At 41.6% G+C, this 144,179-nt stretch overlaps 2 protein-coding genes across 6 annotated transcripts; both read right to left on the reverse strand.

Annotated features, from left to right (window-relative positions):
- Nucleotides 1-1,259: 1,259 nt before the first annotated feature.
- LOC308187651 (uncharacterized protein) lies at nt 1,260-7,471 on the reverse strand. Of its 2 annotated transcripts, none has more exons than XM_080575825.1 (2): nt 3,858-7,471; nt 1,260-2,914 (listed from the first exon to the last, which is right to left on the reverse strand). In XM_080575825.1, the coding sequence occupies exons 1-2, from the start codon at nt 4,794-4,796 to the stop codon at nt 2,786-2,788; spliced, it is 1,068 nt and encodes a 355-aa protein (XP_080431951.1). In that variant the 5' UTR covers nt 4,797-7,471; the 3' UTR covers nt 1,260-2,785. The 2 variants fall into 2 exon arrangements, with proteins under 2 accessions (XP_080431951.1, XP_080431950.1); XM_080575824.1 differs by having other exon boundaries at nt 1,260-3,459; nt 3,767-7,471.
- Nucleotides 7,472-23,782: 16,311 nt separating this feature from the next.
- Nucleotides 23,783-65,892, reverse strand: WARS2 (tryptophanyl tRNA synthetase 2, mitochondrial). Of its 4 annotated transcripts, none has more exons than XM_080575820.1 (7): nt 65,311-65,892; nt 63,024-63,094; nt 43,169-43,426; nt 31,119-31,199; nt 29,319-29,404; nt 26,741-26,859; nt 23,783-24,780 (listed from the first exon to the last, which is right to left on the reverse strand). In XM_080575820.1, the coding sequence occupies exons 1-7, from the start codon at nt 65,522-65,524 to the stop codon at nt 24,332-24,334; spliced, it is 1,278 nt and encodes a 425-aa protein (XP_080431946.1). In that variant the 5' UTR covers nt 65,525-65,892; the 3' UTR covers nt 23,783-24,331. The 4 variants fall into 4 exon arrangements, with proteins under 4 accessions (XP_080431946.1, XP_080431948.1, XP_080431949.1 ...); XM_080575822.1 differs by lacking the exon at nt 63,024-63,094 and adding an exon at nt 52,214-52,417 and having other exon boundaries at nt 65,311-65,433; XM_080575823.1 differs by lacking the exon at nt 63,024-63,094 and having other exon boundaries at nt 65,311-65,470.
- Nucleotides 65,893-144,179: the final 78,287 nt, after the last annotated feature.

Consider the following 144,179-nt stretch of genomic DNA (forward strand, 5'->3'; position numbering starts at 1 on the left):
CCCAGGGAGGGCTGGCACGGCGAGGTGAGGAAGGCCTGGTGCAGAGGGGAAGGGGAGGTTGGACTCCGCGGCCTCTCTGCTCCCCCCCTCGCCCCCCGACCCCATCCGTAGTGGGTCTCCGAGATTTCCTGGTGGCCTCCCATTCCCCTGCCCCCCATTTGCAGGTGTACTCAGGGAGGGAAGAGACTAAACGAGATCTCAGAACGGTCCTTGGTGTTTGTTTGGTCGTTTTCTTTCTTTTTTATTTATGCCCCCCCCCCCCCCCCCCCCCCCCCCCGAAATAAACCGCCCTGGCGGGGATTTGGAGGAGAAAGCCTAGAGGGTAAAGGGACCTTGGAAAAAGCAGAGGAAAAACCGGCAGCGGGGCTGTATCTGGACAAGATCCTGACCTAGGAGCTTTAGCCAGATTTACCATCAGAGCCAGGACACGCGAGCCGACCCCAAGCCACGGGAGATTTTCCGCTGGGGCGGCCCCCGGGAAGGCGGCGGGCCAAGAGGCAAGCATCTCACAGGGGCCGGGGGGCTTAGCACGGCTACGCCGCTGAGCACGGTCCCGTCCGGGGAATGGGGCCGGGGCTGCCCAAGCGCAGCCGGCGTGGAGGTTTCTGTCCCGAAGTAGCTGCTCCCGGCCGAGCTCTGCTTTACCGCCGTGGCAGAGGGAATGAAAAAGGGGAAAACCCACGCCGACAGCAAACAGCACTTTACACGGCGGTGCGCTGAAGAGCTACAGGTTATTGCCGCTATTACAATTTTGGGTGGATTTTTTTGTTTTGTTTTGGCATTTTATTTTTATTTTATTATTATTTTCCCCCCCAAGCGCCACGCACACCTCGTCTCCCAAGCCCACAGGCACGGGGGACTCGCTGTGGTAGGTAGGGAGAGGTGGTGGTTCTCCCACGCGTGGGGTCCACGGCACCTCGCAGCCACCCCAGCTGCAAGGGGACAGACCAAGCGAGCCTTCCCCTCACCTGGCAGCCGCCTTCCCCCCCTGTCCCCACACCTAGAGCACGCCAAACAGACGGCGACCCCAGAAAACGCTGCGGGTTTCGCACACAATGGCTCTCGTATGGGGCACCGTAGGCGGACAACTGGCCCCTTGTTACCGAGACGGGATCCGAAGTCCGCTTTTCCAGGGAAGAAAGCCGAGCTGCACAGAGCATTTCAATGTGTGTTCAGTCAAAAAAATAAATATAAGAGGATTATTTTTTTTCTTCAAGGCACAGCTCTTTGAACCAAGAGAGGTCTGTGCGCTCCCCTACCTCAGACATGGTGTGTTATACTGTAAACAATCCCGTTTAGCGCCGATCCTAAAACTCGGCAGACTTTAACGGGGCTATTCAAAAGAGCGGGGGGCAGAAGGATGTGATCACTCTGCTGTCGAAAGCAGGCATTTTCCGCGCCCTGCTATCAGCGCTAGGCACGGCCGCAAAAGCAGGAGAGCGGTCCCTGGCCTTAGCTTCGGGCAACGTATGCGGCACAACCGCAGCCACTTCAGACCCCGCTTCTTTCCCTCCACGTGAAATGCGGCCGCTGTGTAAACCAGGCACGCCAGAAACCCGGCTTCGATCCGCACGGGCCGGCCGTGGTCCGTCGGGGCCGGCCGGGACGGGGCGGGAGGGAAAGTCCGCGGTGCCCATCACCGCCGCGCCGGGCCCCAGCCCGGGCTCCCCTCCTGCACCGCAAACCTCACTCCGCGCCCGGAATTTACCCAGATTTATTACTATTACTCGAGCTGTGATTGCCGTTTTTATTAGTTTCCAGTAACCAAAAAGCTGCCGGGGACTGGGCTATCCAGGACGAAACCCTGGGTTATCCCGAGGCAGTCTGCTTCTACCGTTTGCAGTGTGGCTTGCCCGCCTGGGAGGGCGATTTTTATTCATTATTATTTTTATTTTTATTCCCCCGCTTCGAAGATCGAAACCTTTGAAACGAAAGGAGAGCGAACCTTTCCTCCCCGCGGCAGCTCGGCCGCTCCCGGGGGCTCTCAGCAAACAGGGAATCCCGCTCGGTGCTGGCTGCTTTTCCCCCGGGTCACTTTCTATCACCGTATTGATATTACAGACGGATTTATCTTCTCCTCCGTCTCCCGGAGGAGGAGGCATCACCGCAAAACTGCGACCCCGAGACCCCGGAGCGTGTGCGGCCGGCCCCGGAGGACTCTCCCCTCTGCAAGGCCTCTCCCTGCCCCCGTGCACGCTCCCGGCGCGTCCCCACCGCCGGGGCACGGAGTTACCAGGGACGTGTGGCAGCACCGGAGGAGGGGCAGGAGGGGTGAGACGGGGAGATGGGGGGACACGGACCCCGGTCTGCAGGGGGACACCCCCCCCCACCCCCCCCGCCCGCGGTGCAGCCCTTCGGGTGCTCGGAAAGCAAGGTTTTGCGGGCGGGAGGCAGCAGCCAGCTGCTGACCACCGGGGCTAAAAGCTGAGGCCCCTGTGGCGGGGAGAGCGAAGTCCCCCCGGGAAGCAGCGGGGGGACAGCCCCGGAGCGCTTCCCGAGGCTGCCTCAGGTGGGCGCAGCCGTCGGGGGGATCAGTGAGAGGTTTGCTTCAGCAGCGGGGGGGCTGGCTGGGGAACTCAGGCGCTGGCTGAGGGCTGGGTAGGAGATTTGGGTGGGACAGAAGGGGCACAGCGATTTTAGAGGGGGGCCGACGGCTCCGACCACCATGGCCTCCCCGAAGGGGCGAGCAGCCCAGCGAGGGAGACCTGGCTGCGGAGCTCGGCCCCGCTGTCCGTGCAGGAGGACGTTCAGCCTCCCGCATCCTTCGTGCGTGGATGGCAGGCGGTCAAGAGGTGCTGCCGCCGACTTTGGGCTTCGGTGAGCCGGGATCGGCGCGGCTGGAGCTGCCGCACAGCAACCAGCCAAAGCCAGCCTGTGCCACACTGCAGCCTCGCTCGGGGAATAGCAGCCCTGCCTTCGGAAAACAAAAAAAACACAATAGCAATTAAACGCTCGTCTGAGTGTGACTGCTTCTTTGGCAGGGGCTGACCGGAACCGGGAGGCTTTCCCTCGCCAGCACACACATTTGCCCCCCGCTCCCCCCCTGCACCCTTGGCCGCCCCGCCAGGGAAAAGCTCTCCAGGGGCTGGGACAAGCCCCAGGCCTCGGGTGCCCGCAGCTCCCCCGGGGGGAAATGCGCAAGGGGGGACAAGCGTGGCCTCGTCTTTAAAACAGCGGGTCTGAGCGACAGCCAGAGTCAAAGATGTCCCCGTAACAACAAGGAATTGAAGTTTTCTTCTTTACAGATGTGTTGTTGCAGATCAGACTATTTGCTAAGATCCCCCTGTGTCTTGATAATGCTGCCCTGCTGCATTTGCTCGCTGTCCGTTGATGTGGTTTCTCTTCTTGCCTTTCAGGATTATAAAAGTCTCTCTCTCGCCCTCTCCCTTCTCTTTTCTCTCTAAAGCCGCGTTTCAGAGGAATGTTGGCTAAACCTCCTCATCTGCTGCTTTCTTTCCCCTGTGATGGCAAAACCGGCGTCATTTGTGGACTTGCCCAATGCAAACATTGCATTAAGAAGTATTTCAAGGCATTTTATTGTTGCTCTGCAGTCCTTTGATGTGGTCTATAGGCACCAATTGTTGATTTCTCCCTACGACTCCTCAGTGTCAGCATCTCGTTTCTGTCGCTATACCCCCACCCCCTACTTTACTCCCCCCAGCTCCCTGCCCCACTTCTCCCTTTAAAAAATACATGGTTTTGTACGGTCCCGACAGACCCTCCCAGCCTCCCTCGCCACTTCACCCGCTGGTCAGCGCTGTCGCACCTCCCATTTCCCAGAGGAGGGCCACCTCTAGCGGTACCGGGATGCCTTCTCCCCCTGTAGACCAAGGATTTCTTCGCTCGCAGCTCCCCACCGAGGCTGCAGGGGGGGGACACCCGTGCCCCTGGCTCCCCGTGTCACGGGACCGCGCACGGCCGCGGGATGGCAGAGAGGTTTTCGTGGTGCCAGCGGCTCCCATCGGTGCAGGCGGCTGGCGGGGGCTGCTGGGGTCCAAGAGGGAGCATCCTCCGCGGGCTGGCGGGGAGCAGCCTCGGGAAACAGCCCCGCAGGGGCACGATGAGGGGGATGCAGGGAAAGTGGGGCTGACCCGAGCCGACACCTTCGGCATGGAAAGGCAATGGAAGGGCATTGGATGGAAGGGCAGAGACTGCCCAGGGAGAAAATCACCCGCGTACTGGCAAGGTACAAGACGAGCAGCGCTGGCACTGCACTGCCGGAGAGTCGGCCCGGGAGGCCGGCGCTGTTTTTGAGATGGCAGAGTGGCTGGACCAGCGTCTCTGGGGTCTGTCCCCCCTTCTTCCTCGCATTTGATTTCCCTTAGCCAAAAAAACGCCCGCATCCAAGCTCCGCACGGGTCGGTCCCTGCCCGGAGCCAAGTCCTGGGGCAGGGAGGGGGCGGCCCGAGGAGCCCCCAGGCCCTCCCGAGGAGGCAATTGAGAATCTCCTCCTCCCGTCCGGGAGCGCTTAGCGCTGCCCCTGGCCGGAGGGACGGTGAGGTTGCCAGAAATGTGATGCTCGAGGTTTTGTCTGGGGCGACCGCTGCTGGGGAGGACTCACAGAGACGGGCACGCACCAGCGACAGCAGGGGCACCCCCAGGTGCTCTAAAGGAGAGGGGCTGGTCCCCTCTGCCTCCTCGGGTGCTGGGCCTCGCCGTGTCACCCCCGTTCCCGTGCTGTCCCCCAGCCACGCTGCCAAGAGCTGCCGGTGCCGGGCTCCTGGCAGGCCGACGTGCGCGCCCCTCGCCGAGGCATCGCGAAGGGAACATCGCTCGCACGCTCCAGCCAGACCCATGTGCACTGGCAGAGACTTTTCCCTTGTGAACAAGCGTGGATGTAAAACTTAGCCCTGAGCAGATGTTCCCGCAGCCAGGCTCGTTTGGAGAGCAAGCCCCCTTCCTTCCCTGCCTCCTCATTCCTGCGCTCTCGGCATTTACTATCTGCCTCCCCGCCCCCTCCCCAGGACTGCCCAATGACCTCATTCCCTGCATGTTTGCCATTACGCGCCGAGCTACCCAACCATTTTTTAAAAAATTAAAAAATATAAATTGCTGCTTTGTGAGATCAAAGTAGAGATTTCTGGTGCATCTGGAGATTGGAGAAAAAAATTGGAGCAGCAACAGTTGCACAACTTCAAAGTGTTTTTAACAATGATTTTTCTCCTTCCTCTCCTCCCCAATCTTTCAAGCATCAGATAAAGACAATGGGCTCCGTGGCTGTTTTCCAAAGAAATAACCTGCCTAAAGGGCCATACAAAATCTCAAGTAGACAGGAAACACCTTACACGGCTTTCTTCTTTCGATCAAATAGAAATAATACAAGACTCGTCTTTCTGCTCGCCCCAATCCCTTCGCTACCAAACAGCGTCTGCGGACTGTGTTATAACGTGTAGGGAAACGAGTTTCAGGCTCGGGCTGCGACCGAGTCTTTATTCTTTTATAGAGGCTTCTAAAAACCCTGCACATGCCCCATATAACACAACAGCCGAGTGTAACCCAATAACTTGTAGGAAAGGAGCACAAGGGAGGATTTCACCAGCAGACGTCGTCGGCCCGACAGGGGATGGAGAGGACGGAGACAGGGTGCAGCACAGGGACTTTCGTTCCCTTCATTACGCGGGATTTGTCTGCCCCGGGACCCTCGGGATAAGTGGTCTGAACACGGGAGAAAAAGGAGGACGAGCAAACCACGCTCTCCTCCTGCCAGCCGCGGTGGCCTCTTCAGGGGCTCGGTGGCCTCCAGTGCCATCCCATTAGCCCCTTTCCAACGAGAAGATCCACGACACTTTCCTACCCCGCTAATCCTTCCCCCAGAGTCCCTTAAACCGCCGGGTGCTGAGGCGGGGGGCTGGAAACGCCGAGGCCGAGAAGGGCAAGCCCGCCGCGGCGGCTGCAGAGGCCTGGAGGCTGCACTGCTGCCCGGGGGACGGCGAGGACATGGCGGGTCACCCCTCCCTGTCCTCCCGTGGCCGCTGCTCTCCACCGCCCCTGGCTCCGGCCGTGCAGGTCGGCCTGCGCGATGCCGCTCTGGCACCACCCGCTTTTATCGACTATTTTACGCCGCTATTTTACGACTTTAGCTCCTCTGGTTTCCGCGGTTTTGTGTTTTTTCTTTTTTTTTTTCTTTCTTTCCTTTTTTTTTTTTTTTTTTTTTTTTTTTTTTTTTTTAGCGCACGTCCCGGGAGGACGCGGTCCAGCCGCGCTGTTACGGGATTAATCCTTGCTGCTGCAAAGATTTCACGGCTCCCTGTCCCCTCTTTAGGTTTCACCGCTCGGTTTCCAGGTTCGCACGGCGCGTCCCAATAAGCCACGCTTCAGGAGGCCTTTTCGTTTTAACCCCGGACTGGAAAACAACTCGGCACACGTTTCCCCCTCCCACGAGAGCGGCAGCCTCGCTCCCCCAGCCTTCCCGCACTAGCTGGGATGGAGCACGAACCTTCAGCTTGATCACGAGAAAAAGCTCCCGAGCTTTTTGGGATGGGAATGCCCGCGGCAGCAGAGCTGAGCCCGGCCGCAGTTTCACGGCTAAACGCCGAGCGGCTCTTCCTTTCGTGGAGCGACTTCTCTTTAGGGTATTGCCATTTCCCAAAACACGTCTGTCCAGAAACAGAACTGGGGTGGTTGCATGAACTCGTCGTCCAATACACGGTTGTGAAATCGCTCATGTCCCGCTCGCAACCGCGGCTACATCACGGAAACGGGGGAAATGCCGGTGGAAAAAAACGTAACTGTTTCGGAAATCAGATCGTGTTTATTCCCGGAGAAAAAGCAACATCAAACTGGTAGCCTATTCCAAATGCGCCTACAGGGAGACGAATGTTACATCCTTTCACACCATCCAGGAGCTGACATTTCTCGTTTACACATTGACACGGCTCGGGAGCTTTTAACAGGTCGATGCCCATGTATACAAATATAAATACAAATACATTTCCATTATAGAGGCCCTCTGACTTTTGACTGCTGTGATTGGGCTTTGGTTTGGGGGCCTTAGGTGTTCAAGAATAAGACGGATCTCTCTGTGTTTCATAACTCAAATAAGAACGAATCGGGGGTGGAGGGAGGGAGGGAGGGGGATACCAAAACAAACTGGTAAAAGAATGGACGTATACCTGAACACTCACTGATTTAATCTAGGCTGCCTCTCCCAAGAAGTTCAACCCCAAAGGTAGACAGACAGACAGACAGGCGGATAGACCGGCAGGCAGGGGACAGACAGACTTCGCAAGTGAGAAAAGGAGCTTGAGCTCAGCATGGAAAGGGCTGGCACAATTCAGAGAGCAGAGTTTACTCGGATTTATTTATTTGGATGGAAACATATATCGCGTTTGCAACCACTGTCTCGCACAGAGTAAAACCGCACCAACTCTTTCCTGGCGAGTTCAGAGCAAGAAGGAGGACGCGGAGTAAACTGATGCTGAGAAGCTGGCGGCTCAGACACAGCGCAAAGAGGGGTGACAGCCCGGGGCCACATCACTCATACTCACCCCTCTGCCTGGCCAGCGGCTCGTGGGGACACCGGGGACAGTGCTGCCGGGATGCCTTCAAGCAGCAACCGCGCACGGACAGAGCAGCCCACGGCACACACGCACACGGAGGACGCTCCCACGCACACGCACACACAGCGACACGCGGGGCCGAGAGGCGGGCGAGTCCCCGCTGCGGGCTCCGGGCTCCTGCGAGAGCAGCGCGGGGGGAGCCGAGAGGGGTCCCGGCGGCACCGCCTGGGTCCGGCTGCCCCCCGACCCCGCTCCCCGGGCGGGGAGCCGCCGCCTCGCCCGCGGGCGCTGGCACCTGAGGGCGGCGGCGGGGGGGGCTGCCTGGCACCTTGCCCCCCGCCCCGCGGCGCTGCCTGCCCCCTGCCTGCTCCCTGCCCGCCCCCTGTTAAGCAGCCCCCGCCTGCTGCGCGCCCCGGAGCTCCCCCCCGGCATCGCACTCACCCTCTGTTACCAGCAGCTTTACGCGTCCCTTCCCTCTCTCTTTATTTTCCTTTCATTGCTATTCATTTATTTTTATTGCTTTTTGTTTGTTTGTTTGTTTGTTTGTGTCACACGGGATCTTAACTCTAATTTTCGATCTGTTTGCTATGGCAATCGATCGCTCAGGGTTTCGCCCGTTTTCCGCGAGATCAACCGCGGTTTTCCGAGGCATTTTTAACTCCTTCTTAAGGATGGAAGCGCTTCCTCGAAGCCCTTTTAACAGCGCTTTTGCCCGACACTTCGTTTAATCTCTCTGCCCAGACAGATCTCCCAAACCATCCTACAGCACTGCAAGCCTTAGAATGTGGAAGGAGTCAAATTCTTATAAATACGCCTTTCCCAACTCAGAGCTGCCCAGCTCGCAAGAATTAGAGGGAAAAAACTAAACCATATGTGTACAACGCCACATTCCGTATCGCACTATAAGATAAAGAGCTTTGCAGCATTGATTCAGTGGAAGTCACTACAAAGAAAGCCCAGAAATATCATATCCGTGTTTGGGAGGCACACGGCTGCTCGGAAAAGTTCTTTTGGGCACGGCAACGCTTGGGAAAAGCCGCTTTGGGCGTCGCAGTGGCCTGAAATCAGGCAGAAAAGCGGCTCGGCGGGGCCGACCCCCGGGGCGCCGGGAGGAGCGGCGGCGGAGATCGGGGCGAGCCGGGGTGAGCAGCCGGGGGCGGGCGGCGCCCGGCCGGGGCGAGCCGCGGGGCGATGCGCAGCGCCCACGGCACCGCCGCCGGCTCCGGCTCCCGCGGCCGCCGCTGGAAGCCGTGGGGCTTCCCCGGGCTCTGCCGCGGGAAAAGCAGCAGGGGGCCGCGGAGCTGGCTGCGGCTGCTAGAGCTGTACCGCTCACGGAAAGGTGTCAGGCGCTCAGGGCTTCATGGCTCGGAACAGATCACCTGCCTAACCATTTTCTGTTTCCTCTTTCTCCCCTAAACTGGTTTTGCTCGTCGGGAAGTTGCTGCGATTTTCCCCGCTGAGATGCTTGAAAAGCAAGAGCGCTTGCAAGAGCACAGCGTGCAGCCGCTGCCCACCCGCCAACCTGTGGTCCCAGGGGGGCTGCAGGGCCCGGGGTCTCCGGACAGCCCCCCTCTGCCCTTCTGCTGCCCCTCTCCACGCCGCGCCGGGGCTCGCAGACCTGCGGCGCCGGGCCCCGCCAGGTTTAGCATCGCTAAAAACATCGCCCCAAGCCTGGGATACGCGGCCGGGAGCAGAAGTGGCTTTCCAAAACCTGCGTCTTTGCTTGTGTTTCGAAGGCACAGCTCTAACTGTTTTTTTAGCTAGTCGGCGGGGAAGGAGAAAAGCCAGGAGGAAAAGGTCGCGGATGAGAGCAGAGCCCGTCCCGCAACAAAAGAAGACGTGCTTCTTTATCTGCCGACACCCGCGTGGTGCTGTGGCGGAAACGTGCAGGATCAGGTGTATTTTGCCCTGCTGATCCTATTTAATGCCCTCTCTTGAACGTGAAATAATGGAAGGTCTCCCGAGCAGCGCAGCACGATTCTCCTGCTCTCCCCGCGTTAGGGAGGTGTCGGCTCGGGCCAGCCTTCGGCTCGGCTCGTATTTTCGTGCTTAGGGTAGCAAATGACCTTCGACGAGCGGATGTGACCGCGCCTGCACAGTCCCCTCCCGCACGCTCTCAAACCGCTCGGCCACCGAAATCCTCCCCGGCCTCCGGTTCGCTTTAGGGAAAGTGCTGAGGAATAATCCCCGGGAGCGCGTCAGAGAGATGGGGGACTTCCACGAGTCGAACCTCGTAGCCCCTGGGGGGTTTCCCCACCCCGACGGCGGGGCAGAGCCTACCCCGATTTCTGCTCTGAGAGCTGCGGGAGGGGGGGGAAGGCTCCCTTCAGGCTGCCGACACCTCGGGGCTGCCTCCGGCGCATCGTCCTAGGAGGGGCAGGGAGGGAGAGGACAAGGCGATGCGCGACTCGAGTGCCGGGGCTCCTCCGGGTGGCTTTGGGCGTTTGGGAGGGCTGGGAAACGCTCGGGGCTGGACGAACACCCCGGGGCCACGGAGGAGCCCGGGGCGGGGGTGGGAGGGGAGGACGGACACGCAGCACAGCCTCAGTGCCCAGCGGGGGGCTTGCGTGAGCCTGGCAGAGCTTCCGTGTCTCTCGGAGCCCCACCTCGCCTCGCATGCAAAGCCACAGGAGGGCCAGGAGGGGAGGGGAGGCCCCGATTTCCCCCCCCGCCGCCCCCGAGCCCCCTCCGCGCCCGCGGCTGCCCCCTGGCGCCCCGCGCCGCGCTGCGCCCCCCGGCCTCTGGGCGCGGAGCCCCCCGCGCAGGGGCAGCTCCCTCCCGCCCGCCCCACCGCGGCGGAGCTCCCGTGGCACGTCCGCAGCCCAACCTGTTTTCTTCATTGGTGGCTACTTTCGGGACGGGGTGGGTGGGGTAGGGGTGGGGAAGAGAGTTGCAGCAGCAGCAGCAGGCAGAGGCTTACCGCCCTAGAGACATCCACCAGCACAGCGAGGGCCAAAACTGCTCCTAAAAAAAAAAATAAAATGGAAAAGAAAAAGAAAAAAATACCAAGCCCCAACTGTTTACTATTCAGGAAATTTAGTAATTATTTTTCCCCTCCCTGTAGTGGCATTACCCTTCTTTTGATATTAGATCCTTGCTAGAGGCCCTCAATTTCAGGCTGCAGGGAAGAGACAAAGAGCAAGGAGCTGCAGCAGAGATTGTAGTGCAAGCTGCTTTCGGGATATTTTCAGGCATTTTTGAAGCAGAACAAAAAGTATCAAGTTAGAGTGGAATAGCCTACAGGTTTCTGTGAAGCAGACAACTTTGATGCTTTCATTGGATCCGTTATTTATTACTCCGGATTGAACTGGCTGCCCTCTGGCACATTTCACTATGTTTATTCATGCCACAAGCACCACTAATAGTGCATCTCAGGAAGAAATACTATAACTCAAAGCCAAGTGAGGGCATCTTCAACTGGAAGGCTCAAAACGCTTAGCAAATATTAGCTTAGCCTTCCTATACCTCTGCAATGCAATCTCATATGCCTCATTTTATAGCAAAGAAAACTGAGACAAAACAAGTTAAGCAATTTGTTCAAGGACGTCAAAGAAATAAAAGGCAAAACACATTTTAAGATTTTCTTTTCTTAAGAAGAGAGCAAAAATCTTCCCATAGAAATAACACTAAAACAGCAGAATACCAGAAGGCAGACAACAAAGACACAAAGTAGATTAAAAACTACAGACCACAATGGCCTTGCTGATATACATTTTGTTGTTTTATATGAAGTCGTGGAAGAAAACATTCTACAAAGTTGATAGGAAATCTCTATTCTAATTTTCAGCTGATGATATTCAGTTGAGGATACATTAAGCATTTTATTAAACTGAAGAGAGCTAAGACAACTCCCCCAAACCTTCCAGCATCCATTAAATCTTCTCAGGCCACCCAGAGATCTCCCTTGACAACCCACTCATCATCCACTGAAACATCCTCATAAACCACAAAGACGACATTCACACTTCAGCTAATCCATCTCTTCAAAGGCAAGCAGAGAGGAGAGTGAAGCCCTTTGAGTCAGGGCTTCGCTGGCTTAAAGAAGGAAAAAAGTGGAGTTTCCACTCCAAGGCAGTCTGCCAGCATGTGATGTGGGTAAGCAAAACGGATTAAAATAGCAGTGATGCTCACCACCTCAATTCTGCTGTTATTTTGTACACGTATACAATAAATCTAAAGTCTATTTTAACAACACTGTGTCTCCATAGGAAGTAAGACCCTTAGAAATAAGAACCCTGCAAAAGCACATTTCATCTTCAGTGGAGCCAGAATAACCTGCTCTCACATATAGGTCAGCAACACACCTGAATCCAAGATCTTCAGAATCCCAGCACATCCCTGAACCATTTCTGCAATGGTTATTAAACCCCAAAATGGCACTTTCCCAATGGGTCACAGCAATCCTATGCAACATGCAGCCTTCACGCCGTCCATGTGGTATATTCATCTATTTCACAGTTTACTTCTAGGGGGCTCAGGTTGCTGGGCATAAGCTAGGAGTGTTGCAACTTGGATCAGTTTTCTCAATGGTAGCAGTAATAATCCTCTGCCAACCAACATTTTCCCAAAGTCCATCAAGGCCCTTCTGCCTCGTGGGTCAATGGGCATGCCTTGAGAATGCACGTGCTCTGAGAAAGAAATAGGTTATTCATTCAGGTCCAGTGCACTCAGCCTGCAACTAGACAGTACGTCTAGTGCTTCTTGAGAGGTGTTCTTGACATGATGGGGAGGCATTTTCTGTGCATCAGAACTACAGTCTAACTGTGGTCCTTTGAGTTGCCTTGTCCACATGGACTCCACATATGTCCCAGGAATGAATGACTGGATTCTTTTAAAAGAGGTGCAGCCATTAAAGTTCAACATTCACTCTGCACAACTTTCTTTCTCTTGCAAGAAAAAAAGAAATGTAACCTATTTTTAAGAGCAAGAATCTCAAGAGCAACTTTCTGATCAGGACAGAAGGCAGGACAACCTGCACATGCGTGTAACAAGTCTTCAAAAACCACAGCCACTGTAAAGTAAATCACAATTTTTCCTTCTATTCTCTCTTTTTCTCTTCCTCTCTTTCTTCCTTCTTTTTTATTTTTCTTTCTCCCTTTCTCTCTTTTTCTCCCTTTCTCTCTTTTTCTCCCTCGCTCCCTCCCTCCCTCCCTCCCCTTCCCTCTTTCTTTCTCATCTACACAATTTCAAGTTTTAAGGGTTGGCAAGCAGTTCCATCAGTATCAGAAAATAGATGAGGGTAGCTTAAAAAGAATGGATGCCACACCACCACTCACAGGTTACTCGTGGCCCACAAGCCTAAGCAGAAACAGAATATTGCTATTTTTTCCCATTCTTGCTGTAGGAACATCTGCCAGACAGACAGTGAAGGAATAAATATGGGCAAAGAAAGCCCCAGCCCACTCAGGAAGATCTTTCTTGGCTTGAGTGCTCAGTTCAAGAGCCACTTATTGAGGTCTTTGTTATTCATTCAGCAAACACCATGAAGAGTGTCTTGAAATACATCTGAACAACTGTTTCCAGTCACAATAAAAAGTCAGTTCCATAACGTTCAAGATCTTTCTTTACTCAGAGAGGGGTATGGTTTAGGGAAGGAAACATGAAGGTAAACAGGGTGAATGAAGTCAGAGACCACCTACACCAGAAACATTGGATAACATCAGAGAGTAACAATGTTGATAAATCTCATCTGTACTTAGCTTAACAATATGTTTTTGTAGATGCTGGGGTATCATGAAAGAAGTTTTCACCAAAGACAGCAAAAAGAACACATGTTCAACGCGTCTAACAGAAGTTTCATTGACTTTCTCAGTACCTGACCATTGCTTCATGTGGATGGATGACAATAAAACCAGACTATGACTGAAGACATACTTAGGAGAACACATAGGACAACTGATGTTGTCCACACAGGATCTCGTGCTTCTGCTTTGTACAACCTGAAGTTCCCACCTAAACTGTGAGCATCTTGTTTCAGAATGATTTACGGCAGTAAGAGAGATGTGATTCCACCTTACTCTGTTGTAAGCTGCTGCTTCCCAACTGTGGGAGTTAATCCATTAACCCTTCAGATTAGACGCACACAGTCTTTATTTACACTGATTGTATAAAGGAAGCAGATGGCTTACTTCATCACAGACTTGTGACTTGTCATGTCAGCCATATGAATGAGACTATGACCATGCTCCCATACCCAGGCTTTTACAAGCATGCTGTTACTACCGAACTTTTAATAACTTGTAAGGACTTCAGTGTTGGAACTCTTGTCCTGACATTTCATCTTGCAGATAGGCCAAATATAGCACATCTGGAACTGATCGAACCTTCTGGTGTGGCATAGATTTGCCGTTCCTGCCTCACAGCCATGTTGGAGTGCTGAGAGCATGACAGCACAACAGACATTAAGCTCAGTGCTTTGTTTCATGTCCACGGTCTGTATGAGACCACTCATGTAGTGTATAATCTCATGTTCAAGTCATGGTGTTCTGCGACAGCAATTTACCACAGCAGTAAAATCTCTACCCAGATTTTTAACTGTCCATTGCAACTGGGCACTTACGCTCATCCCTCAGTGTAGGTTAGCATTCCATTTTATATGAAATAATTGTTGAAAACAAAGCTGCCTAAAAGCAAAATAATCATCCAATTGTGGTCTCTGCATAACAATATGGAAGCGTTGCAGGTAGAATGATTTTTCATTGGCACAAAGCAAAATAAATACTGTCAAATCTTTCATAATATGAGCATTAGCACATGCAAAAATCAATAGTAAAACAAAAAACAATCATCATCAACAAGAAAAGCATATAGAAAAGATGGTGAGAATCAGCACAGAATCTTTTGTGACAAGAAAGAATTTTCTGTTACTTCAGATGCCATTCAGTCACCAAAGGACTATGAGATAGAGAGCTTGGTTGGAAATTCAAAGTTAAACAGAAGTCTTGTCTCACAACCTATTGAGCTGAAAAATAAAATAGAAAAGCTTTAATTAGATGGATGAATGTCACAGAAGATCACAGCTTTTCCATAGCATTTTCACTGAAATTGGCTGACACAAACAGTAAAGTCCCACAATGGAAGGTACTTCCAAAATAATGAGAGGAGATGCCTGGGTCCTTCCAACACTTTTGACTACACAAAAAAGTGCCATTCTTCTTATAGCTATTATTGCCAAATTTACCCAGGCAGAAGAAACAGACCAATAATTTAAATGAAATTAGATAGTCCAATATAGGAGATGGAGGGTTTCCTAGCATGAAAACATCTCTTCTGAGCAGAAAACATTTTCCACTAGACTCCCTATGCTACCTCTTTCTCTCTGTGAAGCAGCTGTTTGTAAACAGGTAGCCATCAGCCAGTAATGCAAACAGAGATATCAATAGAGTGAAAGATACATCTGTTGTGCTTAAAATAAATCTAGACAAGCTGGACCACTGAAAGAGCATGCTCATTAGACATAAGACTCAAACCCACATGGGTCCATATTGTTGCTATTACCAGAACCACATCCAGACCCTTTCTGAATTTTATCGTCATCTTAGAGACATATTTCCCAGTAAATTTCATGGTCTAAATTGGGAGCACAGAACTGTGACTCACATACAACATCTTCTTGTCAGTGGTAAGAGGACTTCCTTGGAACCATTGTTGGCAAAGACAAATGTCTCAAGTGTATAAACATTTTAGTTAGATCTTAATAAACAGTTATTTGTTGGGGAGTTGGTGTTAATCTCTAAATGTAAGTGGACCTCTTCAGTTATTTGGAGACACTGGGTCCATCTCTGTTCTGATACTGTGGTCCTAACCACCATCGTATGTACTTCCCATACAGTAAACATACAGGAATGAGAGAGGAAGAGATTTAAGTACTAAGACTACAAATTACTGCATGTATTCAAGGAAGAAGATCACTGAAGAAAGGGAAGCTGAACAAAGAGCAACACAGAAAGCAAGGGTAGTAAGGATACATCTCCATCTTTCAACTCTTCTTTCTTCAACCAGGAAAGATACAATTTGATCTTCCACCCACCCAGTCTGGGATAACACCTGAGGTCGACTTCCACAGCAGCACAAGCAGCATCTACACTAGCACCATGACTGGGCGCAGGAGTGTCCTTTTGTAGAAACTCCCCATTGTCCCCACTTACTGCAATTCAGCAGGCATCAGAGAAGTTTCATGGTTCATGAATTGGATGAAACCAAACAAGAAAATGCATTTCATGAGTGTACCTACTGTACTCCAGTTGTAAATAAACCCATGGGACCAGGCTAGAGTTAGTGTGAAACAAGTCCCTCTGAGATACATCACATCAGGCCCTCCACAAAAACTGTTTTGCTCTAAAGAGCTGTTCTGACTCATCTGCACTACTTTGTTAAAGTAAGTACTGCCACAGAACACCATTTAGAATGGGTGCTTACAAAAACATTCTGAAGAGGAAGCAGGGAGTTCAAAGAAGAGCAAAGAGATCACAGTAGCTTGGTATCAAAAAACTTTTACTGATAGTAGCAAGCACATGTTGCTTCAAGCTCAGCTTCCTCCTGCCAAGCTCCTTTGGATGCCAAGTAAATGGTTCAAAGAACGCAAAGAGGCAGTCAGGCTAGGTCCAGCCAGACCCTTAACCTGAATGCCAAGATGGTTAACTTCCCAGAAAAGACATGCTTTCAGAAAACTGTAATAGGCAGCACACACCTGCAAACACCTACATTATAGTTGTCTCCTCTCAGGGGACTCTAAAGATCATGGTTGTTAGCGGTATTGGGATTACTCTACTGTGTAGATGCAGCTTTTATTTTGGGAATTCCTGGGCAAGAGCTACTAAAATAAAAGCTACTAAAATAAGTCAACAATTGGTAGGTGAACATATTCATTTTACAGAAGTCTGAATTTCCTGAAGAAGAAAAGAAAGGCTTATTTCCTTACTCCAAGGAAATAGGCCAGGCAAGTAAGATTTGTTTAATTGATAGGGGAAAGAGAAAAAAAATATATATATATTGTTAAGCTAAAGAGAAAACCCTGAATTTGATTGAAACATTGCTAAATACGTTAGGTACAAAGCCTGCACCAACCAAAGGGCTCTTCTGAAGCTTTTCTTCCTGCTCTGCCCTAAGTGATTTTCATAAAAAAACAAAACAAAACAAAACAAACACATGATTGAGGCACTGAAACATTGTAATTATCCACAAAGTCTATAATATACTTCTGCTTATAAATAATTATATATCTATGTAATTGTGTACGTACAACACAAAAAATAGTTTACCACCCAATATGTTCTTTCTAGCCTGCAAGACAAAGATTACCGATCATAGCTGAAAAGATTACCTGGATCTGGGCTCTCTTTCCAGCTGTTATATTAGATATTGTCCAGCAGGCTTCTCTTTTGATAGATTCTTTAGGGTTGCTTAGCAAATGCAGTAAGCTCTGCAGGGCAGAACAATTGAGAATTATCTGGGTCTGGGTATCAGTTATCTCTCAGATGCAATTTAGAATTATTTGATTTCATAATGATCCACAGACTGGGCGGGTGAGATCGGGGCGGGGGGGGGGTGCCATGCTAGAGAATGACAAAAGTAGACTAAACTCAATAAAAACTTGCTTTAAATAATTTGCTTCATGCCTTTGACAGTCATGATACAGAAATCCTCCACTAAGAAATGAGGAAGCTACAAACTTTGACAATCAAATAACTTTGGATGTTCTTTGATTTCACCATCAGATATGGAACAACTACATTGTAAATACTTTCTTTAGTCATAATTATATATTCTTATAATTACTAAAACTGGCAGTTGTGCTTAGCCAAATCTAAAATTGCTTTTTATTAAACTGAACAGTAGTAGAGGATATGTAACATGTTGCCCTCCTCCTCCAAAAAAAAAAAAAGTATCGAAGACATATGAATACTCCTGTTTCCTCTTTACTGCAAAGGAGATGTGTTGAATGCCAGCACCAGGTGTTAGGTGAATTGAGTATCATATGTGTATAAAGACCTTAAAACTGATTTGTCTTTTGAATATATGTTCCTGTCTTTGCTACTGGAAAATGAGAGGTAAAAATTAGATATATTAAAGACTTTCAGTATCTCCATGAATACTATGCTTGTTTCTCCTGAAGAAGCAATTGTGGGACCTTTGCTCTAATCCAATCCAAATGTCACAGCAAAAAACTTTATGACAATGCTGGCATGCCGTAGTAAGTGAACAAGGCTGTGTTGAGGAGAACTACAACTGGAAGGGGTATTTGCTTTTCATAATGTTATCTGGTCTAACTTACAATGCCAGAGCTTGAGATTCTGTGTGAAAGAAAGATCATTAAAAAGTGGAAATCTACTTCAGCTGAACTGTCCTATTCTTTAGTCTATCAAGTCCCACTCACTAAATATAGCTAAACTCGTGACAGCTTGGCTAATTAGCTGTACACTGTGTACAGACAACATTTTAACAACTTCTATTCATTTGCCTTTCACATTCCCTTGTATATATTTTGTTTGGACAACACAAAAAGTAACAAAGCCAGCTCTCTGTTATTTATTTTGATTTACTTTACCATCTTCGTCCTTTTTTTTCTTTTCTTTACTTTCTCTGCTAAGATTGTACCACAGAAAAGGGATAAAAAAATTGCAGAAGTGAAGTATGTCAAGTTCTTTGGTAACTCAGGTTAGAGTTATGATACAAGCAGAAGAGTTATATGAACCCAGTAAGCCTTCATCTTGACATTAATGAATAAAAATAATTGTGAGTTGTATGTTAATTTTTTTTCTTATTTCCCATGCAGACTGATATATATATGAATCTGTTGTGAAACACTGGCCAGTCTTACAAAACTGCCTGAATATGCACAGCAATAACTGTGCATAACTGTTCCTGATGTACTACAGCTACTTCAAAACCAGAGACTAATTATGAATACACTTATTCTTTTCAGAGGACTTGTCTACATTACATTTAATTTCCCCTCATTCTCCCCATCTTCTCTGCTCCTCTAGTCTTGACTAACTTTAGAAACTAGCATCAAGTTCTTGCCTCGTGGCTCTCTTTCTTCAGATCCTTAACAAACAAATACAGGTCTCAGTGCAGATTCCCAAACACGCAGACCACAACTTTATGTTCTGCAAAATTAACTAATTCTTTCTGAATCACCTCACTATGATAATTAAGTAAATTAAAACTGAACATCATATTTATTTAAAAAGTCTGTATTATATAGAAATCCCCCATTTTTCCAACTCAGTCATATAAGCCTACAGTCCCCCATGACAAATGCTACAGGCATATAATGGTTATGAGCTCACAGAGTACAGAGCTCAATTTACATTACAGTACAGCAATTTCATACACAGCACTGTTAAATATGCTTGCAGAGGATAAGTAAGGCTTTTATTACATTTTAGCATGTACTAGAATCACAGAATATCCTGATTTGGAAGGGACCCACCAAGACCATTGAGTTCAACTTCTGGCTCCACGCAGGACTACCTAAAAATCAAACCATATTTTCAAGTGTTGTCCAAACACTTCTTGAACTCTAGCAGGCTTGGTGATGTGACCACTTCCCTGGGGAGCCTGTTCCAGTGCCCTTTCAGTGAAGAACCTTTTCCTAACATCCAGCCTGAACCTCCCCTGATGCAACTCCATGCCATTCCCTCAGTTCCTGTTGCTGGTCACCAGAGAGGAGATCAGTGCCTGCCCCCCCACCCCCCTTTGTGAGGAAGCTGTAGGCTGCCATGAGTTCTCCTCTTCTTTAGGATAAAAAAAAAAGTGACCTTAGCCACTCCTCTTATGTCTTGACCTCTAGACCCTTCATCATCTTTGTAGCTCTCCTTTGGACACTCTCTAATAGTTTTACATCTTTCTTACATTGGGGCACCCAAAACCACACACAGTACTTGAGATGAGGCCACACCAGCAAATAGTAGGACTTCCCTTCCTTCAACTGACTAGCAACGCTCTGCTTGATGCACCTCAAGGTATGGTTGGCCCTTTGGGCTGCCAGGGCACACTGTTGACTCATATTCAACTTACTGTTGACCAGAACCCTCAAAGCCCTTTCTGTGGGGCTGCTCTTCATCCTCTCATCTCATAGTCTGTATGTATATCGGGATTGCTCCATTCCAGGTGCAGAATCCAGCACTTGCTTTTTTTAAACTTCATACTGTTGGGAGTGATTGCCCAGCCTTTTAATTTGTCAAGATCTCTCTGCAAGGCCTCTCTACCCTCAAGGGAGTCAACAGCTCCTCCCAACTTAGTGCCATCTGCAAACTTGCTTAGTATACCTTCAAGTCTTGCATCCAAGACATTTATGAAATTTTTAAAGAGAACTGGACCTAAAATGGAGCCTTGGGGAACCCCACTAATGACTGGCCACCAGCCTGATGTAACCCCATTTACTATAACCCTTTGAGCTTGACCTGTCAGTCAATTGTTTACTCATCACATTATTTTTTTGTCCAGCTGTATGCTGGATGCTTTGTGTAGAAAGATACTGTGAGAAACAGTATGGAAAGCTTTGCTGAAATCAAAAAAGATCACATCTACTGGATGCCCTCAGTCAACCAGATGGATAATCTTGTTATAAAAGGATATTAAGTTAGTTAAACAGGACTTTCCCCTCATTAACCTGTGTTAGCTATTACCAGTAACTGTGTTGCCTTTCAAGTGTTTATCTATCAGTAACTCCCAGAATGTTCTTCTCTGTAATTTTACCAGGCATTGAAGTGTGACTGACCAGCCTGCAATTTCTGGCATCTTCCTTCTTGAAAATTAGGACATTAGTCAGCTTCCAGTCAGCTGGGACCTCTTCAGATTCCCAAGACTAGTGAAAACCAATTGAGAGGTCTCACAATGACATCAGCCAGCTCTTTTAGTACCATGGAATGAATCCCATTGGTCCCCATAGACTTATATGCATTTAGTTCGAGCAGCAAATCCTGAACATATTCAGAGTCTGCTGTGAGTTTAGTATTCCTGCAGTCAACAGTCCTCCAACTCAGGGTTCCAGGAGTCCCAGGGCCCATCATTGCTGTCAAAGACGGGCAAAGAAGACATTAAACATCTCTGCTTTGTCTATGTCCCTGTTTGTAAGGTGACCAACCTTACCAAGTAACGGACCAATGTCATCTCTGGTTCTCCTTTTGCTAATATACTTAAACAACCTTTTTTTTTTGTTGTTGTCCCCCGCAGTACTGGCCAGGTTCAACTTTTACTGAGCTTTGGCTGCACAAATTTTCTCCCTACAATGGCAAACAGCATTTCTATAGTCCTCCCATGTCACCTGGCCTTGCTGCCAATGTCCACAATATTTTCTTTTCTGCATAAGCTCTAGAAAAAGATCCCTGCTCAGCCAAGCTGGCCTTGTGTCCTACTTGCTTGACTTCTGACATTTTGGAATTGCCTGATCCTGCAGTCTTAAGAGATTGCTCTTAAAAAGTGACCAGTACAGATGGACCCCAATACCTTCTAAAGCAGAATCCCATGGGACCTGACTAATAAGTTCCTTGAGCAGCCTGAAGTCTACTCTTTCCATATCCAGGGTCAAAGCTTTGCTGGAAGTTTTATCACCAAAGATTTGAAACTCAGCTACTTCATTGCCACTGTGGCCAACATGGCCACCAACCACCACTTCACTCAAGACGCTCTCTGTTCACAGGCCACCAGTCCTAGTCAGCTCCTTGGTACCTGTTCTGAGAAGTTATCATCAATGTGCCACAGGAATTTCCTGGACCTGTTTGTATCAGCTGTGTGGTATTCCCAGTTAATGCCTGGCAAGTTGAAGTTACCCATAAGGACAAGGGTAGCTGATCTAGAGTTCTCTCTTAATTCTTTATAAATTAATTAATCAGTATTGTCAACCTGGCTGAGTTGTTTATAGTAGGCTCCCACAATGACATCCACTTTATTTGCTTGTCCCTTAGTCCTTACCCAGAGGCTCTCAACTGTGGCATTGCCAAATGTAAGCTCCGTACAACTGAGTCCCTCTGTTACATACAGTGCAACCCCCTATCCCTCCTGAAGAGCCTTAAGAGTACATCATAACACACCACTCACAGAACTCTTTCCACCAAGCCTCAGTTATGCTAACGATGTTATAGCTCTGGGACAGAGCCAAAGCTTCTAGTTTCTCTTGCTTATTCTTTATGCTATGTGCATTAGTATAGAAATATTTCAAATGTGCTCTAACGTAGCCAGCATCTTGTGGAGACTGACATAACTCACCTAGCACATCATCCGTCAAACTTTGATGTGCTGTCCCATAGTTTATCACTGGTGAGCCTCAGTTTATCCCTTACACTCTTCAAGACTAGTTTTAAGCTCTTCCAATCAGCCCTGCTAACTCTTTAGCAAAAATCCTTTTCCCCCTTTGAGAAAGGTTTATCCTGCAGGTCTGGTGTTGTATAGACCATCCTGTGATCAAAAAATCCAGAATTTTGCCAGGGACACCAGCCTCATAGCCATGTATTGATAAGCTGTGTCTGCCTGTTTCTTCCAATACCATTCCCTGCAACTAGAAGGATAGAGGAAAACACTACCTGTGCTTCTGAACTTTTAACCAACTGGCTCAGGGACCTACAGCCTCTTTTGATCATTCTTGCTGTTTCTTTTGATCTCACTGCAGCTTCATCACTGCCTACATTAAAAAAAAAAAAAGATAATCTGAGAGCCATATCAGGCTAGGAAGTTTTCTGGTAACACCTTTAACCCAGGCTCCAAGGAGACAGTAGACTTCCCTATGAGTTCGGTGTAGCTGGCGTATTGTGACTCTGTTCTCCTCAGAAGCGAGTCACTAATGACAATAACCTGTCTCTTATTTGTTAATGTAGGTGGTTGTGATGCAGGGGGTAGGTTGACCTGCCCTTGGCGATCTCTCCAATGTAGACGGACCATCATAGACATCATTGTTTGAGCATCCTTCAAGTTCCATGGCCTCACACGTATTGCATAAGGGAACCCGAGAAAGTGAGGTAGGCGGGGAAGGAGTTTGCCTGCTGCCCTAAGCAGAAACCCGTTTCCTTATCTCTTAAGTTACCACCGTCTACCTACCTGGTGGCAAGAAGGTGGTGAATCCTTTGTATCTTATGTTATGACTGGCTGATGCACCTGTCCCAGGATGGTAGAGTACAATTCCACCAATTTCCTTCTCAGACTCCCTGATGCTCCTCAACCTGCCCACCTCCTCAGAGAGCTCTGCCATTAGGCTGAGCAGTTTCTCTGCCTGGCCACACCTCCAACAGTTGCACTCACTGCTGCCCTCAGACACTGACAGAAAACTTGGGCACACCCTGCAGCTTGAGACCTGGATGGCTGTGTTTCGTTGGGAGCTCTGTCTGGGTAACTGCGCCAGATCCAGTGAGTGCAGAGGCCATAGGGGATGCAGAAGACATAGTTTTCTGCTTGAAGGATACCACTGCTAAAGCTCTTTGTGAGAGGATTATGACCATCAATTCAACTAACCATTTGGACTGGTAGAGTGACAATGCCCTTCCTGCATGCTCTTCCATGCAAACTGCTGTGCAAACTGCCACCCCACGCCTTGTTTGCCCTATGTTGGGGTTGCAGTGCTCCCTAGGGCTGCCTTCTGTAGATTTTGGAGGTTGCTCCTGGCCCCACCCAAGCCTCATCAGTTGCTTTCACAAGAACGATTAACCCCTTCCAGAAGGAGAATAGTATCTCCTTTTGACAGCTTGCCTTCACCACACACTCCCCAATACACAGCATGGCCCATGGGTCCCATCCTGTGGGTCTTGTGAGGCCTAGGATCAGTAGATGCTAACATCATTCTCCCATTACTGCATTTTCTTGAGGCCCAGTAGTGAGATTTCATAAAGATCTATTCAATCTCATTTTAACAAAATATTTCACCATAGTTCTGGCTCTGACCTCAGCATATTTTTTTAAATAAGTAATTTTGTAAATTACACAGGAAGTTCTCTATTTTATCAGTCTAACATCTCTTTCACACACCTCCCCCCCTTAACCTTTTCTAAAGCAATCTTAGATTTGATGCTGAACCAAAAATCCCAGAGCTCTCCGTTAAACCAAAGAGTGGGTAGAAAAGAAGCAGCTGAAGCACATGAAGTTTCCTGCTGAAGAACCTCAGAACTGAACAGTAGGATTGCACAGGCAGCAGAAATGAAATTCACATTCACTCTGTATTCTTTGGAGTGACTACAAAAGAGGCCATCTAGCCCAATAGTCAGAGTGAGTTTTACAGTATAAATATCTGTATCCATAAGACAGACTAATTTACTTCACACAAACTAAATGTAAATAAAAAAAATTACACTGGGTTTGAAGACACAACAGGGAGAGGCAGTAAGTTCACCACCAAATCCCTGAGCATTTTTATTTGGAAGTCTATGCTTTATGGCTATTCAAGAACATGGTCTACCACAGTATCAGAGCCGAATAACCATTAACAGGATGAACTATCCATCTGTAACAAGACCACATCCACAGCTAAGGATGTTCTTGGGAAGATTACAACTCTTTCAGCGAGATTCAAATCATTACCTATACTGTAGCTTTTTGCAGTAGTCGATATATATATATATAAAAAAAACGCACATGGGCAACCTTGTCTTCTGCTTTTGTGGGATTTCTTCATGAACTGGGATTGCCTGCACCCTCCTCCTCTGACCATCCTGATAAGATCACTGCTGGTCCCATTGGAAAGAACTGGCTTCACGCATATTTTTGATGCAAACATCTTAGATGTTCTACTTGGATTTTGCAATGGGAAAAAAAAAGTGTCTGTTTCAAACTGAAACAATTAAGATGATACAAGTAACAAAATAGCTGTCCCAGGAGCAAATGTCCACACAACTACTCAGTAGTTTCTACTGAAATCCCACCAGTCTTCTTATTTCTTGATAGATGGGGGTAGCCAGTTCTTTGGCTTTCTCTGCTCCAGCCTCTAAAACCTTTATCAGATGGGATTTGTCCTCCTGGAGTTTCTTGATTTCATTCCTGATTGGTGCAAATTTTTGAATAACTGCCTCTGCTACCACCATTTTGTAGTGAGCAGTGTCAAGACCAACAGATTGGTGCAGTACTTCTTCTGTGCTAAGTCCTGATACTGCAGCATGAATGGACACCAGATTGGAGACACCAGGGCGACTGGCTGGGTCATAGGTCACCTCAGAGGTAAAGTCAGTCACAGCCTTGCGGAATTTCAACACTATCTCATCAGGGCTGTCCACTATGTTAACAGTAGCTAACTTCTGTGGGTCTGACTTAGACATCTTCACTGTTGGATCTCTGAGGGATTTTATTTTCTTTGTTGTACCTTAAAAAAAAAAAAAAAGGAACAATTATGCACATGCACAGACAATGGTTTCTTATGACAATTGCTAAGAACACTGGTAGCTGTATGGTAAAGCTCTGTTTGCCCATGCTTGAAAAGGAGTTGTGAACACTATCGCGTACCCTCCCATTTAGTCCTTGTGGTCTCCCTGTCCTTCTAAGTCAATTTCACCTCCCCTAACTAAATGAAAACTTAACTTCATTTTTGCCCTCCTGTCTAAGTGGAAACTTCTGTGGGGACACTGTCTAATATTTTCTGTGGCTACATGATGATCTTCCCCACAAGCTCTCTCATTCTGTTACATTCCTGGCACCAGGAATGAGATACCTTGAGAGCACAGAATTGACATTACTGAAAGCTTCTGTAACGGTGGGGGAATGGGCTAAATCCCTTGGTAAACAGAAGCCCAGAACAGGTAATCTCCTTTAGGAAACTCTTATCACCAAGCATTTTGGTAATTATCCTAAATGTCAATAAAGACAACTAGTTCTCAAGAGTTCCCTAACCATACACTAACCAGTTCCGGTAAAGGGAAGTCACTGCTCAGACAAGCTGTGCTTATTGTACAAACTACTGAGATACATGTGTACACATGAAATAGAATAACAGCATTAGGGGAAGACTGCAAAGTATTTTGTTTAACAGAATCAACCTGAACTGTTTCAGTCTTTCACCAAGAAACATGATTCATGGTATACACAAAAGTACCTCTAATTTAGAAAGCATTCACACCAATTGTTTTTAGACATCTAATACAACCAACTAAATTCATCATGTACTCTTCATTGACTGATTATGCACTCAGTGTAAGGACAGGGTACAGTTCAGACTACCCCAGAAAGGGCTCTGTTCTGAATCACCTTTTGGAAGAGTCTGTCTCTTTCCTGCAAATTTGAAGGAGTCTGGGTAATTAAGCTTCCTACAGTTAGTGAGTCTGAGTAACTCCCTAACTGCTCCATTAATCTAGGTCACGTCATTGGTTTGTGTATACCTGTGCACTTACTAAGGTATGCTTCTCATGAGGAAAGTGAAAAGTTCGTTTTTTTTACAGTTGGAGCTTTTGGCTTACTGCTAAACAGTCTCCCCCTGTGCCATAGGCTACATTCACCTCCTCATTACAGCGCTTACTATTTAGTTGTTCATTAGAAACTACAGGGCTTGCAATAATCAGTATTCTTTAAACCCCACTCTAGGTCTAACACCATTTTTGTCACTGAGGCTTGAAAACCGAGAAAGGTTTATTACTGCCTGTCTTTTTTAAGGTGAGAGCTCCTTGCCCTTTTGGGGGCGAAGGTCTCTGCTGTGCATTCCTCTACATTACTTACAACAAAGATGCAATGCTTCTTCCTTGCCCAATTTTTCACGTTTCTTAACAAACATGCCATTTGCGCCATCTGACTCCCCCTCACCCCCCGGCCTATGACCTTGTAGCTCAAAATGGCTGAGAAGATTTTCCTTATAAGTCTCCCTTAGTCTAAGATCAAAAAACAGCAAGTCTAAGCTCTATAAAAGACCCTTACTGAAATATGCAAGTATAAATTAAACACACTTGAGCACTTTTTGAACACTGTAGCAATAAACCTACGAGCTATTTAGCATGCTTAATGTAAAGATTACCATTCAGAAACTACAGAATTCTACTTGCTAGGGGTCTTACCTTGTTCTTTAAACATCTCCTGAACTAGCAACATGTAGGAGAGACCCTAAATGCATACATTTCTCTACCAAGGCCTTATAAAGACTTACGTCCGTTTTGGTAGTTCATTTTCACAGCCGCTAGTCTTTTGCTATCAGTTTTTCCCTTGTCAACCCTTTTAGCATCAGAGAATTCTCTTTTCCTGGTACCCGAAACTGTTTCCACAATATTTAAATCCATCTTCAGCCTTGAAGTGCAATTTAGGGGGTAAATAAATAAATAAATAAAACACCAAGACCAGCTCACTTAAAATGGCTTTGGGCACAGGAAAGAATTCTCCGTATTTCTTGTTGAAATGTTGTGCTATATCTTGGGCTAGTTCCAGGTGCAGGACTTGATCTTCTCCAACAGGAACATGTGTCGACCTTTTAATAAAAGACAGATACAGGAAATTCAGCAAAGCTCTGTGGTTCTGCTGAAATGTTACTCAAGACTGTCACAGCTCCTGCCATGACTGAGGACCAGACTGAGCCAAACACACAGTCCCAGCTAGATATAGGTGCTGTGTGGACAAGATTCCAAACAGACTGCATCCCAGTGTGAATCTGCTTTCTGTGCCTAAACTGAAGCACAACTCCAAGGGTAAAAATAACGTTTCACAAAAACACATATAGTAAAGAAACCAGTAAGAGCAAATAATTAAACTCAGCTCAAAGAAAGGTTTTTGTCATATCTCCTGCTGTCTCTTTAGAGATCAAAGAGCATGTGTTAGAGTGTGTGAACAAAGCAAGAAAGATCTGCAAGGCATAAAGTCCAACCTTGCCTTGTCAAGTCCCAGGAAGACATAACTGTTGTTGAGAAGTTAGTACTATGAATTTACCAAGGGAAGGAAAGAAGAGAGTGGTTCTTCCTCATGGGTCATGATTTTATAAATATCACGTGGGACAGCATTTCTACTACCACAAGTGTTATCTTTCCTAGATTAGGGCTGTTAGGATCAAAGGATCATTTGATCTTCTGTACTGAGCTCCATAGCTTGAATGAAATTCTAGAGGAAAATATAATCTGCGTCTGAGGACACGACTAGGTGAAGAATCCATTACTTCCCCTGGTGATTCTTTCCCACAGTTAATCATACTCGCTAAAAATATATATGATTCTTTTAGATGAGGCTGACTTGAAATTTTGCCAGCTTTTGATTACTCTTCCCTCCTCCAAGCAGATTTTTTTCTAACGCTTGCAGGGTATTCAGCTCTGAATCCTGGATGTGTTCCAGTGTAAGAAAGTTCACTACGCATCTTTCAAGTTCCCAGAAAAATTCAGTTCAACACAGTACTTCTTCCTTCCGATTCTGAATTACTGGGCAGACATCCAGGAATCAATTTGTCCACCTTTATCCACCACCAAATAGTCAGCAAAGCAACCTAAAAACAGTTACAGTAGCCAATAGGAAATCACAGTGGCCTACAACTAACAGGAAGAAAATCAGTTACCATAATCAATATACTATAAGCAGGTCAAAAGAAATGTTTCCATATGCCAAAATGGTTCCATATTCACAAAGTTTGCCACTAAACAGAAAACATATTGTTTTTATAAATGTCTCTGCATGATTCTTTGCCTTTTCCTTTGCTGCTTTTTTAATATTTCTGTCCTGTTGCTATTTTTATTCCTTTCTGTCATATATTCACCTTCTGTCCATTTTCCTTTTTCTTTGATCCTTGGTTCATCTGAATTAGTACTGTTTATCCCCTTCTCCTGTTCTTAATTCTTCTTTGTGACTGCTGTTCCCTTCCTGTGTTTCCATTTCTCCCTTATTCTTGTTCCCTATATTATGCTTTTACATTAAAACATTTCTTATTAAAGATACTATGTGAAACTTCTTCAAAGAGATATTGTTTCTCTTTCACTTCCCTGTTTTGCGCTCTGTCTGGACAACCTGCTGTTAATACACATGGTAGCAAACAAAACACAGACTTCACTAAAGAATGATGAATCACATGATCTTAATAGAGATGGAAGAGACATACATGGTTGAAATCAATCAATCAAAGCAAGGTAATTTCTGATAACGTTGCCTACATTTCACCCTACAGTACTGCTTGACAATCAAATGGGTCTCAATATATAAAAGATTATTTTAATGTTCAAATTCTAATTCTTCCTTTTGCTTCCTTCCCATTATTTTTAGTTAAATTTCAAATTAATTAGAAATATCATCTACTGGTCTTCCTACGTTACTGTCTTCCCCTACTAATGATTACTTAGGATTAAATTTCTCTAGATACATTTTTCTGGTTAACTACTTGCAAATCTTAGTTATTTTGTCTTTATAGTTCTGCATATAACTTCAGTATTCCAGCAAATAGTCACAACTTCACTTCAAAAAATTTCAAAGTACATACACTTGAAACATAAAAATAATTAATGCACAGCGCAATACCTCTGACATTTACTTATGGAGACAGTTTAAAACATATGAAATATAACCAGTCATGACAGTGTACAGCAAGCTTGAACAGCTAGGCTCTATAGAATCAGCACTGCATGAAATAAAGCATAACTACTTGAAAAAGAAAAGTTACGTACAAATGTGTGTGAATATGTAATATCTATAATTAAAATCAATGTGCTATAATTTTCTGAGAATTGTTCTGAGGTGACTGGCTTTTTTGTTTATTTAAAGCCATGTCTTTTGCTTTCAACCTAGGCTAGGTTTCAACTGGCCACTGTAGAGTGAAAAAGCTGTCATCCATTTCCAATCTTCTGATCTAATCACACCCAGCTCCCCACTTAGTAAGTTAGCATGTTGACCTGATGAACATTCATTCATTCTAAAGCAGATGAACAGACATTGCCCATGGGCTCACATTCTGATTCTTACTTGTACAGCAAAATATCTGCTGCTTGAAGCACAGGGTAAGTCAACAAACCAACAGTTCCACCATTACTCTGGCTGGCACGCTTCATCTGTTTGGACAAGAAAAACAAAAAAATCACCTTTTTCGCTAACAATATCAAAGTCCATGATTTTAATTAATTAGAGCTCCAACTAATTTGTGTGTTTCAGCCACAGCGCTCATTCATCGTGTAACTCTATAGAAAAGTGTGTCATGTAAAATCTGCTCCTTGTGAATACACACATCCCTTTTTATGTTCTATATGAATTTTCCTACACTGTTCTAATATTGAAGTAGGAAGAGAATACAGCCTTATGCATGCTTTCTAACCCACTAACCAAATGATTACAAACAAAAAATGGTCAGGTTGGTTATTACACTTATTATGATAACCCTTACTTTTTAAATAGTGTTTTCAGCTGTAAATTTTTGAAACACTTTATAGTGTAAATATAAAAAGGCATTAACCACCTGCATTTCAATGACCACAGATCAAGATGCAGCGATCGCAGTCACCAGGAGGGTCAGTGACAACCAGGAGGAGAACCCAGAACTACAGAGGCAGGGTCCAATGTTCTCTCCATTAGTTCACATTGCCCCACACAATCCACCCTCTGTCCTGAAGTCTTTTACCACTCCAGGATATTGATCATTGAAACCAAGATATTCCAGCTAAAGATATTCAATATGTTCTAGCAACAGCATATCTACTTTTTGTTTTTAACCATAGTTAACTACACTAAAACTCTACAGCCTAAGTGATTTCACTAAGATTAAAATATCTTTAATTTTTTCCTCGCCCTATCACACAGATTATCTCTTCATCCCCACGTGCCTAGGTTCAGGAAACCTACTCTGCAAAACCTAGCACCTGTAACACCTATCTGTAGGTTTGGAAAGTCAATCCAGTTAAAGTAGGACTTTAGAGTTTAACTTTAGAACCTCAGGTTTAAAAAGGTTGGCTTTAATCTATGCCACACATTAACGCTGGTTGCTGTATTTAAGTTTTACTGTTTTTATTTAATTAAGAAGAAAAACAGGAAAAAAAGAAAACATCTGGAGGTATTTAGGACTGCTCTGAACTCTGCAAGCCAAACTGCTCTTAAGATTTTTTCCCCCTTTTTTGATACTTCTCTCTCCTGCTGTTTGGTTTTTCTGCCTACTAAATGCCAAATAAAATCCAAGGAAATTAAATGCAAGAATGCAGTTGATACAGCAATGCTGATACAGTACCAAGATTAAGATGAGCATGGAACTTGTAAAGGCAAACATTCAAGGTGCATTAACTTTATCATTCGGCACACTTTTAATATTTATAATTTCTATACTCCTCTCCCAACAAATGTTTCTTTTGCATCCTCTTCCATAAAATCTACAGAACAGCCACCTCCCTTTATGGAACTCCTTAATAAGCAAGGCTTCCACTACAAAATATTGTACTTTTCTGCATTATTAAACAAACATTGAAATAAGTCCTTTTATTTATTTAAAAAAAATCAGTTTAATAAAACTAATTAAACAACTCTTCCATCTGGTACAGCTTCTGCTAGTCTCTGCCAAAAATATTATCCTGTAGTTTCTAACAGGAACACATTCACTGATAGCAACAGACATGAAAACACACATTTTCCTCTTTCCACCATATGACTAGAGAATTGTTTAACCCAAAAGCAAGGATAACCAAGATACAGTTAGTACTTCACAGATAACAAGTATTTCAAGGACAAAAATTCTGCTGAATTCCCACACATTTCCTTTCAACTTATTAAACAGTTCATAAATACCTTCCATTGGGGCAAGCGTAGTAAACGTGGCACATTAGTTATGCACCCAAGAATCCAGGCAAGTTCTGCATGCTCAGGAACCTGGAAGTAAAAAGTCAGAATGTATTTTATTCTTCTGCATTTATACGTACATTTCCTTGAAATCAAAATAGATAAACAATATCAAAGATTAGAAAATCATTTATTTTTGTCATTTTTTTTTCACTGAGGTCAGCAGTGACAAACTAACTTAAAGGCTGAGGCCATGTCGGAGGCCAATCCAGGAAGCCCAGTGAGAAAACCAGGGCAGCAGGTACAGCACTGAGAACACGTACACCATGACATAGCTCAGGTGAAGACCAGGGGCCACAGTCTGAGCTTAGGTGGAGACCCTGGTGCAATGGTGCATGGGTGGAGGGCCCTGGTGGGGTTTGTCAGGGCTTTGAGTGCACCAACAGGCCTTAATTGCACTGCCACTGTCTGAATAACAGGGATAACAGCAGAAGTTGTGTGTTGAACTTAGAGCATAGCCTGAATAGCACATTAATTTGCCCCTCAGTTCAGCAGTCCTATCAAAACTAATACTTATCTGGAGGTGGAAGAGAAGGATCAGGCCTCCCTTTTCTGCAAGGGTGGTTTTAAAAGATGAGAGAGAAAGAAGACCCTGTGTAATCTCATACAACAAAGTCTTCATTTAACCTTCTGGGGAAAATGTTACATCAGTGCAATTTTAATAGCTTCAGAAACGTATTAGACAGAATGATATTCCCCTCTTCCTGCTAAGAGGAAGACTTTCTACAGACCAAGACAAGAAACATGCTGTGCAGCAACCTATGCTGGATGAATCCACATTTAGATTTTTGACAAACATCCCTCAGCTTTTTCATTTTCAATATTAATTTCAGGATTAGTAAAAAAACAGGCAAGCTTTGCTGATGCATACTCTGTTCTTTAATATCTCTTTAGCCATTTTGATCTGTTGCTAGTTAGCTATAAGATAAAAAAAAAAACAAAAAAAACCAAGGTGATCTGTATTCTGTTCCTTTGCTTACAAATTTTATTCGCTCCTTTCAATATTGGCAGGTTTGGATATTTAAAAGCATGCTAACCATCTCAAAGGTGTTCAAAGCGTTATGCTCACAATATGATACAACCTCCCAGATGGAAGGCAGTAAGAAGCGTTTGTTAACAAGTAAGAACTTGCATTGTTAATGGCAATTCCTTTGTTGTCACATTTTATATTAAGTCATTTCCTAGCTAACAGTCATTAGACTGTTTTGGTTGCCAATGTTGCATAAAGGTATCTGACCTCAAGGCAAAATCCCAGTGAGAGATATGAAATATTTCTGGTTGATTTTCTCTCTCTCTCTCTCTCTTTTAATTTCCTCATGCTTATATGACTTGCTATTTTCTGTGCACAAGACAAAGTGCATCAAGATGCACCAAATGTATCTTCTGCAAGACACAAGGAGTAAACTTAGCTGCATAGAAAATACTAAGCCCAGACTCCTATTTCATCTAGGAGGAATCACCATCTGGTTCAAAGTGGTTTCTCATTCCTTTCTTCTAGTCACGGATAGAGAGAAGATGGTGCTCTGTTGCACTTGTGTTGACAAGGACTCCCTTTAAAACTATGCAGTCATTGATCTGACTCTGTCAGACGTTGCTTCCACAGCCAAGACTGCATGTGTGTTTCATTGCATCAGTGGCTTTGACATTACATCAGTTACCAAAACACCAAGTGATCTAAACAGCATTTGTTGAGTTGATTCCACAGTTCTGTGTTCCTGCAAGCTATACTCGCTTCTAAACTTCAAAAGCAACCCTGTCCTTTCCTAAGCAAGGCTAGAAGAGTTCTGAATACTGTTAAGAAAAAGACTGAAGAAAAGGGGAGAAAATATAAAAGAATGCACAGAAGGGTAGAGATTTCAGCTGGAAAAAAAAATTGGTACTGGAGCCTAATGCGTTAAGTCATCACCCAAATTGCAGTAACTGACTGTATGTTGGTCTGTGAATCAAGAGGTACTAGGCCTAAACCACAAATCATTTGTCAGACTAAATCACAGTTTAAGCTACTGTGTTTTACTTGGCAAGAGGGACAGGTAATTGGTGCATTGGTCGGTCACTGTGCACCAGTTGAAATGTGATTACTCAAGCTACAGTACTCTACCACTTTGATTTGTACAACTGCGAAGTTGTATACAAATACAAAGAAACTTGAAGACATGACATGTATATGATACCAGTAAAATAAAGGCCCAGTCACCTCTTCCTTTCTGGTGCTGATAAATAGCAATAGATCGTCTCTTGGACAAGCTCTGTTAGCCTCCTGCCTCCCCTCTCTCGCCACCACCATTCTGTTTAAAAACCTGAGTGAAGGTCTGCTAAGCAATGAAAACATAAGAACATATGAAACATCATACTGGATCACAGCAGAGGTACCTGTAGCCAAGCACCTGTTTCCAAGAGTGGCAAAAAGAGATGCAATTTAGAGAGCACACATGAGCCCATTTCTTCCTACAGTACCTTTCCCCTCATACTTCACCAGCATTCATAATAGCTGTATTAGGGAAAATCAGAAGCTATTACCTCTGGCCCAGTCTCATTAGTATCCATGTTCCCCATGAATGTGTCTAATCCCTTCTTGAACCTGCTCATACTACTCACTCCACAACCTCACACAGCAACAAGTTCCAGAGGTTCAAACCTGGTGGGTAAAATACTTTCATTTATCCACTAAATTCTCATTACTAGTTGTAAATGCCACCTACGTCTTGTATTGCACAATTCAACAATTCCACAAGACTTCTTTACTGAGTTGTGACTAAGTTCCATACTGTGTAAAGGTTTACACTACTTTTAGCTAGATGCTTTACTTTGCATTTCAAGCTCTTCTGCAACCAATGTGCCTACCTAATCTTGTTTTATGAGGCCATTGGGTGTTCTTTTCCCCTGCCATAGCATTTAACAACCCAAAAAGTGCTCAGCATTGCCCACAAACTTGGGCAATCCCTTTTCTTTGGGAAAGGGATTTTCTAGACTACTGTGGAGTTTCTGAGTGGTGCTTCATATTTTATATTTTTAAAAATATACCTATATATGTTTGTTTTTTAAAATACTACCTCCAAGATGGTTGTAGCTTTCATGCCTTTAAAAAAAAAAAAATGTATTTTTGACAATTGGACTTCACTTTCAGCTAGCTCTCTTTCCTGAAATTGAGCATTCATGTACTTTATTTCACCTGATCTCTCCAACTACAATGCTAAACACAGCTGTAATTAGGTGGCTAGTACTGATAGGACTCCACTAAAACATCCTGATCTAGGTAGGTCCTCTGCATCAAACAAAAACAAACCAAGAATGGCATTATTTCTCATGGATTTTAAAACTAGGAAGCATCATTTATTGCATCCAAAAATGTTATCAGTATGCCTTTGATAAAGCCTTTACATGGACAGTTAAAATGTAATAATACTGCTCCGTCCTAAATGTGCAGCTTCTCTAATCAATAATTGGAGGACTAATTACCTAGTAAATCCTCTATTTATTGTTTCCCTGACAGTGACAACTATTTTGCATTTTGTAGCTTTCACAAACAAGCTTAAGCAGATCCATATAGTGAATGCTGCTTTTTAGACAGCCCAAATCTCACCCTTTGCTTCTCTCAGTAAATACATTGTTTCTACCCATTTTCTGTTCTTCCCTCTTGCCCATTTTAATGCAGCTTTCCTTCCTAATCCTTTACAAGTCTGTAAAACCCATCAACATTTCTCAAAGGGTCAAGATGGTCATCTCTCTGCTATTACCAGCAACACATTTCCTCCTTCAATTTCCACTGCATTACGCATCCCCCACGACTGGCTTGCTAATCACTACTCAAAGAGTTATTTCCAGAACAAACTACTGGCATTCCTTCCTCATGGCCCAACACACTCCATTCTGCAGACAGGTTTTATTATTATTATTGTTAATTATTATTTTAAAACCACACTTTTAACAAAGGTTACCACTTACAAGAGATAATGCACAGTTAGCTAGAAGGTACAGACATCTCTGTTTCTGCGTTTGGCTAAGTACCTTGCTTCTTCCTCTTTACAAATAGCTTCTTAATTGTTCACTTGTGCAGCCACTCAACATTACTAAACTCAGATCACAATTTACACTTGGAACATCTCTGGAGTGTTATATGCTGAAGTACAACCTCAGGGCTTCTCCCTGCAGATGTACTACTTAGCTCTTGACCCCAGCTATTCCCGACCAAGTTATTACTGCTATCCCCTGGCCACAGCCAGAGTTGATGACATGGAAAACCAATAGCTACTTTGAGTCCAAGTAATTCTAGATAGTTTTTCATGCTGAGACATACACCTGAGGAGAACAGCAAGCTACCAGATTCAGGAACAGAGGGAAAGGCATGGATCCTGCAAGCAGATATGAAAGTAGGCAGCTTGGTAACAATGGCACTGGGCTTTCTGATGCTTACTACACAAAGTTTTGCGTCAGCAGCTGAAGAGGCTTCCTGCAAACAGAGATTCACTGTTTCATTTTGAAGATAGATTTCCTCAAGTTGCAACCTATGCCCTTCTTTATAAGGGACTTCAGACTTGCTGCATGTCTGTTATGTGGAAGCAGCTTCCCATCAGCAATGTAACCTCATTAAGATCTACATTTTAGATGGGCAGAAAGTTTCAAAGATTTGTTTTTGACAGTGCAGGAGACAAATAAACAAGTCTGGAGAGATATTTTGTATATTTGTGTACTAAAAAAGTGGGGACAGAAGACAGAACACGTCCTAAACTACAAAAGAGAGAAAACATTTTTGAGCATTTTTGTCTCATCTAGACATACCAGTTAGTGCTTCTAATTCAAGATTCTAAATTCAAGAGGCCTTTTATAACCAAGTTCTCTCCACATTTGTTTTTCTACAACTAGAAATAAGATTTTATTAATGCCTAAGACTGCAAGCACTATGTTCAAGATGCTTGGTAATGCATGTTTATATTACACAGTTAGAGAGAATAATGGAGCCATGAACAAGACAAATTAGACTGTTCTTGAATCAAATGCACATAGCAACTGAAGCACCCAGTGAGAAACTTTTATGATAGAAAATTTAACATGACATCCCAAATTCCCATTCAAAGAAATAATTGTAGCAAGGGTGAAATAAGTTCATGGTTACAAAGGCAGCGCCTCACTTAAAGAACATAAGTCAAGCAATATAGCAAATTGTGGGGGGAGGGATGGTTAGCTATTGTTGGTAAATCCATCAGTATTTACAGCTTTCATTACCACCTTTGACCAATTTAATAACTTACCCTCATTTATATTTGATTAAAACTTACAGAAATAAGATCTGGCTCTTTTTTCCCCCAAAATCTGATCAAGAATAACCCTGCCAGAGTCCAACAATTATAAACCCGGATAAAGCAGAGTCATTTGGTCCAGACAACCTCCATTTATTCAATTTATTCAATACCAAATGAACTTCTTTTCAGAAAGATTTTTCCAGTTGAACCCACAATACTGTCTGGGTAATCAGTTTGGTGTGTCCAGAAGACTGGTGGAGAGGAATGTACAGACAGCTACATCATAGTATGAAATAAACCAGGTAAATTACGGAAGAGGAAAAAAAAAGAAAAAAATACTACTGAACCATAACTTTTCTTCCCACTGAGCACTAGTTATGTCTAGCTCAGTCCTATAGGGGAGAAAACACAGGGATGAGAGAAGCAGAATAATTTGCTAAATTAGTTACATACTTCCTCTTACAACAGGAAGTTTTCAATGGACTATGATAAACTAATGGACTTTAATGAATTTATAAGCCGTGATGCAATGGAAGCTTTTAAGGCCCTCTGAAAATTGGACAAGAAGTAGCTTGAATCTATTCAAACTCTGCTCACAAAACAAAGCAGCTGGATATTTCTGGAATATAATAGCAGTGCAACAGTTAGTGCACACATTTAAATTGTCTTTTTTTGGCTTTTGGAGTTAAAGCTAAGACAAACTGGCAAATTCCCACCTCCAAGAGTTACTGCTTCAATTTGCTTGCACATTGCAAGAATACTGCAGCTGATTATACTTAAAAAATAAATCACCCCATCCAGAAGGCTGAAAACTGCAATTTTCCACCCAGAAACTGAAAGTTAAGTTGTCCAGAAACTCACAGGACTTCTCAGAGAAGTGTTAGTGCAGCATATCAACCTTTGCCTGCTGAATTTTGCATGTGTCGATGAGGATAGGTAGGTGGACAGGAAGAACAGCCTGAGACCACATAAAAGCAACAGCAGTTTCTAAAATCGTTTTGACTGTGAAGCAGATGAGATACAAGATGGTTATGGGTAAGAACTGAAATGTGCATTGTATCTACCAGGAATCAGAGAAAATGGGTTATACCCTGTAAGCTTACCATGTGTGCAGATTGCTTACTGTCTTCTTTTCTTCCCTGTAGTGCTTTTTGGTTTTAGTAAAAAATTCTCTGTTTTATGAAAGATGACTGTTACAGCTTTTTATCAGTTATGGTACTATTTAAGAAATATATATATATTTTTATAGTATTCTTAGGATACGTTGTATATGTCATTATTCTGTTAACTTCCATTTTATGCCTGATAGGCAAAGACGGACACTGAAAGGGTATCCTGATATTGTTTTCTCTACGAGCAAAGACAGTTTCATACATCTTGCAGCTGTACTCCAAATGAAAATTAATAATTCTGAAATATGCATTTATTTTTGTTTTTACAGATATTGTCACTCTTCTATGACTTGTCTTCCTACCTAAGAAAATGTAATTAAAAGAACTGTAATGAAAAATCTTCACTCACTAGGAGGCCATTAGAGAATCCAACATATTCCACAGTTGTCTCTTCCTAGGTAATTTAACTAGGTGTGCCTGTTTATAACCCTTCACAGACAGCGTGGTTCCAAACACTACCCTAAATCTTCGTCATCGTCTAAGTACTTTCAAGTTATCATCATTTATTCTTTCCAGTCACTATTTACCTAAGCTAGAGATCAAATTTGTATAAGGTAACATAGGTGTGGGAGGTATTTGGAGAACAGCTATATATATAGACCAAATATTCAGACACACATTCAGTTTCTGTTTACGTATATTATGGAAAACTAATTTACAAATGGTAGATTCTGAAGCATACACGTCTAATTTTCATCAAACTAGCAATTCGCATATGTAGATAACTGAGCTATACATGTGACAATTAAGAACAGATGCCATATGACCTCAAAGTAACACAACAGAAATCAGCCTATACAAAATTCCACTTACTTTTATTTCATTTTCCTTGCAAGGCACATCAAAGTTTGGGGACTCAAAGGCAACCTGTATCCTTATCACAACAGCACCTTTTGGATCTAGTGTAAATCCGAGAGCTATCTGTTCTCGCAACACTATTTTCCCAGCAGTCAATTCGTGTTTAATATTATTCAGCCTTTTGTCTCTTTCTTGCATTGGAATGGATGATAAAATGTGGGAAAACTCTGGAGGTATTTCAGATAGTTCTGGATTAGAGATTTGATCTGCATAAACCCTGCTGTAAATAAAAGGCTACCGACAGTGAAACCCTTACAAAATGCACATGCCTTTGGAGAAACAAAGTAATCAATATTTTTCTTCACATATGGCAAACATATTCCAGAGAAGCTACACAAACAGCAGAAAGAAAGAATAGAAAGAGTAGCTAAAATAAAACAAACCAAAAACTTCTTCAGGGATTCTAGACCATTCTTCCCCATGTTGATCCAGAGAAAGTAAAAGGACACAGGAACATTTTCAATAGCAACTGCATGATCAATTCCCTTAGTGGGAGCTTGCCATTATCAGATTAGTTTTAAAGTACAAGAATTTCATCATTATTACTGCTACAGGACCAGGGTGTTTCCAGTCATTACTTGTAGCTGTTTTTAGTAATTAAACACAGAAGTTCATATTTCATAATCACGTAATTGTGTAGTGTTTACTGAAAAATGAACAGAAGTGTTAATCAGAAGTAACTGCAGTAACACTTCTGTGATCTACATATTTTGTAATTTTCAAGATAGAACAGAAAATACAAGAATAATTGTGGTGTGCTAATCTACTGAGTACTCTGTCTTTTAAATAGCAATCTGAACCAATAAAACAGAAAGCCACTTTGTCAATCACCAAACACAAAAAACATTTCTCTATTTGCAGATGGATTTTGTTTTTCTGCTGTCCTCTGAAAATACAGCCTACATTAGTATCCATCCAGTTTTGGTTACTTTGCTTTACGCTTCAGCCAAATCTTTGTAAACAAAAATAGTCTTTTTTAAACTATCCTTGGGGGCTGCTACAGTTGCTGAAAAGGAGAGGCTATCTCCTTTTCATCTCTCTTTTTTAAAAAACAAAAACCAAAAAGAAACAAAAACTAAGCAATTAGAAATCTAAAAAAGAAAATAAAATCAGGCAATAAGCTTTCTTAATTAGCAATAACTGCAATCCATCTTACACCTTTGTTCTGAGGAACAATCATCTTAATATTATATCATTCCTTAACTTACTATTTCTTTATCATACTAATGCAATTATCACATTAGCAAGGTTCCTGTCTCCTTTCCTCGCATCAACAGCTACACGCAGATATTTCTTTTAATTGCTTCCAGAGAAATGTCTGGTCCTGCCAATGTAATTGTAACAGATGAAGAGTGCATTGCTGTGTATACCTGACCACCACATACAGCTTGAATAGACTTATTTTGGGGAAGTCAACAAACCACTTCAGCCTGAACCATTACTGAAACGGTCTGGATTCACAAACTACTATCACAGTCCTTCTGCTGTTTGCAGTGTGACAACAAGCTTACAAAAACCTGCTAAAATCAGCCACTTCTGAAAGCTGTATTGATACATGTGGTAAGTACTACTAAGACAACAGTTCAAGGCATTAGACACCACTCATAGAAAGCAAGTATTTAATGCTTTAGATTAAATAACAAGAAAAAACATGCTATCTGGACTGATAAGGGCACCCAGAAAAGTTAAGATAGATAAAAGCTATTAAGTATATTTAACAAAGGCCAGACAACCCATCATAACATAAAACAGAATCATCTTTGGTGTCAACTTCTGTTTGATAAAGCTGAACATTTTTCAAGTCTAGCTAGCCAAAATTTTCATTGGTTGTTGAGTGCATTGGTTCTACAGAAGCATCACTTACAGTCTTGTCTTCCATTTTCTGAGTCTGATACTTTCTCTCTGGGGACACAAAGATTCTATCTCGGTATAATTACATTGTGAAAGATACAACATGTTTTCTATGGCTAACTGCAATGCAAGATCCTCATTGATAATCTGGTAGGTTCAAGGGAATTCTGCATGTTGGCTTTAGCAAGACCTGCAATAGCAATAGTTCAGCTTTAAAAGTCGCAAGAATGTAAGAACAGCAACACTGGATCAGACCAAATATTCACCTCTGACAGCAAACAGCAGAAGAGAGTTTAGGTACAGAGGAAAGCAGAGATACTTTCCTAACATGGGCTAAGGGTAGTGGCAGCAATTTCTGCAAAGGTGGCACCTCAGGTTTGCAACAGACCTCAAGAGAATTTGCAGAATATTTTGTCCAGTCCTTTTTGAATCCACCTTCTGTTTTAGAAACCTGTATTTCCTTCCCCTCTAACCATAACCTGCAAATCATCTGTATTCCACACTGAAAAGTCTTTGTCTGTGTTTCTAGTTGCTGATCTTGTAACTAACTGAATTGTTCAGTTGCTTGGAGAAAAAAAGAAAAAAAAAGAAAAACAAACCAAACTGTTTTTTACTGCACTGATGGCTTGTAACTCATCTTGAGAATATTCCAGTTAATGTCAGCCTCAACCTGAATGAAGCTAAGTCAGGCTACAGCCAAGTTAAAAGCCAAGCTTTTTATTCAAAAAGATGAACAGATTTGAACAAAGGTTAAATTAATTTAAGCATATCTTAATTAGAATTCGGTGGTAATCTACTTAGATTAGTTTTCTAATATAGAAGAAAAAAAGATGCAGACAGTGAATCTGTCTTCATTGTTTCAATATCCATCAAGGACACGGAGCTGTGATTATCATTTGCAGTTTGACAATGACAGGAAACTGCCTGTAAAGAACCATGTTCAAAAGAAAAAAGTAATAGCTGGGTTTCATCTCTCACTGGTAAAATCCAGACCTTGTGTATATCACCTTTGCAGTTCTATTGCAAGTTGGACATCTGTTTAAAGATGTCTTCACAACAGCATAAGCTATGATGTATCTGCCTCTGTTGGAAATAACAGAAGTTTGCCAATTTAAAGTCTGTTATAGAAAGTTATTAGGGCAAGAAAATAAGTTATGCTTCAGGAAAATGCAGCGTGTGCTAGATCAGGCTTACACATACCAAGTAGGAAGGTAAACCCAGTATCATTTGGCACAATCAGAAGAAGCAATCACATATGAACTACTAGATCAGGTGGGAAAAGGTGTGTATGAAAAGGAGCTTGTATTGAAAGAGGAGAAAAAAAATTCCAGAGAAGACAGAACTCACTGGTGATTTTAATGCAACTAACAAAAAACATACCATGCCAATCACCTGCAGGAGATACTGTGCAGCTGGCAGACTGAGTAGTAAATGCCAAAACCAAAGCATAGAGACATGTTTTACTTGCCCTTATGGTTGCACAGACTATGTTTATGTATTTATGAATTACTATTCTGTGACCAAAATAAGATTTACTGAGCTAAATTAACGATTAATGGGTATTTCCACTGTGTTACTCATAACACACTCTATTGGTTTTACATGGCAAGGTTTTGGTTGCAAGGGGGCTGCAGGGGTGGCCTCCGTGAGAAGAACCCAGAAGCTGTCCCATGTTAGAGAAAAGCCAGCTCCAGCTGGCTCCAAAAGGGACCCACTGCTGGCCAGAGCTGAGCCACCGAACAACGGTGGTGCTCCTATCTCACATCTGTGAGAGCATGTTTAAGAAAGGGAAAAATTGTTGCACAACAGAAGCTAGGAAAGAGTAGTGAGAAAATGTAGAAAGAAACAGCCCTGCAGCCCCCAGGTCAGTGCAGGAGCAGGGCAGGAGGTGCTCCAGGCACACAGCAGCAGTCCCCTGCGGCCTGTGGAGAGGCCCCTGATGAAGCAGGCTGTCCCCCTGCAGCCCATGGGTCCCACATGGAGCAGATCTCCACGCTGCCACCTGTGGAAGAGCCCACAGTGGAGCAGGTGGAGGTGTCCTGAAGGGGGCTGTGGCCCCCACCAGAGCAGACCCTGGGCTTGAGCTGCAGCCAGGGGAGAGGAACCCACACAGGAGAAGGTGATCTAGAGAGAGCTGCTGCCCACAGTGGATGTGTGCTGGCGCAGTCCAGTTCCTGAAGGATGAACAGCGTGGTATGGAGCCATACTGAAGCAGTTCTTGAAGAACTGCAGCCTGTTGGAAGCCCATGTTGGATGAGTTCAGGAAGGACTGCATCCCATGGTATGGACCTCACACCGGAGCAGAGAAAGAAAGTGAGGATGAAGGAGACACAGAGATGAAATGCTATGGACTGACAATAACACTCCCTCTCCATTTTCCTGTGCCACTTGCGGGGAGGAGGTAGAAGGTGGATCGGGGGAAGGTGCTTTTAGTTCTCACTGCTCTCTACTGTTATTAATTGGCAGTAAATTAAATGAACCTTCATCAAGCCAGGTCTGCTTTGCCCATGATCGTAACTGGTGAGAGATCTCCCTGTTCTTATCTCAGCCCACAAGTTGTTTCATCGTATCCCCATGTCCTGTTGAGGCAGGAGAGTGAGAGAATGGCATGGTGGATACCTGGTGTCCATCACACATGCATAAGCTGCTAGCTCTGCTTGGAAAATTTATAATGTATTTATCTCTAAATGGACTTTCTGATCATGGTTTCAGCTTCTTCAGAACAGCAGTAAGGGGTGAATTTGAAATCCAACACTGCTAACATTTTCTAGGACCACAAGCATGAAGAAGATACAAAAATTCAGTAATGCTATACTCCTTCATTAACAGGACTGGAAAGCCACTTAACTAGAAATGCTTCTAATATAACAGGGGCACTAACCAGCGACTGTCGGAACAGGAAGCACTTCTTGGGGTCGATCCCACAGGCAAGGACGGCAGCAGTGGTGTCCAGTATGTTTTGACGCAGGACAGCTGGTTCCTTTGGCATGGTGAGAGAGTGCATGTCCATAATGCTGTATAACACTGAGCTGTACTCTTCCTGCAGATTCACCCAGTTCTGAATGGCTCCAAGGTAGTTACCCAGATGAGGTGTCCCAGTTGGCTGTATGCCAGAGAAAATCCGATCCATGACCATATTCTGTTACAAAGCATTGGTAAAATTAACATAAGCATTTTTGCCAAATTCTTTTATATTTTAGGTTATTAATAAAGCCTTACTTATGCTTGTCTCTTCTTTCCACTTGTCAATGCATTAAAAAGCCCTACCTAGAGATGCCTAAAAATAAGTGCAATAAGTCAGTCAAAATACTCTATCTTGCTGCAGAGACTGACAATTAGCATGATCTTAAATAGCCAGATCAAATATGCAAACAAATATAGCTGTAAACAAGATCAATGAATGCTAGGTTTCAGAAACCAAGTGGTAGATTCTTTCATCTTCTTTTTGCTCTGACACTATGTTTCTCTTCAGTACGTTATCTTTCTGATGCCAATACTTACGATCACAACACAGAGAAATCAAAACATTTTTATTATAAATGTATACAATATCCAAGCAGATTGCCATCTTAACTCCCATGAGCGCTACACTCTTATTCCAGTTGCAGAGAACATTCTGAGTGTTCCTAGTCCTTGATCCAAAGATCAAGACTATCAAAGTTCTGAAGCTATCCACCTTGGCAGCAGGAGAGTTTCTAAAGGACTCTATAAAGAAATATTGCCATAGCTCAGGATCACACCTGGAATACCATCAACACAACAGCACCAGTGAAAAGTCAACATCTGAAGGAAGTTCAGAGAAACGGCAAAAAAATGATTAAGAAGCTGAGGTTGTGAGCAAAGATTAAAAAGCTTAAAAGATGTATAGCTTGGCTAGATGACAGTTACCATCTTGGAAAGTTTGTTTTCCTGCATCTCAGCGCTCCATCTGACCGTTTCTCAGAGGCTCAAGCTGTCAGCATATGATCAATTACGTCCCTACTTTTCCAAAGAATTCCACCATATTCAGAAAGTAATTCAGCAATGCTTTACGTGAAAATGCTTGTTACATGCCAAGTCGTAAGAGCATGCAAGACTGCTCAACTTATAAACAAGGGTCTCAGCAACCTCAACAGGGAGTCCCAGTCACAGAGATGCACAATACAAACCATTAGACTCTGATACACAACAGGAACATCAACTTCATTATACCTCTGGCTGCATGATTTCTTTCCTGCTAAGTTTTACAAGCAACATTTATAAAAAGTTACAGATTATTTATTTAGTGATATAATGTTACCATTCCTGTGACTCTGTTATAAATGTAGGAGGGGTGGGAGGAGAAAAAAAAAGTCACACAACTATGAAACCACGCAAAATGGCAGCAAGAGTCAGACAAGTACCAGTAATTTTAACTATTAAAAATAGGACTTCAAATTGACAGCATTCCCTTTATTCTCTTCAACTCAGACTCAAGAAAAATTATTGAGAAAGTATTTCCAAGCAGAGTTTTTTTTTTTGAAGAAAAAAACTAAAAAAAAAAATCATCATCTGTAGTTCAGAAAAGCCTAGCCCATTTACTTCAAAATTCGCTGAAAAATTCTTGCTTTCAAAGCAAGCTAATTTTTCAGGTCAAGATAGTTTTCTTATCCAATGCATTAGCATTTGTGCCGACAGGTAAGAGCAAGTTTGGGCTAGCAGCCACACTAATTTCTCTCCTAAGTGCCTACACACTTAAGTCCATGCGGTAACCCTCCCCCTCCACCCCAAATATCTGCTTGATTTCGTGGTATATTCCTGAGTCAGTTTCTAAATGCTCTTGGGGAACCTCCAGCACAGTAGCTAGAATGCAGCTATTGCTGTGAAAAGCACACCATTTCCTCCAACAGTAATTCTAACTCCCAGTTCTCATTCTCCAGTCCTTGACCACCCATACCCTTTTTCTCCATTACAAAAAATGTGATCATGCTATACAATTCCTTGCTTGCCATGTGACCCCCTGTTTTCCTAGGAACCTACATCAGAGCATTTATTGCCACCTGCAGAACCCCTGAATTCCTGCTAAGCTACTACCTGGCCCAAGGACTGCAGCCAACTTGCTGTTAACTGAGCAAGTCCAGGTGCTCACCTAGAGAAGGAGGCATAAAGAATCCCAAAATATATAAATAAAATGAAGTTTTGTAGACACTTGAACTGAAAATTCACTAGGGTTCAGAGCTGTGCTGTTATTATTAACGACATAGAGTGGTGGCAAAGCAATGCAAAAGTTATTTAGCAGGCATAACATTTGTCTTTTGCTTCCAGTGTTGCTCAGGAAAGGAAACAAGACTATAAATAGATGATCACTAAGATGGCGTTCTGTACCCAGGGATCCCAGAACAGCTGGTTGTTTCTCAGAGCACATTTCCTCTTCTCATCTCTCTGTCTCCTTCACTCACTTCAAATCCTGATGCTCCTTCCCACCTTCATGTCTTTTCACAGCGCTGATAGTTTCCAGCACCCATTTATACGCCTGTTTAACCACACTATTCTACACAGGCTATGGCTGCTTACAGCTCCACTCTTCGTTTTCTTCTCCACATAGTTTCACCCCTCCCATGTTCTTGTCGTATTTTCTTCCTCTACTTGTTTTCTCCCATCCCCTGCTTCCCAGATGACCTCTTGCATGGCGTATCAAGACAGTAAGGAAGCAGAGAGAATGCCATACGGTAAGGAGGCTGTTACTGCCTTGACTCCAGTGGCTTTATAGAGAATGTTTCCTAGCTGCACTGCCAGAATAGTTGAGAAACTTTACAATGTTTTAGAAAGGCACTACGGACATACATAAAGTATGTTAAGATGACCATGTTAAAGCATGATGCAGAAGATTGCACATCTTTCGACTGCCATCTAGACAAAGACAGCATCACATGAAATATCCTGTTACTGTTTCATTTCCCTGATACTCTGAAGCTCATAGTACTTTAGGACAGAAACAGCTCTGCCCCCTTGGGGTAAACATCTGTTGTACCAGAAAGCTGGAATCTCTGCAGTTCACACAGGTCAGCTCACGTGCCAATGCCTTGACCCAAACACAGCTGGCACCCTGAGCCTGTGGAGAACAACTCTATCTACAAACCTCAGCCCCAAAGTCACACTGATTCCAGTCTCTTGCAGCCTCGGTCCCTGCTTCATATGCTTTCCATGACATGTTCTTTATCTTTCTTCTTCACTTCCAAGATCACTGCCAACTCTGTAGATTAAGTCACTATGAACGTATCAGACATATTAACAAAATTGTCCCTGATTTTAATATACTCAAATAGATGGCACAGATGTAACAGAGACATTTTAACAGGTAGTTTGAAAACATTTTTCACCAAGAAAATACAAAATATTGGTGTCTCAACATGCACGTTCAAATTCTGTACTTACACCAAATACCTGAAGGGTAATGATGAGCTAATTAAAGATGGGTTTATTGTAATACTACATAAGTTAACATTTGGTGACACAATTTAAGTTGGAAAGAAAACACCCAAATACAATGCAAAATGGACATGGTTTTATATAAACAGAGAACAAAGTTCTCCATCTACCCAGAAAAGAGTGTACCTGTGAAAGCAAGCATGGCATCTTTAAAGGTGCTTGTGTGTTCAAATGGTAAACAACTACTTATAAAAGGTTGTTCAGTATATGGGCAATAAATAACAAGTTAAACACAAGAAACAAACAGTAGCAGCATTATACTGAGTCAAAGCTCAGCAATTACTTAAAGTATGGAATTTGCAGAAACAAGTAAATCCAATAATGAAAACTGAGCTAGGCTTGACTAGCAAGTACATTACAAAGAACAAACCCACACTGGCTCCCAGCTGAGGGACCAGTTGACTAGAAGTCTTTCATCTTTAACTCCTTTGATTCTATTTAACAACATAAAGCATGAGATGTTACAGCAAATAGGGTGGTATGAAATATTTCATTGTGTTAGCAGAAGTCTATATTAAAACAAAAAACAACAGAAGAAACACCCTTAAATGAATCTTGAATTTCTAGCACTAAAAATATACAGAGAACATTGCTCCTTTGGAGAGAGTTTATGTTCCCTGTTTGTTCACTCCGTGAGAAGCAGCGGGCAGCATAGCAGCATGGCAGGGGAGTTCTGCCTGGTACCATGAAATCATAGGGCTGGAATGCGCTTCAGTGGAGCTGCTAGGTCAGGGGATGGGAGCTGTGTGCTCCGAAGTACCGAAGTTGGAAAAGGATGAAAACAAAAGGAGTGAAGACTTCCCAATGGAGCAGAGTGAAAGCCACAAGACATGCAGCTCCAGCCCACAGGCACTCACTCATTCAGACATCTGTAGTAAGCACAGTGTGAGCCTGCTGTTCGTATGTTTAACTCTGTATGGTGTGTGCACCTACACCACTAGTGCTGCATGTTAATCTACACTCCTGTTAAGAGCATGAGATCCAACAGACATTTTAACATCCATTACTTGTTTTCTCTCAATAAGACATCTGCATGGCGATTCCAGACACCACAGTGCATTTCCCGGCTGCACTTCTAAACAAGTTTGGTCTGAAACCTGTTAAGGATCAGGTGTCTTCTTACCTACCTTCTTTTTCAGTAGTGAATGAGCAACTGCTGCTCCTCAAACTAGAACAGCAGCTGACAAGTAAATGCTCTTGAACTATCAGGAATAAGCATTACTTTCTTGTCGCAGAGTGTGATGATCCCAATACCCTGCATCTATTCTGAATGCCAAAGGCTATACAGGAAAAGACGACATCTTCCCAAACCCAGTGCTGCTGTTTTGGACCAATGCTGAGCTTTTCTCAACAGGTCACACGTGCAGTAAGGAGGGCTAAAATTGTCAAGGCATCAATTTGGCAGTCAAAACCACACTCATTCCCTGTACATATGAGACAAGTGTGCTAGAACTGGAGAACACAGCCAAGTTGCTAGAGTTCAGGAGACATACCAATGGTGTCTCCTTAAGTCTATCACACAGTTTTATTTTGAACGCTACGGTGTTTATAGCATGCTTCTCTAGCCAAAATAATTCTTGAAAGAATATTAATAAAATCAACAAAATACTGTTCAGATACATAGGGAAATGTCTGCATGATACACAACTTTCTCATGTTAGTTATGACATGGGCAGACTGCCTCGAACAGTACTGAACCTTATTATCTTTGAAAGAAACATGCAGACTGCACAAAATATATACTTATAACAATCTACCAAAGCAAGAAATTGTTTGAAGAAGAGAAGGGAGAATTCAAAAATACAGCTACCTTTGATTAAGTTCCCCTTAGTTTTTGGTCCTTGGTGGGCCAAACTGTTTTCACATATTAAGCAGTCATGCTACATCAAGAAACAGTCCCTTTCACAAGTTATAGGAACCCTACAGAAGGAGGATTTTAGGGGTTAAGGTGTACACCTCAGAAAACAGACACATGATTCTCTCATCTGCTAAAGAGCACACTGAGAAGCTTCCAAGCTCTTCAGCAACCCAGCAGCATGTTAGAGCAGCTATGCAGTCCTTTCGATGCTGGTAGCTGTACATATTGCATTTCCAATTGCCTTTAAAAGGTTTTTGCAACCTCCAGAGCAGGATGCCATATGCTCCTTAAACTATTTGCAGCTGTAGAAGAAGTTTCACAATAAAGTTTCTCTTTTTCATTCCATGACTTTCAGCTGACTCAAATTCACTTTGTTAATACCCTCTAATTTAGACATCTGTACAATTTGAGTACATATTACTCAGATATAGGTATAATTGATATCCAAACAAAACAACAGCTACAAGACATCTTTAAAAAAAAGCCCATGTAAAACAATTACATACCTAAAAATTAAATTAAAATACATAGTAGTTTCTTTAGAGAAATCTGGAAAAAACGTCTTTCTTTAAAATTAAAGATTACAGACTCTGGAAAGTAAAGAGTTTAAGAGTCTTTTAGAAACAAGCATGGAAATGTACAACTAGCAATAATCTAGAATTGCTTTACCAAACTAAAAATCAAGTGGAAAGCAAAACATGCCCATTGCTAAAAGCATTTCATTCTATCACTGACCATGAACTTATAGTGCTCTTTCCATGAGCTCAGCACCACATCTGCAACTTTTAAAAGGGCAAGTCTTCTTTTGTTTATTAGTATAAGAAGCCACCTCTCTCTCCTTTAAAATTATAGGAAGTTGCTATTTTTTTTTTAAAAAAGATTTTTAAGATTCTTCACCAGGAAGAATTTATTTTTTTAATTGGTCAGGATAAGACCCAGGCAAGCTCAAGTATGAACTGTCTTCATACTGCAAGACACAGCATGGACAGAAATATAGCTATTTAGTGAAGGAACCTGTGATTTGGGAAGCCTCAGACTGTACCCACTCAAAAGAAGAAAACAATCCAAGTCTCTGAAAGTACTGAGAATCCACACTGAAAAGATTCAAACAGATCAAAAAACCTCTGTGTCACTCTAAGCAATTCTTTGTATCCTGACTATGCCCATCACGTTTAGCTTTATGAATTCTGGGAGAGCTGAATCTAAGTTAGATGTATTTATCTGGCATGGTCAACAGAAATCTGCCTCTCAAACATGCAGCACAATCAGTCACAATGCAGTTAATTTGATTCTCAAAAGAAGTTACACAAATAAAACGACGTAAAAGCATTCACAGGAATTAAGCTCCTCTTCTTTATAACTTCTTTATAACTTTATTTATAACATAAATATTGACATCATACACTTGAAAAGATGTCAGATGAAGACAAACTTACAAGTATAAAGAAATCTTATACCAATAATTGAATCTCTTCCCTGTTCTAAAAAGAGAAAAAGCTAGCATCTGTTCAAGGAGGTAAGAGAAAACTGCCAATTTGCAATTCTCAGGACTGCTTTCTCCTTTTCATTTGGCATAGGAAATATTTAGATAATTTCATAAGAATTCAGCTGATAGGAGTCTGTTACAGAGCTACGGTTTAACATGACAGACCATAAGACTATGGCATTAATCCTGGCCTAGAAGCACAGAGGCAGTACATCTCCGCTTTTCAATCTACTGGTACCCAGGGAAGGGGGAGATGGACGCTTGTATTTTCAAGACCCCCTCTGCCTCCAGCCAGATATACAGATATAAAAATCATCTCCTGGAGAATCTGCTAATTGTATCGCCTGAGTAACAGAGTATAAAGATGAGGTTTCTGAATAATTCCTTCGGCCTGTTCATAAATCTAACCCAGCAAGCTAACTGATGGGAGACAGACTCCTGCATTTACATAATGTATCTAATTAATATTTTCATTTTTAAATTAATTAAAAGAAAAACAACTCGCTCACAAGCTCACCTTTGGGCTGAAACACTAGCAAAAGTTTTCAGAGCTAAAAACCTCATCGTTACAGAAGGTTGCAGCAGTATTACAATAGCTGTAACACAACAACAGCTGCAACAGAAATCACCCTGCAACCCACAGTGATGGTTGCTATTCACATGCTATAACATTTAGCCCCTCTGCTTTATTTTGATAGCCATGTAGTCAGGGCAGAACAGGTGAAGAGGTGAGCGAAGACTGCAGCATCCGAGCTAATTCTAAACACAGGTGGTGGGCAAGACGGAGAGTACAGGAAGTCGACAGGAGAATCGCTGCTGACACATACGACAGGCAAGATTGATGGCTTCCCTCTCTAGTTTTCCCCACTGTGTAGGCACGCAGGGGGTGGGGGAAAGGGACGGAGAAGCTGCTGTGCTGGCGACATAACACACCGCACAGCCGCCTCAGCACTAGCACTGATTAATGAGACTGGAACGACTCAGGAAACAGCAAAGGATCATTCACAGACATTGCTCTTCTTGTTATAATTTTATCCGTGGCAGTTCATTTAGTCCTAGCTGTCCCAAACTGAAGCAAGTTCAAAGTTGCCAGAAAAAAAGCAAATGTGAAAGTCAGGGGAAGAAGTATTAAGTAAACACAGACACGAGTAAAACACACAAATTAGAAATTTTCAAATTTCAAACGTGAAGATCCTCCCAACAGGGATCAAAAAGAGAGGGAAAAAAAAAAAAGAAAAACTTGCCTCAACCTCAGAGACAAAAGAAATTCTTTGGCTGACAAAAGTTCCCAACTACTGCATTTTTTGCATCTGTCTATGATTTTTTATTTCCCTCATTAATACTTTGCAACTTCAAAGCTCTCGTTTCTAAAACGATAAAACGATACGCTGGCTTAGCAGAAAACTGTCTTCAACTAGCTATTAAGCAGCAAAATTCAGGGGAACCAGAAGTCAGATTTTACTAGCCAAAGCATATATTTTAAAGCCTAATTGGGACAATTTAAGTGTTAATGCCACTAGAAATAGAAAAAAAAAATGTAAGAGAGAACCTTAGAAGCAGTCTATGTACTACAGGCTTTTCTTCATTTATTGCCTCTTAAGCAATTACTTCTCCGCAAAGTTGCTGTAGAAGGCTTTAAAACATGTTTATCTCAATCTCTTAACTCAATACATCAAATTCATCTCGTACAAATGCTATTTCATCATGCTTAATTCTTAAATTTAGGGATTAAAGAACTAACATTAAATTAGAAAGAAAACATATTTATACCAGAGCAAGATTTCAGATTAATAGCTTCTCAGAAGGGCTTAACTCACTGCTCAGAAACCAAACTAAATTAAGATTTAAAGAGCACTGCCTGGTACCCCTTTCTTGAATGTCAAATACATTTATATTTAAACTTAAGATTTTAATATTTGTATTTAAAATGAGAAACACATTTAAAGGAGAAACATTTACAGCATACACTAACCCCACTCTATAAATTTAATTCTGCCCTCTAGGGCTAGCAATAGACTGCAGTGTAACTGCGTTTGGGTTAGGCTGCCCTCTCATGCTGCCTCCTTGAAGATGACTAAGCAAATGGATCCTTTCATGTGGTGTGCTGTGTCCCACAAACGTATTCTCCCACTTGCCTTTATGAGCTCCACGTGCCATTTGATGTGCTAGTGACAGCTGTACTGACAGGCGCAAGGATTATCTGTGGCAGGTTGCTGCAGTTCACACCACCACACCGCAGAGTTACCTCCGAGACCAAGGCATCGCAGACCTGTCCCTCTTGCGCAGCATTAAACAAGTGACACAAACTCCAGCTAAGGGACTGCAAAGCAGCCGGCAGCCTACAAAACAGAAGAGCTGGCTCAAATACTCCACAGAGATCTTAGCACAAGAGGCAGTGTTACTCTTTGACAGAGTGTGAAGGGTTTGCGCGCAGTGGGTGAAGTAAGCAAGCACAGGTCCTGCACACAGCCAGCTGTTGTGACCGGTCCTACTCTAAAACACAAAGCCTCCCTGAGCAAGGCCACAGACTGATAGCCTGAGTTTTGCGTGCTGTGCTCCCCACAGCCCTCCATATCAAGTGGACAGACAGCATGCCGTGGCACCTGTCCAAAGCTGAGGCATAGCCCAGAGGGGCACAGCTCCTGAGCAATGCACATGGATGCAGGCGCTGCTGCTGCACCGCCTGGTTCCAAAGTCACACGCTGAACTGCAGCCGATGGTCTCAAACAGTACAAGACAGGCAGCACCCTACCAGCCTTAACTCCTCATGAGCTGTTCTCAGACCATTTGCTCTCCCTTTTTTAAAGTGATAAAGCTTCTTCAAGCAAACTGCCTATTCACACACATTAACTGCAGGCTCCGTTAGCCCATTTCACAGAAACCCAGTGAAATGCTCAATTAGTGCCTCTCCAGCAGGAGGCTGCAGGGGGAGCTAAGCCTGCTGGACAACCAGCAGGAGCCTTCTGGCCAGCTGGGCAAGGCACCAAGGTCAGGCCAGCCCCATACACACCACCTCCACATCCCTTAGGTGACACACACACAACACTCAAAGCTGATATGATAGTTACACAATACTGTAGGCGCTGCTTACAAGGCAAAGGGAAAAGAAGAGGGAGTTACACAGGCTTATTTCATTGTGGAGAACACACCTAAGACACACACCCATAGCAAAAAAAGCTTACTGAACTTTGCTGAATAAGCAGCAATCAAATAATAAACACTTGAGGGCACAGATGCTCGGAGACTGGAGACAATTCTCCGATGCATCCACCAGGTCTGCCTTCCTCCTGATCCAGCTGCAGCCCCAGGGGCCGTACAAAGCACACTCGCACAGCAGCAGTGGGCCAGGAGAGAGCAGAGAGGCTTCTACTCCACTCTGGGACCTCACCCAAGAGTTACTCTGCATTAGTCAGAGTAACTGCAATTTTTGGAAAATACAGGAAGTAATTTTAAGAACCTAGAAGAAATTACAGCTATAAACAGCAAACAGCAGTACTTCTCAAGACTTAGCAATGCCAGACTTTTCTAATAACCTTCTACAGCAGAAGAGATGCTAGCATGGAGAAGTATTAAAGGTTATATCCTGATTTTTCGGGTCTCAGTTTCCCATAAGCTATGGAAATAGCACCTAGACAAAATACTACATGCTAGGAGATTGAACTGGACAGCAAACAAACAAACAAAACAGCATTTATTGATGGCTTACAGTGGGTGTGGAAAGATAAACCAATTGTAGATTTGCAGGGTTTCATCCTGGGTCCAGTATTATTCATTACTTTAGTATCTTCATTAGTGATCTTGACGATGAAATAAAGAGTATTCATTAAATCTGCAGATGACACAAAGCTGGATGGGTGATAAGGGCTCAAAGAGATCTTGACAGAGAGGCAAAATGGTCTGAAAAAATGGGATGCTCTTTACTGGGAAAAAAGACATGGATATATACAGTGAGAAATACTGAACTGCAAAAATACAGGAAGGAGAACAGCTGTTTAGGCAACAACTGCAGAAAAAGATCTGAAGTTTGTAACACTTTAGAAAGTGAAGACTTAATGTCATGCTTATGCAAAAACACAGATTAATAAACTATAGCAAAAATTGCACAGGAATGCATTAATAGAATCAAAATCGAAAGGCACAAAACAAATCTCTCACCCTACTCATGATGACAACGGCCTCAAGCTGTAGCAGTGGGCCAAGATCTGGGTCTGCATTTCAAAACAGTGGTAGAAAAAGGCCACAGAAGTATAACCAAGTCTAATGAGAGACCTCAGAAATAAGACTATGGAGGAAAGCCTAAAAGAACTGAGGTTTAGTCCAATGGAAGGAAAATTGAGGAGAGACAAGATTTTAAACATGCCTTAGATACATAGTCCTCTACATATGACTTTTGAGACCACAGTTAATAGGGTAAGAAAAAATGAGCTTAAGTTGCAGTAAGAAAGATTCAGAACAGATGAAAAGAAAACTTTTCAACAGTAAGAAAAAGAAAACATTTCATAAGAGTGCTTACAGAGGTTCTGATTGTCTAACAGTAATGAAATAGTTATAAGAAAATATTATATGAGATGTGTTGATAAAGACATAGCGGCAGCTCACTTCTATTTTGGGACAGCGGAAGCACCAGCTCACCTCTAGGTGGGTCTCTTCCAGTTCTCTGAGCCTATGATTTTATGTAACTGACTAAGGTCGAAGTGAGATGAACAAAGAAGATAGAAGACAGCTCTACTTAGACTGGCTAGGATCTCGCTGTAGCTCAAGATGCAAGTCTTTCTACCAGCATTTAACAAAATTTGAGATTTGAGGCCTTTTCACAGGTAGCAGCTATACACTGACATGCTTTGAAAGACCATTCTGTGTTGCTGAAAGATGTGAAATACTGGTTAACATTAACTGCTTGTAATCTGGTAAATACCCATATTCAGAAACACACACCGCTTTAATAGAATAAAACTGATAGCAACCATTGAAGAATTAGCACTCATTTTGCTACAAGAGATCAGCATTAAGAAAGTCATAAATTATTTATAAATTATAATTATAGCTTATTTGAACAAACACATTTTAAGTATTGAAAACATTGCAATCTTAAAACAAACAAAAAAGCTAAAGAATGCCCCCATAACTAAATACTTCCCTCCCAGAGAAATCGGAGAAATTTTATATTTTTGATCACAGTAGTATCCAAATGTCTTAAAACATCTGCTGACTGTTGATTCTCCTCTGACCTCTAGCTGAAAGAGAGTTCATTATATTTCTTATATATTTTTTCGAATGAGGAGGCTGCATGCTACCAAGATTGCCCTATGGGATATAAACAAAGACTATCAACTTACATCTAGAGGGATGTTTTTTAAAAAAATAACTTTTCTTCGGAATTTTTATGTTTCTTCAGAATATCATCCTAGAAACTCAAAGAGTAGTTCATTTCCCCTCCATTATTTTATTTGGCAATTACCTGTAGCTGGGAAAAGTTGTCTTCATTTCACATGGGGCCAAAATTAACACAGCTGTTTAAAAATTTTCACCTTGTGGTCACTGTCTGAAAAGGAAAATTTTAAAACCACCTGACGACTGTTGGGAGAACTTACAAAGTGGAACTCTCAGTAAATTCTCTAATGGTGTACTCATGCACAAAGAAAATGCCACAACTGGTCCACCTTGTCTATGCTTAGGAGAACTATCAAGTTAAATACTTTAGACATAATAATCACTTCTATCAAGGACTTCTACAGCATTAAGGAAAAAAAAAAAACTTTTTCTGAAGTGAGAAAGGTAATACTTGGAACTTCATTTAAACTGTTTTTAATAAGTTGGTCCAAAAAATCACCAAATTGGGCTGTTTCCACAGAAAGGACAAACAAGGAACAAGGAATGGATGAGAGGGACAAAAACAGGGAGGTTCATTTATGCTCAGGTCTTGCCCACAAAGGCTGATGTAGCCAAGGCATGTTTCTGAGTCCAGGAGCACAGAAACTCATCTGGAAGCTTCAGCTTAGATACAAGCACTGATCACAAAGACAATGGTCAATATGGTCAATAAAAAAATGGTCAAATTGGTCAATAAAAGCTATATTCTCTCCCTAAGGAATTGTATCTATGGTTGGCTTGAAGATGAGTGTAGTACCTAGATTTCCACTGCATGTGTTTGAAAGAATAGGCAAGCAACTACTGAAATTACAACTGTTGAAATGTTCAGTATGCAGAGCAAATCCTTTGCTTAGAAAAGAAGCTCTTGTAGGTCTGATATCTAATGTGCACCAGCACCCCCAGTCACTAGCACAATAAAATGCTGTTTAAAGAAGACTGCCCCTTGTTTACTACCATTTAAATATAAAGATTTGTAGCAGTACAATTACGGCTTATCATGATTGAGGCCTATTGCACATAAAAGTATGCAGAACATTATGTGTGAGATTAGAATAGCTGCAGCACACTCGATCCATGTCACATCATACCATCACAGTCCCAACCGTGATGCACTTTGAGCCCAGAAATGTCAAATGAAAAGTTCCCTAGTTCCTGGGTGACATTGCTTTATTTTAAAGATGGAATCTCCCTCACTAACTTACCTGTATTACCCAATCTGGCCCACAGGAAACCAGAAAAATTGCCGACTCTCAATTTGGATATACAATTTGTACATTGGTGTAAAAGAAGCAGACTGTACTACAGTAATTCCAGAGATGTATAACATTCCATTCTTTTTTGAATGTATTCTGCTAGAGACTCACAATCCATTTAGCATGGCTGTGAACTGTAAAAATGTCACTCTGAAGTGAGGAACACCACCTTTCGCTGTTCTGACCTTGCTTAATGCTCGATGAACATGGAAAGTGCTGACACTGCTTTAACTCTGCAAAGATGTCAAATGTGAATATATTCTAAAACAACAAAAAGCATTAGAAATACATGGAGACCAGAAGTGTACTCATTCTTGGTGGTAGCAATTACATAGGTTAATTTGTTGCCAGCAGAGATGCAAAATGAGATTTGGTTAGGAATTCAGAGGGCTGGACCCTTCATTCCCTTTACATAAGCAACAAAGAGGCTTTGAAATGTTTGAAACCATTTTGTTCTTCTGTGCAAAAGGAAAGCACCCTATGGATGCCTATTAAGTAAAGTCTTTCCACATCTTGGCAAGTATGTGATTTCAAGAAAAATATTTGCAAATGGATAACCCAATTCAAGTAGGAGTCAAAGACCACCTTTGAAAGAATCTTTGATGTGGCTATAAAAAGATTATATTTAGGAAGGATAGAATAATGTGGTTCTGTCATCAAAAGCTTGTAGCTGCCCATAATTCTTTGCTGATGTTAATGTAAAAAGCAACGCTGGTAAGCAGAAAACGGAATGCCCATGAGACCTTCTAGGATTAAGGAAGAATCCCTGAAAAGAACTGTTTCTGCTGTTGGATAAGCTCAAAACAGGCTATTTAGCAATCTCCCTGCCAAAGGACAGTGATATTAGAGTATCTGTGAGCATGAAAGCAAATGACAGAAATAGTTGCTATGTAAATCTTTGGTCATTTGGACCAAATCATCACTCCTGAGATCATTTAGAAGCCTGAAATCTTATTAACAAGGAAATGTTGAAATATCTTTTCCAAGGCAGAGCTACACAGCAGATGTCAAAGTCAAAACTGCACACCTGGCAAAAAGAAATAGATGATGGTGAGCTTAGAAGCTGTGAAGATGCTAGAAACTCAAGTTTTCTGAATGCTGGCCAGTAACTTCCCAAATGAGATCAACAGTTTAACATCCAGATTGTCGGGAGAACACTATGAAGACCACGGTATAATGATATTTGATTGTCAGTGAGAGTATGTGACCAGAAACAACTGTAAGAAGATTGTACTGATTGGATTCAGAACCACATATTAATACTCAATTTGTCAGTGTGGGAGTACATACACAATCTCATCTCACTTTAGCTTCTGAATACTTCTGCGAATTAGAAGAGTTATATAGGAGCTCTGAGCCTCGAAAATGGAAACATTTCACTACTTACCCTTGGGATCTTTCTGCACAGGAACTGAAATATTGACACACACCTAGGTGGGATTACCCCCCTCTGAAAGCTCAATAAGAAGCACTTACATTACCTTCTAATGTGTACTGTAAGGCTCCAAACCCCTCATCTATAAACTAGTTAATGTAAACAAAACGGTTCTACTCTGTACAGTTATGAAAGTCCTATCTAAATACAAATGGAGCATTACAGGGTTTTATCTGCCTGGTTATGAAAAAAACATCAATATCCTGGGTAGTGGTTTGTAACGTGACCTACACACAACACCATGAAAACTGAGGAAACCCGTATCAGTGGTCCCTGCACACAACACTAACTCTTTATTTAGACATTGTACAGATATCACTGAAACTATTGGATCAACTTCACCTTTGCAATGCTTGTGACAGCTTCAGGCAGTGGAAGCAAGCCCTAGCATAATTCAAAAAAACCTTGAGGTTAAAAGTTAAAAACAGACATTTGATTTCTGGTAGCAACCATATATATGGTTCCCCTTCTTTCTTCCCCTTGTAGTAAGAAGTTTAATATACTCTCAAGGTAGACAATACTCTACAGTCCAGTAGATGAAATAGATTTGCTTGATACAACACAAAATGATAAAATTTCCTACATGAATTGTCTGAGCAAGGGACTCCAAGAATGGTATTGTTGCAGTTACTAACAGTTAACGGCTCAAATAACCAGAAGGAAAACAATTTCAAATCACTACTTACAAACTCAGCAGAGCTCAAAAAATAAATGATCTAAGGTGACATAACTGACTTAAAGTTTAGGGGTTTTCTTCACTTCAGCTTCTGATTCTACTGTAATTTGAGTCAACTCCATAAAATGCTTGTTCATCTAACCCTAGAGTCCCAGGATAAACCACAACTTGTGTCATGGAAAAAGTAATTGTTGAAGGTCTAGAATAGCACTTGCCGTATTAGTAAATGGAAATTCTATCTGCTAAAGAAACAGCATTAAAACAAGACCCCCCTCTGCAGTCTAGAGACAGAGGTGATCCACTACAGACTGCACAATTCATGATGTTTGTCCAATATATGCACCAGAGAAACATACACAGAAATTCAACATCCAGGATTGCCAGTGTAGCATCTTTCATTAAACTCACTCTACAAAAACAAGTTAATAAAAACAGAAGTCTCTCAAGAGAAAAAACAGGCTCAGCCAAGAGACTCAAAGCAAGGGCCAGAGGGGGAAAGAATGGTGGGACTCTACCCAAGCCCTGCCAAGATGCCAGAATAAAGGGCTGTTTCCTGCTAAAACAGTCTACATTTGCCAGACTTTATTGTTAGAATTCCATTATGGAAATGAATAGGGCCAGTTCACGCCTCAAAGATGCTTCATTTCTGTCTACAATGGGGGGCTCTCTCTTCTGTAGCTACAACAGTGGCCAAAATTCGCTACAGACGAAGCATTAAGCAAGGCAGATTAGGGAAGTCTCTCTCCAACTGGAAATTCTAATAACTCTGTGTAGAAATTTGAGTTCTCCCAAACTCAATGAAGACTCGAGAAATATATATTCTCACTGCATACTAATTTCCTTTCACCTTTGAAAATGGTACACAAGATAATGGTTTCATTCTGGCATACAGAACACCTTCAATACTATCTAAAAGATACGGTAGTTTTCCTAAATGCAAATTACTTAGCGATTAAAAATAAAACAAATGACTGATTAGGAAAGAATTCATTAATTTCCAACCTGGATAAAATATGCTAAAGGTTTAATCCAGAGGCTGAAACACACTGCTAAATCCAATTGATTTCAAGGGCAGTTGGGTAACCAAACCATGAGCATCTGCGCCCATCAGCAATAGTCAAAAAGTTAACATTTAAGAAAATGAGAAATTAAAATAAATAAATTCAGTATCAATTTCTGTGCTGGAATCCACATAGAATCCACTCCTATTTGCAAGGTACTTCTCATGTCTCTTAGATCTTTTCTAAAGGTCCTGTAGATTACAACATATTGAACAACCTCATACTGGACACCAGGACATGGCACGGGTTTTTGCTATCAAATAGACATTTGTATTTCCAGCTTTTTTCTCAGTTAAAAGCACTTCGCTGCCTCCAACCTTCATGCACTCTAGAAGAAAGACATGCTACACCAGGGACTGCCACAATCATAAATCCAAGGCAGGCACTTAAACTCTCTGCTCATCCATCAATCTCAGTACACGAGTGCCTGGATGGTCGTTCTGAAGTTGACCTGCTGCAGTAACCTGTGTACAACCACAGCTTGTTATGTGTATCTGGGGACTAATTTCATTAATGATTAACAAAGTGATCCCTATGTAACAGCAACAAATTCAAGTTGGGAACATGGTCTCCTTTAAAGAGTTTGCATTTTGTTTAAAACAAAGCTGAATGATACTAAACATCGAGCTCTAGCTTCCACTACAGTTTTAACTTCAGTCTTCGATATCCGTAAGGACTGGGGCCTTGTGCTTTCAGTTACTGCCTTTCTCCCTAACTCATACAGAAACTATAGCTAAAAATATTCAAGATTAAATCTGCAATTTGGGAAAAGACATTTTAGCGGTTCTCTCTAAAATAACCCTTCAATTTTTATCTTTAATGCCTTTTTCACAGCAATCTTCATTAAAAAACTATGAAACATGACCAATCAGTAACATAACCAGCACACTAACAATGGAGTGATCAGGTGGCCTGAATACAGAAAGAACAATACTTCATCAAAAAATGAATCATATTTCATCAACACCAACTAGTTTGAAGATCTTCTAAAGTACTAAGAATGCTGGCATTCACAGAGGCCTAACAAAGTATCAAGAGACCAGAGAAGGACAAATGCCATTCCTGTTTCCAAAAATACAAGAGATGAGAAAAGAAGCAGCCTGGAAGGTAGTCTGCTTAGCATAAATTCTCAGTGAACAAACCCCATTTTTTGTAATTCCCTGGAACATAACTAGAGGGGAAAAAAACAATAGCAAACACAGACTTCTTAGGAGCAAAGCATGCCAGACTGAGGAGTCTAACCTTGGCCTCAGGAAGCTGCCACAGCAGAGGAAGAAACAGTAAGTGCACCTTGATTTTAGCACCATCTTTGGTCACAAACTGTGACCAAAAAGCAAGCTAAGGAAATGGATTTATCCTGTGGCATTTTTCTGGCTGTTAACTCACGTAAAGGTACAGGCACACTCCTAACTGAGCTGCTAAGTTTACCAACATGTTGGCTAAGATTGCTTGGATTTGAAGATCTTGTTTTTGCAATGGTCCTGACTAAACATTCACCAGGGATGTTTTCTGTGCAGCACTCTAAAAGAGGCAGAAACAGTATCCTTGGGATTGCTGGACTCAAATCAATCTTTTCTCTGTATGACCTGAATAGTGCCTGACAGACTCACTGTCCTGAGTTTCGTTATAGCTAATCCAAATTTGAGTGCAAGCAAAAAAATAAAAAAGGGCTGAATTCTAATACCAAAGATGAAAGTATTTTGTATTAAAATAAGACATCCCTTGTGGCTAGAAGAAGCAGTTCTGTATCACTGAGAGCTAAAAGAAAATCCACTTTCCAGTGAAGAAGAATGCTGCTAAAGTTGGTACGAGATGGAGGTTGTAGGCTATCAAAGCACACAGCTTTAGCAGAGACAATACCACCTCTGTAACAGATCATATGTGAAGGCCAGGGAAGGCTTACACATAGAAGAGGGAAGATCAGGGTAGGAGAAAAAGAAGCAAAATGGAAAGTTCATATTTTCTTTAAAAGATGCTCTCAGAAAGAAAAACCATAGAGGTATTACAGTATTCTTATAATAACAGTGATAACTGCCTGGCTATTAGAACAAAAAAATGGTGCTAAAGGCTCCTGATATCTTCAGGAAGGCCAATAACATGTAAAAGTAGGCTTTTAGGCAAAAGGATGAGATTCTTTAATGTGAGGGTGGTGAGGCACTGGAACAGGTTGCCCAGAGGATCTGTGGATACCCCCTCCCTGAAAGTATTCAAGGCCAGGCTGGATGGGACTTTGAGCAACATGGTCTAGCGGGAAGTGTCCCTGCCTATGGCAGGGGAGTTATAATTAGGCAATCTTAAAGGTCCCTTCCAACCCAAACCATTGTATGGATTCCATCTGGGTGCCTGGAAAACCAGCTAGCGGTGCATGAGAACCTATAATCAAAAGCAAGACCTCATATTTCTTCTACTTCACTGAGACAACATAAAGTATGTGTCTGAAACATGCTATGTAGCAACAGTGATGTAGATCTGAACAAAGCAGAGTCTGAAGGGGATACATACAATACTGTCTAGGTTTTTCTTTGACCAAATCATAAGTCCATTTTGAGGTGTAAAGGAGGAAAGAAATATCCTGTCCAAGAGCTTAAGTTCACACCAGTACAAAAATGCTTGGCAGTTACTCACAGACATTGGTAGTACTGCTGACAGGTAAGATTTTCTTCCCCAATCACCTAACTACATACAGTTCGTAAGTTCACCTCACTCACATACTGAGATTTTTTCATCAGTAGCTGTTGTGGTTAAGAATGTCCTATTGTGGTTAAGAATGTCCTTTGCTGACAGGACTAAAACTCTGCTAATTCATATTTTATCAAGTCAGACACCGACACCAACTGACTTACCTTAGATTATATTTTCCTACTGATAGTTTAGGCTATAGTTGGACTTCTGAGAATATTATTATTAATTCCCTGACGTACCTCCTAGTTGCCATCTTTAAGACTGTCTTATCAAAGAAAAAAACTTGATGAAATGATTTCCCATAACCCTGTCTTACAGGCCACTGATGAACAGTAAGTCAAGGAGTATGAAAGTAAGGTCTTAAAAGTCAGGATACTCACAATATAATTAATCTCTCCAACAAAATATTTTTTTCTTAACCATGTATATTGTGTTTACATATTCCCGTTGTGTAGTAAAAATACTTACAAAACCAGGAACTTTTCCACAGCAGGATAAATCCAGCCTAATGATGAACTGTGCACTCCAGTGAAACACAGCTGAAATCACAGAAATTGCATCTTCTAATAACTATGACTACATTATCAAATGCTTAAAATATCAAATATTTTAGGGTGCCAATAAGTACATATGACCGAAGCTTGAAGACAAACACATTTCGAGCTTGAAATTTGAATCTTCTGCATTAGCACACAGCAAATACTTGATCCATTCCAAGCTGTCTGCCGTAATAGTTGAACTACACCAAAGTGCAGTCTGGCAATAGGAACAGCATAAATTAGGAAGCCAGGTTTTATTCTTCATATTAGAGTGCAATTCTTTCCAGATAGCCATAAGAGGGCACTTAAAGTGAAAGTGACAAAAGCCCACAATATACTGGACTTGCAAATTTGAAAACAAAAAAAAAATTTAAATTACCACTACTGTTTGTGGGAGTGTGGGAATACAGTAAGTAAGAAGTAGTAAGAAGTTACATAATACTAACTTTGAGCTTCTTGGTTTTTAAATTAAAAACATTTATAGAATAGTAGGAAGGAATTACATTCTCACATACACAGCACATCTAAAGGACATCAGGTAAGAATAAAGACATGACAAAGCACCTGAAAAATAATCTTGATTTAATGGGCGACTTTAAGCTGGCAAAGATGTTCAAGTCAGAGAGAATATTAAGACGTAACAAAGCCAAGTCTACTTAGAGCAGATTTGTCTACTATGCAAAACAGAACAGCAACCTTTTCAAGAGACATGAAGGCAGGGGAAATTACCTGTTTGGATACTGATTGGATCCCAAAGAACTACAGTGAGTAGCTGAAAATACAGGCATATACAATCCTTTTTACTAGTTTTGATAAATTTTGCAGTTCTTGTTCTAAAAATGAAAAGTTGTTTGTGGCATATTTGCAAGATCTGCATATTGCTTGCTTTGGCAAATGTATTACAGGGATAATGTAATTGTTCAAAACTTCAAGTGTTATAAACCTAGGAAGACTCAGGTACACACCGATGAAATGAAATCAAAGCACCTAAAGGAATGGAAATACCTAACAAGCTTATTCAGTATGACATGTCAAGACTCTTCAGGTCTTCCATATGATTAACATTCAGAGTAGTCTTATACACAAAATTAATTCCAAAACAAACAAAAAAACCTAAAATATAAGTGGACACCTTACCTCTGCCCCATAGTAACATCTAGTAGGAAGCCTACAATTACTAAGTGAAATATCACTTATGAAAGTTTTCTTTGGGATAACAGATTCTTCCTCTTTCCCGCCCACTCCCCCTCCTCAACAGAGTGCTCCTTTCAAAACAGAGCAGAATCAAGGTCATTTGCATGCTATTAGCTGTGTTGATAAGAAACTGAAATGTGCCCTCATTTCTTAAATTTAATCTTAAAAAACCTAGTTCTGAAATAAACCAAACATCCCTGCAACTTGTAATTTACCAAAACTTACCAATATGTAAAGAATTTTTTTTTGCATGTTAGTGTATTTTTTTGGCCTGAAGTTTTCAGAACAACTTTGTGGTTGAGGGGGATACAGTAGCTGCAAGGTCAGAGACAGCATGGACAGTTAGAAATCAAACAGTAGTATTTGATCTTTCACTTTTCCCCTTTCTCCTCACAGGCAACTCGAGATGCAGGTTGTCTACGCTGACACCCATTCTAGATGAACTGCTCCACTACAGAAACATTGAGTATCATTCCAGATTTAGACGATAGATAAATGTGAACATGGTTTTCATGAAAAAGCCAACTGCCCAGCTATGGGGGAAAAAAAAAATCACTATGATAGATTCACAGCATTACAGAATGGTTTGGGTTGGAAGAGACCTTAAGGATCATCCAGTCCCAACCCTCTGCCACGGGCAGGGACACCCCCCACCAGACCAGGTTAACCAAAGCCCCATCCAGCCTGGCCTTGAACACCTCCAAGGATGGGGCATCCACAGCTTCTCTGGGCAGCCTGTGCCAGCGCCCCATGAGCGGCGCTCAGGCAGTCCCACGTTTACACACGTTAATTCGCCTTCTGCCGGAGGACAGGGGAGCTCGCAGCCCCCCCCGGAACCCAGCGCTCGGGGCCACGAGTGACGCCCGGAGCCGCCCGGGTGAGCACCCGCCGCCCCGCCCCTGCGCATGCGCGGAGCTGGCCGCGGCCGTTGTGGGTGGGAAGGCGCGGCGTGGCGGTTGGGCAAGCCCGGGCCCGAGCCCGAGAGGCCCGAGAGGGCCCCGCGTCCGTCCCGGTGCCGTTACCTGGGCCAGGGTCCCGCGGCGCGCGGCCCGGATCAGGCCCCCCGGTGTCGCCATGGCGGGGGCGGGGGGGGGCGGGGGGAGGAGGGAACGAGGGTACAAGCCCGGAAGCGCCGGCGCATGCGCGCAGCGCCCCACAGTGGAGCTTGGGGGGGGTGGTGCTCGGGCGGTCACGTGGTGGCCGGGCACCGCCTACCGGGGTGGGGGCAGCGGCCATAGCAACGGTTGGCCTAGGGAGGTTTAACGGGCCGCTGAGGTTGGGTTATAGCAGTCCCAGCTCCAGGCTGGGAAGCTGTCGGGTACCCGTGTGCATCTGCAGTGACACCCCTCAGCACACAGGTGGTTATTCCCAGCAGCCAGCACGGTACTGGGCAAGATCAGTCCAAACCCTACCACAGAATCACAGAATTATCTAGATTGGAAGAGACCTCCCAGATCACCCAGTCCAACCTCTGACCTAACACTAACAAGTCCTCCCTTAAACCATATCACTAAGCTCTACATCTAAACGTCTTTTAAAGACCTCCAGGGATGGTGACACGACCACTTCCCTGGGCAGCCCATTCCAATGCCTAACAACCCTTTCAGTAAAGAAGTTCTTCCTAATATCCAACCTAAACCTCCCCTGGCGCAACTTTAGCCCATTCAGACAACATTCCCAACTGTTTTACAGTTCCTAACTGTAAAATCCTGAAGTATTCTTAATAGTTAAAAGCACCGTAAGTTTATGTAACCATTTTCACTTGGATGCGTTGGCTAATAACAATTTTTACATTTTAAAACTATGTTTACAGTGCTTACAATATTGGACCCTAATCTATATTTAGCTCCCCAGACTCTAAAACAAACTGTAAAAAAATTGCTGTGCAAGGTCAATGAGAAATTTGAGTCCAAAAACCGTACATGTAATTCTTTTTCATTGTTTGTATCATCGCTGTGAATATTGGTCATAATTTGAGCTGAAAACTTCCATGTACAATGTCCATCTTGCTCTGACATTTTATTTAGCTTTATGTTTCAGCAAAAATGTCAGCCTGTTTTTGAGAAAATTACATGAAACTGCTTGAATTGTAGGAGACAGCAGAGAAGAAGCTGAAAAATAGAAAAGACCGGATGATATTTTTTTGAGATTTTCCTGTCCTAAGGCCAAAACAAGCAAAAAAAATATTAGACGAGCTTGTGGCTGCACCACTGAAGTGAGACTGAAGACATGCTTTGAGTGAAGCATTAGGCAACAATCCAGGTGGGAGGGATGTATGGATGCTTTAGCATCTGTCTCCTGACTAGAACTTCTTTCCATTGGAGAGTAATCAAAGCAGGTAGGGCTGTCTCAAAATAACAAGGTGAAGAGAGGGCTGCTAAAGAGGGAAGTGGAATATAAACCTAGCTTCAAAAGATGGAAAGAAAGTTGAGATGATGTGACAAGGAAATGTAGGCTGTTCCTCACTTGTGACGAGTTTTAAAACAAACCCTTTTCCAGTATGGAATTACCAAGGAGAAAGCTTTGCAGCACCTACTAAATATGAATTTTTTGATGCTATTATAAACCATTAAGTCAGACCTTGATTTCAGGCAAAATGATGAAGCAAAAAGCTATGTGTGTTTCAGTGATTGCAAACTTAAGAATGAAGGTATTGATGTTATGTAAAAAGTATTAGTGTTCATTTTCAATGTTATTAGAATTTGAATTAGTAAGTGTAACAGTACAAAAGCAATACTTCCTAGACTTGTTAAATATTTTCGACTTAGTACTGCAGAGGATTCTAATTAAACTTATTGGAGAAACACACATTAAACAGGACTAAGGGCTGATTACCTGACAGCTCTGAAAAAGTACTTATCAAATTTGAATTGAGAGACTTTCTAGTAGACTTCTACAGTAACCTGTGCTTTGCCCTACTCAGTACTGTCACCAGTAATCTAGAATATAGATGGTGAATAATTGATACTTGAAATATGCTCTTAACACAAATACTGACAGATGTGTAAATAAGGCCAAAACCACAGCTATCATTCTGATAATCAGAGTGTATTAAATCAAAACATGTTTTAAAATCAAAGTGAAACTGGAGTAAAAACTTGAATTCACATTGTTTTTTTTTTCCCCTCCAACCATAAGAGTCTGAATTACTACTTTGAAGTCTTTGTTGAACCCAAACTCAAGCGGAACAAAATGAAAAATTTCCACTTACTGGGTTACAATAGCACTTTAAAAAAACAAGAGCTCACTACTACAACAGAAATCTAGCAGGCACAGAAGCAGCATGGGATATTCTTGGTGCAGAGAGGGAGAGTGATGTGAATATATGGGAAGGGTGAGAAGAGAAGGAGGTTGGCTTGAAAATCCCAGAGAAGACAAGAGACAGCTTGCATCCAGAGAGAGGGCCAAATTAGGGGAGGAGAAAGATTCACTGATCATATTTATTGCCCTCTGAAATCTCCCACTGCAGCCAAAACTCTTCCAGCCTTTCTCAATGATGATTCCTAGCCACTTTTCCCTGCTAATATTGCCCCAATACGCATTGTGAATCCATTCAAGGCTGTTTAGATGTGAAGAATCTGTTACAGAGCCCAGATTAGTAAATACCAGTAGCAGGTGCACATGAACCAGACCTCAGTCAAAATACAACTACATCTGTTCCCTGTTTTTAGTATCTCCAACCTGACTATTGACTTAAAAACAAAAGTTCAAGACCATACATTTCAGGTGAGTGGGTGTCTCCTGAGACACAGCAATTTTGTGGAAGATCTGGAATTTGTGTTTGACAAACAACTCTATTTCTAGTGCAATCCTCTTGCTGAAATGTTGAATTAAGTAATTTTTTAGTACTGGAGTACCTATCAGTAAATCTAAGTCCACTTTGGGTGTTCATGCTTAGAAAAAAATACTGAAAAATCACGGAAAAACCTGCAGACAATAGCCATAAAATGATTCAGGAGAAGACTTAGACATATGCTCAAATAAGTGATTAGTGAAAATGCATGATAGTGCTAGGAGCAGAACACAAACTCTTTTTTTTTTTTTTCTGGGCAGAAGGACTTCCGTAGCTGGGCTATAGTACACAAAACTTATATTTGTATAAAGCCTTTAAGAGGCACTGCTTTGCACAGGATCCAGCCTTGGTTGTTTTACAATGTCAGGGTCCAGGGAATATTAGGGATGTATAACAGTCCCTCTAGGAATTTTGTCGACAGCCTCCATGTCTTATTTAAAGTAAAAATTAGAAATAGTTTGGTGGCTGTGGCAACAGACTGTAAAAAGGACAAATGGTTAAAGAAATTGAATACATTTTGAAAACATGGCTTTATTCCTTGCCACTTGTCCTAAAGTTCTTATATGATGCTAGGCAAATCATTGTTCGCTATAGTATTTGCTCAGGTACTGTCTAAAATGTAGCCCCTTTGTGCCATTCATAGCTTAAGCACACAAAAGGAGGTAGCCCATGCTCCAAATAGTTCAATAGGCTAAACAGGCAAAGTGGACACAGATTAGAGAGTGTATGACACACTGTTTGATGAGGTTGCAGAAATTGCCATGTGCAATATTGTGCATTGCATGTGCCTAACATTCTTTTTTAAATGAAGGATGATGTTACAAAGATACTGTGTGAACAAAAAAGCAAGGACAGGACATTTTGGCAAAGTAGATGAGGCAGAGAAAGGAGACCAGGTAGGGTGGAATCTGAAGAATACAGAGTCAGAAACAAAGTTGGAACAGGCACAGGAAGGAGTCCAGTCCAACCCTTTACATTTACGAACAGAAAAAAACCTTCATTTCAGACACGTAAATTGACATAGTTTAAAAGCACATCTTTGACATTTTGGAGAGCCTCAACGTTAGCAGCATGACTGGCTGAAGAAGGTAAATCCCAGTCTTACCTGTTTCATTTTATATTTTACACATGCTATGGAAGGATTTTTGACCATTTTTATACATTTGCCGGCTCAATGAAACTTTGGCAGGGCAGTCATTTGAATGCTGAAGATCTGGCAGAGTATGAAGAATTGTATTATCTTTTGTGTGCTGAAACTGTTGGTAGTATCATAGCATTGCAGAGAACTATTTTCTGTGAAGTTCATGGAAAAACACTGTACTGGTAGCCACTTGGAAATAAAAACACCTAGAATCTTCTGAAATCTGTAAACCTTTTCTCCCTATAGTATGTTGGGAAAAAGAAATCTTTCCTACATGTTCTGTTGTATTATCATCAGTTATGGTGGCTGTGTTTTTTACATTCATTTTGAATCTGTGTTTCCTGTCATGAGCAGATTAAAAACAGAAGAGAGCAGAGTGAAAGTTTTCTATTGCAAACATGTGTGTCTGAAAAAGGATTGTATTTCCATGTCCTGGAACATCAAGGGGAAAAGCTTGCCTTCCCCAGACACACACCTTTAGTTTGCAGCAATAAGGAGTTTATAGACAAGGTTGGTTTACTGCAGTAAATAGAAAACCCAAATCTGCTATTATTTCCAGTGGTTAATCCAGCCTGGATGTCTGAGGAGACCTTCAAACATTGTTCCCAGCACAGATATATCTTATTCTTTATCTGATAAGAATAGATATCTATAGATAGAATATCTAAATGCTTAGCATATTTCTGGGTGCAATGTATCAGTGCTTTTAATAATTTGTCTTCTGTATCTGAAATAGTTTTATATGCAAATGTTGCTGTCTAGATAGTGTTCTTAGGGACTATTAATAGAAATGGAGAATGAATGCACTTATCCTCTAGAAATTAAATGCAATTCACAGGCAGAAAAAAAAAAAAAAAGGCTGTGTCAATGGAATTCACAAAGAAAAAAAGTAGTTCTGAGGTATCATCCACATATCTGTCTGCTTTAAAGAACACAGTTGGAAAAGGACAGAAAAGATGTTACAAGAACCCCTGGGGACCAGATATACAGTATGTTCCAATCTGATATTCCTGGAGGAATTGAATCCTGGAAAGAAGACAGTTTACTGGTTTAGATGGTGCTGCAAGGCCTTCCTATCTCAAACATAAATGCTGTCCTATTAAAACTGTTATATATTAATATGCATTCAGTGCAGATACCACCCAAATAATATTTTACTAGATTAATTAACTCCCTCACCCAATTGTACACAAAGGTCTGTTACATTGTGTGCAAAACTGAAACAAATCTGGGAAACAGTTTAATAAAATCATCTTCTGTATTGGTTATTCAGTCATAATCTTCTTGTGCCTTGAGGATGCGTTTACTGCTAAGAAACAGCACTTCTTCATTCCTGAAGTGATAACATCTCTTCAAGTACCAGACCATGGACTAGAGTTTTACTTTGAGCAACGTTATTGGCAAGTATGGTCTTGCCTTTCCTTGTCATTTCCCCAGCTGCCAAATGTCATTCAGGTATACCCAGCTGATGGTGATATTTCTATACGTGAACATTTTCAAGACTCTTAAGACTGCAACTGTTATTTCTATAATTAATAGAAAAAATGAAGCATACTTAAAAGTTTTAAACAAACATGGCAAATTTAACTAATAACCAAACAGCTTTGGAAAATTTAGAAATAGGTAGTAATTCACACAGTCTGAACCTCTCCTTTGTAACTGCTTCTTCAGATTAATAAGAGAATCACCAAGCTGCTATTTTAACAATACCAATTAGCATAACATATCTCTTGCTTTTTCTAGAGTATGTATTACAGTGTGAACACTTTTCTGTCTTAACATATTTGTCCAAGATTCTCATAAGAGATACTACAAACCATAATTAAATTAATCCCTCAACCTGCTTCTGTAATAAGAATTCACATTTAAATCATTGGTCATTAGGCACTGGACACTTCTGTAAAGTAATAGATGTGAAACCTGTCATATTTTTATAAATTGTTCCAGTTCTTAAAAAATGTGCCATTTCCAATCTGAATTCCTATCATTTCACTTTACAATTTTAGGTTATAGAACATTGTTGCCTTTTAAGCTAAAACACTTTTTATTTTCAGAAATCCTCTCCTATTATAATCAAAAAAAATTTTTTTCTTAAGCAAATGGCATAAACTGATTTTCTTTTTTTCAGAACTGTCATCATAAGATAGGCTTCATATATTTTAAGTTACGGTTGCATTTCTTTAATCTTTGTGGTTTTTCAGTCTCTTCAGGGTAAGCATCAAAATATGCCATCATACTATTGCAATACTCAATGTAATTTCTCTGCTTCCAATGATCAGTAGGAAAAAAAAATAGAAGTGTTGCTAAGAAAGTATGGAGATGATGTACAGACTGATAGAACAATAAATAACGTGTATATATCTGAGAATACTGTTGCCTACTGTGCTGAGAGCTCATGTTCTTTCTGTCATTTTTGGTGCCAGTGATTTCCACAGTCTCCCAGCTTGTAGATGACTTACAATTTTTTGTTTTCAGGTGTGTGACCTTCAAATTATTTCTGTTCAGACTGTTGCTTGTATGGATTCCCTTTCCTACCAGACAACCCATCTGTGTGTAAGTGGCTGTTTTTCAGTACTGTTTATCATTTCACCAAGCTGTGCATCATCTGCAAACTTTAGTAGCCATGCTTTCATATTTTCTTCTATGGGATTAATAAAAACATTAATTGCTAAACTGAGATCAGAGGCTTAAAACCTGTTGAGTTAGTAGTTGTTTAATATCTTTTTAATGTACAGATCAATATACACTTCACTGATTATTTAATGTTAATTTTAAAAATGAGACTGTCATGAAATACCAAAATAAACACAGCATCAAAATGCAGATATATGGAGATGTGAAATGTTTTTCTAGACACCAAAAAGACTGAAGTATACATAAAAGGCAGAGTTGTTACAATTGTTTTGAAAAAAAATCATACAACTATGTTAAGGCAATTTAAATAATACCCCCAGATAAAGATTTCCAACATTATTTTTTGGTTTATTTTATTTTACCGTTTACATAGATATTCATGGCTATGCTCTGACTATTGTGCTCCCATCTGGGAACATAGAACACCTATGGTTTATGAGATACTTCCACTGGAATTGCAGCTGCTTTGTTTCACCAGAGCAATGAAAAAATGATGAAATAGATAGATAGGCTCTAGCACCCTTTGCATTCTGCTCTTCTAGCCTCTTGTTGATAGTGGCTGTGGCTGTTCGGCTCCTCACAGCTTTTCCCTGAGCGCTCTGCCTCAGCTCTTCACCATTTCTGCATCCCACAGCAGAAGTGACACTGTTCCTTCTACTTTGAGCAGCAGAATAGGATTTTGCATGTGCCCGCTTTCCTCTCCATCACTCCTCCAAGGATGGTGCTCCTGGCCTCCCTCTCAGTGCAGAAAACTAGCATGCTGTCTCCCACCTCCTTCTCAGCTTCTCCATAGAGAGGGTCTAGCACAACAGGTGCTTTCCTCACTGGTGCTTATTATGAACGTCCATACTTACTGTTGCTTTTTCTCGTTGTTGTTTTCCCCATGCAGAATTGTTCCCTTTTAGACTGGCCACCATCATCTATTGTTCTCCATGAAACAGAAACTGCCGTTGCCCTTGGGGAGATGGCGATTGGCTATACTGTGAGGCTTCATAAAACACAGACCCCATTGGGAACAATGGAGAAGAGCCTTCTCAGCGTGGCTACCAGCTGAGGCCTGCCACAGCTCACTGCTGGTCCACAGCAGTGGGGAGTGGCAACCATATTGAAAGAGGCCATGGGCCACTGAGCAGCCTCCAGGCCCTGCTGTGGGGGAAATGGATTACATGCAACAGGAGAAAAAAAAGCAAACAAACCAATAAAACCAAACAAATGAGCAAAAAACAACCCACAACTTAATAACAAAACTGAGTGAAATGAAGTCTTCATGCAAGGTTTCAACAAGGTCCACTTATGTGGGAGCTAGCAAGGGTTTTAGCCTGATTTGTAGGGGAGGTTGAGTACTGCTTTTTCCTGTTGATGATTTGACTCCCCCTTAACTACTGAGAGAAAGAGATTCTTATTTGACAATTTGAATAGGAAGCAATTTTTGTCAGAGAGTAATAAGCATTTCAGCTGTGAAGATGTATTTCCCCACCTTCGCTTTTCACTGGTATACTCCTGGGTTGCTAGAGTGTATTCTGTTACCAAGATAGGAGGCAAAGGTCTAATAATGGGTGGTCTGTTTTTTAACTGCCTGATTTTTTAATTAATTTTCATCTCTAAGCAAATGAATATATTCAAATAAGTCTTTGAAATAGCCAGATCTTTTTAATCACCCCATACACATTGTGCCGTTAGGGAGAGTATACTGTGTTTTTCCTAGAGCAGTGAAGCATACCAGAGTTGGAAAATTTTGCCCTCACTCTAGAGTCTTTACTTGCCTCGAAAACACGATTACAGTGATAGAAAATATTTTTAAAGATAATGAAATGTGAGGGTATGCTTCATCAATAATTAAGCACGAGCCATACTGTAGGAATGTTGTGATTATCTTAGAAAACAAGCGTTGTGATTCATGGAAATATTCAAGATGTTATTTAATAGAAATTCAAGCTTTTTAGGTCATTAAAATCACGATTAGTATACTCAACTGTTTCAAAGTATAATCTATTAAAATCCCACTTACATAAGCATCCAAGTCTCCATCTTTCATATTTATAATTTTATAGGATGAATGAATAGTCATCTGCTTCTGTTATTCCTCATAGCAAAAAAAATTCCTCTTGAGCAGAAGTCTCAGCCCTGCCATAGAGTGACTATCAAAATGTTTATAATGATGTCTGTGGCCATTTCTGTGTCTTTGTATTTAAATTGATAAAGCTGATCTTTAAAGATTCAGTATATATTCTTTCATTTTCAGAATAGGAACCATAATTATTTAAAACAAGCGATTCATCTAGAAAAGCAAAGCTGCATTCTCAACTAAAACTGAGGTCCTAGTATAATACACCTAATATTGTGATGGGAGCTGAGAGGCAGCTTTCCAACTTAGAACCAGCCATCGATCTCACTGAGGCTGCCGGGTGTGCTTGCTGCCTTGCGCACCAGCTAAATGAGAGAACAAACAGATGTCCATTTGTTTAGCAATAGCTTAAACTGTGGATGCCATGCCCAAAATAAACATTGAATGGATCGATTAGAGTGACTAAAACAGTGAAAAGCAGGAGGAAACACGCAGGGAGCAAAACAAAAATCATGATACACAAAATGAAGTGAATACACAATGGCCTTGAAAGAAAGCCAGGGGAAGGAGCTTTTTGAGCAGTGTACTGACTGCAAGCAGATCTGGATCATGAGCAAAGCACCAGATTCTTGTTCAGTCTTACTGTATTTGAAGAAGCGGGACTTAGTTTGTAGTAAAACAGGATTACTTCAAAGAAATACCTGGCTCTTGTAATCAATGTCTCATTCTAATGGAAACAGCCTGCTATGTCGTGAGTACTAGCTGACTGCTCAAGCCACGATGAAGTTAGACAATGAAAACAGAGAGAACAGAACAATGAAAAGCAGGGAGGGAGGACGGAGAGAGATTCTGGAAAAAGACATGGTCAAATGGAAGAAAAATGAAAACTTGGAGGAAGCGAATCTCAGACAAAGTACAGGGAGATGAAAAGGAATGTGGTGAAGATGTATTCTTCAGCATGATAGTCAGTTAGCTAGGAGATGCTTGTGCCTCTGGGAGAGAGTAATCCCTAAAGTGTATCCTTGTTTGAATTTCTGACAAAAAAGAAGACCCTGTCCCTCTTGTCCCATTGCCATTTCAAAAAGAGTAGCCCTCTAAGGCAGGCGCCCAGGCATCATGACGGAGGGTTAAAACACATGAAGCTGCTGCCCATTTGGAACGCACTCCGTCTCTTCTCACATCTGCAGAGCATTTAGCCGCTTGCATCTGGTTGTGTTTGCGCAAATATAATTCCATATTCACTAATAATTCCCGAGGCTAAAGGCCCCTCTCCTGTAACCTTGTTAATATTCTCACAAGGCCTGGTGTGAACGCCTCACAGCATTTGGATTAGAATTCAGTCTGGTGGGTTTTTCCCCCCCCCCGTCTCTTACTCTTTCTCTCTCTCGTACTTTTCTGGCCTCCAGTTTCCTGGCCACCCACATGACGAGACACTCTCCCTCCCTCTCTCTCCCCGTTCTCAGTTTCAAGGAATTTCCTTTTGTCAAAGGCAAAGTGTGATTGACATATTTTCCCCCTCTTAAGTGCAGTCTTCTTAATACTTGATTTAACTATGTCCTTATGGGGCTCGTATAATCATTACCTAGGTGAGAAAGAGACCCCCTGCTCCCTCTCCACCATCCGATCTTGGGCTTCAAGCTTCAGATTTCTGGATTGCTTAGCACTCTTTACATGTTTTTTATTCACTTTTTAAAGACATTTTAATTAATTTGGTGCTGACGAGGGATTCCAGATTGACAGCCTTGGAAACTGAGGTCATTTGTTTGTCCACAAAACAGGTACCACCAAAGCAGCAGAACTGCCAGCTCCCCTATCAAAGAGCCTCGGGCTCCCCTTTTAAAGCACCTCAACCCAGGCCAGAAAAATCACCTTCTGCTCTGCCCTTTCTGGAGAGAAGACAATTCCGTTTCCTAATCAGGCCTCAACCCTGATGCCAGGATTGATTAAAAAAATGAGCTGGAGCTCACCCTGACCACATTGCCACAGGAATATACATTAACATTTTGCTAGTTCACTTCTGGTCACTCCTTTCTTTACCACAAGATATTATGTTTTGCTGTTGTTCTCCAGTGATTTTTCCACACGAGACTGCATGGCACGGGCCCAGTCAGGCCCCAACATGCCTCCCACCCCAGTAGAGACCAAGGTGTGCCATGGCAGTGGGGCAAGGATTGGAGGGAAAGCAGCCATGGGGCTTGGGAAGGTGGATGGGCTGCTGGCAAGAGAAGGAGAGGAAGGCAAGCCCCCATGCAGATAGCTTGGAGTCTTTAATGATCCCCTGTTAATTTGTATTGGCCACCCTGCTGTACTGCTTTGCCTGGTCCTATTTTAATGTTTCCATGTAATGGGGTTTGTGTCTCTTTGCTGCTGAGCAGTGCCAGCAAATACCTCTTACCATTACCCAGGCATTTCTGATGTTTAGTTTCGGTCTGAGAAAAGCTCATTGAAAACAAAACAACCTGAACAATGCTTAGGTAAGCTCATTCTTACAGCCTTTAAATACTTTTGACAATATCAAATTCCTTCCCTGACTGTTTTTATCCACGTCATGTATATTGGGGAAAAACTCTGTGTTATGATGACTATGGGCTGTCTGTGGGAATTCAGTGGAAGAGGTTGCACAGACTGAGCCAAACATTTTAAATACAACATAGGAAGGATTATCAACAAGTTTTTGACTAAATACTTGCAAGATCTTACTGCACAGTTTAATCAATATGAGAGCAAAACAGAGTTTTGTTTTCCATTTAACAGAAATAACTTAAAGTGTTTTCAGGAAACTGATTGTTACATATAAGAAAATGTTTATAATTAAGTATGTTGACAATTTGCACCAATCATTATAATACCTTGTTTTCAGTTATGCATGAACTTTCTACATTTGAAGTAACTAGGATGAAATTTCCCATGTTGGAGATAAATCTCTATGCCTTGCATCGTTCTTTTTCCCCTTGTTTGGAAAGGAGGAAAGAATAATTAATTGAGTTTTCACACACACAAACACAAAAGGAGACTTTATTCTCATGTACGTACGTATTCAAAAACTTTGGAGGAATACTAGTAAGAAATCATATTCTCTACCTAATTTGTATCAAAGCCTTGCCTTTTGATCAGCAATTGGTGTGGGAGATCCCTCTGATGTCAGGAATGTGCACTTGGCTATTTCCATGAAAAATTTCCCACATTTACTCAGGTTATGAGCCTTGGAAAGACCCACTTTGCACAAAGACATTAGAAATGCATATTCTCTGAAGAATGTCTGTGTATTCTTAAATCTAGGGGTGGACCTTCTCTCCCACAGGAGCAGCGGGGTACGTGGTCCGGCTGTGCTGTCCCAGGGCACAGGAGATGAACAGCACTGCTGCCTCTGTTGTGTTTTCAGTGTTCCTCTGACAGAGCATGGGAGAAGAAGGAACCTTTCTGACAAGACTACAGAAGGTAGGGACCAAAGTACTGTGAATGAGGACATAGGGACAATCCTGATATTCAGAAGAAGGGCGGGGGACTTACAGCTGGGAATGGAAACATGACGGGGGATAGGCATGGACCTCAGATGGTTATTGCCTAAAATAGACCACTCTGTAGTTAATTCAAGCTGGCAATTTCAAAATCAAATATTACAGGGGAAAAAAAAAGTCATAGAAAATTGATGATGCAGAGCAGAGTTTGGTTGATGTGCCGTAAGTAAGCCATGAAACACCTATCGAGCAGTGAGTATAAAAGAAGACCTCAAATACACAGGTTCCACAGCAGTGATCCAGTGGAAAAATGTTATACGGATATGTAATTAAAGACTGCAAGGTAGCTCATAGATAGGCCTAAAATAAGGTCAGGCTTATTGCTGATGAACCTTAACACTGGAACGTTTGACTTTGCAACATTAATAGTTTCTTAACATAGTATTATTTCTACAGTACCAAAACCTGGTATATTATATAGGCCATAGCCTACCCTTCTGTGAAGTGAGTTAGATTAAGAATTTCATTAATGGCTTAAATAAAATTAATTAACAAGTATTTACCTTAGCTCTGTTCCAATCTGAGAGGATTCACACATCCTTTGCTAAGCCAGCTTCTGTGTTTTGTGTAATGAGATGGGACCAAACTGTAATGATATAAAAAAATCCTTTCATACTTGTCTTCCTTTCTTCACACAAACATGTGCAGCTGTGGCCCATAGCTGCTGAAAATAGTCATCACCACAATATGGCAATGAATATTTTCAACCATTCTTTTAAGAAAGCTTTTATCTTTTCTTGGCCCCACAATGTCTCCAGGCAATCTATCTCTGTTGTCAGGGCCCTGTTTAATGAAGTATTGTTTCAGGAAGCATAGTCCAGGGCTTTATTTCTGGTATGTGCCCGGGAAGGAGATAACTTGTAGATGGCTTTACCAGTTTATCAGATCACAATTCTCAGCCTCAATGCTGCCATGTGCCAGGACTACCTCAACTGACACAAAGAGACTGTTCTCTGGCTTTTACTTGTTTGGGTTGCAAGCTGGTCAGAAACTGATGTTGGGATCCTGACTACAGGTACTGGCAAAATACTGAATTTATGTGTTATGGGAAACTACCAAATTCCATTGCTGCAGAATAAATGAGTTCAAGAGGCTGTGACTGAAACACTTGGAGAAGGTGATGTGAGAACTATTGTTTCCAGCTCCAAGGCAGTTCTACATGCTGCAATGGTTTACCCCTGGTTCAGTTATTTCTATAGCTAAAATAGCCAGAAACTTTGTGAAATATAAGCTGTGATTTCTATAGCATGACTTACAATAATTGATTTTTATGTGGGCTCCAGAGCTGTAGGAGTCAGAGTCTCTGAGTAAACAGCAGAGCAGACTGTGCCCCCCAAGTCCAGCTCGTACCACTTCTGATTGCTATCCTGCCCTTTCTTGTGAGAAGTTTCTCTTGAACACCTTATGTCACATAGTCTTGTGCACATCACCTGTGAGACCAGTTCTCTACCACTGTGACCCTCCAGACACTTTCTGTTTGACATTTGGTGAGCTGTGTCTTGCCTTCATACTAATTCAGCCTCAGGATTGCATCATGATGGTTTCTCAGGCTTGCAGGACTGCGTTGTAAACAATAATGCTCTGTACAAAAACGTGGAAAACAAATTCTGAAAACTCTGAGGGAGGCTTGGCTTTCAGAATGACCCCACGTAGCTCTGAAGACAAGTGACCTGAAACTTGCTAGAATATTTGCATAACTTGTTCTTTTCTGAAGAAGATCTGCTCTGTTCTCTGCTGTCTGAAACTGTCAGTAGTAATGATTTTTTTCAGAATTTGAAGAAGCAAATAAATAATCCAGAACCTTCCCCAAGACCAAAGTATCTTTCATAGAATGATTTGGGACTATTGGCAGGAACTTTGAAGTTCCTTTGAAGGGGCAGGGACACCTTCCACTAGACCAGGTTGCTCCGAGTCCCATCCAACCTGGTCTTAAACACCTCCAGGGATGGGGCATCCACAGCTTCTGTAGACAACCTGTTCCATTGGTACTAAACCTCAAAGTAAGAAATTTCTTCTTTATATCTAATCTAAATCTCCCCTAGTTTAGTTTAAAGCCATTGCTTCTTGTTCTGTCACTACATTCCCTGATAAAGAGTCCCTCCCCAGCTTTCTTGTAAAGGCGCCCTTTAGGTACTGGAAACCTTCTCTTCTCCAAGCTGAACAACCCCATTTTTTCATTCTTTTTAGCTTATAACTAAGTATTTTGAAGGGTTGAGGGGAAAAAGGAGAAAAGAGGCTTGAATAAATTGTCAATGGAGAGTCACAGTGTATTAGGTGTTTTCCAGGCATTGTGTAAAAGTCTCTGTTTTATTGTGCTTACAGGCCCAAAGAACAAAATACAGTAAATCTGGAACTAGAAACTGGGAATGGGGAATGAGGCTAGTAGCAAGCAGCACCATGGTACTGGAGAATAAAGCCGGAGGGATCTATCGCCACCACAGCCCAATTTGGTGAAAGTGGAACATAATCCAGAAAGTGTTTGAGTCACTCCACTGTCATCAAGTACCTGTGAAGCCCATGGGTGAGGTATGTCTCGCCCCCTTTTTGGTGGCCAGACGAAATACAAAATGACAGTCTACTGCTGTTGCTAGTAAATTAAGTAACAAAGACATTTCTCTCCCTGCATTCCCCCCAAGCAAATAGCAAGCATGGAGGATGCTGGGCCTTTTGTTATTAAATCAGTAGTTTGACAACTGCACTGGGAACAGTGACTGATAGCGAGGACCAATGGCTCGATTAAGATATGGAATAAGACAGAGAGGGAATCCCAAAACACAACGCTTTTCATGAAGAATGGGGAACACTGGGATATGGTATCTCATGTTTCTGTTCCTTAAACAAGTGACCAGAAGCTCCCTTCTGCATCTGATTTTGAGCTGCCTCCAGGCGTGTAGGGTGCTGCCATGGGCTGAGGTCTGAGACAGAGAGCCTAGTTTTGGTTTTCCAGAGGCAGCTCCTGTTCCCATGGATGCTTTGGACAGTGAAGGGCATTGTTCTGGGAACTGCAGCTTGCACTGAGAGGATTTATACATAAAATCAAGTCCCTCCTGTCCTGACCCCTCCTGACACCCAGACATCTGTGAGAGAACACCCCTGAGATGGAATCATTGAAGAACCGTTTACTTTGCAATGGAGGGATAATCTCATAATAACTGGGGAGTTCCTCCAAGTTCCTGGGACTACCGAGTGAATGTTGCCCAGCGTTGCCAGCTGAAACACTGCAAACACAAATACAATGGAAGCTCTGAAGAAGGCAGAGCTGCTCAGCACCCACAACCCATGTTTATTTTCTCCAGAGATGAAGGGGGGACTGCAGGTCAGCAGGAATTGTGCATTCTGACTGGTATTTATTGATTCAGAAGTCCTTGCTGACAGACAGACAGACAAGTAGAAAAGGCTTCCATTACAGTGACGTCGTTTCTTTCCCTCTTTGCCCCTGAGGCTTTCACTTCTGACACTCTTTACACATTGCTGTGGCTTCTCCAGCTGCTGCTGAGGCGAATGGCAGCTGCCTTTCACCTCTCTGATGCTGGAAGACTGGATGCCCGTAGGGAACAGGACTGTCAGGCTTTCAGTGACATACTGCAGCACGTCTATCAGAACTGCAGCAACAACACAGAGCTTTGGTGTTCAGCTTTCCCTCTGAGACTTGGGTAAGACTGGAAGTCTGGGTCAGATGCTGGATGTGAACTCTGGGTGGCCACTGGGGGTCAGTACACAGGGTCTCTATGAGAGTGAAGCGCCCTGTGCTCACCCCCATTTCCACCTTCCCTTCCTCGAGAAACTCTCTGATTAGGTTTTTATTTGCCCTGTGCTAATACTGTGCTTTAGGAGAGATCTTGCAGTTTGCATGAGTGAAGGTGAGGCACATCTACTTTCAGCTCTTCATAGGGATGCTGTGCTGCAACACTCTGGAGCCTCCATTCGAGTCAGTGGCCATGGCTTCAGTACTTTTGATTCCTAGTGTTGTTCCTCCAGAGGGTCTCATTGGATTTAAGACCCTGCTGGAGACTTCTGTCTCTTGCAACCAGTACAATCACCTATGCTTTTAACCACACAGGGCAGCCTTTTATAATGAGCCATCATTGGCAATGCAATATATTGGATACTTCATCCTTTGTCAAAATTGAGAAACAAAATGTCCATGTTTAAATAGGGTGAATTGTTTTTCTTGCCACCTCCCCCCCCTTTTTTTGTGTGTGTGTTTTGTTTTTCTTATGATGGATTGTCTCATTTTGAGTCCAATAAACAAAAGGTGTCAGTTCCTAGAGGATGCAACGGCCTGGGGTACAAGATACTGAAATGTTTGCAGCAAAGCAGTATCAGATAGATCAGGTCATAAACAGTAGATTCTTTACTCACTTTAAAAGCATCATACTCGCAGCATGGGTGAGTGAATCATACTAATCTCTTGCTTAGTGAAGTTTTCACTAAGAAGATTCAATAAAAGGGTGCCCTTTTTCAGTCCTTAGGAATATGCTGTCTATGTAAATACAAATGAGAACCCAAGCATCAGATAATTTTGTCCACTTCTTGATTGCCAATGCAATCTTACACACAACAGTGCATGCTTTGTTTTAACAATCTTAAACAATGAGGTATCTTCCACATTTGGATTCTTACTGTTTTTCTTGTAATTTGATTCATGCAGTGAGGCATGGTTGCAACACTTTTTGTTCAATGACAGAATGCTTTTACATCACCTAACATATATGGAATTCTTTTCAGGCTCTACTTCATTAAAAACTGATGCTCAGATCTTCTGCTTCAGGCACAGATGCACAGGGGCAGATCTAGGCATATATTCACTTTGAAAAGATTTCCTTTCCTTTTCATTAATGACATCTGTACAGCTGTCTAAAGACTGCGGAGATTTCCTTCTACACTGCTGGATGTTTACTATCTTGGTAATCTGTTTGTGAAGAGCCACATGCTTTTGTTCCTTCCATAAAGCTCCTTTAAGTGTAGCCTGTTTTCCCTAATGCAGCCTTTCCAGTGAATAGGAGTAAAGGGGGTGAGGGGTCAAGTATTCAGTGTTGCAAGGCAAATGTGCTTTCCTGGGTATGACTGTTAGCTGCTGAGAATGTCTAATGTCAAATGGCCATGAGTGCAGAGCTCTCCTCAAAACAGAGCACATAGAGCACCTTCAAGGTGCTCACATGTGCACATCAGCATAGAGTCGTAAGTGTGAAAATGCCAAAACAGCCTCCAAGTATTTTATAATCTAGCCTTGCTGAGCTTTAGATGTAATGGAGCAAAATACGTTACAAGCATGCAAAAACTAAGCACAGCTATCACCATTCTAACGGTCTTCCATGACTGAAGAGGGAATAACTGGACCACCTAGTCATACCTGAGGGCTAACATACACCACTTGAATTCCCTGAGCTGATTGCTGTTTAAATAAGAGCACGTACATAGAAACAAAGAAAACCTTGATTTGAAAACAAACTTGGTAATTACTAGTCTGTTACATGACTGTCCCACCTTTATTTTTTGTATCTTTAATCCACAGTTTTTCTCATCTTTTCCCATGAGGTGCAGTGTCCTCATGTCAGTGGTTTTCAACCTGTGATCCACAGATTTTTGGGAATCCAGGGACTGCTTCTAAAGGGGCTGGGAAAGAAAAGCAATTTTTTTATACATGCTGTGCTGTAATCTACATATGTGAAATCTCTAAGGAAGATAGCACGTCTGCAGGAAATTGTTTTAGGAATACAAAAATCAAAAAGTGTTTTTCAAGTACTGCTCCATGTGACTAGTGTTACCCTTTTTCATTTTTTTCCTGACCTTAATAGGAAATGATTTTAGGATCTAAGGATACTCTTAATTTCTAGCTCTTTTCTGAAAAATTCCTACTGTTACATCCCTGTGTCAGTAGCGCTAGATGGAATAGAAATCCTATCATGCATGAGACTTGAGGAATCATGGACATTTTAAACACCACATTGTCTAAATTTACTTAAGGTTATGCATAATGGAGGGGGGACAAATACTGATCAGATTCTTTCCATTTGGTAGGGCTGTATGATCTGCAGCAGAAGGAGGAAAGTCTTGTAAAAGACCCTTACTTTCCTGTATTGGGGTGGCTATGAAAGTAAAATGAAGAGCTTTTTTTTTGTCATGGGAAGAAGCGGGAGATTTAAATCCTAAAGTTGTGTTGGTTTAGTTATCTTTAGATTCCTTCAGTTCTCTGTTTCAAGAGAACCATGCTGGCTGGTACTTCCACGACTGGCTAAGCCTCTCAGGGTTGTCCTGTACATGCAGGTAGGCTGCACAGTACTGTTAACCTTTGATCCTAGTTTTGCTCAGCACCTCCAAGCCCATTTTCTTCAGATTCTGTGTTTGCATGTATTTCTTTTGCTCTTTATGCATTAACTTCAAAATAAATGGCAGCCAAGCACAACGGTTGTAACAATAAAAGCCTACATGCATCTTTACCTATAGCTAGATCCTAACTTTTCCTTGCAAACCTCAGTAAACTCTACTTAGCTTAGTTATCTCTGTTGCTGAAGAAGGGGAAACAAACTTTGTTGTTTTTCTTTCTATCAGAGAGTCTTTGCCAGCAAAGGATACTGACCACGCAGACAACCCACCCAGTGCAGGTTCAGTGTCTAACTGTCATTGTTCCATGGTTTTGGCCTAGGAAAAGTGAATTTTGGTAATGAGATGGCAAGCTCTAATCTCTAATGAGATTAGAGACAGATGAAAGTATTTTTAAAATAGCAGAACTAGAGCAGAATTCTTTAGTGACCAGTGATAGGACCCGAGGGAATGGTGTCAAGCTGCGACAGGGGAGGTTCAGGCTGGATATTAGGAAGAGATTCTTCACTGAGAGGGTTGTCATGGAGTGGAATAGGTTCCCCAGGGACATAGTCATGGCACCAAGCCTGTTGGAGTTCAAGAAGCATTTGGACTGTGCTCTTAGTCATATGGTCTGAATTTTTGGGTAGACCTGTGTGGTGCCAGGGGTTGGACTTGATGATCCTTATGGGTCCCTTCCAACTCGGGATATTCCATGATTCTGTGATTCTATGATTCTAGTTCTTTGACAGATCCCAGTCTGTCTGTCATTCTAAATTTGTGCTTTTCCTTCTAAAAAGCCTCTTGTAATTTTCTGCAGTCAAGTTGGAGAATGTCAGGTATTGTGATATATATAGTGTGATGCACCTAACTGATTCTCCACAAACATAAATATTCACAATTTTGTTGGTTTATAAATTTAGACACCTTAACTGATGCTGAGTATCCACAGATACTGTACACTAGATATGTACGAAATGAAATTAATACATATTTATACACTGGAAACAAATTAAAAACAGCCTTTAAAGGACCAAGTGTGTCTGTCAACAATGCCAGAGTTTATATTAACATGCATTAGTTAAGCACATTAGTTAAGTTTAGATCAACAAATTGTCGGTCACATAACGGATACATATGTGGCAACTTAACAGAAAGGCTCAAGCTGAAGAGACAACTCAAAAATGTACCTATAGGAGTACATGAGTAGTAGGGTCCACCTCAGCAGAAACTCAGGGGAGTCAGTGTTTTCGCAGGGCATAGTGTACTCCAGCCATACCTTGTGCCTTCTCTGGCACATTGTCCCTGCCATTGAGCCTGATTCTGCTAGCAAGCAGGATGGCCCAGGAGAGCAATGCCATGGAAACTCTGATGTGTCCTGGGGACCTCCAGCTCGTTAATTTTGCCAGATTTCCAGTTCTGTTGCAGAGGCCACAGTGAAATGCAGCCTTTGATTTCTATATGGATCACCCACAGTTTAAATTATGCTGGTTCATCAGAATCAGAAAGAAATCAATAGGAGTTAAAAGATACTTTTCTGAGTAAAGGAAGAGTAGGCAATCCTCAAGATATGAGTCTGGGTTCAAGAATCAAATGTGAAGATTGAAGAGGTAATATTGCAACCTGTCCACTTTGTTGAACAATGTGCATATGCAAGGATAAGGGGAAAATAGTTAATTAAATTTTGTTATCCAAAACAAGCAAGGGTGCACTCTTCTAATCCCTTGTAGAAATATATTTTTTTTGTCACGGTCTCCTAGGCACACATACTTAAATTGAAAAGCTCTAAACTTACGGGTTAAGGTTTTGCAACATAGTTCAGTTGGAATTATCAATCTGGAATTATGAAATCTGAAATGGCAAATTGTTGTTGATGCTCTTCTTTAAAAGCTTGGCTGCTTCTCTTTTGTCTAATTTTGCTTCTCTGTGTATGCCCTGCATCCCTCCTTTATTTCCATGTCTCTCTCACCTGTACCTAACATGCCTGCTATTAACACGTACTGTTAATATTGTAGACTGCTAATATTATAGTTTTCAGAGAGGCTGCACAAAACCAAAAGCAGCTGCCTTTGGCTTTGACTGGAATACAGCACCTCTGAAAGTCAGGCACTAATGGTTTTCAGTTGGAAAAGCGGATTCCCTTCTATAAAACAATGCTTTTCATTTACAATTTAAAGAACTCCCCATCTATACAGATTTTAAAATGCTGTGTACATGCTATGTTCCTACAGGAATCTGGCAGCCATTTCTAGGGAGCATTAAGCAACAAGATCTTGTAGTGAACAACGGAATTATTTTTTATTTAGAGATTACATAACTCTAACAAAATGGAAACCAGCCCCTGTGCTTCACTGTAGACCAGAACTTTCTCTTCCCAGATGGAGGATGACCTTTAATTGTGTCAGTTCCACCCCACATCCTCAGAAAACAAGGGCAGCTGCTTCACACATGAAGGGAAGCAGAGACTGTCGCAGCCATATTGATTGAGGATAGATCATTACTGAAGCAACCTTACAATAGCTACATGAATTAGACCCCATCCATCAGTCAGGTCTGTTAGAGTCTCCAGACAACAATAACGGATTTTAAATATCACAAACTGAGTTAGCCCCTGCCTACATCTTTTCCGTTTAACAGCCATGGTCACAACAGTACTAATGCATCCAGAAAAGCTGCCTGTCAAGGGAGACAAGCAAGGTATAATGCTAGTGGTACAAAAAGTGAGCAGCTGTGGTCACTCAGTTATGGCTGTATGGACATCGAGGAATGGACTCATGGGGAGCTGATGGTGTCCTTGCTCTCAATCTGCTGGAGGAGAAGCTGCCATGCAGACTTCAGGTAAATGGGACTCACAGCAAAGTCTAGAAATACTAGAAATGCACCAAGTATTTTGCCCCTGATTAATTCATCAGTACTTCCATACATGACTTATCAATAATTGTCCCCAAAATTCTGACAGCACTTATGTTCCCCTATCTTTCCCTCCTTTTGTTTGAGCCACTGTGCTAAAAGTTCAGTTTTTGATTCCCTTTCCCTGTTCCTTTAATGTCTTCTTGGTGCTGAGGGGGTGAGTAGGCAGGGTTTTCTTGGACCCCTTCTGTAGAACAGCTGTGATTGTTTCCCAGGGATGTGTGAGAGTTAGGAAAGATAGTGAGGCATGATTTTTGCTATATGCTGAAAGGCTTTCTCCATCAACCTGAAGAAGGACCTGAAATGTGGTGAAAAGGTATAGAGTTGTCAGCTCCAAAACAAAAGCGTTTGCACAGTTGGGAAGTAACTGGACAGTGTCTGCATCCTCTGATGAGCTGAGACAATTCCATTACCCGCAACTTGCCATAAATCAGCGGTCTGCTGCTCTGAAATAGGCATTTGGTGTTTGCTCTGCTATTTCTTAAAGACTGGGGCTGTCAGTCAGAGAAATTACTTCAATGCAGTGATTGGCATGGAGTCACTTTATCATTCCTTTTGACAAAGTTGTCACTGAATGCAGTCACATGCTAAAATACAATTTAAAAAATTGAATTCACTTTGGCTATGTTTATGTTAACTTTCTGTGAACAGTCAAGCAATTTAGTTTTATTGACAAGAAAATCTGTAAAAAGTCAATGTCAAAAATACATATGTGTGCATTTAAGTAAACTAGTTTTAAGTTCTCATGCATAGGCATTCAGTTTTGAAATGCTTACACATTCCCCCAGCCAAAGGAATGGAAACAATACAATGTGATTTATCTGACCAATCAAACCTAACCCAGACAGCTGCAGCACAGGCTCTCTTGCTGGCTGTTATTTCAATACCGACAGAAGAGGGTAGATGCCTCGGATTGCATTTGTGTTTTGAGCCGGTCACTCAGCTCTTTTGCTGATTATGCAGAAGCTAGGAAGCGCACAGCCCTTAAAGGGTCAAATGTGGAAAGTGTGGGAGCCTACAGCTATGAACCTGGCACTTACCGAACAACTGCATGCTTGTGGCATTAACTAAATTTGGTCTTTTTGAGGGGTCTATTTTTGTATTTAAATACAAATATGTTGCTATGGAACAATTTGCATGCTATGCTAAATATGAACTCTCACACATCCCTGATTGATTTAAAATTGTTAAAAGAACTGTTGACAAGTTTCATGGAACAAGTAGCCTATTAGGAAAAAATGGTGAAAAATCTGCTGACATTTGGTGTCACAATGTGCTGTAGTGTAACATGGGGGAGGCACAATGTCATCATTGACATAGAGCCATCAAGCGATATTTGCTGTACCTGTGTAACACTGTCATATGAATATTCCTGTGAACAATTCAGAAATTAAAAGCAAAGGCCTCATTAAAAAGGAAGAAGTGCCTTCAAGAACCAACAATTTGGTCACTCCAAGGATATGCTAGAAGGCCAGCAAAGCTGCTGCCAGACCTGGAGATGTCTAAATTCCTTACACAGCTACACCCTTCCCAGCAAAGCTCCTTGTGATCTTGAAGATCTGCTGCCGGGCAGTTAATTTTTGACTGCATTAGGTAGTACAGCATGTAACCTGCAAGATCTCAAGGAGAAAACCAGTGTGGTATGTGGGGGATTCTCCCCAGCACCTCTCAGGTTTCTGTGAAATGAGAAATCCATGCCTGGGACTCAGCAGCAGTGCAGGTTATGTACATGCATGTCCCGTCTCCTCCACTGCCTGGGATCCCTCCAGCAGCCCCAATTCGTTTGTAGCTCCCTGTCTGTGATGGTTCTTGCCATCGCCCTTGCTTCTCTTTCCTCTGTCTTCATCCATAGCAGGGAGTCTCTGCCAAGGATGTGGGAGAAAAGGTGATCTGAGGACGTCTTCTATATATTTTCAAAGGGTGTATTTTGACTGAGGTGTGGATTTGGGAAAAATATAGCGATCAAAGTACAATACTCCTCAAGTCATCTACTAAACTGCTTCTGGCAGCATGACCTGCTTGCTGTCTGAAGTAAACACTAAACAAAGTTCTCCCTTTAAAAAAAACAAGCAAACAAACAAACAAACAAAAAAAAACACCACAAAACAAAGCAAAACACAACACAACAACAGAAAACCACCATTACTCTGGAAATCAGAAAAGTGATTTATATTTTTTTTTTGTTTTCTTTAAACCAGAAATCAAAACCAGATGGATTTAGAAATGTGCGAGCACAGTGATTTTCGGTTTGCCACTCAACTGCCCCCCACCCTTTGGCATATCTCAAGCCAAACCCAATCCCGGCCTGAGGTGCCTGCGGCGGGGAGCGGCCGGCCCTGGCTGCCCCCTGGTGGCAGCAAGATCAGGCCCGGCATGGCCTGGCTTGGCTTGGCCTGGCTCGGCTTGGCCTGGCTTGGCCGGGCTCGGCCCCGTTTGGCCTGGCTCAGCTTGGCCTGGCTCAGCTTGGTCTGGCTCGGCCTGTCTCGCCTTGGCCTGTCTCGGCCTGTCTCGCCTTGGCCTGGTGGGGGAGGATGGCCAGGTCAGCAAGGGGAGCTTCTGCTGGCCCCTGAGAGCACAGCCGCAGTGGACATCTGCTGCGCACGTTTTATTTATTTATTGTTTGGAATGGCCGTGTGGGCGGCGTGGTAAGTCTGACACGTTTTCTCAATCTGTACCCCGAGCAGGTAGGATTGACAGCTGGAGAAAACCGTATATTTGGAGTGCTAAATAGGTTATCTGCCGCCCGTAAGAAAGAAAAGCATTGAGCTTTGCAACCGTGCCTCCCAGCCATGCCCTTGTTTTTGACTTTGCCACTGGCAACGCTGAGTGTCTGACCCCTGCTAACGTGCGGTGCCTTTAATAAGGGGAGGGAGGGAAGTAATTTTATACTCGGCGTGTGAGTGATTCATGTTCTCAAAGGGGATAAAAATGTTATTAGAAAATTCTCCTGCCAAATGTGTGGCAAACGAAACCAATTTATTAATGCTGTGAAGCCAATGTGTGAAATTGGGATAAAAGGTGAGGTGCGGTCTCACCCCTGTGCTTACTGCAGCAGAATGTGCAGCAGCACAAAAGGCTCTTGTCCTCAGAAGGTGGCTGCTGCCCTTGTGACTACAAGCACTGGCAGCAAACAAACATTTTCTTCGGCTCAGAGCGTTAGGGTAAGAGATGCTGAGTCTGAAAGAGCAGACCTCCATCGTGAGTCATCTAGCTGCTGCTTGAAACCTGTAAAACATTGTCAGGACACCTTTGAAATGCTTTTATTCTTTCCATAGTTCAAGGCTTCCTCTTCATTTAGGGTTATTCTTTATTTTATTACGTGCTAAGCAGTCTCAGCATGCTCTGTGTTGAACAAGACACAAAACAAAAACAGTCCCAGACCCCAGAATACTCTGGATTTGAAACAAAGTCCGCACAAGTAAGGCGTGGTTTTGAAGCCAAGCAAGAGGCCCAGACATGGTGCATGCTTTTATACTAATGTATTTTACATGGGTTAATGGCGAAGGTGACCATATGTTCGCAAAGTACCCATCAAACAGCTGCTGTACCATTGACAAAAGCATGGTGAAAGAAGTTTATATCAAAGGAACTCCACTCCTGAAAGGTCAGGAGTCCTCTGCCTCATGCCCTTAAACTGAAGGGACTGTGGGCCTTCCTGCACCCCCTCCATTTTTGCTATCTCTGCCACCACAGTGCTTGATGTAACTGATTGAAGCAGCATGGCTGGGGCCATAAGCAGCATAAGCAATGCTCAATTCTACATCTTTTTACCTCATATGCAAATAGCATCATCTCTCTGTTTTCAGCACCTGGAAAACATCAACATCTGGACAAAGAACAGCCAGGCAGAGCCTGGCAGGATGGAGGAAGTCTGCGGGGGAATTTCTGTCTTGAAAAACTCATCTTCAGAACAGAATGTACCCATTCATCTATGGTATCTGGCTTCATATCACCAAGTAAGTCAGCATGGCCAGTTCTTCTGGATTCCTTTCTCTTCTGGAATAGCCCCCAAAACATGGATACTAATAAATCAATTTCTTAGCTGTAGGAATCTGGAAATCTAGGCCTTGTTCAATCAGATTTTGATTTCACTGTGGCAGTCATCTATATGGTTCTGGTTTATTGTATTATTTACACCCAGAAACAACTCTGGGGATTGTTCTGACTCAGTTCTGGTGAACTATAATGCAGCCATTTGCTCACTCAACAGCACAGGACACCAAAAGCCTTATTTCTGTCCATCATCTCGACATCAGCTCTCTCGCATATAATCTAGATGAAGGTTCTGTTATCATTATTCAGGGCCCTGTCTGGGTCTGACTAGGATACTGAAGCATCATCTAGACCAAGATTATTCCTTGGAGAAGGCTATACTTAAAAGAATATTTTTTTTACTTTTCAGAAGCGTATCCACACAGAAACTCTATTTTAGCTTGTGTATGTCTTCAGTGGGAGCTAAAAAATTACAGAACGTTTATTATTTTTCCATTCCATTTTGTTCTGGGGTGTTGTGAGGGGTAGTGAAACTGGAATCTGTAATGCACAGTCTGGAAAAGTGCCTTGCTGAGACCAACTACTTATGTAAAGGTTTTCTGCATACTGTGGAGTAGAAAGGCTGAATGACTGGCATGTGATAAACCGAGCGGAGATGTCTTACTGTGAAACCCAACACTTATTATACACCTCTAATCTCAATAAACTAGAAAAGCAAAACCTTAGCCAAGCCCAATCTTTCTGCTCACCTTTCATTCAAGAAAGCATTTTTCGTATTATCCCCTACTCTGGCTGTAGGGAAGAAGACATGATGTGAAGTCAAGCTTTGAACAAAGAAGTGAAATGTATTCACAGTATTTCTGAGCAAAAAGAGGTGTGAAAACTGTCTATTGATCTTTCAGGCTAAAGAGGAATGCTCAGAAATTTGATGACAGTATAAGGAATAAAATTGAGTTTTTATATGCAAGCACACAACACAGTATGAGTGACTGATCTTTTTCCATTTACTTCATGGGCTTGATCTCTGTATATGGTTGTGCAGATTTAGCTATTCTCAAAACAGTATGTTTTTATTTTTTGGTCTAGTTTCTGTTAATGAATCTTGTACTGGTAAATTTATTCAGATACAAGATTTCTTCAGGTTTCTCTCAGTTCCCATTGTACACTTGTCTGCCTGCCATTGAACCAGCAAACTCATTCCACAAGATCTTAACCTTACTTGTGTTTTGTCTGCAGCAGGGACACATAGTTTCTGACGTATTAATAGCGTAAGTCAGGGAGCACAGTTGCTCAGCCAGTTTAGTGATCCATAAACCTAGTTAACTATTTGGATTGGTATTAAGTACCAGTAGTCACCTGTTAGAAGAGCGTTTCCATCTATCTCTGCTTGTGGCTCAAGTTGAATGGTGAAGTTTGCAGAATCAGTAGCCCTGTCCCTGTACTCCATATAGTCAGATTACAGAATTCAACTTTCATGCCATTATTTACAAGTCCCTGAAGAAGTCAGGTAACTACAGCTGATTATCAGAATGTAGTGATGTAGTATTCTAGAGTCCAAGGTCTCTAGCACATAAACAAGCATAAATACATAAAACCTACTGCCGTTCAGCAGTAAAAAAAAGATTCAACTTCTAACTCCATACATACCTCAGAGTTCCTGGCTTCAGGAGAGGGTCCTGTCATCATTCCCTGTCATACTCCTAATCCAAGCCCCACAGTGTTTTTACATTCACAAGTGGGTCATTGTTGCTGCATGTTCCTGGTTCCTGTATCTCTTCACTTTGTGGGTGAGCTGTCTACACACACTGCATTTTAAGAACAGCTTTAAGAGTCAAAGCTTAATTCCAGGGTTTGTTCACCCTCTTTATAAAAGTGACCTCAGATCTGGATGTGGACTCAGTTGTTACAGAGGAGAAATCTCAGATGTTTTTTGTGTGTTGAAATACAGTCAAGCGTACACTTCCTTGAAGTATGCATGTACATAGTATTCTCTGTCAGATCAGCTGTTTCCATATATTACTTGGGCCCTTCAAAAACACCAAGAAGCCAGTGCAGTCAATCCATGGACTTTCCTAGAAGGGCCTTCAGAACAGCTGGAATCTGTTGATAACCTAGGCAAAGGCTACCTATGACTAGATTTTAAAGCAAGATGGAAACCTGAAACTGCATCAGAAGCCTATCATTTCCAGACTGTCCACACCATTCTCCAACAACCTGCTAACCACAATCCCACCATTTTTCTCTTCTCTTTCTCTAACATGAAGATATTCCACTACAATCACCACAAATCAGACATCAAGAATGCCATGAAATTATTGCTGTTATTGGAGGAATCAAAGTCTTCTCCATGGAGCCCCTGGGGAGCATTTTCTTGGGTTTCACAGGATCTAAGGGGTTACAGTCTAGTGCTATTTATGGAAACGCATACCCTGTAGAGATGCTGTTATTTTGCTAAACTCTAATATGCAAACCTGTTATCTGAACTGACTAATCCTTCACTAAAGCCTCTCATGGGTCAATGATGTCTGAATACTATAGCCTGATTAGCAGGCAAACATAATATAAGACAAGTAACTTCATGAATTCTGAAAGTAAAGAATCATGCTTGGCATCTTGTGGTAACTTTGGTTTCTAATAATGACACTAGAGAATGGAAGCTCTTCTTCTAATTGTCTTCAAGAGTGCATTCCTGAAAGAATTCCCTGGGGTCAGTGAAGACCTAAGCTTACCTTGCTGTCTCTCCATAAGCAGGGAAGCACTGGGAAGAACTCTCCTCAACAGCTAGTAATTGTCATATTGATTATCAGAGGTTAATCTCTCTGAGACATTTTCACATGTTTCATATATAGCTGAAACAGTCTCACGTGTTCAAGCAACACTGTGGGAAGAAAGAAAATAGAAAGGAAATTACAAGCAAACTAACATCACAATCTTCCATCTTGCCCTTGGACAGCCCACGTGTCTTTATAAGCCTTGCTTCCACAGAAAAAAAAAAAATTAGTTTACCCACTCTGAATAGCACAAATACTCAACAATCTTTTCTGCCACAACTTGATAATTTTGTATAACGCATGGAGTCTTAATAAGCAAAGCAATGGAAAGGACAATCAACCAGCTTCTGATGCCACCTGGACCGACATGTCAATACTCAGGAACTCTGCTGAAGTCACTGGAATTACTCTACATTTCCACTGGTATGAATGGATCAAAACGTAACCTCATTTGTACTGTAACTTACTCTTTTAGGGAAGCATAAGAATTTCCATTTTGTAGTACAATACTTAATTGGGAGTTGTTTATTATTATACTGCTATTATCATATGGTTTAAGTGTTAGTGGGCAGAGTCATATCTCAGTATAATTTTGCATTTCCTGGAATCCCAGATCCTTGGATGTCTCAGATGCACTGCTTTAGCCAGTAGCAGCACAGGTGTGGCTAAACTGTAACAACCTCCTGGTATTGCTTTACCATATAAACTCTGATTTATAGATGCAGAGAATGTCATTTGCATTTGTTGTTGTTTGCAGCTGTATGACAGCAGTTCACAGTGGGCCAGAACTGTATCTGCTTTTGGGTGTTAACATTCTCACAACAGGACTGTGTGATTTTGGCTAGTTTTGTATTGAAGGAAGTTCCCAAATGTGCACATACATTCATATACACATCCTCTTGTGCTTGCTCCACTGTTCTGCTAGTCCTTTTGATGCTGATTGCTCAGATCTTGTACCAGAAGCACAATCAGTTAATTTTAGGGAATTCCTCAGAAGGAAGTTGTGGGCCATAGTCTGGCATTTTCTACTGAAGATAGCCTGCCAACTGACTTGAAGTTCGGTGCTTCAGGCAGCCGGAGTGTTCACTGCATGGCCTGCTTTTTGCATGAAACAGTAACTCTGCACTCCTTTGCACATAAGTATTTGTAAACTCAAAAAAGGACGCTTTCTTTAGTCACAGTTTGCTCTATCATAATGCTTACCTATAGGAAACCTAGTATTTGAATTTCACTGACTAGATATTGCAAAGTATTGAGACTTTTTTTTTCTTCATACTGTCTCAGCAAGTGTAGTTTGCTCTGTGAGGAAAGATGAGCTGGTAGCTGAGGGTGGCAGCAAGGCAGGCAGGGGCTGAGACCTTGCTGACACAGCAGCACAGTCCCACAGCACCCAAAGAAGGTGAGCAGGGCAGGTCCAGTGAAGGCAACAAGGCTCAGACAAGAATCTGGTGATCGCCACACAAGACCAGGTCAAGCCAGGAAGTCAAGCCACTGAGTCATGCTCCGTATTAATGTGGTATAAGGCCAGGTACAGGCAGGGACCAAAGGTGAGGCCCTAAAGTGACGCACTTAGTGGATGAGGGAAAGGCTGTGGATGTGGTCTACCTTGACTTCAGTAAGGCTTTTGACACCGTTTCCCACAGCATTCTCTTCAAGAAACTGGTTGCTCTTGGCTTGGACTGGTGTACGCTTCGTTGGGTTAGAAACTGGCTGGATAGCCAGGCCCAAAGAGTCGTGGTGAATAGAGTTAAATCCAGTTGGAGGCCGGTCACTAGTGGAGTCCCCCAGGGCTCAGTACTGGGGCCAGTTCTCTTTAATATCTTTGTTGATGATTTGGATGAGGGGATCGAGTGCATCCCCCGTAAGTTTGCAGACGATACCAAGTTAGGTGCGTGTGTCGATCTACTCGAGGGTGGGAAGGCTCTGCAGGAGGATCTGGATAAGCTGGACTGGTGGGCTGAGGCCAACTGTATGAAGTTCAACAAGGCCAAGTGCTGGGTCCTGCACCTGGGGCGCAACAACCCCAAGCAGAGCTACAGGCTGGGAGATGAGTGGCTGGAAAGCTGCCTGGCAGAGAAGGACCTGGGAGTATTGGTTGATAGTCAGCTGAATATGAGCCAGCAGTGTGCTCAGGTGGCCAAGAAGGCCAACAGCATCCTGGCTTGCATAAGAAACAGTGTGGCCAGCAGGGCTAGGGAAGTGATTGTGCCCCTGTACTCTGCTCTGGTAAGGCCGCACCTCGAGTATTGTGTTCGGTTTTGGGCCCCTCACTACAAGAAGGACGTCGGGGTGCTTGAGCGACTCCAGAGAAGGGCGACGGGGCTGGTGAGGGGTCTGGAGAACAAGTCTTACGAGGAGCGGCTGAGGGAGCTGGGGTTGTTTAGCCTGGAGAAGAGGAGGCTCAGGGGAGACCTCATCACTCTCTATAGGTACCTTAAAGGAGGCTGTAGAGAGGTGGGGGTTGGTCTATTCTCCCACGTGCCTGGTGACAGGATGAGGGGGAATGGGCTAACGTTGTGCCAGGGGAGGTTTAGGTTGGATATTTGGAAGAACTTCTTTACTGAAAGGGTTGTTAGGCATTGGAATGGGCTGCCCAGGGAAGTGGTTGAGTCACCATCCCTGGAGGTCTTTAAAAGATGTTTAGATGTAGAGCTTAGTGATATGGTTTAAGGGAGGACTTGTTCGTGTTAAGTCAGAGGTTGGACTGGGTGATCTGGGAGGTCTCTTCCAACCTAGGTGATTCTGTGATTCTGTGAAATCTCAGTGCAGTTCTTGAGAAAAGGTGGGAGCCCTCTCACACATCTTGTGACATCTGTCTGTGGCATCTGATCCGAGGTTACACAGCCATGCCTTTCCAGAGCTGGTTTTGAGCACAGGTGGCTAAGCACCTAAAATGAGGAGGAAAGAGATTGCAGAGCATGTTGATGCACTCACGACAGGCTCTGGTATGTATCAGAACACTTTAATTTATGCATTTATTCAGCAATAATTGATGCCTTATGGATTCATGTTCTTATCTAGTCTCCCTGTACCTGAGAGACAATAGACAAAGTTACCTCCTTCTTCTCTTGCATTTAGTTCAGGAAAGCTTTTCTTTGTTATCATATTTCTTATAACTTGAAAGTAGCCAGTAGTCTTTTTGCTGTCTCATGGTCTCTGTATGCATCTCTACCCATATAATATCTTTGCTTTAGGGGGAAGGTTTGTCTTTATTACAGTCACCATTCTGAGAAATAATAAAATTAAGAAGCTACTGCCATGAGTTACCATCTGAAAGAATTCTTCCATACCAAATAGCTGTTCAGGTTATTCATATTCACATAACTCAGCTTTCACGTTCAGCTTTCTAGTGCAGTCCTCTCTGCAGTCATGGGGTGGCAGGGGCCATCACAGTTCTAGTGATGTATATAAATACTGTGTGATGTATATAAACACTGTGTTCCTTACAGTATTTGAAGAAATATTGCTTTGATCAACGCAATGTCTACAAACAATGAAGGTATAGAATTTTCCACGTCTGGTATCATACGGGGCACATCCGCCCCCTGGACCCTTCTGCCCTTGAAACATTTTTCAGAATTACAGATTCTTTTTTCTTATGGACTCAAAATGTTACAGCTTTGTTTAGCATCTATTGTGGGCTGCTTATATGTGTGGAAAACATTCACTGGTCTTTCTGCTAGTGCTGGGCTGCTGGTTACCAAAACAAGGAAATCTCAGGCTGCAAGGAGTAGGAATTGGAATGACTTGTCTAGAACAGAGGTGAGACAAGAAAATGAGGCAAATTTAATAAATGTTCTCTAGTCTTACCTTTCATTGAAATTGTAAGTAGAGTATTTACCTAGATGCAAGGCAACTTTGAAAGGAAGACATTCAACATTTTTTGTGCATGTGAATTTTGAAAATGAGTTATTATATAACTTTGCACACAAGACAGGATGTTTTCCTATATTCCAGTTACAAATTAGATCAGGATTGTCCAGTCTTCCAGCACAACAAGTCTGATACTTTGAACTGCTTCTGTCTCACTGCAAGGTGCTGGGAAGCATGCTTCCTCTAGCAGCTGGCTATAAGCAGGGGGCATGCCTGCCCTCCCTGGTCAGGGAGGGGGGTCTATAAGCATTCAGTATGGAGTGAGAGACTAATGAGGGTTAGGAGTTTATAGAGTGTATTTTCTGAAACTTTCTTCCCCCATCCCACAAATTGTTTTATACTTAGGGGAGTCCAGTAAGTTTTTTGTTATTAGAGGTTTGGAGAAAGCTTTAAAAAGCACCAAGAGAATGTAAGAGACATTTCCCTGATTTTGTAGACCATCTGCAATAATAAGAAGCCATAATATGTCAGTGCTCTGTTCATATTGGTGGTAGGTACTAGACTCCAGTAATAATATCTATTTTAGTGTTTATAAACCACAAAAAAAGAATGCTGTGATAAAGAGCTATGCTGTCATATCGCATTACTTGGACTGTGAGTTCCTGACTGAGAGATGAAGGTCAAGGTGGAGGATGTAGTAAATATGTGCCATTATGATGTACAGGCTTTTTAAAGTATGTACAGTAGCTGTTGGGTTCATTTACCTAGTTTGGGAAGCACACCTTCAGAGAATTATTTTCTTAGTAGCTGACGATTGTCAGGGAGCAGTGAGGGCCAGCTGCTCCCAGAGGGTTAGGGAACTGAGAGCTGAGGACAATAACATGACTGGCAGGACGATGGCTTAAGTAGGCAAGGCCTAGTCCCACCATTGTCAAATGAGACAAGCAAAGTAGACTAGAGCCAGGTTCAACCGAAGCCCAGATCATCAGACAAGCTTTTGATGATGAGGCAGGTGCAAGGTCAAGCCAGGAAGTCAATCCACAGGTCAGGGTTGGAGCTGATGAGGGTAAACATGGTCAGAGAGAGTCCAGTCATGATGGGACAGGTCTGCAGTGACAAGATGCGTGCATGGTCAAAGTCCAGATCAGTGAGGTTCAAGATCAGGCAAAGGCAAGGTGGCGGCTGAGATGACAACAGATTTAACACTGTCTTACTACACAGCTCAAGCAAGGGCTGCAATTAGCCCAGGACTGAATATATATTTTGCTCCTGCACACATGGGTGGGGTGTGTGAGAAGGCTGCAGGTAAGGCTGGTCAAGGCAACTAGGGCCTATTAATGCAGTCAGGGCCCTGAGTGCTGTTCAGCTGAAAATACAGAAGAAATAGTTAGAAATTTGGAGTTTTCCCACTTTAGCTCCTTGTTTAAATAAATTTTTGCTCCGTACAAAGTCTTTTACAACTCATGTGCTTGAATTCTACTTGAACTAGCTCCTGTGAAAAAAACATTTCTCTATCAGGAAATAGATTTTGCTATCTAAATTGATCACTGTCTAGAGCTAATGTAAGGTTGCATCTTCCCTTGCAGGAGCTCTCAGAAGAGCTTTACCTACAAGATTCAACCTATTTCCAGGGAATGTGGGTAGAGTGTGTTCATTGATTTTTTCTTATCATAGAATCAGAGAACAGCTCGGGTTGGAAGGGACCTTAAAGATCATCTGGTTTCAACCCCCCTGCCATGAGTAGGGATGCCACCGTGGCATTCTTAGGGTATTAATCTCATTTTGTGTGAACGTGAGATGAGGGAGTGCTCTCTTCTCTTCTATAAATAAAAGACAGATGCTATGCTTTCAGTTTGGGTAAGTATCAAATAAGGTTAAAAGAAACACTAGACTGAGAACAGGTCTCCAGAAAGACTTGTTCTGGAGACAAGAGAGATGTATCTTCACCTTCTTTGGAAGAGCTGTAGACTAAATGATTCAGTTGGATTGTGTAAAACTCTGCATAAAGTCCCTGCACTGCATGATCCACACTTGTAGTCCTTACCTCATGTATCCCCAGTGAGAACCCAGGCCATACAGCTGCTGGCTACATCTGGAACTCTGGTGGTTCATGTGGCAAAAGTCACTTTCTACAAGTATTAACTGGGGCTAGGACTTGAACCTCGCTCTCTCCTTCACCAGATAAGTGCTGATCTGCTAATCTGTACAGTCACTTTGACTCCCATTCCCATCAAATGTCTGATTACTTCTTCAAAGTGTAATGCTATCAAAAGGAGAAATCAAAAAGGTGAAACCTTGTCTCTTAATTTCCTTCTTTTAAGTCAGAGCAAAATCTCCTAACTTATTATTAGAATAGCAGTAGTGAAAACAGTGCAATTTTCCTGTCTCATAGCTAAAATGGCTTTGATGGCTGGTCAAAAGTTTTGTTAGTTTTGTAGTTAACAAGGCTGTAAGTATATGCAGTGTAGTTTTCATACAACCAGAAGCTTGGCAGTTTGAGAGAAGTTCAAATAACTGGGCTTTATTTGGGTAAAACTCAAATCTTTGGTTCTGGTCTGGAAACTGTGTCTGCAGCGAAGAGCCCTTGAAGAACTTCTGTTCATTTTGTCTTTGCACCGTTCAATTATTATAATTACAATTCTTAGTGATTACCATCTTTCCTAGCACTAGACTATACAGTGCTGGAGACGGTACTCCACAACTGGGTGGAAAGAAAGAATGCAAGATAATAGGAATAACACATGTTGCTGTCTTGATAGGATGCTGAGCACTGTAAATCAGGGTGGACTTCAGCCAGAAACAGTCTTCAGCCCCTGCTGAGAGTGTCAGCAGCATAGAGTTCCCCTTCTTTATGTCCCTTCGCACAAAGATTGTGCAAATTTGAGCCCCCCCTCTCTGGTCCAATAAATTCTGAAATAAAGAGATCTTGATTCTCCATTCCTGGAACTGCTGATTTCAGTCTCAAGGCATTTGGCTTTTTTCTGTATATTTTTCCCTTAAAGCGTCTCTAGTTGAATGAGATAAAATTGTTTTTCTACAGTTTATTGGCAGAAATAATAGAACGTTAATCATAAAATCCCAATGTATTTTCAGCCAGTGCTTATAAACTAGTTCAGATATGCTGAGAATGGGCAGTTGTACCCCATGCTGACCTTAATATCAGCTAGCAACACATTGTCTTTGGAAGAATTGCATCACTTTATGCTAAGGTTAAATAGAGTATTTGGAGGCAGTTTCTTCATGCTTTTGCTCCTGTTTTGACAGTTCATGCCCTTTGTGGTAAGTTCTTTGAGTGAAATTCCACAGTCCCCAGCTGGAATGTAAGGAGAAGTGGAAAACCTTTGGCAGTGAAAAATGTTTCTGCAGTTGGCCAATCATCAGGTGAATAAACACAATTTCCATGACAACCATAACCTATAGTCAATGAGTAGCATGTCTGACTGAACATGATAAATTTATTTTTCTCTGCATGTATCTGAGCACTCAAATAGGATTCTGTATTTGGAAATAACCCATACTGGGAAATCTCTTAGACTCCTCCTTACCTGCTAGTTTTCTTCTTTTCAGTTTCATGTCCAATTTCCCTTTCTCTCAGAATATAAATGGTGCAGCCTACAGGATTCTTTTAGAGCTGTCACACAAAGAATATTCCTTAGATAGCAGGAAATGCAACTTAAATGAATGGTCTAAAAATGAACTGGTTAGACCTGTTAAATTACAGTTAGTGCCATGCTTTAGAGGCGAGTTGTCAAATTGTTCTTACTGTGAAGTTCTGCTTGAAGCTGACACAGCATATTCCTACCCAGCTGGAATAAAGTCTTTTCTTTTCACCTGTTCAGAGTTAATGGAATGCTATACAGTAGTAGAACAAAATAAGTAGGTAGCTCTGGTGGGATGAAGTCTATAAGTTACAAAGCAGTAACTCTGACAGCAAAGTCCAGCTCGTGGTGAATGACTGAATATGACCTTTTGGTGCAGTGCTATGGCTGAGTGAGCCCAGTGAGTGATGGTTGGGTGATCACTGGATGTATAAACAGACAGTACTGAATAAAGAGATCATATTTCCTCTGCAAACAGAACTGTTGATACATATCTAGCACTAGATGTGTGCCCAGTTCTGCTGTCTACACTTCAAAAAGGTGATGAAAAAATGACAAGGGCTTAGAAAAAATTACAAATGTGACTGCAAAGGGAGTCTTCATAGTGAGAGAGCAACTCAAGTGCAAGTTAGAAGGAAGCTCAGCCATGGTCTGTAGGTAACTATACGGACTGGATTTTGATAAAATAGCTCAAAGGCCGAAGTGATCCAGAGGATTAAAGTTAGAGGTTGTGAAATAGAAAAATTCACACTGAAAATCAAGTTCTGACACGGTGACATCAGTGAGCTGCTGAAAAAAATAAATACCAGTAATGCAGTGTATGCCTATTTACTTGAAGTGATTGAATAAATTTACATTATTTGTTGGAAGTTTGCCTGTGAGATGTCCCCAGCTCAGCAAGGAGTTTTGGGGATTTGTATAGGGGTTCTGTGCCTTGTATTGCAGTGGAAGCCATTACACAGATTCCCAGTTTTTTTCCTTTAGCCATTAAATCTGTGTGTCTACCTGTCCATCTGCCTCTTTGGCATGTGGGGTTGCTAATTCCCTTTTGTGGTGGGCTTTGGGCACAACGGTATTTTGCCAACTGTTGTGTAACAAAGATATTGAAAGCTGAGACAGTTTTCTATTCAGAATCTACAGGAAGAGTAAATTAAAGTCACTGGGATCATCTTTCAAACTCTCATCATTAACAAAGAAACTTGCCTATGCTTATTCTAGTTTTGTTCTTGTATGAAAATTTCACATTTGGCAAATAACTGGGATCTTGCTGCTGCTGCTGGTGGTGTCTTCACCACGCTCCTCCATTTCTTTTGGTCAACCACAGCTGTTGTGTTGGTGCTGAGTGGCTAGGAAAATAATGATCTGGAACTCAGCAGCATATTGTGTGCAAAAACAATGAATTTATGCCAAGAGTATGCATAAAATGAATTACTGCCATGACCTCTTTAGAAACCCTCGCTTTCCTTAGCCATGGCTTCTTTGTAGATAGCTTGGCCATTCCTGGTAGATTGGAGCTCTGGCGGTGACCAGTCATACCCAGGCAAGAGACTGCAGCTTGGCATGTGGGAACAAGAGGGTGAGACAGGGAACCAGAACAGGTTTTTTGAAAAGTTGAGGCTTAATTTTGCTCTGCCATGGTGTGGGGCCAAGATAGTTTTTCTGAGGCAGGCAGCTGTGAGCATGTAGACGAGGAGGGCAGGACTATGTGCCCAAAAGTAAGAAAGAAGGAGGACAGAGACATGTAGTAGGATGCATCGAAAGAACAAACTTGGAAGGAAAAGTGAGAGTCTTCATTCCTTTCCAGGTTATGGGGTGAAAACTGAGAATCACAAATTCCCTTTTATCCACTTGCCTTTGAATAATACTGTGAGATGGCTTCATCTCTTTTCTTAGGACTAAAGAAGTTCATAGAATCATAGAATCATTTAGGTTGGAAAAGATCCTTAACACCATCAAGTCCAGACACCAACCACCACTAAACCATGTCCCTAAGCACCACATTCACACATCTCTTAAATACCTCCAGGGATGGGGACTCCACCACCACACTGGGCAGCCTGTTCCAATGTTTAACCACTCTTTCCGTGAAGAAATTCTTCCTGACACCTAGTCTAAACCTCCCCTGGTGCAACTTGAGATCGTTTCCTTGCATCCAATCCCTTTTCACCTGAGAAAACAGACATCCACCTTGCTGCAGCCTCCTTTCAGGTAGTTGTAGAGAGCAATGAGGTCTCCCCTCAGTCTCCTTTTCTCCAGACTACACAGCCCTAGTTCCCTCAGTCGCTCTTTGTATGTCTTGTTCTCTAGTTCCTTCACCAGCTTAATTGCTCTTCTTCTTGGCCACCTGGGCACACTGCTGGGTCATCTTCAACTGGCTATTGACCCAGGTCCTTTTCTGCCAGGCAACTTTCCAGCCACATTTCCCCAAACCTATACTGCTGCGTGCGGTTGTTATGACCCAAGTACAGGACCTGGCACTTAATCATGTTGAATGCCATGCGATTAGACTCAGCCCATCAATCTAGTTAACAATCTAGTATTGCTGTCAAGTATTTGGTAGCACAACATAGAGCTCTGTTGGGTGAAAAAAGTCTCTTTTTCTGTCGGTGAGCCATACACATATCATTAGTGTGCAATATTTTAAAGGTTCTAGTTTTTCAATTGTAGGTGAAAGTTTTAAAGCAAAAATGTCATATGGTCATGTAGTTAAAGGTAGAACCATTGTGTGTGTTCATGAGAGAACCTAATTAACTTAGGCAGCATAAAAACAGTACCAGTAGTTTATTTTTGATTTGAGTTTCTGTCATCGCAATAGCTACTAGTGTTTTTATAACTTCATTTTTCTGTTTGTTGAATAGTATGGTTTCAGCCTGGCAGGTAACAATAGTCTCTAACCTAGTAGGTATTGGCTGCATTTTGGAAGACTTGTGCCTGAGCACAGTGGTGTTGCAACTCAGCCTCCGCTGAAATCCTTAGTCTGCCTTCATTTTCTCTTACTCTTATCGTTCCCTTTCTATGGCTTCCCTGAGTCCCAGCTGTCCAAACCAGCACATGCAGAATTCTGCTGCCCATCTGTTCATCTACACAGAGAAGTGTGACCACATCCCCACAGCCTCAACTAATTTCATTCACTTCCTGCTGTCTTTGGATTCCAGATAAAAGTTTTTTTTTTTTTTTCTCCTCTAAGAAACCTTCGCCTGATCTGTCCACTTTCTGATGTTAATGTGCGTGGTTTGTATTTAGAAGGGAGCTTTACCATAATTGCACTCCATTGGCTGCATTGCCCTCCTAACAAGGACTGTGTAAGCGTGTGACTCAAGACCACAGGAGGGGCATGCATTTCTTTGTATTGGTTCCTGTTAAGCATTCAGTCTTGTGTGTCTCCGTGTTTCAGCCATCACCTGATCTCACCAGAAAGTTCTTGTATCAAGAATTTGCATTTACCACTATTATGTTACCAGTAGCATGAAAAGCTCCAGTCATCAATATGGCTCTCTTATGCTTGACGTTACATGAACTCATGAAAATACAAGCTCTTCCCCAAATTGCTTACAATGTGCTAGCACCACACAACTCATACTCCTGCAGCAAGCAGGGTCTCATTTTATTCCCTGGTATAGATGCCTGCAAAATGAACATCATCTGGAGGCAATGGATCATTTTACCTAGGCCACCAAACATATGTTTGTTGCTAATAACTTTGGTTTGTTACTCAAGCATGACCCAGCAAAATGAATGGTCTGGATTCAGAAGTCTTTGTATCCCAGCTCCATTCTTCCCCATACATTATGGTATAATGTAAGTCCCTGATCTGTGGACGTTTTTTTTATATCCCTATGTAAAGTACCATGTGTTTTACAGAACAGAACATAGTGACAGCCACATTTTCAGTCAATGTGGTTTGGGATTTGGATGTCTTTCCTCTCTCTCTCTCTCTTTCCTCTTTAGGTCACTGTATTGTTTTCAGAATGGGCATCTTGCAGCTGTGAGCAAGTTACATATGTTGAGTTTCATTTTTACCTAGGAACTCCTTGGGTCCTGCACCAAAAGTTTAAGAGATGGACAATTTCTAGGAAAGATAATCACAGCAAAGCATAATGTAGTTCTATCTTGCAATCATGACATCCAAGCAATGAGTAAGCCCACCAGAATACCTGTCTGGCAGTGTACAAGACTGTTGTGTCCATCCGTAAGCCAAAGCACTCCAAGTGATGACCAGTGAAAGCAGGACACCATTGCCTGGGAAACCAAATAAATATAAGCACACAGCCATCCATCACTGCCATCTGGAAAAGATTGGGCTGAACGTCTTCCTGTCAGGATCTGCTACAGTATTTATTTGTATAGCTGAGCTTTGACTTTGGGGATTTCAGCAAAATATTCCCATCAGCGATGATTTGAAGAGAAGATTTGGTCTGATTGTCAGGCTGGTGTTAAGTCCACTGTTCAATTTTGCAAAATTACAATTGCAACTAATAGTTGCATTTCTTTTTTTTTCATATGTAGGCACCTCACATATGTGGAAACGACATGTAAGAGATGATCTCATTTTGGCATTATGTACATGTGTTACCAAAGCACCGTGAATGATCATGGGCTGGTGACATATACAGGTGTAAATGATTCATGATGGATGAGCTTGCTTCTCAAGTATATGTCTAAGCTTGATAAGAAGCACAAGTTTTTGCTTAACACAAATAATCTGGTGGGTTCTCCCTAACATCAGAAGATAAACAAAGGCTGAAAGACGGAGTTATTTTAAACATCAAAAAATAGGAACATCTGAATGTACTAATATATAAGGAGCTTGTGAATTAGATAAGTAGTTCTGAGGATAAGGCTGTTCTAATGGATGTATATAACAATGCGGTAAACAAACCTTGAAATTTAATAAAGTGATACTTAAAACTGGAAGGTCAGCATGAGACATACAAGCTATACAGAACAGAAGAGGGTAAAGAGACAATTTTAGCTGGCCACAACTCAACAATGAAAAGTGTACTAATTCATTTTTTCTAAGCGAGGACACAAGAAAAGGGAACAAACAAATATAAATGTGCATTTGCTGCTAACTGCCAAGGCAGAAGAGAATAAGAACAAAATGTCCTTAAACAAGGACATGCCACAAAATGCCAAGCTTAGGGAGGAATGTAAGCTTTATATATGCTGATAACTGTGAGAAATTCACTTTAGTCAAATAAGCACCAAATAGCTTCCTAAACTGAATGGGAAAAACAAAACAAAACAAAAACTTTATCATTCAGAAGGCAGGGATTCTAGTAGCAAAGCCACTGTCTGGTATCTGTTTTACCATCTGAGATGGCTGAACAGGCTGAGAGAGACAGAGTAGTTTGGCAGCAGGACCCCGGAGGTTCTGTTGACAGAGGATATGGAGTGAATTACTGGATTCATGAGCGTACGGATACAAAGTAAAGAAAAAGCTAGAGTGAATAAAAGAAGATTAGGAAATCTAGGACCAAACCCTCAATTCTATGTTCATTGTTTACTTACTTTTTACTCAAGTTGGCTCCATTTGACTTCCATGGGAACTTATATGGATAAAACCACAATAAAGTAGAATTAGGGCATTGCAATTTTGATTATAGTGGATGAAAGATGTTGAGAACAAGAGTTAAAAACTGGGTTTTTCAGTGGAGGAGGAAAAGCAGCCATGTTCATTTGTATCATTCTTTTCTAAATGCACACAGTGAAGCTTACAAAAAGCTAGTGCTTCCCATCAATTTATTCACTTTTACACCATCTTGCTAGTGTTAAATGCATGGGAGTAGGGAAATCCAGAGGTTTTTCACACATGGCCTTGTCTTCATTATTTCCCTGAGGATTCACGTGATCTGGGAGAGGAATCATTTTCCTTCATGGGACAGCTGTGTCCTTCCCATAGCCGTCCTAAGAAATTACCATGAAGACATCCTCACAGAGCTTGTGTCTCCCTAGAGCCTTCCCTTCCAGACCCATTGTAATTACAGCACAAAGAGCTAGCATTCTTTTATGCAAATAACATTTTCAGAGAACAAGAAGTAGGCAGCATATGTAAATAGGGGTTGTTCTGAGATGGGAAGATTGAAACACAACTGATCTGTAAATGAAAATGTTGGGATAGAGAGTGTCAAAGCAAGAGTTACTTGAGACTGAAAGGGAGAGGAGAAGACCAGCAAAGGAAGAAGAATGAGTTAATGCTGTCAAAAAGCCTAGAGGAATAAAAGAAGGCATTTTTTAAATACATCAGGATGAAGAGAAAATATTGGAGAGGGTTTAAGCACATTTGGATATGAAGAGGTATCTGAAATCGATGATTCAAATTAGTCTAGATTCTTTAAAGTGTTTTTCAAAGCTAAAGGAAGAAAGAAGACCAAACCATTAAGTAAGTATGAATCATTAAACTACATTTTCTTAGCAAGTCAAGCATTTGGAAGGATGGCTGCCCAGGAATATAGGTGATTTCAAATAATGGATAACTTTTTATGTTATTTTCTTTTTAGCTTATGGCATTATCAGTGTCATTTTCTAGACAGGAAAATGGAAACACAGCATGTTTATTCTGTAGGAGAAAAAGCAGAGATTTAATTAATACATTCATAGAAAGAACCACTAATATTCAATAACAGAATTCAGTAGTCAAACACTTTAGTCTGTAAAGTTGAAATGAACATACCTGAAGGTCAGAGCCACTGTTAAGGAAAAAATCATGCTGCAGAAAACGTTGGTCTGGACACAAACAAGTGCTGCTGATTTGCAGGAAATTTATTTTTAATAGCTTTGGTCAAGAGAAGACCAAACCTCAGAGTATTCACTCCTTACCTTTCAGCTCTTTGCTAAAACTGACACTCTTTCCAGCTGGGTGACAGTATGTACTGCCAAATAGTTTGCAAGAACAATTATATGTAGATGAAAAAATAAATTCAGAGATAAACAAAAGTGAAATTATATGCTTTTGGGGATCAAATGATACGGTGTTTAGTTTTTATATTATGTTACAGGAAGTATTTTGAAACTGTCAGACTTGAAAGCAATGGCATGAGGGCAGGACATGAAATTTTACCAATGACTGGCTTGCTTTCCAGTGCAAGTGAGACCTTGGTATTTTGTAAATAAAATGTAAAAGCTCATGTTTTCACTGAAACTTAAAACAAGAAGTCAAAAACAATGAAGTCAAAGGGAAGAATAGAAGATGAGGTGGAGAAGAAATACAATTAAAAATTCCCTCCACTGCTGGACTGTAGCTTTATGTTGTTGGGAAAATAACTCTGGCACATTTACATATTACGGTGATGAATATACTACCCTTATGCTTAGATATTTAGGTGGGTAGATGTGGCAGAGATGCTAAAACATCACACCTGCTTTCTATACCCAGTGTCTTGTTGACTGGGAGGACTCAGACAGGACTTGACTGGGAGATGTCAGCATTGCTTCTGCATTTCTTGGATATACTCCATTGGAGGAGCCAGCAGTCTTACGTTCTGCTTAGATCTCTAGAAAAATCATAACGCACAGTTGTAATTTGGCAGTTATATTGTTCACATATCCCTAATGACTTCAGCTAGCCTCTCTTCCTTGGTCATGATGCCTACTTTGGCTGCGTTATTGGCATGTAGTAGCTAGCTGGCAGTATTCTGCCAATATGTGATGCGTTACCAAGTCTTCTGAGTAGAGATGTCATTTTATTTTTGTTATTTTATATCCTGTACTAGAACTTGGAAAAGGGGAGCATTGGTGTTCTTCTAAAACTGGGCTGAACGTACCATAGAATCACAGAATGGTTTGGGTTGTAAAGGACCTAGACCATATAATTCCAGCCCCCCTGCAGTGGGCAGGGACACATTCCACTAGATTGGGTTGCTCCAAGCCCCATCCAACCTGGCCTTGAACGCTTCCAGGGATGGGGCATCCACAGCTTCTCTGGGCAACCTGTTCCTGCACCTCACCACACTCACAGTAAAGAATTTCTTTCTCATATCTAATCTAAATCCCCCCTCTTTTAGTTTAAAGCCATTATTCCTTCTCCTATCAGTACACTCCCTGATGAAGTGTCCCTCCCCAGCTTTTCTGTAAGCCCCCTTTAGGACAGCTGCTATAAGGTCTTCCTGGAGCCTTCTCTTCTCCAGGCTGAACAACCCCAATTCCCTCAGCCTGTCTTCATAGGAGAGGTGCTCCAGGCCCTTGATCATCCTCATGGTCCTTCTCTGGACTTGTTCTGACAGGTCCATGTCCTTCTTGTACTGTGGGTCCCAGAGCTGAAGGCAGCACTCCAGCTGGGGTCTCACAAGAGTAGAGTAGAGGGGGACAATCACCTCCCCAACGTGCTGGCCACGCTTCTTTTGATGCAACCCAGGATATGGCCGGCTTTCTGGGCTGCAAGTGCACATTGCCAGCTCATGTTGAGCTTCTTGTCAATCAACACCCCCAAGTCCTTCTCAGAGCTGCAAAATTTCACTGTGCATTTTCAGCTCACTTTGTACTGCTAATTCATGATATCTGCATGTATGTCTTGTGATAGATAATATTTTGGCTTATGTGTTTTGCAGAAGCAATTGTGTGTCTCATTCTCTGTTCATAAGAACAGCATGTTTGTAACTGAAGATGGTCAAAATGAAGGCTGAAAATACAGAAAGACATTAAAATTATAACATCTATTATTATGTATCTCTCATGACTTTTAGGTGAGTTTAATGATTTGCTTGCATTTGAGTCACGGTTTCTGAACTCTACAATTGGCTATATTTCAGTCTGAAGCCAAAGGGGAATTTTTGCTGTTGACTTCCATAGTTGCAAAACTAGGCCATTATGTAGGACTCAAATTGGTTGATCTAATCTCTGCTAATAGACTCTATTTTATTTTATTTTATTTTATTTTATTTTATTTTATTTTATTTTATTTTATTTTATTTTATTTTATTTTATTTATTTTATTTTATATTATATTTTTTTTTATAAGCTGCCTCCAAATGTGCTGTATGCACTGATCTGATGAGGGAGGGATTTATGTCATTTTAGAAAAAAAGATACACAGGAAGTCTCTGGTGAAAAGAAAGAAAATAAAATCGCCTGCTTGAACAGAGGCTAGATTTTGCTTTGATGAAGCCGCAAAGAATTTGAGCACATATGAAGAACGTCTCCCAGAAGTTTTTAGAACCCGAGTAAGACATACTTTACCCGTTAAAGCATTAACATAGAGCGAGCCCTCATGTCCTGTAGGTACATTAGCCACAACACATCAAGCACTTCCAATTTATGACTGTCATCTCTCAGATACCTTCTGTTCAATTGGCTCCTTCAACCCAGTAAGTTGTCCTCATTCTAGGACATTTACAGTGCAGAAAGACTAGGAAGGCAGGAGAAGGACAAAAACAATTCAGTTTGCATCATACTACTGACAATTATTTTAAAGTGATAGAAAATGAGGGAGGAAGCAGGAGGCTGAGTGAAAGCAAATGTAGAGCCCGTCATCAGAAAAAGAAGTAAGATTGATGCTAGTGAATGCTGAGGCTGTCTCAGATGGCATGCAGGCTACCAGCTGCACTGTTAGCTGTGATATAAACACTTTTTTTTTCTTTTTTAAATATTCATGGTAACTTCTTGAAAACATTCTTCTCATTTCTTGAGTCACACTCTATGAACTGTAAAGTCACAGTAATGTGCTCCTAGGCCAATAACTATTTAGAGTCAGGAGCAGAGCTGGTAGATATTTTTCACTTGAAAACAGTTTTTGATGAAAAATGGCCTCTTTTGTGAAGCCCTCTGTATTTAATGAAAAACAGAAAGCAAATATGTTCTTTGACTCTAAGAGTAAATATCATCCCAAGGCAGTGTGAGCTCCACATGAAGGAGGAAATCAAAGAGTGGGAAAGCGCGCACACTCCCTAGAGCTTCTTTCACTCACAACCTGTCATTTCCTCCATAGGGGTGCTTAATTTGAACTGTTGCGTGGTACAAATCTTGAATATGGATGAAAATAACGTTTACAGGAGGAAGACCCCAGCTGTTGAATGCCTTATCAGAGAATATCAGATAAGGGGTGAGTGGTTGTCTTCAGATCGGAGGTACATTGCCCATCTCTTTGAGACATACCTATGCAATGATACCTTCCAGCAACCTTTCATTTTAGTATTATGCATAGTCTTCCAGTGATTTTGTAATATTTATGGTATGACATGGGTTCCCAAGCACACTAAGCTGTGTCTAAGGCATTTTTCAGTCTAAACATCATTACCTGTCATCATTTCCTGATGTGCTTAGTCTCTTTTTAGGGCTAGTAATAAGATGGATTCCTCTCTATCATTTATGTATTTGTGCAGTAAATAGTTTTGGAGTCATATGTCATTGTACATCTCTGTGCTGAAACATATGTGAACTCTCAAGGACTAAATTTCATCTCAACATCGTGTATAGCAGGGGGGTATCAGCCTTGTACTGTATAAGGAAGTTTGTTTATTGACTAGCTTGGTGCTTCATTCCTTAAGCACATAGTATAAAAGAGACTAATACTGTGGCTGATTGCATTTCATTGGTGTACTCCTATAAGCTGATGTCTTAATTACATTACTTGTCAAGATAAAGGGTTGCAGACCCAAAAGCAAAGATACACTGAACAGGACCTCTGGTGACTTGGGGATTTGTTATGGGAGGCTTATCCCAGAAAAAGGTCCCTCTTATGCCTTTCTAAAGAAAGGCAATGATCAGAGGCCATGGATCACCTAAGAATTTAGCTGGCAGCTCTGACAGCTGTGAAATTGTCCTATCAGCAGTGTCATTGAAGTGAGTACTGCACAGATCCTGAAACAGAGCTAAATGACGAAGTATCTCTTATTGGACTTGACTTCCTCCTAACTGTTCCTGAGCTAAGTAACTTCTTTCCTAGGGGTGCATAATGCTGGAATGAACTTTGTACTTTTTCCTTAAATCTGGTCTGGTAAGATAGCACTGGGAAACTGCTGTGTGGAGGATTAGTGAACATAAGGAGTGTGTGTTCCTTTACTGGCTATGCTGCACCTGCTTCAGGCTTAAGAACCCTTGGTGTTCTGCAGGACTGTCCTTCGCTAAATTACAAGAAGCCAGACTTGACATGGTTGGGAAGAGAAGTCTCTGTTGGTAAGCAGTATCCAGAGCTTGTTGGCAAGAAATAGGAATCCTAGAAAAGCCATTGACTTCATTTTTCCTTGACTGCTAGTCTAATAACATCTCCGTCATCCAAGGCAGTTTCATCTGCACCAAGGTGACTGTTAGGTAGGCACTGAAGGCATAGGACCTCATAATGGATGTGCTAACACACATCCCAACTTGTGTTTCACGATGAGCTGAGTTCAGCACAGCTTGAGGTTCACGATATTCTTTTTTAAATTTCCTTTTATTTATGCTGACATTCTGAATTTTGAAAAAAATAATTTTGTTGATTTATATTTTTGAAAGAGATTCTTATATATCTTTGATCCTAGGATGTCACTCCTGGTAGATGAAAGAAAAAAGAAACTTTTACATAGAACTGTATTTTTTACCATTTTTGATCACCATTCTTTAGTAGTTTTTTCATTATGACATGTTGTTCTGTTAGCCCCAGAACTGAGAGAGAAGAGGTTCTGAGCTTAACGTCTCTATCAAGACACAACACAACCCTGAATAGCCAAGGATACTTCTGAACCTCAACCTGCCTGAAGTTTAGATATGCCTCCATCCTCAGATGGAAGAAGGAACAGTTGCAACTAGCTGACAAAGCTTATTGGTATAGTGGGAATGATTGCTAAAGCTGGGGCTGCAGATTTTTTTTCGGTTCAGAACCTCTCTTTGATTTGCCCATCATCATCTGAAATTCTCACCTATGGGACTCACATGTTCAAGCCCGAACACTGGTCAGATTTCTTAAAAAGTGTGAGTTAAAGTGATTTAGTCATTCCTGAGCATGAAGAAAAATGCAAAAAAATGTTCTTTTTGACTCTATAAAGAGAGCCAGAAGTGCTCTGGTGATAAAACAGCTGCAGGCAGAACCTTCAAATTAGACAGAAAAAACTTATTCACTAAAAACAAAAGTTTGTGAGTGCTCTGATGAAAAATGACTTAGTTTTGTCTGAATAACAAACACTGAAAAAAAATCACTGTTGGTCTAGGCTTAGTTCATTTTAAAGAGCTCTTGTGGCATTCTTAATAACAAATGCCCACTGGAGCCTTTACTATGTTCATTGTGTTTCCTATATATAAATTATGTTCATGAACTGTTTGTTTGGCATATGCAGTAGTGGAGGGCACTGTACATGTGTATTTGAAGTAGGGGAAATGGCAGGAGTAGGTAGAAGGTGGCAGATTTCATTGGTGCTGTAGCACTATGATTGCCGGTTTAATAATTGCCTTGGCATTCTTGAGGATCAAAATGCTATGGAAATACAAGTTATAATGTAGTTATATAAAATTAGAGCGGCAGTAAAAACGAAAGTGGGCTAGCGGCAGGAGAGGATACATGAGAAAACAATTCCTAAGCTGAAATGTGGATTAAAGGTTCATTTAGGCAGGTTGCTATGTAACTCTGGACTGACCACAAGCATGTTAAGGCAGCATTCAGTTTCTCTGTAAAACATTTGCTGGTCCACAGGAAGAGTTTGTTGCATTAAGTAATTTATGGGGTGCTAAGAAGTTCCTTAAGCTATTATTAAAAACATACAAAATCTTCCCTGGTTAGGATTCTAGTAACTCAGACTTCTAACTAAGCAGAACTGATAGGGCAGGCCTTTTGATGTTTAATGAGTTCTGAAGCAGATGTGAGATGTGATAGACAGGGGAGCCGGGGTGATTTAGTGCTCATGAAACAAAATGATGAGATCCCCTCCTGAAAAAGAAAACGTAGCTAAAAAGGACAGTTTTTTTTTTTTTCCTTCTCTTTTTTTTTTCTTCCTTCTCAGTGCATGTGTTTTTGATTTCCTCACCCCGTGCCTCTCAGTGCTGGCTCGTTTCCATTCAAACACACACAGAACACTGAAAACTAATTAGCCCTGGATGCAGCCACAGGAAGTTAGCCTGCCAAGTCCCCTTTCCCCCACAATTCCTCAACTTTCTCAGCTTGCCTCAGGCCAAGGGCCTTGCACTGGGCCTCTCTGTGTAGGTTGCCAGGTCTAATTTTACAATTTCCCTTCACCTTATCAAGTGTGCCCCAGGCCCAACAAGGGGGACAGGATCAGAGCCAATGTTGTGTTGTGGGCCTTTCTCCCCCACACCCAGTCCCCACCCACCTTTTTTTCTTTTCTGCATCAGTTTTGGGAGTCTTGCTTGTATCTAGTTTCAGTGTTGACTTGTTAATCTGACCTTTGCTAACGCTTTTTAAGGGAACCAAAGAGAACTTCACCATCCTGTAAAACTTGAAAGTCCCTCCTCTCCAAGACTTTTCTTGAAGGTTAACAAATTTTCCCGAGAGCCAGAGGACTACAGGTGTCAACCATTTTCAAGCATCTCATTTCAAAGCAGAGCCCACCACAATCCCAATGTGAGAAGCCAGAATCTGATTAGAAGAAAGCAGTGGGCTGGATGCCAATCTACAGTGGGCAGAGCCATGACACATGCAACTTAACTAAAAAATACCAGCATGGCTGAAAAGTTCTGAAGGTCTAGAAACATTCAGGTGTTTTCTTCTGGAATCCTATGCTCAATTGTTGTGTGACATTTAGCAAAAGTCACTTCAGCCCTTTTGACACCCCTTTCTAGGCTGGTGTTAACAGGCCATAAATTTTATGTAGAGTACTTTGAGCTTTGTGGATGAAAGGCACTAAAGTAAGTGACAACTGTTACCAAATCTCAGTAGGAATGGGTGAAGAAGAAAAAGCATCGGGTAACTTAACTCCACTTTTCATTCTTCTGTAGCATAGATAAGTGGGAACTGATGGCCTTGTCATAATGTGTCCCCTCCAGGCCAGTGTCCAGATCCCACCTGATCGTGAAAAGTCTTCAGAGGAAGACTTGAGGATCCTGTGGTTCAATGGGTGACAAAAGAGAAGAGGCTAATTTTACCTTTTTCTGTCCTATTTGGATTTCCAGGAGTTAGAAAGTGTCTTAATCCCTCAAGTGCAAAATGTTTGCTATTGTTGCCTGTGACAAATATGGATGCCCTTCAGAGTCACATAAATATCTTGTCCTTTTATTTTTTTGTTAGGTTTTGAGCTGTGACAGTTTCTTGGAGCAATGAGTTCCAGAGTGTAATTGCATGCTGTGTGAACAAAATCCTTTCTTCGTGGTATGTACTGTGAATCCATGGAGAAACTTATGCTATATCTGCTGGTGTTGCACCTGCCCCATAGACACAGAACTCCAGCCTGCATGACTGGGAGAGGGAGGTCATCTGGGAATCAGCTCTAAATGAACTCACAGTTTGAAAATGAACTGAAGGAAAATATTAAGTACAGCTAGGAAGGACTGCCACAGGAGAAGAATAAGATCCCATTCTTGTTTCACTGTCCCCTGATGCAAGAGATAGGAAGAGTTTTGTGTGAGCTTTGTAGTGGTTATAGTTTAAATACATTTACAATCTTGCCTTTGATGTCCATGGATGTTTTTTTCTGCAGAGTAAGCAGTAGCATCTCCAATCTGGAGCATCCTTAAATGTGTGGCATGGAGCATGAGAGCAGTCCATTAAGATGAGAGGGACTGCCCTGGTGACTGCCGTAATGCTGATGATTAATTAGCTTATTGAACTCAGGTAGACTAGACTATTTTTAGGAAAAAAAACAAACAAACAAAGAAACAAAAATCTTCTACAGGTAAAGATAATCCTGTTAATCTGAATGATGGCAGACATTCCACCACCAATCAGTGGCATTTGTAGCATAAACCCTGTGGGGCAGAATTTGTCATTTCCTCTGCACCTGGACCTGGCACAAGTGGCTCCCAGTCTGTTTGGCCTGTTCCTGTTACAACTCTAACAAATGTAAATTTGGCAGGGTGGCAGAATTTAGCCTGCTAGTTGACCTGCATGCTCTCCTTCTGGCTCATAACACTTCTCAGAGTGCTTGCACAAAAATAGCCTCTTGGTGTTTTGATCTGTGCCATGACTCTAGTCCAAGATTATCACATCACAACTGGTTGGACTGAAGAAATCTGTGAATCCCAGTGAGAACTAAACAGCAGGACAACAAAAGTCTAACATAAGAAATTGGCTTCCTTTCATATCTCTGAAGTCAAAGAAGGACTGATGTTGTGATGTGTCTGATTTGCAAGTACAGTTAGCTAAAACTTTTCCATCCAAACTTTACTTTGTCAAAAATAAAAAATAAAAAAAAAAAGAAAAGGTTTTACTGAAAATGGAAGATTCTTCAAAAATAATCTTTTCTCTAAGTTGTTCACATATTCTTCTCAAATCTAAACCCCAAATTTTAGACTGTCATTTCTGGGCTTAAGCACTTTGGGTCCAGTATTTGTCAGCTTTTTTCCCTTGTTCAAAAATCTCAAAAAAGTGTGTGTTTGTTGTGTTGTTAACATTATTATGCACACGCTTTTCTTTCCTAGTGAAGACTTAATGAGGCAGGGCTAAGACATCAGTACCCCAGACTTCACACTCCAAGTCACTGTATGGTTACTTAAAACCTCTGAGGCATAGCAGGACAGCTCAGATCTGTAAAATGTGGCTTGTCTTTCTGTACCTACAGTTTGTTGGCACTGGCTTGTATCCAGACTTATGGACAAGAACAGAATGTTATTCTGAGACTCATCTGCCTAGTAAGAGGATAAAATCACATACCTCCATGGCTCAGCCCACACTTTGCTAATCCTTGGGTCCCTAAAGCCAGGTTCACTCCGAAGTGACACTTTTGTTTTCTCCATTTGCTGCTTAAGTAAGTAATTATACACTTAGGAAAATAGCCTGCTTCCAGTCTCAAGTGTGGCATAGTCCTCGATTCAGAGAGAAACAAGAACATTATCAGAATTCATGAGATCCTATTCAAAATCAATGTCTAATTACAAATAATTATAACAAGAACATTTTTCATCAGACGCAACTGGCTGGAATTAACTGTACATTTTGATGCATTTATATCCATTTCTGAGAGGATCTCATGTCAGACTTGTCTGACACTAAAATGCCTAATTTAACTTTCTCCTATTAAGTCTCTCTTCTAGAAATTTACACATTTCTAAGTTATTGTTGGAAAAGTCCCACTCTGTCAAGCTTTGAAAATTTTGTGAGGGAGAAATTCAAGTGTGGCAATTGGTGGCTGCCTGAGCTTGATGAACAACTTCAACTGAGTGGCACGTGGTCAAGTTTGAGGAGATATGTCAGATTTGAGAGTCTTGATGCAAAAATGTACCAAATTTTAAAATGTGTGAGAAGCTGATCTCTCACAACTGAATTTGTGATAAACAATAATCTCCCTCCTGTTAAATAGTACTTGGTATGCAAGATCTTAATGATTTCTCTTTGCAGTCTTGTAAATCAGTCCAGATTCCTTCAGGATCTTCTTTATCTACACAGAAGGGGATGATCTATGAAGTCCTTTTTTCTGGCAGGTGCATTTGTGCATTACGTACACGGAGACTAACTAGAACACTTTGGTAATATTTTGCTTTGTAAAAGCAGTGTGTGGGAATGACCTAGGTGAGGGCTCCAAGCCTGATTCAACACCCTCACCTGCTGCTATCATGTCTTGGAAGATAAACCAAGCTAGCATCTACAGAGAAGGGGATTCAGCCAACTTTGACTGTAATGCCCACTGCTCTCTCCATCACCTTTGGTAATGTCTTCAGCCTGTGACCCTCAGAGTGTAGCTGGATATTATTTTGGGGTTGATAGCTTCTCTGAGTAGCCTTCTCAACTTTTCTTCCATATTCCTTATTCCATTCCCTTCCTCTTCTGCGTTTCTGTGCTACCTCTGCTTTGCCAGTCTTCTGTATTTGATCTGTATTTCCCTTCATATCCACCCCCCACTTCTAATACATGGAAAGGCAAAATTCATATTCCCGAAACAGAACAAGTGTCCAAAAGAAAATCAAGCAAATGAGATAATAATGAGCATAAAACACTTCCAAATTAATGTAGTTGGATGTCTTTTCTTTGGTTTCACCCTGTCTTTTTTTTTGTGTGCTACAGCTTGGTGGAAAGTGTTGAATATTTATTTGATTTGGGCATTTTCCCAGGGAATTTGGATTCTTTCAGTAAAAAATCAACACGTCCCAGAAATTAAGATTTTCAGTATAAAGGTATTAATCTGAATAGTTTACTTGATGTTTCACTTATCCCCACTTGTCAAAATCACAGTCCCTAGTTGTCATCTCACAATCTCACATGGCATCTTTCTCATAGTCAGTCCTTTCATGGTGCACCAGTCAGGGTATTAAAAAATTATCTATGGCACTATACTAGAGCGGCATAGCAGCATGAGTTACACAAGCAACAGCTCTTCAAAGACACAAGCTAACATTTCAATAGAAAATGTCAGATTTCCCCTGGAAAGATTTTTGGTCTTCACAAGAACTGTAAAGAGAAAACACATTCATCTATCTAGTAAAAAAATCGATTTTCCATCAGAAAAATTCTTTTTAAAGTATTTTTTTTTTTTTTTTTTACACTCAGTCTTACTTTCTCTCTCTTTGGGTTTGGTCTTTACCTGTCTTTTGGAATCTTTGAAAAATATTTTTTAGAGTATAAATATGTTGTGCAGTCTGGTATAACTACCACAGTTGGTCTTTTGAGTGATGGTGTGTTATCTTGATAGCAATGGGTTTATTGGTGGAGAGACTGTGCACTCCTCCTCTCTCAAATCTCTTACCTACTTCACACATCATTAGCACTGCTGGTGGCACTTACAGCCCTGTTTTCTTCGTGCATGAAAGAGCCTACCTCGTCTTCAAACCAGACTGTTCCAGATGCTGTACATGAAGCCTCTGGTAGCGCTGTGCAGTACTGGTTATGTGGTTGCATTTTGAGCTCTTTTGAGCACTAGAAGGCTAAGATATCCAGTGGGCACCTTTATGGAGAGGAACTTGCCACTGACATGCCACTGAAGTTATATGTCTTCAAAAGGGTAAATGATTTCGATACCTGATATCCTATGGGTATTTTTCACAGATGAATGTTTGGCACATTTCTTGTACTTAGTCACAAACAACTACACAGAGAAGAACATGACAGACAGATACTAATGAGAGATAAATGTTTAAGTTGCTATATTTTACATATATATATATGTATACTGAAACTGAAAGAATGAAATTAATTACCCCTACTCTGTCAGTGGAAAACGGAGACCTCTGTAGTGCAGCTCACATCCTGAGAATGTCTCCGAGGCCGCTGTCATCTTGGGCTCCCATTTCTGAGAAGCCTTCTCTCTCTATATAAAAAATATATCTATGCGTATAAACATGACTTTTTATTTTTGAAACACGTGAAATAATTTAGTACACACTAGAAAATAACTTCCAAATGCCCTCTTTTGCCTGTACTCTTCTGAGAACATATGGGGAGGATAGTACATACTTTCCTTACAAAGAAAATGAAAATGTCATTGTTTTCCCCAAATGAGTTTGAAAAATAGATTTTGAAAAAATGCATCTCTGAGATCAACCCCTCCATGTATTGATGATATCAATACATCATATAAGAAACCAGTTACCTCTGCAGAAACATTTATGGGTTTCCATCATGCTGCATTGTTTAAGGGATGAGACAGCACGCTCTGCAGAGTGCAGAACTTCCTCTCCTCTCTTCTCCACTTTAATTGCATTTCTGTTCTCAGCATTACTTAACTTTAAAGGCATGTTATAAATATTGTTCTGCGTCATAGATCATGCCTATAATTTATACAGCATTTTCACTTTGACATAGTTTACCAAAGAGAAAGCAAAACATGGGAAAAAAAAAAGCCAACCTGCTCATTTGACAGAAGTATGGCTTTTATTTTGCAGAAGCTGGTCTGATGTATTTTGCAAGGCATGATAATTCTGCAAAGTCATTTTGGAAAGGTTTGATTAAAAACCCTGACATTTTTTTAAACTAACAAAACACATTTACAGAATTTTTCTCCCATGTGTCCATGGTTTCATGTAGTAGTTTTTTGTTTTGAATTCAAGATGAAATCACAGCTGATTCCCACCCAGAGTGAGGTAATCAGATTAACAGTAGGGGAATGCCTAGTAGTGGGGAATGCCACATGAGAACACAGGCAAATATATGAGTGAACTGCTTAATTCCATGAGTTTTACATACTAGAGTAAGAAAGAGGGGTGGAGAGGAAGAGGAGAGGAGAGAGGTGGTTTGGATAGTTTTACATGTGTGGGCCAGAACTGGTTCTTCAAATCACAAAGTTGGTACTCAAACCCCAGGGAAGGAGACTGATAGCATGGATTCTGCTGTTGCAGAAATTGTGAAATTGCACACAGAGAATGTAGGAGACTTGTTAACAGACACTCAGCCTGAACCTCATCTAAGCTACAGGTCCAGACATTTTCTCTATTTCCTCCAGCAAGTTAAAAGTTCAACTGCTTTGACAGAGAATGAGACTATAATCCCAAGCAGGGACAGAATGTGACATCGCAGGTACGTGTTCAAATAAATGCATCTTCCCTGCCTTGCACGTGAAGCCATAAAACTGTTTGCTCTTGTTTACAACACTGGGAAGTATCATCTTCTGCCTTTTCAGGTGTGCCTTTGGCAGTTTTCTTTGCTGGGTGAAAGTGGTGGCAGCAGTGTGCTTCTGAGTGTGTAAGGAGATTTTCTTCAGGAACAGCTATCTGAATATTTTCTGTTTCTACAATGAAATGGTACCATACTGAAGTGGAGTGTCTTTACAGATGGGATAAGTACTTAGATAGCAAAAGACTGATTTTTACATAAAAAGAGCCTGTTGACTGGAGAACATTATGGTGCCAGAAAGGTATTCCTCTCTTCTGGGGTATGTCCTGGCCTTGAAATATCCATTATAATTCAGATTTACTACAAACACATACTGTTCCTTGTTACAAAATCCATAGTATTGATAGGGAGAATTTTGCTCAATTAGCAATCTTGCAATCTAGCCTACATTTTACTGTTGTTTTTCTTTTTATCTTGTTGTTGTTCATTAAATGATAACTATGCAAACTGTCAGCTATGTCATTCAGTGTATAAATATATTAACATTTGTCTTACAGTTGACTCGCAAGAGTCTCATGTGGCTGATCCCAAAGTGACCTTCATTTTGAATTTTAGTAATGAATGGAAATAAATATCTAGGTAACGCTTTTTTTTTTTTTTTTTTTTTTAATAGCCTTAAAATTAGCATGTCAAATGGTTTGAGTATCCATTTTTCTGCAAGTGGAGGTTTTGGATTTTGAAAGGCTTTACCCAGAAATGTAGGTTTTTTGACATGTTCAGCTAAAACACATTTCAGCATCCCTGAACTATATTTTCTTCTGTTTTATTTTTTTTGAACCATATTTAATTATTAAAATAAGCTTCTGTATTTCATTACAGCTTCTGTAGTTTGAGTTCCTGATCTCTCTTGGGAGTGAGGATCTCTGGCTGGACATCTTTCCATGATGTACCCAAAATTTCGTGATTCCCAATACAAGCTATCTCAGAAAAAGGAGCAGTATGGGAGGTGCATATGGGGTAGGGACGGCTCTCATCTAATGGTTTCAGTAATGTACAAAAAGTGAGAAAGCACTGACAGCTCTTGCTAGTGGCACAGACCTGGGGACATCCCCACTGCAGAAAGGGTCACAGTTCACACAGGAAAAAGGGATCGTCTTGGATATTGATGCATAGAAATGGGAGGGTAAGGTTATTCAGAACAAGATAAGAACTGGAGATTTTTACGTGATTGCAGACTGGGTGTGAGTAGCCAGTGTGATACAACCATGGAGAAAATGAATATGATCCTACAGTGTATTGAAATATTTCTAGCAGAGGTTGACTTTTAATATCATTGCAGGAGAGCTCAGTGAGAACACAGTTCATGTCTGGCAAAGGATAAACTGAAAATACAATTGCAGTGGAGGCCTGCTGGAGTGGTTGTGAATAGGAAGCTTGTCTTACATGTAGAGACCAAGCCAATTTGTCTCCTTTTAACTCAGCCAAGAGAAGACCAGGAAGAAGATACTGATGTTCTCTATACATAATTCAGGGCCAAGTGGCTTAGGGTAGAGAAGAACAATAAGCTGAGTGACCATCCTGGCACGAGAACAGATGGCTCTTAGCAAATGTGTGCTGTGAATTGGAAGAGTGAGGAAAAGCATCAGTAGGAATAATGGAAACTGGAAGCTGAACAAACTTTAAGATGGGTCTGAGAAGTGTGTTAAAAGGATTACATGATGTGATTGCCTGCTTTGGTGACTCTGGAGGTTCATTACAGTCCTATGTTCTCTTGCCTTTCAGACAATATAGTCCTTCACTGGATGCCAACCCTTAGAGGAAAAGAGGGCTAAAACAGATTTCCTTCAGTGTGCTAGGATGAAAAGTCTGCCCACAGATCAATTGCACAGTTTGTGCCAGTTTTTGCATATTTTGAAGGATGGGGATTGTGCCTGTTGCATCTCCGTGGAGCACTGCTTTCTAGTTCCAGTCACGTGGGATCTGCCTCAGGTTTGCCAGGAACTAGGTAAAAAACTTCCATTTCATGTTCTCCATATGGATGCTGTCTAGCACATGACATCACCTAAATGCCCGTAATCCTGGCTCTCCCCTCAAAAGACAGAGTGATTAGAGAAAAAAAAATAAACCAAATCTCCTCCCCTCCCCTATGCCAAAAAAATGCAAAAGTCAAAAATTTTCATGAATTGAAGGTGCAATGAGCCATCTTCAGGGTTCGTAATTAGTTACAAATACTTAATTGCAGAGTTGTTTTCTATGTTTTTGTTTGGGTGGGAAGCCTACAATTACTGTTAATGCTTTGTAACTTACTTTGTGACATGTGGTAACACTACAGAGAAGAAAGACCAGGAAACACATGCGGCTGACAGGCAGAGCCAATCGTTTTCTTCTTGCCAAGTAGTTCATATGTGTTTCTGGCAGTGAGTTGCATGACACCTCAGGTTCCCTCCCTTGTCTTTCCAAGAGTAACAGAGTTTTTTTTCCTTGCAAAGGAAAAATGAAATCATGACAAGAAGTCATAAAAGCTATCATCCTGAGACATTCAAAGGAGTTTAAGAAAGGAGTTGTGGGGTTTCTATCTCAGAATTATTTTGTCGCAGATTATTACTAGGTGCCTCATTATGTATTTTATTTTGAAGTGTTTCATTTCTTGAAGATGGTGACCTTCAGAATGCTGAAAGAAAAATTGGATGATCTTACCTGACTTTGTACAGCCCAGGTATCATGATGCATATTAGGCGCAATGTAAGCTGCTGCTAAGGTATGTTGAGAACATGGCTTACAAATTACATTTTTGTGTCCACTTTACTCTTCAACAGTGTCTGCGTGGGTACATTCTGGGAAAGCAGTGATAGAACGAACTGACAGCAAGTTGGGTAGTGGTGAATTGGAGCTGTCCTGTAGTACAAATGTTGGGAAATGGATATTCAAGCCCACTCAAGTGATTAGCCCACCTGCTTTTATATATACATACATATATATGCATATACACATTTATATATATAATGCCAGCAATGGCATGAACTGTCTTTCCCTTCTCTCTGATTTGAGAAGACTCTAGGTATTCTATCCTTTATCAGAAAACAATTTTTTTTTTTGTTGAGTTGTCAGGGGAATCTTCACCTCCCTAGTCTCTTTCAAGATCTCTTCGTTCTTCAATTTGCAGTCCCCTATGCTCCTTAATATCCTGCTACACTGTGTAGTCCCTTGAGCTCCATGTCTGCTCTTCCTTGCACATAGCTTCCTCACAAGTTTTTGCATTTCCTTCTTTATTGTCTCCCCAAACATCTCTATTTTCCTTTTGTTTCGGCCTCCTCCTACATGCTTTATTATCTCTTTGCCAGTGCAAAGTAGTTTCCAGTGACAGCTACTCCTGTTATCATTGCTAATGATAAAAATGTCATGAATGGCAAGACTTGCCTAAATAGTTGATAATCAGTTCAAAGGTGAGACCCTAATTCTCTTTTTCAAAATACAATTCAATTTGTCTTCTCTCCCAGCTTTGCCAAACCAGTCTCTTATATTTCATATATATGATCTCATGTCAGAGCAGACGTTTTCTGGAAAATCTGAGGCAAGTTGGATGAGGCATTCTTGGATTTATATAGAAAATGAAGCATTCTTTTAACTATTTTTTTAATATACTTTTTTTGGCTTTTTATGACTCAAAAACAACATGGGCTGGAAAATTCCAGATCTGCCAAGACCATGGGTTTTCTCTGTAGACTCTAGGTATTCAGGTTCTTCTAGGGGCCTACAGAGTAAAATCAGCAAAAGGGGCAATACTTTTTGGTTGGTCCATTCCCTGCCTGATGGAAGACCGCCAGTTGGTGCTGTGATGCACATCGAAGGACAATCTCCTGTGTAATTACCCATTCAATTGCAGAAACAGAGGGTTAGGGGGCAGGGAAAGAGCTTAGCTCTTTAGATGGATGAGAAGCTGCTTTGTGTTCAGCTCTTGTAGTCTTGTATGCTGGGCCAGTACGTGAATGAGGCACAAAGACAACCTGGAGCTTCACTTCAAATTTGGGTCAGAAGAGTGAATTTCCTGGTGCACCCCAGGCTCAATCTGGACGTTGGTCTTCTCCATGACCTGCGCCTGTTTTTACCACTGTGTCTTATCCATGTGGAGGCCAGCTGCATCAAGCCAACATGCAATTGGCTTTGTATGTAAATTATCCTGTCCCACCTCCATGGCTTCTGATTTGTCACTGCTCCACACCTTTCTTTCCCAGCTAACCCGTGCATCCCAGTTGCCCTTTGATATAGATGTCTTTCTGTGGGAGGAGAGCCTGTCCAACCCTTCAGAAGTTGCTGGGCTGTGTTTGCCCACTTCTCCAGACTTCAGTGAATAGAAATACATTATTGAGAAAATAAGGGGTGTGGGAGAAGAGTCCTCTCCTCCCAAAAAAATCTCTGTAGACTTGCTAAATTCAGTGTGAATTTATGAATTATTTTGATTAACCCCACATGATGTTTTTTGGGGGGGAAATACATTAATTATTTACACAAATACATTGATGACTGATGCTTTTGACTAGTTTGGTGAAAGTTTATTAGCTAAGTTGAAAAAAAATAGAGATGCTGTATGAGATTTGGTTGCTGATTTTTTATGAGCCTGAAGAAGCCCTTTCAAGCTAACTATGACATGTTTAAAAGTCTGTGTAGCTTTCCTTCTCAAACAGCAAAGCTTACATGATTTTTTTATGACAGATAGGTTGGCAGTGATGGGCAATGTGAGGCGGTCTGCTAGGAGAACAGTGTGACTGTTAGGGCAGAATATGAAGTCAGTGGCCAACACAGATCTTTATTTGAAATGGGCTTTGTGCTGGCTTTTTGCACAAGATGAATTCGAGTACAGAAGCATGTGAAAATTTGTCCCTAGAAAAGGCAGCGTTGCAGGAAATAATGTTAAATTAAAACTAAGAAAAATACTATTCATATCTGAAAAGTGAAAAATAATGGTGAAAGACTAGAATTTAAAAAAAGTAGACTTAATGGGGAAATTAGTGAGGTAACTTAAAAATGTAAAACCCCAGAAAGTTCAAGATTTCAACAACCTTTAGTTTGCTTTTGTCTTGCCATACATCTTCCATGTAAAATAAAGAAAAAAAAACTACATTTGGAGTCTGTATATTGACAAGATGAGCCAGCAGTGTACATCATACGTGATTTAAGAACATCTTAAGCACCCACCCTGGACATGTGGACATTTACACAACCTGAAACTTTCTTCCAACTTTTGTATCTATGGCAAAATCTTGACTTTAGTGTTTCACATAAGAAACAAAGATTCCCAGCTTCCCACTTAAATTACCCATTCCGTATATTGAAGGTATTAAAACTATTTAATATTCTTACAATCCCCAATGGTTTCCTTTAAATCAGCTTTTCATTGGGAATTGAATACATACTTTCTGTAACATAAACTGAAATCTGGGAGTTGTAAGCTGCCAGCAAAATATGCAGGTATGCTATATTTGCCCAGATATATAAGATATGACAGGATTTAATATGTATTAAATTTAACAGGTGCTGTGATCTCCCGCATAGATACACAATATTCAAAGACATACCCTAGAGAACTGCATTCCCTGTTAGTTCTACATTTCTGTCCTCTCCAGCATATCTTTAACTGTAATCTTACCTCCCATATCTTACAATTCAGATTCATTATAAGCAACATTATCTGTATTTTTATCAAGTTCCTAAATTACAGGCAATGTATGCAACCTTAGCTCCAGCTTCCCAGAGGTGTAAGTTGGGGTAATTGCAAACTATTTAGATAAGCTGTATACATTAACAGAAACAGAATATAATCTTGATGTCATTTTTCTCACCCAGTCAGCAAAGCTATTTCTCTTACATGTTTACTATTTGAATCTTTAGGTGGAAAAATTAATAGGGAGATGGTGGGTGAGAAGAAATAAGAATAGTTTTATTTTTTGTGAAAGCTCTTCAGATTGTGGAGGACTATCCATTGCTACCTTGCAGCTGGGATGTAAAGCCAACCGTGTCAAATACAGTCAGATACGAGTGATAACCTGTTTCACATGAGAATAGATGTAAAGCAGGACAAGATAGGGAATAAGATGCTGAATACTTGGGGTATAGGCCTCTCATCAGCTTGTCAGGAAAGCTCAAGAGCCCACATTAATCTAAAAAGTATAGATCTTGCTGAGAAGAAGCCCTTCTTGATTGTCATTTACAGTGACCACACTTTGATTTCACTGGTACTGCTGGCTACATTGCCCAAACAATACCTTTTGGTTTTTAATGTCTAAACCATTCAGACATAAAAAAGATCCCTCCCCCACCAAACATCCATTTGTCACATCTCCAATGCTAGAAGAGGGATGTTTTCTGAACATAAAACACACATGGCCTCAGTCACTCATCTACCATTTCTTTTGTAGCTCAAGGAAGCCACAGTGAGCTTTGCAACCTAGTTTTCAGTGGGGAACTGCCAGCTGGTGAGAGGCAAGTTTTCTGAAAGTTTGTTTTCCTTCTTCTGTCAGAGGATGTTGAAACATCACTTACTGAGAAAACTATCTGAGAGGAAAATGTCATCGTCTCAGTGGGCTAAATAGAACCATATTTTGTTCTCTGTCTGGATCAGTATTTTTTCAAAAGAACAAATTTTTCCATTGATGACGCCCTTTATACAGAAGGAAGGAGACTGCTCAACACGGACACTTCTAGACATTAAGAGGCTACATGTGGCTAAATGCCGAAAATCAGCCTATTAAAACCAGAAGAGGTAAAACAAAGACTGAACTCCTGTAAACACAAGGCATTGATGATGTTTCCAGAGATCTTAAAGCCCAGAGGAACCACTACAATACTGTAGTCTAGGCTTTTCCATAAGATACGCCAAGCAATTGCATTTGGTTGTTCCATCAACAGAACAGTATCTTCTGATTTATCTTTAAATTACCTTTTAAAAATACATTCGCTTTTTGTTTCAAACATCTCAACTGATGGAGAGTTGCTTAGGTAAGTAGTTTCAATGGCTATTTTCATGGACAAGAATGTATATCATATTTATCTTACCCTGAAATTCTCATCGTTCAGTGTTAAGTCACTTGATTGCTTTTTGCATTTGTCTGCCTTTTTCTGGAAAACTCTTCCCTGTTAAAAACTTGTAAGGATCATATCACATTGCAAAGAAGACTACATCACAGAATTTCATATGAAATATTATGGGGACACTTGAGGTTCCTTTCCAAATATAGCTTTCTACAGTTCTGTGGTGGACAGCACACCAGCTGAAGTCTTGCTATAAAGGTGTAATGTCATTCTAAAAGGTTGGAGTATTTTTCTGAAAGATATCCAAAACATCAGACAGAAGTTGTTTTCATAACCTAGAAGCAGATCAGAATGAGTCAAATACAGTTTCCCTCAGCCCACATAACTGTCTGGCAGAGGACCTGGGTACAGGCATGACTAGCCTCCCTCGAAGGGGAAAAATGTTGATCTGGGAATACATGTGATAATGAGGTGGGTGGAAGCATGTAAATTCTGTCTGTTGGATGTATAAGTTGCATCCTTTTTCTGGGACTCTTATGCTTTTCTGCTTTTCATTGGTTTATGGCTAATGGGATTTGATGAGTCTATTTACTGCTAAAACAGGCTGATTACACTTCTGTGAAATTATGGTGAAAAAGATGTCACTTATATTGGCTACAAAACCAAGGAAAAAGAACACCAAAAAAGTTTAAGATTTCTTAGTGCTGGGCCTACATGTGTTAGCCAAAACAATTAGAGTCAGCAATAATATTGACAGCTAGTCCTCTTTGGAACAGAGACTTCTATACAGTTCATGATGTGTCTGACAGCCACAGCTGCACTAGGACAATCACATTTCAAATTATGAACATTTCCTCTAGCAAAATGAGACTTCTATAGAAATTTCTATGTCAGCCCTGGTCTTTTTAGATAAGGTATCAACCTCTAGATATATAGTGGAGATACTAAACCTTCTGAGGGATTAGTTTAAAAATCGAGCCACAACAATTCCATCAAGCTTTTAAAAAACAATAAAGAGCATACCTTGAGCTGTATGTTACATGGCAGGTTACAGCTCTTTAATTTCGGTAACAAAGGCACAAAAAATGCAATGTTTGAAAGCTCAGTCTGGTCAAATTGAGACTAGATGTAAAGCATGTGCATGCCTGTGGAGTTCGTTAACTACTGAAGCAACTAACTTAGGGCCATGGTGAATTTTCCAGTACATGACTTTGTCAAGCCTTTGAGAATATGGAAAGGGTGAGTATCAGAACTGGTGTAAAGAGAAATATTTTGGGTACACACTGTATAAAATAAATGAAAGGAAGGAAAGCATGGTATAAACAGCTATGTCCAGTGTGGTGGACATCCCTACAATGTGGGGGATTGTCCCCACAGAGTTTATATTCTGAGATATAACTTGCCTGTGTCAGGTGGTTGCATCAGTATCTGAGCTTGAAGAGCTGTGTGGGCTCAGCAGGACACAGCACCCACAGCCCTGATGCCTGATAATTATCCATGAGTTCTCACAGACTTGTCATCTGGGCCTCATTTTGCAGCAGAATTTCCACCCATGTTAAATACACACAGCTGAACTGGCATTTCCCAGCCTATCACTCACGCACTACAGATGTGTGACGGTCCTTTTAAGGCCAACCAGATAATGAAATGGGAACAGAAGGTGATCACGTGTAACCACCCTCAATGACATCTTCTGTTGCAAACCCCTAATAATCAGCAGTGGTGATACAATGCACTCTAAAACAGGAGTCCCCAGTATGTGTGGTCAGTCCTGAAAGCTGATGCTTACCGTACTGACAAATGCACATGGTGATGCTATCCCATCACATATCTCATCTCTAAATTATTCACGTTTTATGAAATTATTTTTTTTTTGTCTGCAAAACATACATCTTCCTATCCCAGCACCCTGTAGGTAATTTACAAATATTTAGAATAACAGGGATCTACAGAGAAAATGGAAGCAAAATTGAGTGAGGAGCTGGAGTAACTAGAAAGACAGATATTTGTAGATTGAGGGCCTTGCTGAGTCCTGCAGAGTGGGTTTATTTGTTATTTTGAAAAGAGCACTTCAAGACCTACCAGAAATTAAATGAATGAAGAACGGGGATGCTCCATGCCATAGAGATCTCCAGAGCATTTCTAAAGTGTTGGGGGAAAGGTGTATCTTTGTTCTCCACATTGGATGAAACTCTTTGACACAGGCTACATAACCTAGTTGTACTCTACAAGCCAGAATGCCACTGGCAAGGCCAACTTCACACTTGGGTAGTGAAGAGTTTTGAGGAATGCCTGGCTGCTGCCTGCCCTGAAACGCCACTGTTGCTGCCCTCTCATCTGCTTTTGAAGGGTACAGAAACTCAGACTGACACAATAATTAGATATTCCTCAATTCCCCTCCAGGCAAAATAATACAAACTCCAACTGAAAGGGGACTGGGAGGATATGTGTTAAAGCTCAAAATACTTTGAAATTATATTATAGTGAGTACTTTAGGAAAACCTTCCCAAGGCGGAAGAAAATGTTGAAGGAGAACTTTATTAACTAAGTAATAAGATTCCTCCAAAACAGGAAATCTAATGAAAGTGAGTGCACCACTTTTTAATTAAAAGCAAGCAAGCAAAATATCTATACAAGAAACCCAGCCGAGAAGAAAGTTTGGTAGAATCATAGAATCAGAGATGGCTTGGGTTGGAAGGGACCTTAAAGATCATCTAGTTTCAACTTCCCTGCCATAGGCAGGGATGCCACCCACTAGATCAGGTTGCTCAGGGCCTCATCCAACCTGGTCTTGAACACCTCCAGGGATGGGGCATACACAACCTCTCTGAGCAGCCTGTTCTAGTGCCTCTCCACTCTCTGAGTGAAGAATTTCCTCCTCATCTCTAATCTAAATCTCCCCTCTTTTAGTTTAAAACCATTCCTCCTTGTCCTGTAGGGCCTGCAGATCAGTCTGTAGCAAGTCATAATATAAATCATAGAGATGAATCCTCTGTCTGTGGAGTTAAGGTAGCCAGTTAAGAAACTTTATCACAATGCTGTTAATTATGAAAGACCTAATGACTGTTTCGTGGACTTCCTTTCAACAGGGATATGCCAGGGAAGTGCTTGTTAGCCAGTCTTTTCAGTGTTCCAGTTGACTTGTCTGATAATAGATGCTAAAGTAGGAGTAAAAATTACAGAATCATCTTTGGTCAATGTTGAATATGCTGATAATATTGCTTAGCACAGAGACTGCCAACAAGCTAAGAGGTTATTGGAAGTGTTGCAAAAAAACTGTAGGCCTCTAGAGAATTTAAGGTCAAAGACATAAAACAAAAGATTTTTTTATTTTATTTATTCATTTTGTTTTGTTTTGTTTTCTTTTCTTTTGTTTTATTTATTTATTTATTTATTTTTCAGTGACATTAGTAGCCTGTGGTTGAGTTATAGCATAGGCTCTGTAAATCTTTTCAGTCTTGATGCAAAGCTTTTTTATAATGGAAAATCCCTTATGTCTCTCAGTAGGTAATTTCATTGTTTAATTAGAAATTCTTTCTAATTGAAATTTGTTACTCTCACACTGTCTTTTCTAGCTAAACTAAAAAGCTCTCTCTTAGCAGATATCCTCCCCCACATAGGTATTTGTAGGTAAGCATCAAATCCCTTCTCAAGTGCCTTTTTGATAAGCTGGTGGGTTTGTCTTTCTTCCTTCCTCGCTATACAGCAGACTTTCCTGACCTTATCTCACACACACACACACAGAATCACACACAGTCATCTAGGTTGGAAGAGACCTCCAAGATCACCGAGTCCAGCCTCTGACCTAACACTAACAAGTCCGCCACTAAACCATATTAGTCATTAAACTGTTTTGTGAATCCCTTCCAATTTCTACCATCTGTCATGAATGTGTACACCAGAACTAGAAATATTGCTCCAATCACAACAATACTTTAACTTTAGCGTTAACTCTTACTTTGTATATTTTTTGTGCAGAAATTAGTAAGAAGAGAGACACACCCTTGTATAGGCACCTCCAGGAAGCAATGCAGAAGAGTCTAAGCTCCAGTGTTCAAAAGTGCCTCTTGGAAAGGCCATTCTCTTGTTACAGGTGGTAGAGGGAATTTAGACCACCTTCCCTAAGCCAATGTTTGCCATTGTAACTGGCCTCAGCGAGAAAATTCCTTTGCCCATGTTGTCACTATATGCCCATCTAAGCAGCGAGTGGACAGATTTTCTCAGGCAGATGATTCAGAGAGAAACAGATTTACTCTTTGGCCATGAACCAGGTTCCTGGTTCAAGAACTTTCCTGTCAGTTTTCCATGTGGGATATTACTCTGATTCATATTTGGTCTGAAGCAATAATTCAGTCATTCCATACAGTAATTCTATGCTTTTCTAGTTTGTTTTCTTGGAAGATTTCAAAAATGTCATAAATATTCATTATTTACATTCACAGCAATCCAAGGAAGTAAATATGACCTTAATAAGATTATTCTGAGTCTTGTTTTAATGCTACATGTTAAGTCAATTGCAGAGAGTGAAATAGAGCCAGTTTCTCATGCAAACTACTGAGTCCATCATATCTCTATTTGATAGGAGAATTATTGCACTCCACAGTGAAAATTATCTCCTTTATCTATGTAAGTAACCAGCTGTGTTGCTTCATGGCTCCCTTGCTATACTCCACAAGTATCTAGCTGTGTACTGGAAAAGAACCTCTAAGTCTGTGACTCGGCCTGTTGGGATATACTTGAAGACAAGTTGTTGAATGTACCTCTCTTTTTTTCAGCAGTGGAGTATTTTCCTCTTAACACTCAAAAGAAAAAGGAAATGTGAGAATAACATCCCCAAAAGCATAATGGAATATTTCTGGTTCATGCATTCCTTCTTTTGGAGCAGGTCCCCTTGGCTTGCAGAGAAAAGCTCCAAAAGGAGGGGGCTGGGAGTTGTTTTTCAGTGTGTTTGTCTAAGCTGTGGTCCTTCGTGCTATGAGAAACCCCTCAAGCAGCTCCAGTAAGAGTCATCTTTTTGCTCCCTTCTACATCCTTACTTATTCCTAGATCCCCCTCCCCCTCTTCACTTTCTTTCATGTGGATCAAGGCCTGGAAAATGACAAGCCTCTTGATTAATAGATACAAAAAGTCTTCTTATGTAATTTATTTGCTTTCTGCACCTGACTAGAATCACTAGGTTTATCTGGAAAGGAAAATATATCGTCCTTCCTGACTCCGAGTGGCAGCAGAGAGAGCTGAGCATGTGATATCAAGCTGCGCATGGAAAGCAAACAAAACGCCATTTCTGTATTTTGTAAGCATCTCAGGTCATAAAAGTGTCAGCACGCTGTATTTCTTGCTGGGATCCTCTCTGTTTTATTATCTGAGCCCTTTCCATTGTGTTGAATGTGCAAGGAGAGTCTCCAAAGCAGGCAACATCTGTTTCCCTGTCATGTTTTTGATTATCAGCTCCGTATTCCTTGCAAGTCTCCTGCTCACATATTCCCATCAAACTCAATGGGGGCTTCAACAGCAAGGACACTTCCTTGTCTCCCTTCCCCCAGACTCTCCATCCATCATTCTCACATGCTGACCCACTAAATGCTCATGCAAGAGGCCTGTTCTTTACACTTGGGTAACACGCTCATGACCTCTTCAATTTGTTTTGTTTGTTTAAGTCTAATTGCTGTGAGTATACCTGCCTCTGTCCTTAACAGGGGAGAAGGGAGAGGAAGGAGGTAGGTGAGACATCTGACTGGGTTTTGTTTTGGTACCTGTGGAGAACAGTTTTCTAATGTAGTTTTAGATTTGTTTCCCAGTTTTCTTCCCTGAAGAGGAAGTTTCTTCCCCTCTTTCTTAGCTCCCAATTGCTAAATCAATTTCTCTCTGCTTTGCCAAAAGATCTGTTTTACCATTTATGCAGGAATTTCAATCTGCAGATGGGGATTCTGCCAATAAGAATCAATTAAAACAATTGTCTTTTGCCTATCATATTGCAGTTCTAGGATATCCAGCACTCTGAGATCTGGGAAAGCAGAGGTAAGCTACAGTAAGCTATGGGTTCTTTAACTGGTGGTGTTTTACATTTATTTTCACAGAACATTTTTGTATACTTGTGCAGAATGTCAATGAGCAGCAGTGGAGTGATGCAACTGCTGTTGCGGTTGAGAAGCAGAAGTGGAAGTCTATACGTGTGAATTGCATTATTAATAAATTTATTTAAAGAGCAGTTTCCCATCATTACAGGTAGTTTACCCGTCCACCCACAATAATGACACATTTTGAATCCACATGGCAGAATTTTGCAGATTCAGACAAATACATTGCTGACATTCATACCGAGGCTCAAAGTCTGTACATGAGAAATGTGAACACCTCTGCACTTTCCCTAGGTCCTACACTGCTAGCAGTCCTGAGGTTACTGGAGGCTCTCCTAGATTCCAGGAGGTGTGGCTTGCTTGTACACTCCAGGTTAAACCACTCCTTAAAGCTCTCCCAGGTCCATTGTGCCCGTTATATTTACACAAAATGTTTCCCTCAAAGTTTGCCTGTTGGCATTTTTTTAACTCACTGGTTCTTCTTCTGTGACATATGTGGCTTTTGCTCTTTGTGCTACAAGACTTATGTTAGGAATCAGGTTTTAGAACCACTCTGTGGATTTTGATAAGGTGTATGTACAGAAAAAGGTCATTTTGACCTTTCTGACTAGTGAGACTGGACTTCATATTTGTGTTGATTCTTGCTAGTTCCCCACCACTATAAGCAGCTTGTGTATGAATGTATATGTGTATGAAAGAGATTAAAGGCTGCGCAGGTCATTAACAGCACCGAAGTGACTATATGATAAAATGCAACAAGGAGTGAATAGAAAAGAAGAGCAAAGGAATGAGGATGCTTACAGAGTTGCTCTCTTTGGAGTTGACTGCAGGAAACAGAGGTGAGGAATAGGGGGAGACGAGATCGGTGGATTGTATCTCAAAGAGCAGCCAGGTATGGAAGACCATAGCCTGTGTTGTTGAGCACATAGTGCTACCTCTGAGAACAAAGGCAGACTGATGTGAGAGACCTGTGGGGCTCAGCCAGCTTCAAAATATGTGTCCTAGAGAGGAAGTGGAAATTTCTGAAAGAATAAAAGTTGGAGTAGAAGAAAGGGAACAGTCATGAAGTGGCTGACTGGAGTGAATCAGAAGATGGAGGGTTGGATAGCCTGAATGGGAACTGTGGGCTGGGACTGAGAACTAGAAATGAGTGATCAGGAGGAGAAGGAGGCAAGAGAAAACTGGAGGAGGGACAAAATCATTGGTGCCAGGCTGTCTTGGCTGCCCAGGAGCTGTGATCCCAGCCTGGTGTGTCCACAGCATTGGCAGGTCATGACTTCTTTCACAGTGAATTTCAGTTCCAAGGAGAGTGGCAGTATACTTCTGGGTATGATAAAAGCAGAAGCTACCATGAGCATCTGGTAAAAGCATGGGGAAGAGAAAATGGCATGACAAATTCTTGGATTGGGTATCTGGGCACCTAAAAGCCCTTAGGAGCACACTGTGTTCCTGAGATGGGAGTTGGGAAAAGGAGGCTGATGCTTGTGATATTTTAAAAAGGGGAAGGTTGACTATGAATTTGATAGTCAAAATTGTGAAAGCAGCAACTCTCATCTCTCATTGTAGGAGGAACCACAAATCAAGATAGCAGCAGAAACTGCATGAGGTTATAGGGAAAAGCAGATCCTCTTACTGTGAATTAGTGACTTCAGTTTTATACGTTATTATATCAAATGGGCTCACTGGGAGACGCAGTCCAGTAAAGGGCAAAGTACTACACCTTAACACCAGGGGAATCGACTGTGAAAAGACAACAGATTGACCCAGGGCCTAGATCTCTGATGGCTATAAAAGCCAGGATGAGGAACTTCAAGTGCAGTTCAGTCACAACTTGTTATCTGGTCCCTCATGCAATATAAAGGTGCCATAGAGCCCTTTCCTGTCTTAGTCTCCTCTGCTTTACCTTCCCAGATTGCTCCCCCATGCTTTGCCAGCTCTTCTGCCCTTTCTGTTGTATTTAGAAACCTTCATCTTGCCTCTGCCTTCCATGTCATTCCCTTGCAATACTTCCCCCCACTCAGGAAGATGACACTCTTACCATATGCTGTGTGGTCCCTTCATTAAAAAAAAACAAACAAAACAAAACAAAACAAAAAACATCTTTCATCTTGCCTTCCACTACAGGTTTCTATGCCTGCCCTTTCTCCTCTTCTCTTTTCCTCCTTCACTCTCTTTATTTCACTTACAAATGTCAGAATTCCATAATTTCATTGCTGGCTAGTAAGACTCAGGTTTGAATCTGTATAACTACTGAATCTTCCTTTTTTTATCAGAAAATTTCCATTGTCTATTTTCCACATCCTATTTTTATTTGCTTTCAAGAGTAAGGATATGTTTATGCTGGTTAACCAAATAGATCTATCTGTCATGAGGTGTATATCATTTGCACTCTTTGAGGTGTTGTCTTCTAACCAGAATGGCTACACCGTTATTGCCAGCTGGGAATGATCCTTTGGTATTGTTTGAGAGAAAGCCTGGGCCAAGGCTGTGCCACGAACATTTGCAGTGATTTAACAGAGAGGTGACAGAGCACCAGCTCCACTACCTGGCTCTGCTTGTTGTTTACTATTCAGGGTAGATACTGGGGTAGGTGTAGGCTATGCTACCCTGACAGGCAAGTTCTCATTCCATTTGCAACTGTAGTTTTTATGCTGTATGCATGTTTAATAACAGCAGAGATGATGTTGGTAAACATGAGGAAAGCAATTACAGTATTATTAAAAACAAAGTATGTGTACCACATGTTTAATTTCTATTCTTTTTAAAAATATTTACTCATGAGGCCCGTATGTCAGTCATTTGTGGTTCAGCACCACAGCCTCTATGACTTTATGGTCCACATGCACTAGACTGGAGTATGGGTCCAGACTGGGAGGGAAGTTGTGGCCATGCATTGCAGTTTGGGGTGTGCCATGTCTGAGGAGCTCCTGGCAAAAATTATGTGTCTGCTCTTGCCTTCTGCTACAGGTTCTTACTCATGGTCCCACAGTATGTTCATCATTTGACTGCCTAAACCCAGTGCTGTCTGAGCCCAGATTCTGTGTGTCTAGTCTCACCTGCCAAGGGGTAAGTCAGCATCAGGATCCACTCCATGGACATGTGAAGAGAAAGTAGGCAGACTTTGTCAGGCGGAAATTTTTAAAATGAATTTCAGGAGTGTATGAGACTAATGGAAAGAGGGAGAGCAGTATGTGGAACAGGTCTGATACTAGACCTTTGGCACAGACCAAGCTTCAAATGTGTCTTACATGGCCCCCTGAATGTAAGCCAGCTGTAGTGCCTCCTGTCTTATCCCTTCTCCATGTCTCCAATGTAGGCATGTCCCTTTCCGTTTCTCCACGTCCCCACTGTGTCTGGCTTCCACCTGCTTGAGGTCAGTGAGATGAATTAGAGCAGCTTTCAAGTACTTTTGACTTTTAGGAGGCACTGGCCTGGCAGCCAGATTTGGAAGTGCTAAGAATGCTTTGCTGCTAAGGTACCACAGCACTAAGCTGCTTTCCCGTCTTATATCTGGAGCTGTGTCTATCATACCTCAATTATAGCTCTAGACATGGGTTTTTGATTTCAGTAGCACAATTTTAAAGGTTTTGTCAATAAGAGCCAAACTGAAAACTACCTGAAAGTGAGCTTACAATCAATATCTCCCCAGAGCAGAATATGTTGCACACTGAGTAATAATCGTGATGTTTTCTGGCATTTTCATAACAGAAAAAAAGGGTAAGTTTCAACTTCATTGTGTCTGCAGTCAGTGCTAGCATGGAAGGGTGCTACCTCAGAGTAATGTGAATAGATTGAAACTGGAGAAGTCAGAGAACCAGAAACTAGATCACTGGGTGGCAAGATGAAACCCTACTTGGAAAATAAAAAATCTATAATACATATGGGGAAAATTATCTAAAACACATTATTCACCAAGGGAGCTGTGGAAGTAGGTAAGCTGAAAGAGACCTAAGTTTGAGAGCGGACAGTAAATTAGACATGAGTTCGCAATGTGTCAGCAATGCATTTTGGGCTGCATACACAAAGGCACCACATCAGAGAACATGATAATAAACCCTCTCTCTACATGCCTGGTGTGACCACACCTGAAAGTTTCGAGGACTTTGAAGTCAGTGGAGCTGTGCCAATTAACACCAGCTGAGAGCCTGCCTGTTGTGTTTGGTTCTTGTTGCCTTATTACTAGACAGTTATTGACAAATTGGAAGAATCCAGTGCAAAGTTACAAAAATTATGAGGGAGTTGGTAAGGCTGACATATATATGTATGTATATATATGTGTGTGTATAAATGATTAAGTGAACTCTATACGAGATATATTCAAATGTTGGGAAGATGTCATTTGTTCAAATTCCAAACAGCTGTCTGGTTTGACTGTAGCTATGCCCTTTGGTGTATAGCCACTAAGGATGCTTGAGGAGTAGCTGGTTGCCAACATTTGCATAAGAACAAAGGTGGTTTTGAACAATCATGGGTATCCATTGTTAATTACAGGGTCTCTTCCTGGATGCATCCCTGTGATTAATCTGTATTTAGGCACCTCAGCAAGAGACCAGATTTTTACATCTGCTAATCACCCACAGTTGTCATGAACTTCAATGCTTCTCCTCTTTGCACGTCTGACCTCTGTTATATAGACGTTAAATATAGATGTATACATCTCAGTGTAGGTGTCTAGATTTGAGTTGCTTAGTGGACAGCAGCTGAAGTTGCCATGAAGATCCTAACATTTTCCATTCCATTATCTATACACTGACCCTGACAGCTAATTAGAGCCATTTAATGCCATGTCCCTTGAAAGGAATTCCTGAAGATGAAAGTTCCCTGTCATTCTTTGTAAGACTATCCAGGATCTGATCCAGAGCTCTGGAAGTCAGTGAAAATCTTTCCATTGACTTCAAAGTGTTTTGGACCATTCCTAGATAAGAGCACAAATTTCACTTCTTTCTTTCTCTCCAATTCAGTTCTCTGAAATTGCACAGTGTGTGATTGAATCCCTATGTCCCTTGCATAGCTTGCATGCCAGCTCCCTTTAACACCTTCTGAGAAGCTTACAATGTTAAATGACATATTCAGTTGCTGTAGGCATCTTCTTTCAAATCTGGACCCCAGCTGCTTGAGGTCTAACAGATAGAGGACAATGTGAAAGCAAAAATTAATGTATCTAAAGGAATCAGTTAAGCTAAGCACCTTTAAACATATGACTGTGAAAGTTATGTAGTTAATCTGGTTAAGGACAGATAAGTTTCATATGGTCAAAATTTGATTTTTTGTCATATTTTGTTGCCACCAGATTATGTCAGAGATTAAAACAGGATTATTTTTCTTTGTATTCCACAAGGAGAATAAAAATACTGGAGCTACCTCTCTGCTGTCCCTAAAATTGTTCAGTTCCTCTGTCATCTAACTGATGCCAACATCTTCCAGCCAGGATTTAGCTATTAAGATCCTATTGTTACTTCTGGAACCAAGAGGTCTGCTAGTTTTATTAACATCTGGCATTATTCAAGCAAAAACTGAAGTTGGAGAAGCCGGAATTATCTATTCCAAGTAAGTTGCACAAGTGTTTTTGAAGGAAATTCAGGGGATTCAGGCATATCTCTGGAGCTTGTCTACCCTGTGGACAGTTCTCTCAAAGGGTAGGTTCACAGACACTAATTCTCTCCATCACTGTACAATTCACCTGTGCTGTCAGCTTCCTCACTTGGAGATTTTATTGTACATGACTACAGTAAAAGACATCAGTAACTCATATAGATGTCTAATGAATGTGATTAATCAAGGAGTGGGCACATTCTCTGAAATGGAATAAATTACATGGAAGAGAAGGCAAATCCAGTTGTCCTCATCATACCAGCTGACCGGGGAATGGGAAAAGAAAAAAGTTTAGGAAGGCAGAGGTGAGGCCAGTGTGTTGCCCATCATGGGGGCAAAGTAACAGTGTGCCTTACTAATAAAGCCTGCGTAGAACACAATAAGAAAGCTGTTATATGTAGAAACACACTCCAAACACTATAACCACTGACGGAGAGGAAATGAGATGATGGGTGAGTGGAATCGGGGAAAGCACATCTGGCGAATCAAACAGTAACTCTCCATATCAAACAGACGCACGGAGTGCTGTCAGACTCCACCCTGCATTTTGGAGGCTCTCAGAAGCTGCTCTGACTGTGTCAGACAAGCCTGCTTTGTGCTTCTGTACCAGTCCCAGGCACCTATAAGCAGGTGGGATATTAACTGTCACAGCTTCACAGTACCTTTTTTGAATTAATTCATATCTCCTAGAGGAGTCCTTGGTCCCTGTTGTGAGTCATATATTTCAGCATTTTTATGAGAATGAGTGCCTAGTCCTACAATTTGAAGGAAGTCTTCTTTCAAATATACTAGGAATTATGAAATACTTGTGAAATAATCTGACATGACCTGTGGTGAGGAGCCAGGAACACCTTCTATGGCCGAGGGCTTGGAGGTGTCCCTCAGACAAACTCATGTTTAATCTTCAGCAGTGTAGAACAGAAGAGAAAGGGATAGACAGCACTGGAATGCACTTAAGAGAAATAGATACACACATGAAAGAAAAATGCCTTGATATTTAAAATATTTATGGCCTTAAAAGGGCTGAAAACTGATACTAGCCATTAACTAATAGACATTCTGCCTTTGTGATGCAGCTTACATCCCTAACTAAAACCACATCTCTGCTCTGACTTTGTCTGAAGCCAGGTGCACAGATGATTAAATTTTGGGCCAGTTATAAGGAGAGTGTCTCCATCCTGTCCTCTCCTCTAAGCACACACCATCTGTGTGATACTGATTCATCTCCTTTCGCAGGGCTGACATACTGAGCCCATATTCTTCCAGCATCGGTTGTCCTCATACCATCAAGCTGTGCAAATGGAAGGGATCTAAGCTTAAGGGAATAGCAGTCTCTGCAAGTAGGCTTGTGTTGTATTAAGCCAGTATTAACTGTTCTGCTATAACCTTGATGCTGTTCATATGTGTTTTCACAGAAGAAACTTGGGGCTCAAGCTGACCACAGTTGCCAGCTTGCCTCTTACTTCTGTGGGACAGATTCTGGGTTCTCTGTGTTTAAATGCTATGTTGCTGTGCACTGCCTCTGTTTGAATCTTTACTGCTTAGAAAAGGGAAGATGATGGCTTTGTATTTGAGAGCATACGGATTCCTTGTAATGAGTGGAGGGTAGATTACTTAAGGCATTTTATTTTCTGAACAGGATTTCTGAGCCTCTGTTTCTGCGTCATAGGCGTGCTTGTAGCAGGAAATGATAAACCCAGACCCTGCTTCTTTGAGGAGGGGATAGGTGGAGAAAAGGACTTCAAATGCATGTATGTTTTTCATAAAAATATAAGACAGCTACTTTAAGTATGCTGAACATACCAGAGAATAGACACAGGTTCCAATTTTTTTTAAATTTATTTAGAAGAGAAGACTGAGGGGAGGCCTCATGGCGGCCTACAGTTTCCTCACGAGGGGGAGTGGAGGGGCAGGTTCTGAGCTCTGCTCTCTGGTGACAGCAATAGGACCCAAGGAAACAGCTTGAAGCTGCAACAGGGGTGGTTCAGGCTGGATGTTAGGAAAAGGTTCTTCACCGAGAGGGTGGTCGGACCCTGGAACAGGCTCCTCAGTGAAGCGGTCACAGCATTGAGCCTGCTGGAGTTCAAGAAGTGTTGGACAACATTCTCAGATGCATGGTCTGAATTTTTGAGTGGTCCTGTGTGCAGAGCATTTGACCCTAATCCTACGGACAGCACTAATACATGCAAATGTTCTTCAGACTTGGATCCAAAGCTATCAGCCAAGCTTTCTACTCTACCAGATGTTAAGATGCACTAGATGTATTCAACCTTCCATTTCAAGAAGTTCTGCCAAAACAGGGCACTATTGACCAACATTATCCTTCACTCTTTCTTTGTTTCCTCTGAAATGCAAAAATACATTTTCTTCCTCATTTTCATAAGGCTCTAGGAGCTATTTTCAGTTTAGGATGACACCCTGTTGCCATGACTCTGCCCTGTAATTCTCATCACAGAATATCGCTGGGATGGTGGGCTCAGGGTCAACAATAAGGACTAAGACAATGAATGTATGCACTTTAAGAAGTGCAGTTGGAGAGCAGACGAAACATCTGATGGACTCCACAGGTAAAGGAGCTCATCATGGAGGTGCACCTTCCCACCACCACATGGTTGAATGCATCTTGCCAGGAGGCAACAGCACCCTTTACTCCAGATCACCGACTTAGCTGTTATTTTACATGAGGCTCAAGTGTTGAACAATGCTTAAACATCCAGAAGGATGAGGATGGACCTGTGTTCTCTCTATTTTTCCAGCAGATCATCCACTAGTACTGCATCAGCTTCCATCTCATAGACTGGCTAGAATTTTGGGTGTGTTGGCTTTAGGGCAGACCAGCCAGCAGCCTCTTAAAGCTGCTTTTCTTCCCCCCACATGATTTGTGAAGCTAAAATTCTCCTCATCTCCTGCAGCAATTTCAGCCCCAGGGGACCCATTTTGGCAGGATGTGCCCTTCAGTTGAATTCCTGACTCCTCTCTGGATCTGTTTATGCTGGGGTTTATATCCATTCCCCATGAAAATTCCCCAGTGGTACATACACAGTGCTTGTTATTTTGGCAAGTTGCTAATTCCTTCCTTTCTTTCTCTCCTCCACCACTTCATTAAAACTGTCCTTCTATATGACGTGCTTGTATAGATTGTGGTCTGATGTACTGATGGTTTAGTGTTCCTTGCCAAACCGTGGTCTTGCTGAGGAGGATGGATGCCATCTCAGGGTATATATATATTCTAGCTGTGGGTAGGGGACTCTAGGAACACCTTCATTAAGCATTTACCTCAGGTGCCAGTTATGAATTCTGTGAGTTCTCCAACAGTGCTGCAGAAAATGACTGTTAAACTTGGTATAAATGTGTTAAATGTCCACTCTGCTGAATGTAAAAAATGCAGCCCAAACTTGGGATATAGAGACAAAAATGGATCTTGGTTTCACTAAAATTTACCCTAGGGTCTCTCTTGGAGTGCATCCTTAATTCTGCTAAAAGAAAGGCTGTATATCCTCTTCTCTCCAGCAAGGAGCTTGGGGAAAATGTGGAAACACTGCAAAGCAATTAAGAATAATGAGATATAATAATTTTATGGTGACATTATTAGTGAGATGATTTACTATACTTGAGGTTATAATGTTTTCACTGGGGAAAGAATTGGCCTTGCTGGAGGAAAAGTAAGCAGGAGAGCAATGCAGTAGCCAACAAGTAAGCAATGTTTCCAACCAACCTCCAAACTAACAGGGCAGCAGTAGAATTTTGAGCTTCAAAAGCAACACAGTCGGAAAAGACATTAAACAGTTAAAAAGCCCTCTGAGCAGAGGAAGGCAGAGAAGATGAATGTGTAGGACTTTCAGTGGGTTCTAATGTGCAAGCAGAGAGGCTGGTCTGCTAGATTAAAGCCTGCTTACTCTTTAAAGTTTTTGCTCTAAAGAAATAATTCCATTCATCAGGACAGCTACTTGATTGTGGGATAATACTGGCATTGCCACTAGAAAGAACAGGGTTGAAGGTGCTGGAGGGTATCTAGGTACAGCAAAGAAGTTCTGGTGTTCTTTAGACCAGTATGAGGATCCCTCTCACAGCCATCTCCCAAATTGCCCCATCACACAAACCTATCTGAGTCTCCAGACCTGAGTGGAAATGCTTTCAGAGAAGCTGGTTTTAAAGCTATTGTTGTAGATGCTTCTGATTGATAGGAGCCAGCAAAAATGACATGCTTGAAATCCATGTTATGCACACAGTAAATTGAGGAAGAACCCTAATTAGTACTAATTAATAAAAGTACTCTCATCAGAAAGACTCATTTTAAGTTTGTACATCTAAGGGAGATATTTTTTTTTTTTCGGTAGGCTGAGAAGACTGCTAAGCAATTGATCCTTAGAGCAACTACATTTACTATTTTCTGTACATACCTGTCTTTGTTAGAGAAATTCAATGCTAGAAAAAAAAAAACCACAAGGCAAAGCTTTTCTCCCTCCACTATACCTTAGCTAGCACAGTACTGCATCTTCCCCTGATACAGTGAAATAAAAGATAAGAGCAACACTAAAGAGCTGAAAAAAGCTGGAAATTTAATTCACAGACAAATTAGCTGCATTGCGTTTAATATTCCCAGTGAGGAAATGAAAAGAAATTCATTCTGTTCCTGCTCTCCACAATTTCACCAGAAGGAAAGTTAAGGAAGTTAAGAAAGTTAAGCCTCCCTTAGTTAAGGAAGACTGATTCCTTTCTTTGGGGCTTTCACTTGCCCCAAAACAAACCGATGAGAAATAAATGGTGCATGTAAAAAAAAATCAAACCACTCTCAGAATGCTACAGTCATTCAAATTTCTCATTGTACTAGAAACTACATGCTAAAGAGTTCTTTAGTAATCTATCAGGAGAGTTGGCCAAATGGAGCAATTCATGACCTTTCAGTAAAGCAAATCTATTAAAGCAAGCAAACTAAAACCAAGGAATTCCTTCTGTTCCTTCAGGGCTGTAAATTTAATATTGTTGGATAGTGTGAAAGTATATATATCTTACAGCCTTTTTTTTTTTTTGAATAAACACTGCATAAATATGAAGAAAAAAGAAGATTTAAATCAAGAGGGAGATGGATGGTAAGGTAGAA

Source organism: Anser brachyrhynchus, assembly GCF_964034855.1.
Source record: "Anser brachyrhynchus genome assembly, chromosome: 1".
Taxonomy (NCBI): Eukaryota; Metazoa; Chordata; class Aves; order Anseriformes; family Anatidae; genus Anser; species Anser brachyrhynchus.

Bases quoted from the DNA above. Each gene is read 5' to 3' on its own strand.
- LOC308187651 (XM_080575824.1), bottom strand. From the start codon at position 4,796: ATGGGTCTGGCTGGAGCGTGCGAGCGATGTTCCCTTCGCGATGCCTCG. The intron at 3,460-3,766 runs GTGCGACAGCGC...TTGCCATCACAG, and splicing joins CCTCCTCTGGGAAATGGGAG to GGGAAAGAAAGCAGCAGATG.
- WARS2 (XM_080575820.1), bottom strand. From the start codon at position 65,524: ATGGCCGCTGCCCCCACCCCGGTAGGCGGTGCCCGGCCACCACGTGAC. The intron at 43,427-63,023 runs GTAAGTATTTTT...GCTTTGTAACAG, and splicing joins GTGGAAAAGTTCCTGGTTTT to AATATGGTCATGGATCGGAT. The intron at 31,200-43,168 runs GTTAGTGCCCCT...TTTTACTTCCAG, and splicing joins TCCTGTTCCGACAGTCGCTG to GTTCCTGAGCATGCAGAACT.